The sequence below is a fragment of the Plecotus auritus genome, assembly GCF_963455305.1.
Source record: "Plecotus auritus genome assembly, chromosome: 10".
Classification (NCBI taxonomy): domain Eukaryota; kingdom Metazoa; phylum Chordata; class Mammalia; order Chiroptera; family Vespertilionidae; genus Plecotus; species Plecotus auritus.
This window is the reverse complement of record NC_137785.1, coordinates 5,821,010-5,964,588: the sequence shown is the minus strand read 5'-3', so window position 1 is coordinate 5,964,588 and position 143,579 is coordinate 5,821,010. Positions and strand designations below refer to the sequence as shown.

The 143,579-nt window shown below is 45.1% G+C and overlaps 5 protein-coding genes and 2 pseudogenes across 17 annotated transcripts; 2 read left to right on the top strand and 5 right to left on the bottom strand.

Moving 5' to 3' along the window:
• Positions 1 to 8,556: 8,556 nt before the first annotated feature.
• On the bottom strand, positions 8,557 to 21,961 carry LOC308235206 (uncharacterized protein). Of its 3 annotated transcripts, XM_080643986.1 has the most exons (7): positions 21,785 to 21,947; positions 20,167 to 20,242; positions 19,066 to 19,209; positions 18,186 to 18,838; positions 16,989 to 17,115; positions 13,300 to 13,373; positions 8,586 to 11,954 (listed from the first exon to the last, which is right to left on the bottom strand). In XM_080643986.1, the coding sequence occupies exons 5-7, from the start codon at positions 17,020 to 17,022 to the stop codon at positions 10,098 to 10,100; spliced, it is 1,965 nt and encodes a 654-aa protein (XP_080500112.1). In that variant the 5' UTR covers positions 17,023 to 17,115; positions 18,186 to 18,838; positions 19,066 to 19,209; positions 20,167 to 20,242; positions 21,785 to 21,947; the 3' UTR covers positions 8,586 to 10,097. The 3 variants fall into 3 exon arrangements, with proteins under 3 accessions (XP_080500111.1, XP_080500112.1, XP_080500110.1); XM_080643984.1 differs by lacking the exon at positions 18,186 to 18,838 and having other exon boundaries at positions 21,785 to 21,961; XM_080643985.1 differs by lacking the exons at positions 18,186 to 18,838; positions 20,167 to 20,242 and having other exon boundaries at positions 8,557 to 11,954; positions 21,785 to 21,949.
• A 16,625-nt stretch (positions 21,962 to 38,586) lies between these two features.
• On the bottom strand, positions 38,587 to 57,607 carry ZNF845 (zinc finger protein 845). 2 transcript variants are annotated; one of them, XM_080643829.1, is made up of 5 exons: positions 57,419 to 57,607; positions 53,402 to 53,548; positions 51,326 to 51,452; positions 43,377 to 43,450; positions 38,587 to 42,246 (listed from the first exon to the last, which is right to left on the bottom strand). In XM_080643829.1, exons 2-5 carry the CDS (start codon positions 53,423 to 53,425, stop codon positions 40,060 to 40,062), a joined length of 2,412 nt encoding a protein of 803 aa, XP_080499955.1. In that variant the 5' UTR covers positions 53,426 to 53,548; positions 57,419 to 57,607; the 3' UTR covers positions 38,587 to 40,059. The 2 variants fall into 2 exon arrangements, with proteins under 2 accessions (XP_080499955.1, XP_080499956.1); XM_080643830.1 differs by having other exon boundaries at positions 53,402 to 53,488; positions 57,419 to 57,583.
• Positions 57,608 to 62,841: 5,234 nt separating this feature from the next.
• On the top strand, positions 62,842 to 65,784 carry LOC308235322 (large ribosomal subunit protein P1-like; annotated as a pseudogene). Its single transcript has 2 exons — positions 62,842 to 63,036; positions 65,331 to 65,784. The product of its transcript is annotated as a large ribosomal subunit protein P1-like (transcript).
• Positions 65,785 to 70,455: 4,671 nt separating this feature from the next.
• Positions 70,456 to 86,489, bottom strand: LOC308235653 (uncharacterized protein). The gene is made up of 5 exons (XM_080644684.1): positions 86,326 to 86,489; positions 84,549 to 84,822; positions 83,395 to 83,521; positions 74,778 to 74,851; positions 70,456 to 73,693 (listed from the first exon to the last, which is right to left on the bottom strand). The coding sequence occupies exons 2-5, from the start codon at positions 84,561 to 84,563 to the stop codon at positions 71,921 to 71,923; spliced, it is 1,989 nt and encodes a 662-aa protein (XP_080500810.1). The 5' UTR covers positions 84,564 to 84,822; positions 86,326 to 86,489; the 3' UTR covers positions 70,456 to 71,920.
• An 11,354-nt stretch (positions 86,490 to 97,843) lies between these two features.
• Positions 97,844 to 98,271, bottom strand: LOC308235321 (putative hydrolase PNKD; annotated as a pseudogene). The gene has a single exon. The product of its transcript is annotated as a putative hydrolase PNKD (transcript).
• A 10,302-nt stretch (positions 98,272 to 108,573) lies between these two features.
• ZNF331 (zinc finger protein 331) lies at positions 108,574 to 123,965 on the top strand. 8 transcript variants are annotated; one of them, XM_080643762.1, is made up of 5 exons: positions 108,606 to 108,750; positions 111,306 to 111,485; positions 118,199 to 118,278; positions 119,374 to 119,524; positions 121,738 to 123,965. In XM_080643762.1, the coding sequence occupies exons 3-5, from the start codon at positions 118,270 to 118,272 to the stop codon at positions 123,069 to 123,071; spliced, it is 1,494 nt and encodes a 497-aa protein (XP_080499888.1). In that variant the 5' UTR covers positions 108,606 to 108,750; positions 111,306 to 111,485; positions 118,199 to 118,269; the 3' UTR covers positions 123,072 to 123,965. The 8 variants fall into 8 exon arrangements, with proteins under 8 accessions (XP_080499891.1, XP_080499888.1, XP_080499893.1 ...); XM_080643767.1 differs by having other exon boundaries at positions 111,306 to 111,422; positions 119,398 to 119,524; positions 121,738 to 123,963; XM_080643766.1 differs by having other exon boundaries at positions 119,398 to 119,524; positions 121,738 to 123,963.
• Positions 123,966 to 131,180: 7,215 nt separating this feature from the next.
• On the bottom strand, positions 131,181 to 141,424 carry LOC308235320 (cationic amino acid transporter 3-like; the record flags this gene model as incomplete). The annotated part of the gene is made up of 11 exons (XM_080644078.1): positions 131,181 to 131,272; positions 131,400 to 131,508; positions 131,778 to 131,944; positions 132,357 to 132,559; positions 133,097 to 133,199; positions 133,302 to 133,441; positions 134,304 to 134,526; positions 134,683 to 134,795; positions 135,208 to 135,385; positions 138,893 to 139,048; positions 141,052 to 141,424. The coding sequence occupies 11 exons, from the start codon at positions 141,422 to 141,424 to the stop codon at positions 131,181 to 131,183; spliced, it is 1,857 nt and encodes a 618-aa protein (XP_080500204.1).
• Positions 141,425 to 143,579: the final 2,155 nt, after the last annotated feature.

Below are 143,579 nucleotides of genomic sequence, written 5' to 3'. Positions count from 1 at the left end.
GCCGGGCGGGGGGAGGGGCGCAAAGGGCGGGAACCCCCTGACCCAGACTCTCAGCCCCGCGGGGAGGACCGGCGGCCCCGGGAATGGTTTTCAGCAGGAAAACCACGCGGCAGGCGGTGGCCCACAGCCAAAGGCGGACAGACCGCGGGCCGGGGCCTCAGTTTCCGCCCAAAGGAACGCGGCGCCTCCACTGCGCAGCCTCCCGGGACGCGGACTCACCGCTGTGAGGGGCTCCGGGGCGGGGACCTCAACAAGGACTTCAGCGCCTGCAGCGCCCCTCAGCCTTCCCTGCTGGGAGGAGGACGGAGAGCAGCAGCTTTAAAGCACAAACACCTCCTCAGGGGGAACCGCTACCTTCCTCTCCACAGCCGCTTCCGGGTCTGCACGGAACTGCGCATGCTCCTCCCTGCGGGATGGGCGGGGCCAGAGCCTGAGCTGATTGACTCCACGATGGGGGAGGGGCCGAGGCCTGTGCAGGGACAGAGGGAGGGAGGGCGGGGCAGGACCAAGGGGGCAGCCCTGGTTCCCTCACCTCCTCCCACAGGGACAGCCCTTCCTGGTGGAGTTCCCACGTCATTGTTGGGGTTTTGGCTGGTGACGCGGCTGTGAAAGGATTCACAAGGGAGAGAAGAGACAGGAGCAGAGAGAGGGCGTTTATTTTACTTCTTTAAAGGGAGGAAAGGGCCAGGTGCCCTTTGATGGCACAGGGCTCCCCAGGTAGAGGGGCTGTTCTTTTATTAGGGTGCTAGCGAGTAAATGGCAGCTGTGGCAAAGCATAAAGAGGGGAGGAGGAATCTGGAATTCACACAGAAGTTTCCAGATCCCAGAGGCTGTGCTTAGAGCTACTGGCTGGCCTGCCCTTCAGCTGCAGATGTCCCAGGAGGTGTCTTTCCCAGGATCTTCACGGGCCGGTAACACATTCTCACAGTGAAGTGACAGAGAATTCAAAAGGCGGGCAGATTGGGTTTGAAACCAGAAACTTTCAAATTTGCCTGGATCCTTAAACCCTCAGTGAGGCGGTTGGAGGGGCAATTTAAGAAAGCAGGTGGATGGGGGTGTCAGAGACAGACCCAGATATCCACTCATCCTTAGGCACCTGATGAGATAAGGTCCCAATCAACAGTGGGAAACAGATATTAATTTATGTATTTTTCAAGGGATAAAAATGTTCTGGTTGTAAGTTGTGGTCTTTGAAGCCTTTGTGTTCTGGGAGTGCATTTTGAAATTAATGTAATTAATTTAGGAGTCCCTGTAACTAGTTAATGGGTCATTGATAATAATGTAGAATGTCTTTTTATAGTTTTCTTTCTATTTGGGAAACAATACAATGTAAAAACCAACAGTGTTTAAAAGTTATAATAATTATCAGTTTACTCAGTACCACAAATTTTTCAATTTTATTATTTTGCAGTATTTTCATGAGTATAGTTATTACCTACAGTTTTATAAATCTTTATTTACTTTAAAAATATGACCCTAGCTGGTTTGGATCAGTGGGTAGAGTGGCTGCCTGCCAACTGGATGGTCCCGGCTTGGATTCCTGTCAAGGGAATGTACCTTGGTTGCAGGTTCCCTACCTGGTCGGAGTTCCTGCAGGAGGCAAGGAATCCATATGTCTCTCCCACATCAATATTTCTCTCCATCTGTCCCTCCCTTCTATTCTCTGTATAAAATCAATCCTCAGGTGAGGATTAACTAAACATAAAAAAAGAAAGATAAGACCTGTTTAGAAACCTGTAATTTAGAGTAAGTCAGACTAGAGGATTATGTTTAACCTATAGAAATAAGTAATTGCTTTAGGCCAATAAAATATCTCCCCTCAGTATTGCCATCTGAAAACACACCACATATAATAAGCAGACAGACACATAAAGACAATCTATTATACAAAGATGCTGAAAGACTTTCACACTGAAAATGACACAACAATGCTAAGGGAAACACATACAAATAAACTGAAAGACATTCCTTAATATGTCCGCGTGTCTACACAATAGATTCCCTATCAAAATTTCAAGGCAATTTTGGCTGTAATTTATAAAACAACACCACTACAATTCATATGGAATAAGGAAAGGAGATTCGGGAGAGCCAGAACACTTCAATACAGGAACGTTGGAAGACTCACTTTTTTAGACTGAAAAACATTTTACAGAGCAAGAGTAATCAAGTCGGTGTGATACTGCATTAACACAGACACAGTATCTTCTGAATTTCCACAGTAAACAGAATAATGAATATTAGCTTGTATATTTCAATTTAAAATTATTTTGGGCATAAATGGTGCTAGTAAACATATAAAAGCCAATTTTACAGTTTGCTTGTATTCACATAAGGAAATAACATCCTTACCACACCTGTCTGCATGAGGCAGTAACATGCAACCCAGCCACAGGCTTTGGTGAGGTGATCATGTTGAGAAGGGGTGTCTATTCACACATGGACTAGCAGCTGTGGGCAAACTATGGCCCACTGGCCAGATCCGGCCCATTCGGCTGTTCTATCCGGCCCGCGGAGCCGAAAGAGCGGAGGCTTCCCTTGCTCTCCCCTCCGCTCCTTTACTTTGAATTTATATTAGTTCACACAAACACTCCATCCATGCTTTTGTTTGGCCCTCCGGTCCAGTTTAAGAACCCATTGTGGCCCTCAAGTCAAAAAGTTTGCCCACCCCTGGACTAGAGCCTGCAAGTAGGCTCTGGACCAGGTGTCCTCAAACTACAGCCCGCGGGCCACATGCGGCCTGCCGAGGACATTGATCTGGCCCGCCAGGTGCCGCTGCCTGTCCTGCTTAGCAACCCACTCATCCTGGGCCCACAGTGCGCATAGGAATTTGTTCATAGTTGTTTTTTTTTTAAACTATAGTCCGGCCCTCCAACGGTCTGAGGGACAGTGAACTGGCCCCCTGTTTAAAAAGTTTGAGGACCCCTGCTCTGCACTATCATCCAGGTTGCTCAGTAAGGATTGCTTAGGGGCCCCATTGGGATGCCCTGGCAGCTCTACACAAACCAGGAAATCAGAGACTACAAGTGCAGTGATGTATTAATGTACACAAATGCACAGGAAGCTATGGTGGGAAACAATACACTGATAGGAGAAACACCCTTTGCCTCATTTTATAAGTGCATTTGAGATTACAGAATAGAAATAGGGTGTTTCTGACTCAAAAGTATTGCTAACTGGTAACAAAATGGCAAGTTCAGAGATAGAACTGAGGTTAAATGAGGGTTTTAAATGACATAATTAGTGTTGAAATGTACCATGAATGTGATTTTTGAACAGTAAGTATTTGTTGTTCACTGCACGCCCTTCTCACAAAAAACCTTGGTGTTGACCTGGGGACTCTCATTGGGAGGGTGAAATGAAATAAAAATGATTATAATTCAGTGAAAACAAAGAAACCACAAGTGAGCTAAATGTAAGAAAGCTTAGATAAAAATATAGGGTTAAATATTCATGACCTCAAATTTTATAGTAAAGTTTTTGATATGACAACAAGACAAAAACAGAGAAAGGTTAAATAAATTACTCATCATCAAAATGTATGCTCTGTGAATTCAAGGACTCCATCACATCAGGGAAAATACAGTCGATAAGATGGGGAAAAGATTTCAAGTCGCACATCTTGAAGTATCTAGTATCTCTATTTCCCTAAGTCCTAAAAATCACCAACCAAAATACAGAGATCTCAGGGGGGAGGATTAATCTCTGCCTTCATGTCGACCAACACTTGCTTTATATACTCAGGTCCCCCTACTTTGCATCCATAAATGTTTACAAGGGTTTTATCCTTCTCGGTAAGTTAATCCCTTTATGATTAGGAATTATCCCTCTATTATTATGGCCTCTCTTTCAAAGTCTATGTTTTGTCTGACATTAGTATTACAACCAGAGCTTTTTAAAATTTTCATTTCCATGAAATCACTTTTTATCCCCCAAGGGTAGACTTTTTTCCTTTATTGCATTTCCAAATTTCAGAAAGGGAAGGTAAAGTCATCGATTAAACCACATAAAAGAGAGGCATCTTTACCTGAGATTCCCAGCAGGCCTGCTCTGACCTGCTCCCGCTCCTTCCACAACTTTCTTTTTTTTAATATATTTTATTGATTTTTCACAGAAAGGAAGAGGGATAGAGATTTAGAAACATCGATGAGAGAGAAATATCTATCAGCTGCCTCCTGCACACCCCCTACTGGGGATGTGCCCGCAACCAAGGTACATGCCCTTGACTGGAATCGAACCTGGGACCCTTCAGTCCGCAGGCCAACACTCTATCCACTGAGCCAAACCGGTCAGGGCTCCTTCCACAACTTTCTGGGCATTGAAACACCCTGTATGTGCTGCCTTCACTCTAAGTCAGCGCTCCCACAGGGGTCAGCCAACTCTAAGCACGGTTACCCTCATACCTATTAAATGTACACCGTCCAGGATTAGAGCTCTCACTACAGCAACATTCTCTGCAGAGTAGTTTCTTTGGGGCCCAAAGGTAGACATGAAGTAACTTTTTTCCAACACTTTACTTTCATGCTGTGTCTTTTGATCTGAAGTGGGTGTCATGTAGACAGCATATGTAAAGGTCTTCTTTCCCTATCTATTCAGCTACCCTGTGTCTTCTGGTTGAAGCAGTGAAACCATTTATATTTTGAGTGCATATTGATGGGTATATAGTTATTGGCATTTTCAAGTTAATTAATACAATCATAGGAAGGAACATTAACTTCCCATTGACATCAATGGATAGATCTCCCAGAGAAATAAATCAATAAGGAAAAAGTGGTCTTAAATGAATCATTACACAAGATGCATTTATATGTTTACCACAGAGATTGTCAACGGAAGTGTCACACAGGCAAACTGGTGTGCTGCAAGAATTATTTTTTATTTCTTTCTTTTTTTTGTGTGGGTGGGGAAGCCTCAGCTGATCCCCGCTTGGATCTCTTTGGATCTCGGTCTGGCTGGGTGGTCCCCATCTAGTGGCCCAGGTCTTGCCATCTCCAGAGATTGTCGGCCAAGTGCACAGCCCCGGCCCGCTGTGTGGGTGGGTGAGCGAGGTGCCGCGTGTGTGTGTGTGTGTGTGTGTGTGTGTGTGTGTGATTTTGGTGTCTGACACTGTCAGTTTACATAATTGTGAGTGTGGTCTGTCTTAGTGAAAGCATGCATCTGTGTCTTTGGCCTCTGTGACTGAGTGCGAACGTGTATGAGTGTTTTTCAGTGTGAGTGTCTGGCTTCTGGGAAGGAGATGCGGAGGGGAGTGGCCTTCTCTCGCCCTGACAGGCGCCCCCCCCCCCCATTTTCTTTTCCTCCTCGAAATGCCTGGGCTGCTGGGACGCTGTCCCTGACAAGTTTACTGTGTGTGGGGAGGGAGAGGGGGACGCAGAGGTCGAAGAGGGTCATGGGACACCCCAAGAACCAGCTACCTGGTCCTCTGCTCCCAGGCTTCTGGCTGAGTTTTGCTCCTTGCCCGCCCCGCCTGCTCTTGGGTGACGCTGGGTCCGGGGAGGCTGGATGGCGAGCCCTGCTGGGGCGCCTCACCCGGAACCCTTGACAGCGGCGGCAAAGATGCAGAGCCATTGGGCCTCCATGCACTTTGCTCCACTGGCGTCTGCTCTGCTGGATGGGATCCCGCTGTGGTGACTCTGACCCCCACCCCCCACCCCCTCCCCCGCCCCCGCCCCTCGCGCTCCACGTGGCTGTGACGCGGAAGCTCATCTATAGGGGACGCAGGACGCTGCATGGCGAGAAGCTCGAGGGTCCATGCTCTGCCGCTGTGAGGCTGCGGGACTGTGTGCGCGGGCGTGTCTGCCTGTGACCTGTGAGTGAGGCCAAGCTCGGGTCCTGGGAGCCTCGGTTTTCTCACTTACAACCCAGGGAGACCGATGCCCACCTGCCTTGTGATGCCCAGGCAAGAGCCGCCACGCGGGTGTAAGTGCAGGGTGGATCCCATCGCGCACGAGCAATTCATTGTAATGAAAGATGAGTTAGCCGAAATCGGTTTGGCTCAGTGGATAGAGCATCGGCCTGTGGACTGAAGGGTCCCGGGTTCGATTCCGGTCAAGGGCATGTACCTTGGTTGCGGGCACATCCCTAGTGGGAGGTGTGCAGGAGGCAGCTGATCCATGTTTCTCTCTCATCGATGTTTCTAACTCTCTATCCCTCTCCCTTCCTCTCTGTAAAATATCAATACAATATATTTAAAATAAAAAAAAGAAAAGAAAGATGTTAGTGAAAGTCCGGGAAACCCACTTATTTTCCAAACAGCGACAGAAAGGAAGGCCTGCAGCCCAGAATGGCCAGTTACTGGGGTGACCCCGGTTTCTGGATCTGTGACAGGGTCCCCGCCCTTTCTGATGATTCCCTGGGAACCTGAGAGCCAAAAGCGATTTGGCCCACGACCAGTCCTCGCTCATTTCGCAAATGGCACTTTGCACCGTCTTGTTGCAAGCAGGACGCAAGCAAAGGGCTGCATGTGCCTTTCTCCCAGCCTCAGGCAGTGGTGCAGAGGCTCAGGGATCTGACCCTGCAGGTTGTGGGAGTGCAGTTGGGTTTGGGAAGGGTTTTCGAGAATTTTTTAAAAAGGCAACACCTCAGTGTTTAGTCAATAGTACAGACTAGCCTTGACCGGTTTGGCTCAGAGGATATAGCGTCAGCCTGCAGACTGAAGTGTCCCAGGTTCGATTCTGGTAAAGGGCATGTACCTTGGTTGCGGGCACATCCCCAGCAGTGGGTGTGCAGGAGGCAGCTGATGTTTTTCTCTCATCGATGTTTCTAACTCTTTCTCCCTCTCTGTAAAAAATCAATAAAATATATTTTATAAATAAATATATAAAATAAAATAATAAAAGGTTTCAAATCCAAAGCTTCCACCATCTCTGGAGTTCCTCTAGAAAGAATGATCAACATTAGGCTACATTCAAGAAAGTGAGAATAGATTCTGTCTAATCATTGATGTTTCTCTCTCTCTCCCTCTCCCTCCCTGAAATCAGTAAAAAAAAAAGTGTGTGTGTGTGTATATATATATATATATTTATAACATATGCACATATATAAAAGCAAGTGAGAATAAAACCTCTGTAACCTGGGTTAATTCCATCCCAATAAAGAAGTTAATGGGATAACACTGAGAAATTTTTCTTTCCAATGGAAATCAGGACAAGAAAAAGCATTCCAATTACAAAGAACACAGATGCCAATTTGTGGTATTCCAAAACTTCATATTCATATTAAAAACTATAGGTGTCAGCATGAGAACCCAAATGGTGGGCTACCTACTTCATGAAAATAAAGCAAAATATTCCCCAAATTCAGATGTCAGTCATTGCATTATAAATTCCAAACTACTGAGTGGAAGCTACACAGGCTTGAAATGCTGATGTGGGACAGGAATATTAACATGCTGTGGTCATAGCACTGTAAAAGGAATGGCAGCCTAGAAGACAAAGTGAAAAACCAGAGAGAAACAGAAAATAGGAAATGAAAGAAATAGAATTAATTTTTCCGGATTCAGTCAGCAGTGCTGCCTGGGAAAAGTGTCCTCTCCCACATACAGAGTTCATGCCAGTTCTGCATCTAGGGTACAACAACATCACTGGTATTGCAATATTCCTCTTAATTATGGAAACTCTATTACACAGACAGCACCGTCCTGAGTGTAGTTCCAGTCACCTAAATGTGACAATCACATACTGACATGCCCTCAAAAAGTTTTCAGCTGAACACAGTGGCACAGAAAAGGAAGTCACATTGTTGACACCATTTACAAAAGTGGAGAACTATTTTAAAAGATTTAGTATTATTCTCTAATAGAAGAAAATACTGCGCCTTAGAATGTATCCAATATTCCATGGGAAAGTGTACACAAGTGAAGTCCATATAATATACAACAGCTCACGGATCTTTAAGGCAGAAACAATCAACCCCATGATTTCACTCGCACATACACCAGAAATAAAACGTAGCAGCATCAAGTGATATGGGATTACAATCACATTAATATTTCCTTTTCAAGACTTCAAATGATTTCAATATAAATGAGATAACACTCTAAATAACTGTACATATGGGAACATCAATTCTTTGCTATATTCAAGTATATAAATATTCCCTAAATACATTTGTTTGTAGGACACGGTTTAATAAGCATCCTGACTTAAAACAATACCTGAAAGGCATTTTGGCTACCTCTTAGTGTGAATTCAGTGATATTTTGAAATTCATAATCAATTACATACTTGGATAAAGTTTTTACATCTTTAAAATCTCTTTAAGGCATAAATCCCTTGGAGTTTTGTAAACTGTACATTTTGAACAAAAATCCTTTCTCCTATATCATGAATGTAGAATTTCTACAAAATTACAATAGCTGATACTGACTTGAGTCTGTGGGTCCAAGTATATGATTTCCGACATTCTTCAGATTTAAGGTTTCCCTCTAGAACAGGGGTAGGCAAACTTTTTGACTTGAGGGCCACAATGGGTTCTTAAACTGGACCGGAGGGCCGGAACAAAAGCATGGATGGAGTGTTTGTGTGAACTAATATAAATTCAAAGTAAACATCATTACATAAAAGGGTTCGGTCTTTTTTTTATTTCAATAGTTTTATTCATTTCAAACATTTTAACAAGAAGAATGTAAACACTAATTATTATAATTTGAAACTTCAAAAAATGGAGGAATCATAGCACAATAACATACCTTATATTAAAGATGGAAAAGGCAAAATAAAATTGCCTAACAAAGGAAAGGTACAAAAGCCTTTCAAATTAAACTTAAATATAACAAAATAATTTAAAACTAAAACAAATAGAAAAGAACAAAATGTATGAACAGTAAATTAAACATTTTCTTTAGTGCAACTTCCAAATTATGCCTGGGACGTAGATGTAGATGGCAATGTAGACTGGATTGAAAGGTTTTGGGTCTTTAAAACATCAACTTCAGTGGGAACAGTGTTGTTGGTCTCCTTTTTAGCTAATGCTCTGATACTGTGCTCTCCAGGGGCGTCTCCCTACATCAACACGATAACATGTCTACACATTCCCAGGGTGATGTCGGGGGATGAGTCCACGGGCATTACAAGGAGCCTCTGGAAGATTGAGAAGTTGTTCCTTCTACTGAATGGGCGGATATAAATCTGCCCACTCAGAAGAAGGAGCTGCGGCTGTGTTTCCTGACATTGCCATGTTAACGCTGCTGCTGGTGAAGGAGCGGAGGGGATAGCAAGAGAACCCTCCGCTCTTTTGGCTCCGCGGGCCGGATAGAACAGCCGAACAAGCTGGATCCGGCCCACGGGCCGTAGTTTGCCCACAGCTGCTCTAGAATGAATTCCAATGTGAACAATAAGCTACGGATGCTGATTACTTTAGTACATTGTTTACATTTGTAGTTTCTCCCCAGTGTGAATACTGATGTTGAGTCAGGGTTGCATACTGAGTAAGTTTTCTCACATTCTTTATGACAGCAGAATGTCAATCCAGTAATAATTATCAGATGTTGTATGACATTTAAATGAGATCATACACTTTGACATAATTTGTAAGAACTCATTTTATCATTTTCAATGAAGTTTCAACCACAGAGAAATCTCCGGATGAAAACTTTACATTACTGCCATTTCTTTAGAATGATTCCTGAAATGTTGATTTGAGTTTGACCGCAGGTTAAGGCTTTCTCACATTTTGTAACAGTGTAAGGCGTCCCTCCACTATTAAAATCTCTGATGTGCAGTGAATTGTGAGCTGTGGGTAAAGGCTCCAGCTTATTCTCTACATTTGTTCAGTCTCTCTCTTATGAAGTCTTTCAAATACAATACTACCTGAGTGACTTTTAAAGGCTTTTTTACATTTTTCTTTCCAGTATGAATTCTGTGATGTTCAGTTAAGTACTCACAGATGATCAAGGACTGACGACACAAAGCACATCTGTAAGACTTCTCTCAAGTATGAACACTCTGCTGTATGGTGCAGCAGGCACACTGAAGTAAAGCTTTGTTCCACTTTGTACATGTATAAGGCTTTTCTCCAGTATGAACTCTCTCATGCTTAGTAAGGTATGAGGAGTTTACAAAGGATTTGCCACATTGTCTACATGTATAAGCCTTTTCTCAAGTATGAACTCTCTGATGCTTAATAAGGTTTGAGGGGTAGCGAAAGACTTTGCCACATTCTCTGCATTTATTAGGCTTCTCTGCAGTGTGAACTGTCTGATGTTTACTAAGTTGTGAGTTTCCATCAAAGGCTTTACCACATTCTCTACATTTATAAGGCTTTTCTCCGGTGTGAACTCTCCGATGCTTAGTAAGGTCTGAGGACGATCTATAGGTTTTGCCACACTCTCCACATTTAAAAGGCTTCTCTCCAGTATGAACTCTCTGATGATTGGTAAGGTCTGAGGACCATCTAAAAGCTTTGCCACATTCTCTACATTGATAAGGCTTTTCTCCGGTGTGAACTCTCTGATGATAAGCAAGGTATGAGGAAACTCTAAAGGCTTTTCCACATACTCTACAATGATAAGGTTTCTCTCCAGTATGAACTCTCTGATGGATAATAAGATGTGAGGAACATATAAATGCTTTGCCACATTCTCTACATTGATAAGGCTTCTCTACAGTGTGAACTCTCTGATGATAAGCAAGGTCTGAGGACGATCTACAGGCTTTACCACATTCTGCACATTTATAAGGCTTCTCTCCAGTATGAACACTCTGATGCTTAGTAAGGACTGAGGACCATCTAAACGCTTTGCCACATTCTCTACATCGATAAGGCTTTTCTCCAGTGTGAACTCTCTGATGATAAGCAAGGTGTGAGGATGATCTACAGGCTTTGCCACATTCTCCACATTTATAAGGCTTCTCTCCAGTATGAACTCTCTGATGCTTAATAAAGTCTGAGGACCATCTAAAGGTTTTGCCACATTCTGTACATTGATAAGGCTTTTCTCCGGTGTGAACTCTCTGATGATAAGCAAGGTGTGAGGAAATTCTAAAGGCTTTTCCACATTCTCTACATTGATAAGGTTTCTCTCCAGTATGAATTCTCTGATGATAAGAAAGGTGTGATGTTCTACCGAAGGATTTGCCACATTCTCCACATTTATAAGGCTTCTGGTCAGTGTGAACTTTCTGGTGGATAGTAAGGGTTGATAACGCAGTGAAGGCTTTGCCACATACTCTACATTTATGAGGCTTCTGGCCAATATGAACTCTCTGATGATAAATAAGTTGTGAGGACTGGTTAAAGGCTTTGCCACATTCATTACATTCATAAGGTTTCTCTCCAGTGTGAATTCTCCGATGAATACTAAGGGTTGAGGGCCAGGTAAAGGCTTTGTCACATTCTGAACATATATAAGACTTTTCTCCCATATCATTTCTATGATGTTGAGTATGTCTTGAGGACTGACTAAAGCCTTTTCCATTTTCCCTGAGTTTGTAAAATTTTGCAATAGTATGAATTCTTCCCTTATGTACAATAAGAGATGAATGACATTTAAAGGTTTTGCCACATGCTATACATTTGTAAGGCTTCTCTCCAGTATGAATTTTCTGATTTAGAGTAGAACCTGAAGGCCAATTAGATGTTTTACCAGAATCTTTACATTTAAAAGGTTTTCCTCCATTATGGATTTTTTTCATTTTATTTAGATTGAGTATTTGACTAGGTATTCTATCACAAGGATTCCATTTGTAAGTCTCCTCCCCAGGATGAATATTCTCTTGTTCAGTGTAATTTGAAGACTGCTGAAAAGATTGGACACTTTTACTTCCTTTGTGTGTCTTCTTCTCAATAGGAATAACCTGACATATGTTGTGATTGGAGCTTGGGTCAAAGACTTTTCCATTTTTATAATGTTTCTCTGCAAGCTCGCTTCTCCAATGATGATTAAGATATGACTCTTGCTTAAAGTTTTTCCAATGTTCATACCATTGATAACTTTTGTCTCCATTATATGTACTCTGGTAGTAATAGGAGATAGAAAGTCCTTTAGTGACAGTTATAATTTCATTAAACATGTACACATGTTCCATAACTACCATTTTGTGATACTCATTAAATGAAGATGGTTGTATAAAAAAAGCTTTCCAAATTTATTAAAATTGTGCACAAAAAATAAATACAAAGCATTGTCAGAGGAAGAAAAATGAATCCTTATTTAAAAGATTGCTAAATTTCCCAGCCACCGTGGCTCATTGGTTGAGCTTCGATGTATGAACAAGATGGCTGTGCTTCCATTCCAGGTCAGGTCACAAGCCCAGGTTTCAGGATCGGTCCCCAGTAAGAGGAAAGCAGGAGGCAGCAAAGTAATGACTGTCTCTAATCATTGATGTTTGCCTCTCTCTCCCTCTACCTTCCTATCTAAAATCAATAAAAATATTTTTTTAATAAAAAATAAAATAAAAGCCCTAGCCGCATTGGATCAGTGGACAGAGCATTTCCCTGAGTAATAAACGGTCCCGGGTTCAATTCCAATCCAGGGCACATGCTCAGGTGGCAGGTTTAATCCTCATGGTGGACATGAAGGAGGCAGCCAATCAATGATTCTCTCTTATCATTGGTGTTTCTCTCTCTCCCACTATCTCTCTGAATTTAATAAAAATATACATAAAAGTAATAATAATATTAAGATTCCCAAATTGAGTACATTTAAATTTTATAGGTACATTATAAATATCTACATTTAAGAAACCATTGCATGAAAGCATAATCCCACCCTATATTTTAAACAATTCAAAGGATTATTTACACTGCAGACTATGTGAATTACTAGTTTTTCCAGATTTCCTTTCCAAGAATGCATAACAGTAAAAAGTTGTTTTCAATATTCACGTGCAGAAACACACTGATCTGCCAATGGAACTGACTTTAAAATCGGAGGTTTCGCCCTAACCGGTTTGGCTCAGTGGATAGAGCGTAGGCCTGCGGACTGAAGGGTCCCAGGTTTGATTCCGGTCAAGGGCATGTACCTTGGTTGCGGGCACATCCCCAGTAGGGGGGGTGCAGGAGGCAACTGATTGATGTTTCTCTCTCATCGGTGTTTCTAATTCTCTATCCCTGTCCCTTCCTCTCTGTAAAAAAACAAATAAATTTTTTAAATAAATAAATAAATAAATAAATAAATAAATCGTAGGTTGCCCAAATGCATACTACACTTGAACTATATAGGTAACAACAATTTTATTATGATAGCTGTTCCACATTAGTTTTGTTTATATTAATTCCCTCTCTTCTCATCACACTCTTCTGAAATTCCAAGGCTTTCATTAAGTGTACATTATCAAAGTGACAACTTTGATATCTTACCAGTATTTTTTCAGAGAATAAATCTTGTATTCTGGACTTTGGCATAAAGACCTGGTTACCTTCAGAGGAAATAGCTGAAAGAAAATAAATTTTCAGTTTTGACATTCACGAGAGTGTGCGTTGAAATTACCAGCAACTATAGGCCAAATGATTTTTGAGTATTCCAAGAGCCAGTGAAGGATTCATCAAAAGCTCAATATAGGTACCATGAGGAAAATTCACATCAAGGAGGGACAAAGAGTAGCTCACATTTGCCAATGATACCTGCTCAAACCCCCTGGCACACAATGGCCATATTATAAAAACACTCCCAATTCCCAGTTTCTTCACTGGAGAGAAAGAGAGAGAGAGAGATGAGGGAAGTGCATGTTCAATGATCTCCCTGTTTTGAAGCATCCTGAATAACAAGCATCTGTTGTGCATGACACAGAGTGTGAACAGAATGGCAGTAAAGGGTGTGAGTGCCCTGCAGTGGCTGCTACAAAGAAACAATGAGAAATTGTTTGAGCACCACAAAGACTGAGCTACTGAAGATGAATATCAACCCTGAAAATATATCATGTGCCTGAGAAGAAAACAGAGAACATATCCAACTTGGAAATTAAGCAGACAATGGAACCAATATTAGAGACACTGAAAGCAGTGTTGACCGACAGTAGAATTTGTTCCATTGATGGTTATTATTTATTTCTTCCAATAGAAAGCCTGTACAAAAGCCTGCTATTTTACAATTCATAAATCTACACAAAAGATATCAAGTTATGATAAAGAAAGAAAGAAAAGTATACCATCGGGAAAACAACATAAATATAATCAAACTGGCAATACATTAATGGAAATATATTAATTATCTCAAAAAGAATGGCAGAGGATAAACCAAGATGGCGGCATAGGTAAGCACCTAAACTGCTGCCTCGCACAATTTCAAAACTACAACTAAAAGACAGAACGGACACCATCCAGAACCACAGGAAAGCTGGCTGAGTGGAAATTCTACAACTAGAAGGAAAGAGAAAAGCTCACAGAGAATTGGAGGTACGGCAAAGGGTCTTTGTGCATGCAGAGAGGAAAGGTGGCTGAGAGCCTGGCTGACTTTCTCTGGCAGGAGGGGGAAGGAAGCCCCCGACTGCACTGAACCCCAGTTCCGGGCGAAACCCCGTGGATCCAGGCTCATACAGGGGAGTCTGCACTGTCAGGTAGAGAGAAAGGCACTCGGAGACCCGGGGGAGCCACGGTGGGCAGGAGTCTGGAGGCACGCACGCCAGTGTGCACATAGACTGTGGAGGTTGCCACAGGCTTTCCCTAGCAGAAGGGAGTCGGAAGCTCCTGACTGCACTGAGCCCCAGTTCTGACTGCACTGAGCCCCAGTTCCAGGCGAGCCCCTGGGGACCCACGCTCCTGCGGGGGGAATCTGGACTCTCGGGCTGAGACTCGGGAGCCGGTGAAGGCAGAGGTCTGGGGGGGCGCGCGCGGAAGGGCAAGGCTGACAGGAAGCCAAGACTGTCTGCTCCGCCCTGAGACTCCACCCCATCCAAGCTGAGCACAGAGGCTTTTGCAATTTGGCAAGTCTAATCCTATAAGGCTATCTCCAGCACCAAACTTTTCCCAGTGACTGAAATAAAAAATATTATACAGAGACCCAACAACAGACTAGAGGAACACAAAAATCAAGTCAAAGAATTGAAATACAAAGAAGCAAAAAACACTCAACCAAAAAAGCAAAAAGAAAAAAAAATCCAAAAAGTTGAAGATAGTGTAAGAAGCTTATGGGACAACTTCAAGCGTACCAACATCAGAATTATGGGGGTGCCAGAAGAAGAGAGAGAGCAAGATACTGAAAACCTATTTGAAGAAATAATGACCGAAAACTTCCCCGACTTGGTTAAAGAAATAGACTTACAAGTCCAGGAAGCGCAGAACTGTAAAAAGGAATCCAAAGAGGACCACACCAAGACACATCATAATTAAAATGCCAAGGGCAAAAGACAAAGAGAGAATCTTGAAAGCAGCAAGAGAAAAACAGTTAGTTACCTACAAGGGAGCACCCATACGATTGTCACCTGATTTCTCAACAGAAACTATGCAGGCCAGAAGGGAGTGGCAAGAAATATACAAAGTGATGAATAGCAAGAACCTACAACCAAGATTACTCTACCCAGCAAAGCTATCATTCAGAATTGAAGGTCAGATAAAGAGCTTCACAGACAAGAAATAGCTAAAGGAGTTCTTCATTGCCAAACCAGTATTATATGAAATGCTGAGCCCTAACCGGTTTGGCTCAGTGGATAGAGCGTCGGCCTGCAGACTCAAGGGTCCCAGGTTCGATTCCGGTCAAGGGCATGTACCTTGGTTGCAGGCACATACCCGGTGGGGAGTGTGCAGGAGGCAGCTGATCGATGTTTCTCTCTCATCGATGTTTCTAACTCTCTATCCCTCTCCCTTCCTCTCTGTAAAAAATCAATAAAATATATTTTAAAAAAAAGAAAAGAAATGCTGAAATGTATTCTTAAAGTAGAGGAAGAAGAAAAAAAACAAAGATAAAAATTATGAACAAAAAATACATACCTATCAACAAGTGAACCTAAAAATCAAGTGAATTAAAAACCTGAGGAACAGAATAATCTGTTGAATATAATACAATCAGGGGCATAGAAAGGGAGTAGACTGATAATTCTCAGGGGGAAAAGGGTATGGGGGGGTTCAGGAAGAGACTGGACAAAAATCATACACCTATGGATGAGGACAGTGGGGGGGAGGTAAGGGCAGAAGGTGGAGACAAGAGTGGGGGGGGTTGCGAGATAATTGGGGGATAAGGACATACATGTAATACCTTAATCAATAAAGAAATTTTAGCCCTAACCTATTTAGCTCAGTGGATAGAGCGTCGGCCTTTGGACTAAAGGGTCCCAGGTTCGATTCCGGACAAGGGCATTTACCTTGGTTGTGGGCACATCCCCAGTAGGGGGTGTGCAGGAGGCAGCTGATCAATGTTTCTCTCTCATCGATGTTTCCAACTCTTTATCCCTCTCCCTTCCTCTCTGTAAAAAAAATATAGGATATATATCTTTTAAAAATCCGTTTTTAAAAATAAAGAAATTTAAAAAATAGTAATAAAAGAAAATGAAGTGTGAATTTTGATAGAGGCTTTGCCATTTCCAATCCAGGTTGTCCTCTGGTCAGAAGACATGGTAGAATAGATTATTCTAGAAAATGATTTTCTAAAGCATTATTTTTCTGGTAGTACCTTAATTAGTGTACACAACATCTAATGTGTGCAAACACTGACTTCCTAATTCACATACAACACAAAGCCTTTCTTTTCTATTCCAAGGACCCCAATTTGTTCCTATTTTAAAAAAATATATATTTTTATTGCTTTCAGAGAGGAAGTGAGAGGGAGAGAAGAGTGTAACATCAACGATGAGAATCATTGATAGGATATCTCCTGCACGCCCCCTACTTGGGAGCAAGCCAGCAACCCTGGCATTGGCCCTTGACCAGAATCAAACCTGGGATCTTTCAGTCTGCAGACCGGTGCTCTCTCCACTGAGCCAAACCAGCTAGGGCCCAATTTGTTCCTCAAGAACAAGAATCTACCATAGAAAGCAGAAGCCCCTAGAGATGTTAAAATAATAAAGGAAACAAAACCCTGTGGGTGGAGTAGGAACTGGGAAGGAAGTCATCCTCACCCACGGAGGCCAGGTTGCTGTAGTTCTCCAACATCACATCCAGGTACAAGTTCCGCTGAGCTGGGTCCAGGCATTCCCACTCCTCCTGAGAGAAATCTATGGCCACATCTGTGAAGGTCAACGGTCCCTGAAAGAAAAGACATAGTTCCTAAGAGGCCACCAGAAGTGTTCATAATGTCACCCAACATGAAAACAGTGTTAGGAGAAGAAATTTTGACTGAGGGGGTATCCTGAATTATCCAGTAAGAACACTTTGCCCCAGTAACATTCTCTGATATGTTTTCTAACACTGACACATGAGGTTGACACATGTCCACAAATCCATAGTACAGATTTTACTTTACAGGAAAATAAACTTTGAAATTAAAGCGTGGACACAGGCATATGGATTTCTGAGTGCTGTGTTTGCATCGTTCAGGGTTAGTGGTGTATATTTCTCAGCAGGAAATGTCATGCTGAGTTGGAAGCATATGAACTTCTTCTCAAGTGTAAAGCAGACCACAAGGAAATGAACTTCTGTAAAAATATAGATTCTGATCTAGGTTCTGAGATGTGGCCTGTATTTCCACAAGCGTAACAAGCTCACTTTTACTTGTAATGTCAATGTTTTCGATCCATGTGCCATACTTCTGAATACAGAGAAAGTGAAAACACATAAAATATTCATACAGAACTTTGAACTAAAGTGTTTGTTAATGGAATCAGTGCTCCTGGAATAGGACACATAGGAACCACAATCCTAGTTGGAAATTTACTAGGAGTAATCCTAGAATAGGATTATTCTGCCTGGTCCAGCTGGTGTGGTTCACTGTTCCGTGCTAACCCATGCACCAAGAGGTCACTGATTCAATTCCCAGTCTGGGATCAAACACGTTGCAGGCTCAATCGCCAGTGTGAGGTGTGCAGGAGGCAGCCGGTCAATGATTCTCTCTCGTCATTTACATTTTTATCTCTCTCTACCTCTCTCTTCCTCTCTGAAATCTATACAAATATACTTGAAAAAGAAAACAAAAAACAAAGAAAAAATACCTGAAATAATGTTAACAGTTTAGGCACAGAGACACATTTTACAATTATGAAATCAAGATGGTTTAGTGACTGGGTAAATCTCATGAATCTATTTGTGTAAGATCCCCTTTGTGTTTTATAAACACAATACGGATAGAAACTTAATGATATAAAACAAGTTAGACCTACTGTTTGAGGTTATAAATCCTCCGCGGGGGAGATATATTCCATTGATTTTTCAAGAGTGGAAGGCAGGGAGATAGAGGGAAAAAAAGGAAATGGAGAGTGAGTGAGAGAGAGAGAAAGAGACATCAATTTGAAGAGAGACAGAGACACATGGATTGGCTGCCTACCACAGGTACACAGGAGCTACTTGCCCTGGACCAGGAATCAAACCCTCCACCACTGATCCACACCAGCCTGGGGTAACTAATTTTTCTTACTAGTACATTTCTATCAAAAATTGTATGTATTATTAGTAGAGAGATATATTGTAGGGATATTAGAGATGGCTGCCTTCCAAATTTGATCTGTCCCAAAAGGGACATTTTGAGTAGTTGAAAATCACTAATTAAAGATGGGAATGCTTCCTGACCTGGGGAGGGTGACAAAATGAATACAGACAAGGCTCTGGCACAAAGGAGGGAATTATAACCCAGCCAGTGGGGCTGAAATGTAGAGGGTTGACCTATGAACCAGGAGGGCAGGCTTAGATTCCTGGTCAGGGCACATGCTAGGATTCAGACTCCATACCCCTTGCAGGGTGGGGTGCAGGAGGCAGCTGATCCATGATTCTCCAACCTAATTGATGTTTCTATCTCTGTGTTCCTCTCCTTTCCATTCTGAAATCAATAAAAACATATTTCAAAATAGAGATAAGAAAAGAGAAGAAAAACACACAGAAAAAGAGAGAAATATAGAAACTGCTGACATTGACTATAATGAATAAAGTAATTAAATAAGGAAAGAAAAACAACCTGCAAAGTCAAGGACATCAGAAATAGAGAGATAAATCACCAGATGTTAGAGGAAAACGAACTTAGCCTCTGACAGAGGACACATCTTTTACCTGAGAAGCAGCCATGTGGTTCTGGTCCTGATGGGGTCTGGGTTACTTTCTCAGATGATAATATGTTGAGAAGTCACAGAATGTGCCTTCAAATGTGACTGCACAGCCTGTCAATCAGCTCCCCTCACACTCAGTCAGAAGAACCTGGAAATGGGGAAAAGGCCACCCCTCCTGTCCTTGTTCACAGGAGAGTCAGGAACAATGAGCTCCTACATGGAGACCACACTGGGAGGGGTTTTATTTCGTTTTTATGTGTCTCTCCTCCCAAAGACATCCACAAACTCCTACAGAAATGAGAACGTGAGCTGCTGTCCTGACCCCACAAATCAAACAGAGCACCCCCTTACCTCCCCTGAACAAAGCCTACTCCCCACTCTCACAAAGACATATTCCAAGCCTCCTACTAATCCCTGTCCTCACCTTCCCATCACCTGGAGCCCCTCAGTAACCAATGATGCCCCACCCAGAGCAGCTGTCCACCTCCATGGGGGAAAGGGCACCTGAGGGCATTTCTTAAAGCTCCTCAGGGGATCTGAGAAGACCCAGAGGATTTATCTCAGGATGTTTTTAAATAATAAATTAAGTGTCACACATAGAAAAAGTAAATCCATGGAAGTAACACACACATACACACACAAACAAAACACCACAGCAACAAAGGTAAGGCTTCTAATATTCCTTGAAAAAGCACCAGGTGGTGACAGACACAGGTCACCTCCTCTTTGCCATCCCAGGAAATGACAAGGGATCGATGACCAACAGACAAGTCTCTCCCCTCTGAGTGACTACGGGTTGCAATTGGAAGCAAATTATTATAAAACTAGTGGCCCAGTGCACAAAATTTGCGCCATGTTAAAAGGAGATTAATTAGAGGAAATAATTTAATATTGCTATTTGCCCTTTCTCTATAATAGAAGTGTCAGAGATGAAAGAAAATTAGTAAAATGTATATAAAAACCTTCCTCCTGTCAGAGTCTGGGGCGCACCACGGGACCCAGAGTCAAGTCCCTGCCCCATTCATGTGGGCCTCAGACCCAGCTGCACCCCCCGCTGCGCAAAACTTGGCAACATGCAAACTGACCATCAGTCCACAGTACCCACCAGCAAATCAGGAGAGATTATGCAAATTAGAAGGACAAAGATGGCTGCGCCCAGCTGCTCAGGTGGGGAGTGGCTCCTGAAATGAGAGGGAGGGCGGGGTGAAGGAATCTACAGGAGTGGCACTCCAGCCTCATGGAAGAGTAAGACTGCAGACTAAGGAGTCTGAAGCAAAGATGAAAATGGCAGACTCTGGCCAGAGTGAAGGCCTGGGTCCCGGGTGCAGGAGGAAAACCGGTGCGGGAAGCCAAGGGAAGGAAGGCCTATTGCACAAATCTCTTCCTGCAACAGACCTCTAGTGTGTGTGTGTGTGTGTATGTTATATATAAGTGTTCAGAGATCATAATAATCTGGCCACTCAGTGTGTGTATATATGTAAGTATACACACACAGATACACGCACACACATAAAGTGAGGAGCCAATATATCACACCTTAACCATCCACACCCTATAAGCTCACCTCTCACCCAGAGCAGGGTTCCCCTCCTCCCACGACTATGTATTTCTGTCTATGGATCTGTCTGTGTCTCCCTGTTCCCTTTCTCTCCACTGCGGTCCTTTCCTGTGTCCCGCCCACCCCCCCACTCCCCCCACCCCCGCCCCCTGCTCTTTCCCCCCTTTTCTCTCTGTCTGTCCCTACACCTGGACCATGAACCTCCTGAAACCTATTTCCCTTCAGGTGCTCTTTCTCCTGGTCTCTGATTGCTCCCATCTCCACACACGTCTGCGTCTTTCCCTCCCCACGCCCGTGGCCCCTAGCTGCCTGTTACAGTCTCTCCTGCTCCCCACAGCTGGCTGACTCCGTGCTGCTTCCCCCTCTGCCCCCTCATCCCTGAGCCCCCCTTTCTGTCCCTGCACTCGCTCCCCCAACCCTTCTCCTCTGAACCAGTGTCTCTGTCTGACCTGCCTCCTCCTGTGTGGCCCCCACTTCTGCTCACCAGGACCCTCTCCCTCTCAGCTCCCCCTCCTCTCTCTGGGCTCCCCCTCCTCTCTCTGGGCTCCCCCTCCTCCTTATTTCCCCACTTCCTTCCTCCTCAGGCTCCTTTCCCGAGTTACCCCCTCACTCCTACCGTCACCGTCCAGTCCCTCCCACACCCCCTATGGGCCCCTCTCTGTGGGCCCCTCACTGCCCTTTCTGCCTCCCACGTGTCTGTCTCTCTCACTCCCTCTCCTGACCCCCCCAGCCCGGTTCCCCGCCCCCCGCAGTCACCGCTCCCACAAAGCCCCTCCCTGCGGGCAGGTCACCTCTTATGGGGGCACCGCGTTCTTCCCCCTGAGCCCCACCCCATGGGAACTGTGCTCCCCTAGCATTCAGACCCCTTATTAATGGGGGTGGGCCTAGGAAGGCGGGGAGCAGACCCCCAGGCCGGGGAGCCATCCGGGCTCTTTGGGCGGAAAGCGCCGGGCGGGGGGAGGGGCGCAAAGGGCGGGAACCCACTGACCCAGACTTTCAGCCCCGCGGGGAGGACCGGCGGCCCCGGGAATGGTTTTCACCAGGAAAACCGCGCGGCAGGCGGTGGCCCACAGCCAAAGGCGGACAGACCGCGGGCCGGGGCCTCAGTTTCCGCCCAAAGGAACGCGGCGCCTCCACTGCGCAGCCTCCCGGGACGCGGACTCACCGCCGTGAGGGGCTCCGGGGCGGGGACCTCAACAAGGACTTCAGCGCCTGCAGCGCCCCTCAGCCTTCCCTGCTGGGAGGAGGACGGAGAGCAGCAGCTTTAAAGCACAAACACCTCCTCAGGGGGAACCGCCACCTTCCTCTCCACAGCCGCTTCAGCGTCTGCAAGAAACTGCGCATGCTCCTCCCTGCGGGATGGGCGGGGCCAGAGCCTGAGCTGAGTGACTCCGCGGTGGGGGAGGGGCCAGGCCTGTGCAGGGACAGAGGGAGGGAGGGCGGGGCAGGACCAAGGGGGCAGCCCTGGTTCCCTCACCTCCTCCCACAGGGACAGCCCTTCCTGGTGGAGTTCCCACGTCATTGTTGGGGGTTTGGCTGGAGACGCGGCTGTGAAAGGATTCACAAGGGAGAGAAGAGACAGGAGCAGAGAGAGGGCGTTTATTTTACTTCTTTAAAGGGAGGAAAGGGCCAGGTGCCCTTTGATGGCACAAGGCTCCCCAGACAGAGGGGCTGTTCTTTTATGAGGGTGCTAGCGAGTAAATGGCAGCTGTGGCAAAGCATAAAGAGGGGAGGAGGAATCTGGAATTCACACAGAAGTTTCCAGATCCCAGAGGCTGTGCTTAGAGCTACTGGCTGGCCTGCCCTTCAGCTGCAGATGTCCCAGGAGGTGTCTTTCCCAGGATCTTCACAGGCCGGTAACACATTCTCACAGTGAAGTGACAGAGAATTCAAAAGGCGGGCAGATTGCGTTTGAAACCAGAAACTTTCTGCCTCCGATTTGCCTGGATCCTTAAACCCTCAGTGAGGAGGGGGAGGGGAAGGGCAGCCTGCTCTCTCAGCCCCTCCCTGTCCCCCCATCTGAATGGACAGGCAGCTTGAGTTAGGGAAGCAGGTGGATGGGGGTGTCAGAGACAGACCCAGATATCGATTCATCCTTAGGCACCTGATGAGATAAGGTCCCATCCAACACAGTGGGAAACAGATATTAATTTATGTATTTTTAAAGGGCTAAAAGTGTTCTGGTTGTAAGTTGTGGTCTTTGAAGCCTTTGTGTTCTGGGAGTGCATTTTGAAATGAATGTTATTAATTTAGGAGTCCCTGTAACTAGTAAATGGGTCATTGATGTTAATGTATGATGTCTTTTATAGTTTTTTTTTTCAAATTTTTTATTAAGGTATTATATGTGTACATATCTTATAGTTTTTTTTCTATTTGGGAAACAATACAATGTAAAAATCAGTGTTTAAAATTTATAATAATTATCAGTTCACTCAGTACCGCAACTTTTTTATTTTTATTATTTTGCAGTATTTTCATGAATATAGTTATTCCCTACAGTTTTATAAATCTTTATTTTAAAGACATGGCCTTACCTGGTTTGAATCAGTGGATAGAGTGTGTGCCTGCCAACTGGATGGTCCCGGGTTTGATTCCAGTCAGGGCATGAACCTTGGTTGTAGGTTCCCTACCTGGTCGGAGTTCCTGCAGGAGGCAAGGAATCCATGTGTCTCTCCCACATCAATGTTTCTCTCCATCTCTCCCTCCCATTCTCTCTATAAAATCAATGGAAAATTTCCTCAGGTGAGGATTAACTAAACATAAAAAATGAAAGATATGACCTGTTTAGAAACCTGTAATTTAGAGTAAGTCAGACCAGAGGATTATGTTTAACCTATATAATAAGTAATTGCTTTAGGCCAGTGGTCGGCAAACTCATTAGTCAACAGAGCCAAATATCAACAGTATAACGATTGAAATTTCTTTTGAGAGCCCAATTTTTAAAACTTAAACTGTTTCTAACACCACGTCTTCAAAATAGTCTCGCCCAGGCCGTAGTATTTTGTGGAAGAGCCACACTCAAGGGGCCAAAGAGCCGCATAAGGCTCGCGAGCCGCAGTTTGCCAACCACGCCTTTAGGCCAATAAAATATCTCCCCTCAGTATTGTCAGCCGAAAACACACCACATAAAATAAGCAGACAAACACATAAAGACAATCCATTCTACAAAGATGCTGAAAGACTTACACACTGAAAATGACATGACAATGCTAAGGAAAACACATACAAATAAACTGAAAGACATTCCTTAATATGTCCAAGTGTCTACACAATAGATTCCCTATCAAAATTTCAAGGCAATTTTGGCTGTAATTTATAAAACAACACCATTACAATTCCTATGGAGTGAGGAAAGGAGATTCGGGAGAGCCAGAACACTTCAATATAGGAACCTTGGAAGACTCACTTTTTTAGACTGAGAAACATTTTACAGAGCAAGAGTAATCAATTCAGTGTGATACTGGATTCACACTGACACAGCATCTTCAGAATTTCTACAGTAAACGGAATAATGAATATTAGCTTGTATATTTCAATTTAAAATTATGTTGGGTATAAATGGTGCTAGTAAACATATAAAAGCCAATTTTACTGTTTGCTTGTGTTCACATAAGGAAATTAACCTCCTTACCACACCTGTCTGCATGAGGCAGTAACATGCAACCCAGCCACAGGCTTTGGTGAGGTGACCACGTTGAGAAGGGGTGTCTATTCACACGTGGACTAGAGCCTGCAAGTAGGCTCTGGACTACCAGCCAGGTTGGTCAGTAAGGATTGCTCAGGGGCCCCATTGGGATGCCCTGGCAGCTCTGCACAAACCAGGAAATAAGAGACTACAAGTGCAGTGATGTATTAATGTGTACAAATGTGCAGGAAGCTATGGTGGAAAAAATACACTGATAGGAGAAACACCCTTTGCCTCATTTTATAAGTGCATTTGAGATTACAGAATAGAAATAGGGTGTTTCTGACTCAAAAGTATGACTAACTGGTAACAAAATGGGAAGTTCAGAGATAGAACTGAGGTTAAATGAGGGTTTTAAATGACATAATTAGTGTTGAAATGTACCATGAATGTGATTTTTGAACAGGAAGTATTTGTTTACTGAACGCCCTTCTCACAAAAAACCTTGGTGTTGAGCTGGGGACTCTCATTGGGAGGGTGACTGAAATAAAAATGATTATAATTTAGTGAAAACAAACCACGTGTGAGCTATAAATGTAAGAAAGCTTAGATAAAAACATAGGGTTAAATCTTCATGACCTCGGATTTTACAGTAAAGTTTGTGATATGACACCATGACAAAAACAGAGAAAGATTAAATAAATTACTCATCATCAAAATGTATGCTCTGTGAATTCAAGGACTCCATCACATCAGGGAAAATACAGTCTATAAGATGGGAAAAAGATTTCAAGTCACACATCTTGAGGCATCTAGTATCTCTATTTCCCCAAGTCCTATAAATCACCAACCAAAATACAAAGATCCCAGGAGGAAAGATCAATGTCTGCCTTCATGTTGACCAATATTTTCTTTATATACTCAGGTCCTCCTACTTTGCATCCATAAATGTTTACAAGGGTTTTATCCTCTTGGTAAGTTGATCCCTTTATGATTAAGAATTATCCCTCTACTATTATGGCCTCTCTTTCAAAGTCTATGTTTTGTCTGACATTAGTATTGTAACCACAGCATTTTAAAATTTTAATTTCCATGAAATCACTTTTTATCCCCCACGTGTAGACTTTTTTCCTTTATTGGATTTCCAAATTTCAGAAAGGGAAGGTAAAGCCATCAATTATATCACATAAAAGAAAGGCATCCTTACCTGAGGTTCCCAGCAGGCCTGCCCTGACCTGCTCCCGCTCCTTCCACAACTTTCTGGGCATTGAAACACCGTGTATGTGCTGCCTTCACTCAAAGTCAGCGCTCCCACATGGGTCAGCTAACTCTGGGCACGGTTATCCTCATACCTATTATATGTACACCGTCCAGGATTAGAGCTCTCACTACAGTAACATTCTCTGCAGAGAAGTTTCTTTGGGGCCCAGAGGTAGACATGAAGTAACTTTTCTCCAACACTTTACTTTCATGCTGTGTCTTTTGATCTGAAGTGGGTGTCATGTAGACAGCGTATGTAAAGGTCTTCTCTCCCTATCCATTCAGCTACCCTGTGTCTTCTGGTTGAAGCAGTGAAACCATTTCTATTATGAGTGAATATTGATGGGTATATAGTTATTGGCATTTTCAAGTTAACTAGTACAATCATAGCGGGGAACAGTAACTTCCCATTGACATCAATGGATAGATCTCCCAGAGAAATAAATCTATAAGGAAAAAGTGGTCTTAAATGAATCATTACACAAGATGGGTTTATATGTTTACCACAGAGATTGTCAACCGAAGTGTCACAGAGGCAAGCTGGTGTGCTGCAAGAATTTTTTTTTCTTTTCTTTTTTTTTTTTTTTTCTGTGGGTGGGGAAGCCTGCGCTGAGCCCTGGTTGGATCCCCTTGGATCTGGGTCTGGCTGGGCGGTCCCCATCTAGTGGCCCAGGCCCTGCCTTCTCCAGAGATTGTCGGCCAAGTGCACGGCCCCGGCCCGCTGTGTGGGTGGGTGAGCGAGGTGCCGTGTGTGTCTGACAGTGTCAGTTTACATAATTGCGTGTGTGGGCTGTGTCTTAGTGAAAGCAGGCATCTGTGTGTGTCTGTGGCCTCTGTGACTGAGTGTGAATGTGTATGAGAATGTTTTTCAGTGTGTCTGGCTTCTGGGGATGAATTACCGGAGGGGAGTGGCCTTCTCTTGCCCTGACAGGCCCCCCCCCCATTTTTTTTTCCTCCTCGGAATTCCTGGGGTGCTGGGACACTGGCCCTGACAAGTTTACTGTGTGTGTGTGTGTAGGGTGAGGGGCTGCAGAGGTCGAAGAGGGTCGTGTGACCCCCCACGACCCAGTCCTCTGCTCCCAGGCTTCTGGCTGAGTTTTACTCCTTGCCCGCCCCGCCTGCTCTCTGGGGACACTGGGGCAGCGCAGGGTCAGGAGGGCTGGATGGCGGGCTCTGCTGGGGAGCCTCACCCTGAACCTGACAGCTGCGGAGATAGAGAGCCATTGGGCCTCCATACAATTTCCTCCACTCGCATCTGCTCGCCCGATGGGATCCCGCTGTGGTGACTCTAACCCTCACCCTTCCCACCTCCCCTCGCGCTCCACGTGGCTGTGAAGCTCATCCATAGGGGATGCGGGACGCTGCAGGGCAAGGAGCATGTGGGTCCATGCTCTGCCGCTTCGAGGCTGTGGGACTGGGCGCGCGGGCATGTCAGCCTGTGACCTGTGAGTGAGGCCAAGCTCGGGTCCTCGGAGTCTCAGTTTTCTCACTTACAACCCAGGGAGACCGATGCCCACCTGCCCTGTGAAGAGCCCCTGCGCCTGTGTAAGAGCAGGGGGCGAGGAGAAACCAAGATGGCGGCATAGGTAAACACCTAAACTGCTGCCTCGCACAATTTCAAAACTACAACTAAAAGACAAAACATCTGTCACCCAGAACCACCGGAAAGTTGGCGGAGTGGAAGGTCTACAACTACAAGGAAAGAGAAAAGAGCACTGAGACATGCACAAGTCTTGAAAAGCCGAGGTATGGGGGCGTGCGATAAGGGCTGGTCGGAGGGCGACTGGGAGCGCTGGTTTTTTCAACCCGAAGGGAGACAAGCTCCCGATTACTCTGAACTCCAGTTTCTGGGGAGACGCGGGGGACCCAAACTCCTACGGGGAGAAGCTGGACTGTTGCCATTGGGTCGGAAAGTGAGGGTGACTTTCTTGCAGAGGTGCGCGCAGCAATCATTGTTTACTGCGCTGGGGTGCGGGATGCAGGGATAGGGAAACTCGCAGACACACAGAGATGGCTGAATGGCAGCCATCGCTGTTTGCCACACCCTAGCCTAGTGACTCCCTGAGACCCCGCCCCGCACAATCCACAAACCCACCCAAGCTCCATGCAGCGGCTTTTGCATAGAAATGGCCTGCCCTATCACAGCTTAACCTAACAAACTGCAGCTCTGGTCAGACAGCTCCAAAACCTCCAAACCCCAAGCAAAGAGGAGAAAACTGTAGTTCTCGCTGTAGCTCCTGCTGGGTGGCCTCAGTCAGTAGCTGACCTGCACCCCATATAGGACACCTAGCACACAAAGCCACCCTACCAACTCAGGGAAGCATCGAAAATGCGGAGGCAAAGAAACATCACAAATGAAAGAAATGGAGGAAAACAAATGACTGGATATAGAGTTCAAAACCACGGTTATAAGGTTTTTGAAGAATTTCCTAGAAAAGGCCAATAAATTTAATGAGACCATTGAGGAAATGAAAAAGGACCAACTAGAAATTAAACATACACTGACTGAAATAAAAAATATTATACAGAGAACCAACAGCAGACTAGAGGAATGCAAGAATCAAGTCAAAGATTTGAAATACAAAGAAGCAAAAAACACTCAACCGGAAAAGCAAAAAGAAAAAAGAATCGAAAAATCTGAAGATAGTGTAAGGAGCCTCTGGGACAACTTCAAGTGTACGAAGATCAGAATAATGGGGGTGTCAGAAGAAGAGAGCGAGCAAGATGCTGAAAACCTATTTTCAGAAATAATGACCGAAAACTTCCCCCACCTGGTGAAAGAAATAGACTTACAAGTCCAGGAAGCGCACAGAACCCCAAACAAAAGGAATCCAAAGAGGACCACACCAAGACACATCATAATTAAAATGCCAAGAGCAAAAGACAAAGAGAGAATATCAAAAGCAGCAAGAGAAAAAAAGTTAATTACCTACAAGGGTGCACCCATAGGATTGTCAGCTGACTTCTCAACAGAAACTATGCAGGCCAGATGGGAGTGGCAAGAAATATTCAAAGTGATGAATAGCAAGAACCTACAACCAAGATTACTCTACCCAGCAAAGCTATCATTCAGAATTGAAGGGCAGATAAAGAGCTTCACAGATAAGAAAAAACTAAAGGAGTTCATTACCACCAAACCAGTATTAAATGAAATGCTGAAAGGTATTCTTTAAGAAGAGGAAGAAGTAGAAAAAAGTAAAGATAAAAATTATGAACAACAAATACATATCTATCAACAACTGAATCTAAAAATAAAGTGAATTAAAAATCTGAGGAACAGAATAAACTGGTGAATATAATAGAATCAGGGGCATAGAAAGGGAGTGGACTGATAATTCTCAGGGGGAACAGGGTGTGGGGGGTGCGGGAAGAGGTTGGACATAAATCGTTCATCTATGGATGAGGACAGTGGGGGAGAGATAAGGGCAGAGGGTGGGGTGGGAACCGGGTGGAGGGGAGCTATGAGGGGGAAAAGGAGAAACTATTGTAATAATCTGAACAATAAAGATTTATTAAAGTAAAAATAAATAAATTTTTTTAAAAAAAGAAGAAGAGCAGGGGGCGATCGCATCTGCGCATGAGCAATTCATTGTAATGAAAGATGAGTTAGTGAAAGTCCGGGAAACCCACTTATTTTCTAAGAAGGCCCGGAGGCTGGGGAACAGCCCGCGCACTGGATTTGAGCCCTGAGACCGGGATGGCCAGTTACTCGGGTGACCCCGGTTCTGGATCTGTGACAGGGTCCCCGCCCTTTCTCGTAATTCCCTGGGAACCCAAGAGCGAAAAGCGATTTGGCGCATGACCTGTCCTCACTCATTTCCCAAATGGCACTTTGCACCCTCTTGTTGCAAGAGGGAGACCAGCAGAGGGCCGCCTGCACCTTTCTCCCGGGGTCAGGTGGTGGCGCTGAGGCTCAGGGATCCGACCCCGCAGGTCTTACGAGTTCAGCGGGGGTTGGGAAGGTTTTATAAAATTTTTAAAATTGGCAACACCTGGGTGTTTAGTCAATAGCACAGACTACATTACCCATAGATTGTCGAATAAATAAGTGACAACAGCCATCTCAGCAATAGCTGTGTGTTGTGCATGAATCAAAATCAAGACTTTCCTTTGGCACATTGGCAAAATATATATATATTTTGGTGGACCACTGAATTACAGTTATTTCATATGTACCATGAGGAGAAATATGTTAAAATCTCTGATTTAGAGCTTTTCCCCCCAAAGTGGAAGAATATGCATTCTGAACAAAATGAAGACAGAATGCCCTTTAACCCAAGGGACAGTGTCTGCTTCATCTATTTTCCTAACGGCCAAATGAAAAAAAAAGATCTTATGTGTATTTTGTAACAATAAACCTCCACAACTTTCCTCACTACAGGACCAGAAAATGGAACTATTGTCTCGATGGGATTGAATTCCATGAATGATCTGGATCCCATAGTACGTTGGGTAATAGAACAAATTCAAAAAGCCCCTGCTCCAGATGAGACCCAGTCACAAAATATCAGGAGATACATATACAAATGTATGCCCCAGGGGTATGTCAGAAAGTGGAAGAATATTGAACATCTTGTTTCTGCAATGATGTTCTCAGCCCTTTGGGTGGCACGTGCATAGGAACTGATGTTTACCACCTTGTACAAACTCAGCACGAGACACTGGAGAATAAATGTGCGGCTTTCATTTTAATCTCTGCTTACCTGCTGTCCCTGGGACTTACAGTGATGGCTTGGCAAACACTCCAGGGACAACTAATGCCAATGGACATACCTCTGCTCAGGCCGTGAGTATACAAAATAACTTTGCATCCAAAATAATAAAAGGTTTCAACAGCAAAGCTGCCATGGTCTCTGGAGTTCCTCTAGAAAGAATGAGCAACATGAGGCTACATTCAGGAAAGAAGAATAGATTCTCTCTCATCATTGATGTTTCTCTCTCTCTCCCTCTCCCTTCCTCTCTGAAATCAGTAAAAAATAAAAAATATATATATTATATGTATAAATCATATTATACACAGACACACACACACACACACACACACACACACACACATAAAAGCAAGTGAGAATAAAACTGGTATAACATGGGTTAATTCCATCCCAATAAAGAAGTTAACGGGCCCTAACTGGTTTGGCTCAGTGGATAGAGCATGGGCCTGCGGACTCAAGGATCCCAGGTTCAATTCCGGTCAAGGGCATTACCCTGGTTGCGGGCACATCCCCAGTAGGGGGTGTGCAAGAGGCAGCTGATCGATGTTTCTCTCTCATCGATGTTTGTAACTCTCTATCCCTCTCCCTTCCTCTCTGTGAAAAAATCAATAAAATATATTTTTTAAAAAAGTTAACGGGATAACAATGAGAAATTAAGGTTTCCAATGAAAATCAGGACAAGAAAAACCATCCCAATTACAAAGTACACAGATGCCAATTTGTGGTAGTCCAAAACTTCATATTCATATTAAAAACTATAGGTGTCAGCATGAGAACGCAAATGGTGGGCTACCTACTTCATGAGAATAAAGCAAAATATTCCCCAAATTCTGATGTCAGTCACTGCATTATAAATTCCAAACTACTGAGTGGAAGTCACAGGGGCTTCACAGGCTGACGTGGGACAGGGAGCTTCACATGCTGTGGTCATAGCACTGCAAAAGGAATGGAAACTTAGAAGACAAAGTGAAAAATGAGAGAAACAGGAAATAGGAAATGAAAGAAATAGAATTAATTTTTCTGAGTTCAGCCAGCAGTGTAGCCTGGGAAAACTGTCCTCTCCCACATGCATAGTTCATAGCAATTCTGCATATTGGGTACAACACTGTCACTGGTATTGCAATATTCCTCTTAATTATGGAAAACCTATTACACAGACAGCCCTGTCCTGAGTGTAGTTCCTGTCCCCTAAATGTTACAAACCCACATGCCCTCAAAAAGTTTTCAGCGGAACACATTGGCACAGAAAATGAAATAACTTTGGTATCATTTACAAAGCTAGTGAAGTATTTTAAAAGGTTCTCTCAATAGTGTTATCCTATTGAATAAAAGGCAAATATGCCAACTGCCCCCTCAGGAGTTAGACCTGTAGTTCCATCACTCGCTATGTGCGCTGACCACCAGCGGGTGGCATGGAATATGGCAGGGGACCAGTGGCAGTCATGCATGGGTGGCTAGAAAAGGAGGAGGGGGGAGGTGGGGGGACCTGATCAGCCCTGATAAGTGGCCAGGCCTAAAGACCCTACCTGTGCACGTGCTCTGGGCCTCTGGTTCTCTGACAGAAGAAAACAGTGTGCCTTACAATGTATCCAATATTCCATGGGAAAGTGTACACAGTGAGGTCCTCTCTGAATTCAATAAAAATATTTGAAAGTGATAATAACAATGATTGCCCCACTCTTTTCCCAGCTGCAGGTAAGGTGCTCGGTTCTTCCAAGGCAGGTAAGGCCGCCTTGGGGTGAGGCCCTCACTTCATCTGGCGTCGCTCCTGGCAGCGCTCGCCCAGCACTCACCTCACCCTGGCCTCTCTCTGAGCTTACTCGGCCCGTATCCTGCAGGACGATGACGTGACCGGGACGGAGGATAAGATTAACGCCCTCATTAAAGCAGCTGGTGTGTATGCTGAACCTTTCTGGCCAGGCTTGTTTGCAAAGGCTCTGGCCGTTGTCAACATTGGGAGTCTCATCTGCAATGTACGGGCTGGTGGACCTGCCCTGCAGCTAGTGCTGCACCAGCAGGAGGTCGCCACTGCTGCTGCCCCAGCTGAGGAGAAAAAAAGGGGAGGCAAAGAAAGAAGAGGAATCTGATGATGAACACGGGCTTTGGTCTTTTTGACTAAACTAGCTGTTTTGTAACAGTCAATAAAAGCTGACCTGCTGCAAACCCCCCCTCAAAAAAAAAACCTCACAAAAAATGATCGCCCAATTTAGCCCATTTAAATTTTATAGGTATATTGTAAATCTCTACATTTTAGAAATGATTACATGAATCTTTTTTTTAAAATATATTTTATTGATTTTTTACACAGAGAGGAAGGGAGAGGGATAGAGAGTTAGAAACATCGATGGGAGAGAAACATCGATCAGCTGCCTCCTGCACACCTCCCACTAGGGATGTGCCTGAAACCCAGGTACATGCCCTTGACCAGAATCGAACCTGGGACCCTTCAGTCCGCAGGCCGAACTATCCACTGAGCCAAACCGGTTACGGCGATTACATGAATCTTTAATGTCACCCTACTCTTTACAAAATTCAAATGATTATTTACACTACAGACTATGTGAATTTCTACTATATCCAGATTTCCTTTCCAAGAATGCATAACATTAAAAGTTGTTTTCAACCTTCACGTGCAGAAACACACTGACCTGCCAATGGAACTGACTTTAAAGTGGGAGGTTTCCCAAAGGCATAATACACTTGACCTCTTTAGGAAACAACAATTTTATTATGATAACTGCTCCAGATTAGTTCTGTTTACATTAATAACCTCTGTTCTCATCACACTCTTCCTCAAATACCGAGACTTTAACTGTACATTATCAAAGTGACACAGGTTTTATATCTTACCAGTATCATTTCAGAGAATAACTCTGGTATTCTGGTATTTGGCATAAAGGCCTGGTCATCTTCAGATGACATAGGTGAAAGAAAACACATTTTCAGTTTTCACAACCAGGTGAGTGCACGTTGAAGTTACCACCAACTATAGGCCAAATGACAGTTTTGAGTACTTCAAGAGCCAGTGAAGGATTCAACAAAGCTCAAGATAGGTACCATGAGGAAAACTCACATCAAAGAGGGACAAAGACTTTCTTATATTTGCCAATACCTGCTCAAACCCCCTGTCACACAATGGCAATATTATAAAAACACTCCCAATTCCCAGGTTCTTCGCTGTAGAGAGACAGACGAGGGAAGTGCGTATTCAATGACCTCCCTGTTTTGAAGCATCTTGAATAACAATGTCTGTTGTGCATGACTCAGAGTGAGCACAGAATGGCAGTACACGATGACTGTCCTATAGCGGCTGCTACAGAGAAACAATGAGAAATGGTTCGAGCCCCACAAAGACTGCGGTTCTGAGGATGTATATGCAGCCTGAAAAGATACAGCGGGTCTGAGAAAGAAACAGAGGACATTTCAACTGGGAAATTAAACAGACAACTGAGCCAAGAATACAGTCTGAAAACAGTGTTGACCGAAAGTAGGATTTGTTCCACAGATGGTTATTATTTGTTTCTTCATATAGAAAGCATGTTCAAAAGCCTGCTATTTTATACTTCAGGAATCTCAACAAAAGATATCAAGTCATGCAAAAACAAACAAACAAAAAAAAAACAAAGGAAAAAGTGTGCCATCAAGAAAACAAAATAATTAAACTAGCACTACATTAATGGACATATATTAATTACCTCAAAAAGAATGGAAAATCTTAAAGCCGAAAAGGAGAAAATAAAAACTATACAAAATCACCAAAATATTATGTAACACAAAAATATGAGAAAGTACTTTATAAATACCTTACCAAAAGGGGAAGTTGAAATACATACTACCTGAATTGAAACATACAATAGAATCATGAATGAAACACGTGACCAACTGAAAACATCAAAGAATTTGCCTGGCAGTGGTGGCTCAGTGGTTGACCTTCAACCTAGGAACTAGGTCACGGTTTGGTTCCACATCAGGGCTTAGGCCTGCGTTGAAAGCTCAATCCCCGATTATACAGGAAGCAGCCGATCTATGTGTCTCTCTCTCACTGATGTTTCTTTTTCTATGTCTGTCCCCTTGCTTTCACTCACTCTAAAAATCAATGGAAAAATAGCCCAGGTGAGGATTCACAACAACAAAAAGATTCATTAATTTTGTCCTGGCCGAGTAACTTTGCTGATTGGAGCATCATCCCAATGTGCCAGGATTGTGGGTTCGAGCACAGAGTGGAGCACATCCAGGGATCAGAAATAAACAACAGGAAGAAAGGAATAATTAATTCTGCATCATTTTGTATGGTGGTACATTCTCTGTAATGTAACCCCAAAAAGGAGTAAAACCATTGATCAAATATCCAATAATTTCATCTTATTCTATACCCACACTAATTTTTACCAACTATGTGTTATTGAAGATCTAATATGAAGAATATTTCATTGAAAAAGATTCCATCTATAGACAAACAGCAGGACATTCTCTGTGCAGTGAAGAGACATGAGTGGGAGTAAGCTGAGTCCTGGGAGCTTTAGCTTATTATTATTATTATTTTTTTTGTCCAATAGCAATGTATCTTTGAAACTTTCTCAGCATAAGCATTTTTTTAAAATAATAAAACCTGAAAAACCAAGATGGCGGCATAAGGTATACACCTGTACGTGCTGCCTCTCACAACCACACCAAAACTACAACTAAAAGACAAAACGTCTATCACCCAGAACCACAGGAAAGCTGGCTGAGTAGAAGTTGTACAACTAGAAGAAAAGAGAAAAGAGCACTGAGACCGGGTAGGACGTACCCAAGCGCAAAAAAGCTGAGGTACGGAGGCGCGCGAATTGAGCTGGTGACTGGGTGCGTTGTTTTATTCAACCCCAAGGGAGACACAAGCTCCTGATTACTCTGAACTCGTTTCCGGTGAGACTCTATGGACCAAGACTCCTACAGGGAGAAGGTAGACTGCCTGTCATCGGGTCGGAAAGTGAGGGTGGCTTTCTTGCAGAGGTACGCACAGAAATCATTGTTTACTGCGCTGGAGCGCGGGACGCATGGACGCGGAAATTCGGGGACTTGGAAACGCGGAGAAGCAGAGAAGGCTGACGGGCAGCCATCACTGTTTGCCACGCCCTAGTGATTCCCTGAGACCCCGCCCCGCCCAATTTACAAACCTGTCCAAACTGTGCGCAGCGGCTTTTGCATGTAAATGGCCTGCCCTATTGCAACTTAACCTAACAAACTGCAGCTCTGGACAGACAGCTCCAAAACTTCCAAACCCCAAGTATAGAGGAGAAATCTGCATATCTCACTATAGCTCCTGCTGGGTGGCCTCAGACAGTAGCTGACCTGCACCCCATTTGAGATCCAGAAGCCAGTGTATCTAGCGATCAGTGTAAGACGACACCAGATTTCAACTCCTCTCATCCATAAGTGACACACTCAAGAGGCAGACTCAGTGAGTGCCAAAGCCCCACTGAAACAAGTCCTGACCCATAAGTGTGTCTCCAGCACAGCAATTCTTCCATTATAGACACAGCGGGTCCTTACAGCCAATTGGCCTGGAGGTCAATTCCTCCCAGTGTACCAACAGCAATCAAGGCTTAACTACAACAAGACTGTGCACACAAACCACAAAGGGGTGCACCAAGAGTGTCCACCTCAAGTGGTTGGGGAGGCTGAACCACTGGGCCCCATAGGTCACCTACCACAGAAAACCAATCCATCGACACAGGGAAGCAGCCAAAATGCGGAGACAAAGAAACATATCACGAAAGAAAGAAATGGAGGAAAGCAAACTACTAGACATAGAGATCAAAACCACAGTTAAAAGGTTACTCAAGAATCTTCTAAAAACCTCAGAGTAACTTAGTGCGACCTTTAAGGAACTTAATGAGAATGCCAAAAAAAATGGAAAAGGACCAGTCAGAAATTAAGCATACACTGTCTAAAATAAAGAATATACAGAAATTCAACAGTAGACCAAAGGACCCCAAGAATCAAACCAAAGATTTGAAATATGAGGAAACATAAAACACCCAACCAGAAAAACAGAGAAAAAAGAATCCAAAAATATGAAGATAGTGTAAGGAGCCTCTGGGACTTTAAGTGTACCAACATCCAAATTATGGGGGTGCCAGAAGAAGAGAGAGAGCAAAATATTGAAAACCTATTAGAAGAAATAATGACAGAAAACTTTCCCTACCTGGTGAAAGAAATAGACTTACAAGTCCAGGAAGCATAGAGAACCCCAAACAAGAGGAATCCAAAGAGGACCACACCAAGACACATCATAATTAAAATGCCAAGGGCAAAAGACAAAGAGAGAATCTTGAAAGCAGCAAGAGAAAAACGGTTAGTTACCTACAAGGGAGTACCCATACGACTGTCAGCTGATTTATCATACAGAAACTATGCATGCAAGACGGGAGTGTTAAGAAATATTCAAAGTGATGAACAGCAAGAACTAATAATCAAGGTTATGCTACCCAGCAAAGCTATCATTTAGAATTGAAGGTCAGATAAACAGCTTCACAGACAAGAAAAAGCTGAAGGAGTTCATCACCAAAAAAGCAGGAGTATATGAAATGCTGAAGGGTATTCTTTAAGAAGAGGAAGAAGAAGGAAAAGGTAAAGATAAAAATTATGAACAACAAAATAACAAATACATACCTATCAACTAGTGAATCTAAAAAACAAGTGAATAAAAAATCTGATGAACAGAATAAACTGGTGACTATAATAGAATCCGGGGCATAGAAAGGGAGTGGACCGATATTTCTCGGGGTAGGGGGTGTGAGGGTTGCAGGAAGAGTTTGGACAAATATCTTACACCTATGGATGAAGACAGTGGCGGGGGATAAGGGCATGGTGGGGGGAAATCAGGTGGAGGGGAGCTATGAGGGAAAAAAAGAGGAACATTTCTAATATTCTGACCAATAAAGATTTATTTATTTATTTATTTATTTATTTATTTATTTATTTATTTATTTATTTATTTTAAATTCTTTATTGATTTCAGAGAGGAAGGGAGAAGGAGAGACAGACACATCAATGATGAGAATCATTGATTAGTTGCCTCCTGCACACCCCCCACTGGGGACCGAGCCTGCAACCCAGGCATGTGCCCTTGGCCAGAATCGAACCTGGGACCCTTCAGTCCGCAGGCCGATGCTCTATCCACTGAGCCAAGCCGGCTAGGGCCAATAAAGATTTTTTTTAAAAAATATTTTATTGATATTTTACAGAGAGGAAGGGAGAGGGATAGAGAGCTAGAAACATCGATGAGAGAGAAACATTGATCAGCTGCCTCCTGCACACCCCCCACTGGGGATGTGCCCGCAACCAAGGTACATGCCCCTGACCGGAACCAAACCCGGGACCCTTCAGTCCGCAGGCCGACGCTCTATCCACTGAGCCAAACCGGTTTCGGCAAGATTTATTTTAAAAAATAAAATAATAAAACCTGCCGAGATGGCGTGGCTCAGTGCTTGAGCATAGTACTATGAACCAGGAGGTCAGAGTTCCATTCCTGGTTAGGGCACATACCCCGGATGAGGGCTCCATCCCTAGTGTGAGATATGCAGGAGATAGGAGATCCATGATTCTCTCTCACCACTGATGTTTCTATCTCTCTGTCTCCCGCTCCCTTTCTGTATCAAATCAATAAAAATATATATTAAAAAGTGAGAATAAAACTGATATAACATGGGTTAATTCCATCCCAATAAAGGAGTAAACGTCATGACAATAAGAAATTATTAAGGATTGCAATGAAAATCAGGACAAGAAAAAGCATTCCAATTACAAGTACACAAATGCCAATTTGTGGTATTCCAAAACTTCATATTCATATTAAAAACTATAGATGTCAGCATGAGTAGCCCACAACTTAATGAAAATAAAGAACAATATTCGCCAAATTCTGATGTCAGTCATTGCTTTAGTCAACTCCAAACTACTGAGTGGAATCTACAAGGGCTTGAAAGGCTGATGTGGGGCAGGAAGAGCTTTACATGCTGTGGTCATAGCACTGCAAAAAGAAAGGCAGCCTAGAAGACAAAGTGAAAAACCAGAGGAACAGGAAATAGGATATGAAAGAAATAGAATTAATTATTCCGGGTTCAGCAAGCAATGTAGCTTGGGAAAAGTGTCCTCTCCCACATACAGAGTTCATGCCAGTTCTGCATCTAGGGTACAACAATATCACTGGTATTGCAATATTCCTCATAATTATGGAAAATCTATTACACAGACAGCACCATCCTGAGTGTAGTTCCAGTCACCTATATATGACAACCACATACTGACATGCCCTCAAAAAGTTTTCAGCTGAACACAGTGGCACAGAAAAGGAAGTCACATTGATGAGATCATTTACAAAAGTCGAGAACTATTTTAAAAGATTTATTCAATACTATTATTCTCTAATACAAGAAAATACTGTGCCTTAGAATGTATCCAATATTCCATGGGAAATTGTACACAAGTGAAGTCCATATAATATACAACAGCTCACAGATCTTTCAGGAAGAAACAATCAACCCCATGATTTCATTCGCATAAACACCAGAAATGAAACATAGCAGCATCAAGTGATATGGGATTACAATCACATTAATATTTCCTTTTCAAAAGACTTCAAATTATTTCAATATAAATGAGATAACACTCTAAGTAACTGTACATATGGAAACATCAATTCTTTTGATATATTCAAGTATATAAATATTCCCTAACTACTTTTCAAGTTTGGAGGACACTGTTTAATAAACATTCTGACTTAGAACAATACCTGAAAGGTATTTTGGCTACCTTTTAGTGTGAATTCAGTGATACTTTGAAATTCATAATCAATTGCATACTTGGATGTTTTTACATTGTTAAAATCTCTTTAAGGCATAAATTCCTTGGAGTTTTGTAAACTGTACATTTTGAACAAAAATCCTTCCTTCTATATCATGAATGTAGAATTTCTACAAGATTACAATAGCTGATACTGACTGAGGCTGTAGGTCCAAGTATATGATTTCTGACATTCTTCAGATTTAAGGTATCCCTTTAGAATGAATTCCAATGTGAGGAGTAAGCTATGGATGTTGATTAAAGACTTTAGGACATTGTTTACATTTGTAGTTTCTCCCCAGGGTGAATGCTGATGTCGGGTCATGGTTGCACAGAGTAAGCTTTGTCACATTCTTTATGTCAGTGGGACATCAATCCAGTAATAATTAACAGATGTTGCATGACATATAAATGAGGACATACACTTTTGGACATATGCCTCATAATTAGAAAGACCTCATTTTATCATTCTCAATGAAGTTTCAACCATGGAGAAATCATCGGATGAAAACTTCATATTACTAGCGTTTCTTTAGAATGATTCCTGAAATGTTCAGTTGAGTTTGACCACAGGTTAAGGCTTTCTCACATTTTCTACAGTGTAAGGCGTCCCTACACTATTAAAATCTCTGATATGCAATGAATTGTGAGCTGTGGGTAAAGTGTCCAGTCCATTCTCTACATTTGTTTGGTCTCTCTCTCCTATGAAGTCTCTCAAGTACAATACTACCTGAGTGACTTTTAAAGGCTTTTTTACGTTGTTCTTTCCAGTATGAATTCTGTGATGTTCAGTAAGTTCTCACTGCTGATCAAGGACTGACGACACAAAACACATCTGTAAGACTTCTCTCAAGTATGCACTCTCTGCTGTATAGTGCAGCAGGCACACTGAATTAAAGCTTTGTTACACTTTCTACATGTATAAGGCTTCTCTCCAGTATGAACTATCTCATGCTTAGTAAGGTAGGAGGAGTTGACAAAGGATTGGCCACATTCTCTACATATATAAGGCTTCTCTCAAGTATGAACTCTCTGATGCTTAATAAGTTTTGAGGGGTAGCTAAAGGCTTTGCCACATTCTCTGCATTTATGAGGCTTCTCCGCAGTGTGAACTGTCTGATGCTTACTAAGTTGTGAGTTTCCACCAAAGGCTTTCCCACATTCTCTACATTTAAAAGGCTTATCAGTGTGAACTCTCTGATGCTTAATAAGGTTTGAGGGGCAACTAAAGACTTTCCCACATTCTTGACATTTATAAGGCTTCTCTCCAGTGTGAACTCTCTGATGAGTAATAAGGGATGAAGTCCGGCTAAACGCTTTCCCACATTCTCCACATTTAAAAGGCTTCTCTCCAGTATGAACTCTTTGATGATAAACAAGGTGTGAGGATGCACGAAAGGATTTGTCACATTCTTTACATTTAAAAGGCTTCTCTCCAGTATGAACTCTGTGATGATTAGTAAGTTCTGAGGACCATCTATAGGCTTTGCCACATTCTCTGCATTTATGAGGCTTCTCTGCAGTGTGAACTGTCTGATGTTTACTAAGTTGTGAGTTTCCACCAAAGGCTTTGCCACATTCTCTAAATTTATTAGGCTTTTCTCTAGTGTGAACTCTCTGATGCTTAGTAAGGTAAGAGGAACTTCTAAAGGCTTTGCCACATTCTCCACATTTATAAGGTTTCTCTCCAGTATGAACTCTCTGATGATTAGTAAGGTATGAGGAACGTGTAAAGGCTTTGTCACATTCTCCACATTGATAAGGCTTCTCTCCAGTATGAACTCTCTGATGATTAGTAAGGTATGAGGAACTTCTGAAGGCTTTGCCACATTCTCCACATGGATAAGGCTTCTCTCCAGTATGAACTCTCTGATGATTAGTAAGGTATGAGGAACTTTTAAAGGCTTTGCCACATTCTCTACATTTATAAGGCTTCTCTCCAGTATGAACTCTCTGATGGGTAATAAGATGTGAGGAACATCTAAAGGCTTTGCCACATTCTCTACATTGATAAGGTTTCTCTCCAGTGTGAACTCTCTGGTGATAAGCAAGGTGTGAGGTTCTACCAAAGGATTTGCCACATTCTCCACATTTATAAGGCTTCTTTCCAGTGTGAACTCTCTGGTGGATAGTAAGGGTTGATAACGCAGTGAAGGCTTTGCCACATTCTCCACATTTATAAGGCTTCTCTCCAGTATGAAATAACTGATGCGTAATAAAATGTGAGGAACATCTAAAAGCTTTGCCACATTCTCTACATTTATAAGGCTTCTCTCCAGTATGAACTCTCTGATGATAAATAAGGTTTGATGACTGGTTAAAGGCTTTGTCACATTCTGTACATTTATAAGGCTTCTCTCCAGTATGAAATAACTGATGGGTAATAAAATGTGAGGAACATCTAAAGGCTTTGCCACATTCTCTACATTTGTAAGGCTTCTCTCCAGTATGAACTCTCTGATGATAAATAAATGAGGACTGGTTAAACGCTTTGCCACATTCATTACATTTATAAGGTTTCTCTCCAGTGTGAATTTTCCGATGAACACTAAGGGTTGAGGGCCAGGTAAAGGCTTTGTCACATTCTGAACATTTATAAGACTTTTCTCCCGTATCATTTCTATGATGCTGAGTTTGTCTTGAGGACTGACTAAAGCCTTTTCCATTTTCCCTGAGTTTGTAAAATTTTGCAACAGTATGAATTCTTCCCTTATGTACAATAAGAGATGAATGACATTTAAAGGCTTTGCCACATGCTTTACATTTGTAAGGCTTCTCTCCAGGATGAATTTTCTGATTTAGAGTACAACCTGAAGGCCAATTAGATGTTTTACCAGAATCTTTACATTTATAATGTTTTGCTCCATTATTGATTTTTTCCATTTTATTTAGATTGAATATTTGACTGGGTATTCTACCACAAGGATTCCATTTATAAGTCTCCTCCCCATGATGAATATTCTCTTGTTCAGTGTAATTTGAAGACTGCTGAAAAGACTGGACACTTTTACTTCCTTTGTGTGTCTTCTCCACAACAGGAATAACCTGACATATATTGTGACTGGAGCTTGGGTCACAGACTTTTCCATTTTTATAATGTTTCTCTGCAAGCTCACTTCTCCAATGATGATTAAGATATGATCCTTGCTTAAAGTTTTTCCAGCGTTCATTGCAGTGATAACTTTTGTCTCCATTATGTGTACTCTGGTAGTAATGGGAGATAGAATGTCCTTTAGTGACAGTTATAATTTCATTAAACATGTACACATCTTCCATAAGAACCATTTTGTGATACTCATTAAATGAAGATGGTTGTATAAAAAAAGCTTTCCTAATTTATTAAAATCATACACAAAACATATATACAAAACATTGTCAGAGGAAGAATAATGAATCCTTATTTAAAAGATTGCCAAATTTCAGTGGTTGACCTTCAATGTATGGACAAGTTGGTCGAGGGTCCATTCCAGGTCAGGGCACAAGCCCAGGGTTCCCCAGTATGAGGAAAGCAGGAGGCACCCAAGAAATGACTGTCTCTCATCATTGATGTTTGCCTCTCTCTTCCTCTACCTTCCTATCAACAATCAGTAAAAATATATTTTTGAATAACAAATAAGGGCTCTAGCTGGATTGGCTCAGTGGATAGAGCATTTCCCTGAAGAATAAATGGTCCCGGGTTCAATTCCAATCCAGGGCACATGCTCAGGTTACAGGTTTAATCCTCATGGGGGGCATGTAGGAGGCAGCCAATCAATGATTCTCTCTTATCACTGATGTTTCTCTATCTCTCTCACTACCTCTCTGAATTTAATAAAAATATATTTAACAGTAATAATAATAATATTAATAAGATTCCCAAATTGAGTACATTTAAATTTTTTAAGTACATTATAAATCTCTACATTTTAGAAATGATTCCATGAAAGTATAATCCCACCCTACATTTTAAACAATTCAAAGGACTATTTACACTACAGACTATGTGAATTCCTAGTTTTTCCATATTTCATTTCCAGAATGCATAACATTAAAAGTTGTTTTCAACCCTCATGTGCAGAAACACACTGATCTACCAATGGAACTGACTTTAATATAAGAGGTTTCCCAAATGCATACTACACTTGACTTCTATAGGTAACAACAATTTATTATGATAACCTTTCCAAATTAGTTGGGTTTATATATATATTTTTAAATATATTTAATTTATTGGCAATTAGCCGGTTTCGGCTAGTTGGGCTTATATTAATTCCCTCTCTTCTCAACACACTCTTCTGAAATACCAAGGCTTTCATTAATTGTACATTATCAATGTGACAACATTTATATCTTACCAGTATTTTTTCAGAGAATAAATCTTGTATTCCGGACTTTGGCATAAAGACTTGGTTACCTTCAGAGGAAATAGCTGAAAGAAAACAAATATCCAGTTTTGACATTCAAGTGAGTGTACGTTGAAGTTACCAGCAACTATAGGCCGAATGACAGTTTTGAGTACTCCAAGAGCCAGTGAAGGATTCATCGAAAGCTCAATATTGGTACCATGAGGAAAATTCACATCAAGGAGGGACAAAGAGTAGGGTACATTTGCCAATGATACCTGCTCAAACCCCCTGGCACACAATGGCCATATTATAAAAACACTCCCAATTCCCAGTTTCTTCACTGGAGAGAGAGAGAGAGAGAGAGAGAGAGAGAGAGAGAGAGAGAGAAATATGAGAGAAGTGCATGTTCAATGATCTCCCTGTTTTGAAGCATCTTGAATAACAAGAGTCTGTTGTGCATGACACAGTGCGAACAGAATGGCATTAAACAGTGAGTGCCTTGGGTGAGTGCCCTGCAGCCTCTGCTCAAAGAAACAATGAGATATTGTTCAAGAACCACAAAGACTATGGTACTTAAGACATATATCAACCCTGAAAAGATATCGTGTGCCTGAGAAGAAAACAGAGAATATTTCCAACTGGGAAATTAAACATACAATAGAACCTGAGATACTGTATGGTATTAGAGATACTGAAAACAGTGTTGACCGAAAGTAGAATTTGTTCCACAGATGGTTATTATATGTTCTTCCTATAATAAGTGTGTTCAAAAGCCTGCTACTTTACAATTCGTGAATCTCAATAAAAGATATCAAGTCATAAAAAAATGAAAGAAAAGTGTACCATTGGGAAAACAAAATAAATATAATCAAACTGGCAATACATTAATGGGAATATATTAATTATCTCAAAAAGAATGGCAAATAAATATGTTAATTCCAGAAAGAAGGAAAAGTCAACCATATAATAACACCAAAATGAAAATACAATGAGAAAGTATTTTATAAACATCATACCAAAAGGAGAAATTGAAATACATAATACCCAAATTTAAAAAAACAGTAGAATCATGAATGAAATACGTGATCTACTCAAAACATCAAACAATTTGCCTGGCAGCAGTGGTTCAGTGTTAGAGCTTCAACCTATGAACTAGGAGGTCAAGGTTTGGTTCCAAGTCAGGGAATAGGCCTGGGTTGAAGGCTCGATCCCCGAACGTACAGAAGGCAGCCAATTGATGATTCTCTGTCGTCACTGATGTTTCTATTTCTCTCTCCTTCTCCTTTCCTCTCAGAAATCAATAAGGGGACACTTAAAATATAGTAATTAAATAATCAAAAAAATTTGTATATAAATCATTAAAATTTTAATTCATCAACATTTTGATTCAGAGAAGCCAACAAACGTGGAAATGTGAAGAGAATTTAAGGAACTCCTAAGACACTAACAAATTGACCAGCAAGGCAAACCCATAGAGACAGAATAGTGAAAAGGAGTAGGTAGCTTATATAAAAAATTAATAGTTTAAGATCCTGACAATTGGAGAAAGAGACATACAAATGCAAGCAGCTCATTGAATTGTAAGTAGACTAAATATAAATATGAGAACAGATAAAAAATGAAAATATGATGAGTCCCAGAATACTACCTAAAAACATCTAAAAAATTAATTCCTCATGGAAAAGACAGTGCCTCTAAGATCATTAGGGGGTTTCTAAGTAGAAAAAAATTATGGGGGAAAAGGGCACGAAATAAAAGACTGAACTGATAAATGCAAAAAACCATCCAATAAGAATAGTGACAGAACAGATGATAAACAATGGAGAGGAAACAACTTTTCCAGCTCCAAAACTTTCTCTTTATTAGACCTGTCCTATAAAAAATCCTTAAGAAATACACTTTTTTAAAAGAAATATATTTTATTGATATTTTACAGAGAGGAAGGGAGAGGGACAGAGAGCTAGAAACATCGATGAGAGAGAAACATCAATCAGCTGCCTCCTGCACACCTTCCACTGGGGGTGTGCCCGCAACCAAGGTACATGCCCTTGACCAGAATCGAACCTGGGACCCTTCAGTCCGCAGGCCGACGCTCTATCCGCTGAGCCAAACCGGTTTTGGCAAGAAATACACTTCTGGAGGTAATTTAAAAATTCTACATAACACTACCATAGGAACATATAAAGATGCCTTGTATGTGGAAAATATACAGAAATATGAAAATGTGTGGTGTTCTATTAAAGAAACACGTATCACTTTGATTTCTCTTGTGGAACTTTACAAAATAAAAGGAATTGTCTGAGCTGAGTTGCTCAGTAGTTACGTGTCTATCTATGAACCAGGAGGTCACAGTTTGATTCCCAGTTAGGGCACAGGGCACATGCCTGTGGTTTGGGCTCATTCCCCATTGTGAGGGGTGCAGGAGGCGGCCAACAATGATTCTCTCTCAGCTTGGATGTTTCTGTCTCACTCCCTATCTCCTTGTTCTCTAAAATAACATAAAAAATGTATATTTAAAAAATAAAATCCTAAATCTTTGCTATAAGACAACATTAAAGATAATGTGATATCAACTCATGTGGGTACATGGGTAGAAATGGCAATCAGCAGAGATATGTATGCAATTGACACTATGAGTTTAACGTACACTGTTATAACCTTAAGATATTTTAAGTAGTTGCCATGGTCACAAGAAAAAGTAGAAAATAAATAAAATGATCTCTGCTAAGAGGTGACAGAATTCTGTATTGCAAATCACAGGCTCCACATTTCTAAAAAAAATATATACATATGCATATAGAGATATACAGAGATATATGATTAATTTCTCAAAACATGGTATATAAAACCAACCAATGAAGCTGTCTGTGTCCCTGTACAGGAACAGAAATTAATACAGAATAATAAATTAAGTATGTATTTACATGATTACCAGCATAATGGAAAAATGAAATATTAACAGTTAACATCCTAAGAAGGTGCATGACTTGTATGCTGTAAAGTATAAAATACTGCTGGCTGCCCTCTGCAGTGAGCTCAGTGGTTACAACATGGGGCCGCCCAGCATATGGCTGCAGGTTCGATCTCAACCCCATTTGGGACCTGTGAGGAAGCCAAACAAACAATGTGTCTCTCTCACATCGATATTTTATTCTCTCTGTTTCTACCCCTTTCGCCCTCTCACTCGGCCTAAAACTCAATGGGAAAAAAAAACCATTAGGTGAGGATTAACAAAAGAAAACATATACACACACACTGCTGGCTGTAATGAAAGAACAAAACAGTAAGCTGGAAAACACATTCCATGACCCTACTTTGCAATGCTAACAGTATCAGCTGTCATTAGTACCCAAAGTGACCTAAACATTCAAAGCCATTTCTATCAAAGTCCCAGAGACATTTTTGGTGAAAATAGAAAAGCTGTTTCTAAAATTAATGGGAATATCCCAGGAGTCCATGTAACCAAGTCAATCGTGAAAAGAATATATGAAATTAAAGGCTTCAGTCTTCCTGATTTTAAAACATACTTCAAAGCTTCTGTTACCAAAAAACTATAATGCAGCCCTAGTTGCTTTGGCTCAAGGGACACAGCGTCTATCTGCGGACTGAGGGGTCCCTGGTTCGATCCAAAGTATATAAGGAACTTAAACAATTCAACAACAAAAAGACAATATGATTGAAAAATGGGCAGAGGACCTGAATAGACATTTCCCAAACAGGATATATAAATGTCCAATAGACATATTAAATGATGTTCAACTCATTCATCATCAGAGAAATGCAAATGGACACCACCAAGAAATACCACCAAACACCTAATAGGATGCCAATCATCCATAAATCAAAAAACGACAAGTATTAACAATGAAGTGGAGAATTGAGAACGTTGATGCACTGTCAGCAAGGTTATAAACACACTGGTGCAGCCACTAACAAAACATGATGGAGGATTTTCCAATATTGACAAAAGGTACCAGGTAACACAGTGAACCCATATCCGGCTATTTATACAGAGAACACATATGGTCAGGGCACATATAAAAAAATCAATTGCCTCTAACTCTCCCTTCCTCCCTGAATTCAACAAAATCTTAAAGATATCAGGGAGATTCTAAAAATCTCAATAGGCCAATAACTATGGAAGAAATTTAAGCAGTCATCAAAAAGCTTCTAGCAAAGAAAAGGCCAGTGCCAGACGGCTTCACAGGGGAGTTTTACCAAACATTCAAGGAAGAACTGAAACCTATCCTCTTCAGACTATTCCAAATGTTTCAAGAGGAAGGAACACTTCCAAACTCATTCTATGAAGCCAGCATCACCCTAATACCAAAACCAGATAAAGACAACACAATGAAAGAGAATTACAGGCCAATATCCCTCATGAAATCAGATGCCAAAATCCTCAACAAAATTCTAGCAAATCGGATCCAGCAGTACATCAGAAAGATCATACACAATGACCAAGTATGATTTATCCTGGGGATGCAAGAATGGTACAATATCTGCAAATCAATAAACGTGACACATCACATAAACAAATTGAGAGATAAAAATCATAGTCACATGAATTGATGCAGAAAAAGCATTTGACAAAATCCAACAACCTTTCTTGATAAAAACTCTCAGCAAGGTGGGAATAGAAGGATCATACCTCAACATAATAAAAGTCATATATGACAAACCCACAGCCAACATCATACTCAATGGGCAAAAACTAAAACCATTCCCCCTAAGAACTGGAACAAGACAGGAATGCCAACACTCACCACTCCGATATGACATAGTACTGGAAGTACTAGCCACTGCGATCAGACAAGAAGAAGAAATAAAAGGCATCCAAATTGGAAAAGAAGAATTAAAAGTGTCCTTATTCACAGATGACATGATACTGTACATAGAAAACCCTAAAGACTCCATCTAAAATTATTAGACTTAATAAAGGAATTCGGTAATGTGCAGGATACAAAATTAACGCCAAGAAATCTATGGCATTTCTATACACCAATATTGAACTTACAGAAAGAGAGACTAAAAAAGCAATCCCATTTACCATCGCATGGAAATAATTAAGATACCCAGGAATAGCCCTAACCGGTTTGGCTCAGTGAATAGAGTGTCGACCTGTGGACTGAAGGGTCCCAGGTTTGATTCCGGTCAAGGGTATGTACCTTGGTTGCAAGCACATCCCCAGTAGGGGGCGTGCAGGAGGCAGCTGATCAATGTTTCTCTCTTAACGATGTTTCTAACTCTCTATCCCTTTCCCTTCCTGTCTGTAAAAAATCAATAAAATATATTAAAAAATAAAAAATATCTCCTTTCTAAAAAAAAAAAAAAAAAAGATACCCAGGAATAAACTGAACTAAACTAAGGAGATAGAAGACCTATATGAGGAAAACTACAAGACACTGAAAAAAGAGATAAAGGAAGACATAAACATATGGAAGAACATGCCGTGTTCATGGATTGGTAGAATCATCATTAAAATGTCCATACTACCCAGAGCAATCTATATATTCAATGCACTCTCCATTAAAATGCCAATGGCATATTTCACAGACCTAGAAAGAACTCTCCAAAAATTCATCTGGAATAAAAAAAGACCCCAAAAAGGTGCAGCAATTCTGACAAAGAAGAACAAAGCGGGTGGGATCTCAATACCAGATTTCAAGCTGTATTACAAAGCCACTGTTCTCAAAAGAGCCTGGTACTGGCACAAGAACAGACGTTTAGATCAATGGAATAGAATAGAGAACCCAGAAATCGACCCAAGCCACTATGCTCAATTAATATTTGACAAAGGAGGCACGAACAATGGAGTCAAGACAGTCTCTTCAATAAATGGTGCTGGGAAAATTGGACAGATATATGCAAAAAAAATGAAACTAGACCACCAACTTACACCATACACAAAAATAAACTCAAAATGGATAAAGGACTTAAACATAAGACGGGAAACCATAAAAATACTAGAGGCATCCACAGGCAGCAAAATCTCAGACATATGCCGAAGCAATTTCTTCATTGATACCGTTCCTAGGGCAATGGAAACTAAAGAAAAAATAAACTAATGGGACTACATCAAAATAAAAAGCTTCTGCACAGCAAAAGAAACCATCAAGAAAACAACAAGAAAGCCCACTGCATGGGAGAACATATTTGCCAATGTTATCACGGATAAGGGCTCAATCTCCAACATTTACAGGGAACACATACAACTTAAAAAAAGGAAGATAAACAACCCAATCAAAAAATGGGCAATAGACCTAAATAGATACTTTTCGAAAGAAGACAGAGGAAGAAGAAAAAAAAAAAAGACAGAGGAAGGCCAAGAGACATATGAAAACATGCTCAAAGTCACTAACTATCTGAGAGATGCAAATCAAAACCGCAATGTGGTACCATCTCACACCTGTCAGAATGGCAATCATCAACAAATCAACAAACGACAAGTGCTGATGAGGATGCGGAGAAAAAGGAACCCTCGAGCAAGGCTGGTGGGAATGCAGACTGGTGCAGCCATTGTGGAGAACAGCATGGAGTTTCCTCAAAACACTAAAAATAGAACCCCCATTTGATCCAGTGATCCAACTGCTAGGAATATATCCCAAGAAACTAGAACCATCAATATGAAAGGATATATGCACCCCTATGTTCATAGCAGCACAATTCACCATAGCAAAGATTTGGAAACAGCCTAAGTGCCCATCAGCAGATAAGTGGATTGAAAACCTGTGGTACATCTACACCCGTGGTCGACAAACTGCAGCTCGCGAGCCACATGCAGCTCTTTGGCCCCTTGAGTGTGGCTCTTCCACAAAATACCACAGCCTGGACGAGTCTGTTTTGAAGAAGGGGCGTTAGAAGAAGTTTAAGTTTAAAAAATTTGGCTCTCAAAAGAAATTTCAATCGTTGTACTGTTGATATTTGGCTCTGTTGACTAATGAGTTTGCCGGCCACTGATCTACACAATGGAATACTATGCAGCAGTAAAAAGGAAAGAATTCTTACTATTGGCAACAGCATGGATGGAACTGGAAAGCATTATGCTAAGTGAAATAAACCAGTAAGAGAAAGATAAATATCACATGATCTCAGTCATTTATAGAATAAAATGAACAACATAAAATGATGAACAAAAACAGATACAAAGACAGAAAAGCATCAATCAAACCATCAAACCTCAGAAGTAGGGGAGGGTGGGGGTAAGGGGGAGATATCAAACAAAGGACTTTTATGCATGCATATAAGCCTAACCAATGGACACAGACAACAGGTGGGTGAGGCCATCAGTGTGGGGGGGGAGGGGTTGGTGGGTAATTAGGGGATAAGGACACATAGTAATACCTTAATCAATAAAAAAAATTCAAAAAAATAATAATAAAAGAAAATGGAGTGTGAATTTTGATAGAGGCTTTCCCACTTCCAATCCAGGTTGTCCTCTGGTCAGAAGACAAGGTAGAATATTAGAATATTCTAGAAAATGATTTTCTAAAATATTATTTTCTGATAGTACCTTAATTAGTGTAGACAACATGTAATGTGTGCAAACACTGACTTCCTAATTCACATACATCACAAAGCCTTTCTTTTCTATTCCAAGGACCCCAATTTGTTCCTATTTTTAAAAATATATATTTTTATTGCTTTCAGAGAGGAAATGAGAGGGAGAGAAAGAGAGAAACATCCATGATGAGAATCACTGATAGGATATCTCCTGCACGCCCCCTACTGGGGAGCAAGCCAGCAACCCTGGCATTGGCCCTTGACCAGAATCAAACCTGGGACCTTTCAGTCTGCAGACTGGTGCTCTCTCCACTGAGCCAAACCAGCTAGGGCCCAATTTGTTCCTCGAGAACAAGAATCTAACACAGAAAGTAGAAGCCCCTAGAGATGTTAAAATAATAAAGGAAACAAAACCCTGTGGGTGGAGTAGGAACTGGGAAGGAAGTCATCCTCACCCACGGAGGCCAGGTTGCTGTAGTTCTCCACCATCACATCCAGGTACAAGTTCCGCTGAGCTGAGTCCAGGCACTCCCACTCCTCCTGAGAGAAATCTATGGCCACATCCGTGAAGGTCAATGGTCCCTGAAAGAAAAGACACAGTTCCTAAGAGGCCACCAGAAGAGTTCATAACATCACCAAACATGAAAACAGTGTTAGCAGAAGAGGTTTTGACGGAGGGAGTATCCTGAATTATCCAGTAAGAACACTTTGCCCCAGTAACATTCTCTGATATGTTTTCTAACACTGACACATGAGGATGGCACATGTCCACAAATCCATAGTACAGATTTTACTTTACAGGAAAATAAACTTTGAAATTAAAGCGTGGACACAGGCATACCGATTTCTGAGTGCTGTGTTTGCATCGTCCAGGGTTAGTGGTGTATATTTCTCAGCAGGAAATGTCATGCTGAGTAGGAAGCATATGCACTTCTTCTCAAGTGTAAAGCAGACCACAAGGAAATGAACTTCTATAAATATACTGATTCTGATCTAGGTTCTGAGATGTGGCCTGTATTTCCACATGCGTAACAAGCTCACTTTTACTTGTAATGTCAATGTTTCCGATCCATGTGCCATACTTCTGATTACAGAGAAAGTGAAAACACATAAAATATTCATACAGAACTTTGAACTAAAGGGTTTGTTAATGGAATCAGTGCTCCTGGAATAGGACGCATAGGAACCATAATCCTAGTTGGAAATTTACTATGAGAAATCTTAGAACAGGATTATTGTGCCTGGTCCAGCTGGTGTGGTTCAGTGTTCCAAGGTAACCCATGCACCAAGAGGTCACTGATTCGATTCCTAGTCCGGACACACAACCAGGCTGCAGGCTCAATAGCCAGTGTGAGGTGTGCAGGAGGCAGTCGGTCACTGATTCTCTCTCGTCATTTATGTTTTTCTCTCTCTCCACCTCTCTGAAATCTATACAAATATACTTGAAAAAAACACAAAGAAAAAATAGCTGAAATAATGTTAACAGTTTAGGCACAGAGACACATTTTACAACTATGAAATCAAGATGGTTTAGTGATTGCATAAATCTCATGAATCTATTTGTGTAAGATCCCCTTTGTGTTTTATAAACACAATACAGAGAGAAACTTAATGATATAAAACAAGTTAGATCTACTATTTCCTTTTTGTGGTTGTAAATCCTCCCCTGGGGAGATATATTCCATTGACTTTTCAAGAGTGGAAGGCAGGGAGATAGAGGGACAGAAAGGAAAAAGAGAGAGAGTGAGTGAGTGAGAGAGAGAAAGAGACATCAATGTGAAAGAGAGACAGAGACACATGGATTGGCTGCCTACCACAGGTACCCAGGAGCTACTTGCCCTGGACCAGGAATCAAACCCTCCACTACTGATGCACACCTGCCTGGGGTAACTAATTTTTCTTACTAGTACATTTCTTTCAAAAATTTTATGTATCATTAGTAGAGAGCTATTTTGTAGAGATGTTAGAGATGGCTGCCTTCCAAGTTTGATCTGTCACAAAAGGGACATTTTGAGTAGTTGAAAGTTACTAATTAAAGATGGGAATGCTTCCTGACCTGGGGAGGGTGACAAAATGAATGCAGACAAGGCTCTGGCACAAAGGAGGGAAGTATAACCCAGCCAGTGGGGCTGAGAGGTAGAGGGTTGACCTATGAACTAGGAGAGCAGGCTTAGATTCCTAGTCAGGGCACACGCCAGGTATCAGACTCCATACCCCGTGCCAGATGGGGTACAGGAGGCAGCTGATCCATGATTCTCCAATCTTATTGATGTTTCTACCTCTCTGTTCCTCTCCTTTCTATTCTGAAATCAATAAAAATATATTTTAAAAAAGACACAGAAAAAAAGAAGAAAAACACACAGAAAAAGAGAGAAATAAAGAAACTGCTGACATTGACTATGATAAATAAAGTAATGAAATAAGGAAAGAAAAACAACCTCCAAAGGCAAGGACATCAAAAATAGAGAAATAAATCACCCGATGTTAGAGGAAAAGCAAACATAATCTCTGACACAGGACACATCTTTTACCTGAGAAGCAGCCATTTGGTCCATCTCCTGATTGGGGTCTGGGATGTTTCCTCAGGTGACACTATGTTGAGGAGTCACAGAATGTGCCTTCAAAGAAGTTAGCACAGACTTTTAATCAGCTCATCTCACACTCACAGTCAGGAGGACCTGGAAATGGGAAAAAGGCCATGCCCATCCTGTCTTTTGTCACAGGAGAGAGTCAGGAACAATGAGCTCCTACATGGAGACCACACTGGGAGGGGTTTTATTTCGTTTTTATGAGTCTCTCCTCCCAAAGACATCCACAAACTCCTACAGAAACGAGAACGTGAGCTGCTGTCCTGACCCCCCAAACCAAACAGAGCACCCCTTACCTCTCCTGAACAAAGCCTGCTCCCCACTCTCACAAAGACATATTCCAAGCCTCCTGCTAATCCCTGTCCTCACCTTCCCATCACCTGGAGCCCCTCAGTAACCAATGATGCCCCACCCAGAGCAACTGTCCACCTCCATGGGGGAAAGTGCCCCTGAGGGCATTTCTTAAAGCTCCTCAGGGGATCTGAGAAGACCCAGAGGATTTATCTCAGAATGTTTTTAAATAATAAATTAAGTGTCACACATAGAAAAAGTAAATCCATGGAAGTAACACACACACACACACACACACACACACACACACAAACAAAACACCACAGCAACAAAGGTAAAGCTTCTAATATTTCTTGAAAAAGCATCAGGTGGTGACAGACACAGGTCACCTCCTCTTTGCCATCCCAGGAAATGACAAGGGACACAAACAGACAAGTCTCTCCCCTCTGAGTGACCAAGGGTTGCAATTGGAAGCAAATTATTATAAAACTAGTGGCCTGGTGCACAAAATTCATGCACATTAATAGGGGATTAATTAGAGGAAATAATTTAATATTGCTAGTTGCCCTTTCCTGTAATACAAGTGTCAGTGATGAAAGAAAATTAATAAAATGTATATGAAAACCTTCCTCCTGTCAGAGTCTGGGGCGCACCACGGGACCCAGAGTCAAGTCCCTGCCCACTCACATGGGCCTCAGACCCGGCCGCCCCCCTCATTGGGCTAGATCCAGACTTGGCCAGTCCCACCCTTGTCAAGTCCCACTGTGCAGGGGACATAGCCTCAAGTCCCTTGGCCAGGTGCCAGGATGGGGGGCGTGGCCTGAGGTCCCCGAGCCCAGACCAGGGTGGGGGCGTGCCTTGAGGTCCCCTGTCAAGCCCCGCCAGGTGGGGGAAATGGCCTAAGATCCCCTGTCAAGCCCCACTTGGTGGGGGACATGGCCTGAGGTCCCCCAGCCTGGCACCAGGATGGGAAGCTCACCTTGAAGTCTCCCGTCAAGGCCCGCGAGGTGGGGGGCGTGGCCTGAGGTCCCCTGTCAAGCACCAGGGGGGCAGGGGAGGGCATAGCCTCGGGTCCCTGCTGATTGATCGTTAAGGCTCCTTATGGAAACTTGGCCTCAGAAGTGGGTGCAGCCATCTTTGTGACAGAGTAATGGTCAATTAGCATATTCCCTCTTTATTAGATAGGATTCCCAAGCCTTATAAACTCTAGATTTATAATTGTCACTCAATCTGTATAACTAAGACAATTCAGCTGTTAAATATATAAAGGCACACCTAGGAAACATGACTCAGTGGTTGAGATTGGACCTAAGAATCAGGAGGTCATGGTTAGATTCCTAGTCAGGGCATATGTCCAGGTTGCAGGTTTGATCCCCAGTGAGGGACAGGCAGGAAGCAGCTGATCAATAATTGTCTCTCCTCAATGATGTTTCTAACTCTCTCTCTCTCTCCTTGCCTCCCAGAAATCAATAGTAATATCTTTAAATAAATACACTGAGTGGCCAGATTATTATGATCTCTGAACCCATAATAATCTGGCACTCAGTGTATATCCTATATAATAAAAGGCTAATATGCAAATTGTCCCCTTGACTAGGAGTTTGACCACCAGGCAGGCCGGCCAATTTGCCCATGTCCCCTCCCTCTGGACAGGCTGGTTGGACCCCACCCATGCACAAATTCATGCACCGGGCCTCTAATATATATATATCTACACCAGTGGTTCTCAACCTTCCTAATGCCGTGACCCTTTAATACAGTTCCTCATGTTGTGGTGACCCCAACCATAAAATTATTTTCGTTGCTACTTCATAAATGTAATTTTGATACTGTTATGAATCGTTATGTAAATATCTGTTTTCCGATGGTCTTAGGCGACCCCTGTGAAAGGGTCGGTCGACCCCCAAAGGGGTGTCGACCCACAGGTTGAGAATCGCTGATCTACACTAATAAAAGAAAAACATGCAAATTGACCATCACTCCACTGCACCCACCAGCCAATTAGGAGGAAATATGCAAATTAGAAGGACAAAGATGGGTGCCACCCAGCTGCTCCAGGTGGGCAGTGGCTGGGCGGGGCAGGATGCCTGCAATGAGAGGGAGGGCGGGGGCAAAGAAATATACAGGAGTGGCACTCCAGCCAGAGCAAAGAGGAAGACTGCAGACTAAGGATTCTGCAGCAAAGATGAAGATAAAAGATTCCGGCTTGAGTCTGCAGAGAAGACGAAGATGGAAGACTCTGGCCAGAGCCTGCAGCAAAGACTAAGAAGGCAGACCCTGGCCAGAGTCTGCAGCAAAGGCAGCACACTCCAGCTGGAGAGAAGTCCTGAGTCCCAAGTGCAGGGAAAACTGGTGCTGGAAGCCAAGGGAAGGAAGGGCTATTGCAGGAATCTCTTCGTGCAAGGGGACTCTAGTGTGTGTGTATCTATGTGTGTATACAAACACACACACACACACACACACACACACACACACACACACACACACACACACACACACACAAAGCCAGGAGCCGATATATCACACCTTAACCATCCACACCCCATCAGCTCACCTCTCACCCAGATCAGGGTTCCCCTCCTCCCACTGCTATGTATTTCTGTCTATGGATCTGTCTCTGTCTCCCTGATCCCTTTCTCTCCACTGCGGTCCTTTCCTGTGTCCCCCTCTCCCCTCCCTGCTCTTTCCCCCCTTTTCTGTCTGTCTGTCCCTACACCTGGACCATGAACCTCCTGAAACCCATTTCCCTTCAGGTGCTCTTTCTCCTGGTCTCTGATTGCTCCCATCTCCACACACGTCTGCGTCTTTCCCTCCCCACGCCCGTGGCCCCTCTGCTGCCTGTTACAGTCTGTCCTGCTCCCCACAGCTGGCTGACTCCGTGCTGCTTCCCCCTCTGCCCCCTCATCCCTGAGCCCCCCTTTCTGTCCCTGCACTCGCTCCCCCAACTCTTCTCCTCTGAACCAGTGTCTCTGTCTGACCTGCCTCCTCCTGTGTGGCCCCACTTCCGCTCACCAGGACCCTCTCCCTCTCAGCCCCCCTTCCTCTCTGGGCTCCCCTTCCTCCCTATTTCCCCACTTCCTTCCTCCTCAGGCTCCTTTCCCGAGTTACCCCCTCACTCCTACCGTCACCGTCCAGTCCCTCCCACGTCCCCTATGGGCCCCTCTCTGTGGACCCCTCACCGCCCTTTCTCCCTCCCACGTGTCTCTCTCTCTCACTCCCTCTCCTGACCCCCCAGCCCGGTTCCCCGCCCCCCGCAGTCACCGCTCCCACAAAGCCCCTCCCTGCGGGCAGGTCACCTCTTCTGGGGACACCGCGTTCTTCCCCCTGAGCCCCACCCCATGGGAACTGTGCTCCCCTGGCATTCAGACCCCTTATTAATGGGGGTGGGCCTAGGAAGGCGGGGAGCAGACCCCCAGGCCGGGAGCCATCCGGGCTCTTTGGGCGGAAAGCGCCGGGCGGGGGGAGGGGCGCAAAGGGCGGGAACCCCCTGACCCAGACTTTAAGCCCCGCGGGGAGGACCGGCGGCCCCGGGAATGGTTTTCAGCAGGAAAACCGCGCGGCAGGCGGTGGCCCACAGCCAAAGGCAGACAGACCGCGGGCCGGGGCCTCAGTTTCCGCCCAAAGGAACGCGGCGCCTCCACTGCGCAGCCTCCCGGGACGCGGACTCACCGCTGTGAGGGGCTCCGGGGCGGGGACCTCAACAAGGACTTCAGCGCCTGCAGCGCCCCTCAGCCTTCCCTGCTGGGAGGAGGACGGAGAGCAGCAGCTTTAAAGCACAAACACCCTCCTCGGGGGAACCGCTACCTCCACCCCCACAGCCGCTTCCGCGTCCGCAAGAAACTGCGCATGCTCCTCCCTGCGGGATGGGCGGGGCCAGAGCCTGAGCTGAGCGACTCCCGTTGGAGGAGGGGCCGAGCTGCAGGGACAGAGGGAGGGAGGGAGGGCGGGGCAGGAGCAAGGGGGCAGCCCTGGTTCCCTCACCTCCTCCCACAGGGACAGCCCTTCCTGGTGGAGTTTCCACGTCATTGTTGGGGGTGTGGCTGGTGACGCGGCTGTGAAAGGATTCACAAGGGAGAGAAGAGACAGGAGCAGAGAGAGGGCGTTTATTTTACTTCTTTAAAGGAGGAAAGGGCCAGGTGCCCTTTGATGGCACAAGGCTCCCCAGGTAGAGGGGCTGCTCTTTTATTAGGGTGCTAGCGAGTAAATGGCAGCTGTGGCAAAGCATAAAGAGGGGAGGAGGAATGTGGAATTCACACAGAAGTTTCCAGATCCCAGAGGCTGTGCTTAGAGCTACTGGCTGGCCTGCCCTTCAGCTGCAGATGTCCCAGGGAGGTGTCTTTCCCAGGATCTTCACAGGCCGGTAACACATTCTTACAGTGAAGTGACAGAGAATTCAAAAGGCGGGCAGATTGGGTTTGAATACAGAAACTCCTGCCTCGATTTGCCTGGATCCTTAAACCCTCAGTGAGGAGGGGGGAGGGGAAGGGCAGCCTGCTCTCTCAGCCCCTCCCTGTCCCCCCATCTGAATGGAGAGGCAGCTTGAGTTAGGGAAGCAGGTGGATGGGGGTGTCAGAGACAGACCCAGTTATCCATTCATCCTTAGGCACCTGATGAGATAAGGTCCCAAACAACAGTGGGAAACAGATATTAATTTATGTATTTTTCAAGGGATAAAAGTGTTCTGGTTGTAAGTTGTGGTCTTTGAAGCCTTTGTGTTCTGGGAGTGCATTTTGAAATGAATGTTATTCATTTAGGAGTCCCTGTAACTAGTTAATATGCCATTGATAATAATGTAGAATGTCTTTTTATAGTTTTCTTTATATTTGGGAAACAATACAATGTAAAAATCAACAGTGTTTAAAATTTATAATAATTATCAGTTTACTCAGTACCACAAATTTTTTATTTTTATTATTTTGCAGTATTTTCATGACTATAGTTATTCCCTACAGTTTTAAGAATCTTTATTTACTTTAAAGATATGGCCCTCCCTGGTTTGGTTCAGTGGATAGAGTGTCTGCCTGCAAACTGGATGGTCCCGGGTTCGATTCCAATCAATGGCATGTACCTTGGTTGCAGGTTCCCTACCCTGGTCGGAGTTCCTGCAGGAGGCAAGGAATCCATGTGTCTCTCCCACGTCAATGTTTCTCTCCACCTCTCCCTCCCTTACATTCTCTCTATAAAATCAATGGAAAATTTCCTTAGGTGAGGATTAACTACACATAAAAAAAGAAAGTTATTACCTGTTTAGAAACCTGTAATTTAGAGTAAATCAGACCAGAGGATTATGTTTAACCTATATAATAAGTAATTGCTTTAGGCCAATAAAATATCTCCGCACAATATTGGCATCCGAAAACACACCACATATAATAAACAGATAAACACATAAAGACAATCCACAGACACAGCATCTTCAGAATTTCCACAGTAAACAGAATAATGAATATTAGCTTGTATAGTCCAATTTTAAAATTATGTTGGGTATAAATGGTGCTAGTAAACATATTAAAGCCAATTTTACTGTTTGCTTGTGTTCACATAAGGAAATTAACATCCTTACCACACCTGTGTGCATGAGGCAGTAACATGGAACTCAGCCACAGGCTTTGGTGAGGTGACCACGTTGAGAAGGGCTGTCTATTCACACGTGGACTAGAGCCTGCAAGTAGGCTCTGGACCAGCCGTGGGCAAACTACGGCTCGCGGGCCAGATCCGGCTGTTCTATCTGGTTCTCTTGCTCTCCCCTCCACTCCTTTACTTTGAATTTATATTAGTTCACATGGACACTCCATCCATGCTTTTGTTCCGGCCCTCCGGTCCAGTTTAAGAACCCATTGTGGCCCTCGAGTCAAAAAGTTTGCCCACCCCTGCTCTGAACTACCAGCCAGGTTGGTCAGTAAGGATTGCTTAGGGGCCCCATTGGGATGCCCTGGCAGCTCTACACAAACCAGGAAATCAGAGACTACAAGTGCAGTGATGTATTAATGTGCACAAATGTGCAGGAAGCTATGGTGGGAAACAATACACTGATAGGAGAAACACCCTTTGCCTCATTTTATAAGTGCATTTGAGATTACAGAATAGAATTAGGGTGTTTCTTGACTCAAAAGTATTACTAACTGGTAACAAAATGGCAAGTTCAGAGATAGAACTGAGGTTAAATGAGGGTTTTAAATGACATAATTAGTGTTGAAATGTACCATGAATGTGATTTTTTTAAAAATATATTTTATTGATATTTCACAGAGAGGAAGGGAGAGGGATAGAGAGTTAGAAACATCGATGAGAGAGACATCGATCAGCTGCCTCCTGCACACCTCCCACTGGGGATGTGCCCGCAACCAAGGTACGTGCCCCCGACCGGAATCGAACCCGGGACCCTTCAGTCCACAGGCCGACGCTCTATCCACTGAGCCAAACCGGTTTCGGCTGAATGTGATTTTTGATTAGGAACTATTTGTTCACTGAACGCCGTTCTCACAAAAAACCTTGGTGTTGAGCTGGGGACTCTCATTAAGAGGGTGACTGAAATAAAAATGATTATAATTTAGTGAAAACAAAGAAGCCACGTGTGAGCTAAATGTAAGAAAGCTTAGATAAAAACGTTGGGTTAAATCTGTTTAAAAAAATATATTTTATTTATTTTTTACAGAGAGGAAGGGAGAGGGTAGAGGGCTAGAAACATCGATGAGAGAGAAACATCGACCAGCTGCCTCCTGCACACGCCCCAACGGGGATGTGCCCTCAACCAAGGTACATGCCCCTGACCAGAATGGAACCTGGGACCCCTCAGTCCGCAGGCCGACGCTCTATCCACTGAGCCAAACCGGTCAGGGCAGGGTTAAATCTTCATGACCTCTGATTTTACAGTAAAGTTTGAGATATGACACCAACACAAAAACAGAGAAAGGTTAAATAAATTACTCATCATCAAAATGTATGCTCTGTGAATTCAAGGTCTCCATCACATCTGGGAAAATACAGTCTATAAGATGGGAAAAAGATTTCAAGTCACACATCTTGAAGCATCTAGTTTCTCTATTTCCCCAAGTCCTATAAATCACCAACCAAAATACAAAGAAACCAGGGGGAAAGATCAATGTCTGCCTTTATGTCCACCAATATTTGCTTTATATACTCAGGTCCCCGTACTTTGCATGCATAAATGTTTACAAGGGTTTTATCCTCTTGGTAAATTGATCCCTTTATGATTAGGAATTATCCCTCTACTATTATGGCCTCTCTTTCTTTCATTTTTTTAATATATTTTATTGATATTTTACAGAGAGGAAGGGAGAGGGATAGAGAGCCAGAAACATCGATGAGAGAGAAACATCGATCAGCTGCCTCCTGCACACCTCCCACTGGGGATGTGCCCGCAACCAAGGTACATGCCCTTGACCGGAATCGAACCCGGGACGCTGCAGTCCGCAGGCCGACGCTCTATCCACTGAGCCAAACCGGTTTCGGCATGGCCTCTCTTTCAAAGTCTATGTTTTGTCTGACATTAGAATTGCAACCACAGCATTTTAAAATTTTCATTCCCATGAAATCACATTTTATCCCCCAAGTGCAGACTTTTTTCCTTTATTGGATTTCCAAATTTCAGAAAGAGAATGTAAAGCCATCAATCAAGTGGTGCACATAAAAGAGATGCATCTTTACCTGAGGTTCCCAGCAGGCCTGCTCTGACCTGCTCCAGCTCCTTCCACAACTTTCTGGGCATTGAAACACTGTGTATGTGCTGCCTTCACTCAAAGTCAGCGCTCCCACAGGGGTCAGCCAACTCTGAGCACCGTTATCCTCATACCTATTAAACGTACACCGTCCAGGATTAGAGCTCTCACTAGAGCAACATTCTCCGCAGAGTAGTTTCTTTGGGGCCCAGAGGTAGACATGAAATTTCTTTTCTCCAACCCTTTACTTTCATGCTGTGTCTTTTGATCTGAAGTGTGTGTCATGTAGACAGCGTATGTAAAGGTCTTCTCTCCCTATCCATTCAGCTACCCTGTGTCTTCTGGTTGAAGCAGTGAAACCATTTCTATTGTGAGTAAATATTGATGGGTATATAATTATTGGCATTTTCAAGTTAACTAGTACAATCATAAGAAGGAACATTAACTTCCCATTGACATCAATGGATAGATCTCCCAGAGAAATAAATCAATAAGGAAAAAGTGGTCTTAAATGAATCATTATACAAGATGGATTTATATGTTTACCGCAGAGATTGTCAACCGAAGTGTCAGAGAGGCAAACTGGTGTGCTGCAAGATTTTCTTTTCTTCTTTCTTTTCTTTTCTTTTCCTTTCTTTTCTTTTCTCTCTCTCTCTCTCTCTCTCTCTCTCTCTCTCTCTCTCTCTCTCTCTCTCTCTGTCTCTTTCTCCTTCCCTCCCTTTTTTTTTTTTTTGTGGGTGGGGAAGCCTGCGCTGAGCCCTGGTTGGAGCCCCTTGGATCTCGGTCTGGCTGGGTGGTCCCCATCTAGTGGCCCAGGCCCTGCCTTCTCTAGAGATTGTGGGCCAAGTGCACAGCCCCGCCCCGCTGTGTGGGCGGGTGAGCGAGGTGCCGCGTGTGGATGCCCACCCGTGTGTGTGTGATCTTGGAGTCTGACACTGTGTCAGTTTACATAATTGTGTGTGTGGTCTTAGTGAAAGCAGGCATCTGTGTGTGTCTTTGGCCTCTGTGACCGAGTGTGAAGGTGTATGAGTGTTTTCCAGTGCGAGTGTCTGGCTTCTGGGGACGAGATACGGAGGGGAGTGGCCTTCTCTCGCCCTGACAGCTGAACCCATGTTTTTTTCCTCCTCGAAATGCCTGGGCTGCTGGGACGCTGTCCCTGACATGTTTACTGTGTGTGGGGAGGAGAGGGGGACGCAGAGGTCGAAGAGGGTTGCGGGTTCCCCAGGACCCAGCCACCTGGTCCTCTGCTCCCAGGCTGCTGGCTGAGTGTTGCTCTTTGTGATGCCTGTGCTCAGGAGCAATTCATTGTAAGGAAGGAAGCGTTAGTGAAAGCCCGGGGAACCCACTTATTTTCTAAGAAGGCCCGGAGGCTGGGGAGGAGCCCGGGCACTGGGTTTGAGCCCTGAGACCGGGATGGCCAGTTACTCGGGTGACCCCAGTTTCTGGATCTGTGACAGAGTCCCCGCCCTTTCTGGTGATTCCCTGGGGACCCGCGAGCGAAAAGCGATTTGGCGCATGACCTGTCCTCGCCCATTTCCCAAATGGCATGTTGCACCCTCTTGTTGCAAGCGGGAGACGGGAGAAGGCCGCCTGCACCTTTCTCCCGGGGTCAGGCGGTGGCGCGGAGGCTCAGGGATCGGACCCCGTAGGTCGTGCGAGTTCAGCGGGGGTTGAGAAGGGTTTTCAAGAATTTTTAAACAGACACCTGGGTGTTTAGTCAATAGCACAGACTACATTACCCATAGATTGTCGAATAAATACGTGACAACAGCCAACTCAGTAATAGCTGTGCGTTGTGCATGAATCAATATCAAGACTTTCCTTTGGCATATTGGCGAAATATGTATTTTGGTGGGCCACTGAATTTCAGTAATTAGTTCATGTGTGCCTTGAGGAGAAATATGTTAAAATCTCGGATTTAGAGCTTTTCACCTCAAAGTGGAAGAATATGCATTCTGGACCAAATGAAGACAGAATGCCCTTTAACCCAAGGGACAGTGTCTGCTTCATCTATTTTCCTAATGGCCATGTGAAAAAAAAAAAAAAGTCTTAGGTGTGTTTTCTATCAATACACCTTCTCAACATTCCTCACTACAGGACCAGAACATGGAACTATTGTCTCGATGGGATTGAATTCCATGAATGATCTGGATCCCATAGTATGTTGTGTAATAGAACAAATTCAAAAAGCCCCTGATCCAGATGAGACCCAGTCACAAAATATCAGGAGATACATATATAAATGAATGCCCCAGGGGTATGTCAGAAAGTGGAAGAATATTGAACATCTTGTTTCTGCAATGATGTTGTCAGCCCTTTGGGTGGCACGTGCATAGGAACTGATGTTTACCACCTTGTACAAACTCAGCACAGGACACTGGAGAATAAATGTGCGGCTTTCATTTCAATCTCTGCTTACCTGCTGTCCCTGGGACTTACAGTGATGGCTTGGCAAACACTCCAGGGACAACTAATGCCAATGGACATACCTCTGCTCAGGCCGTGAGTATACTAAATAACTCTGCATCCAAAATAATAAAAGGTTTCAACTGCCAAGCTGCCATGGTCTCTGGAGTTCCTCTAGAAAGAATGAGCAACATGAGGCTACATTCAAGAAAGGAGAATAGATTCTCTCTCATCATTGATGTTTCTCTTTTTCCCTCTCCCTTCCTCTCAGAAATCAAAAAAATATATATATATTATATGTATAAATTATATATATACACACACACACACACACACACACACACACACACACATATATATATATAAAAGCAAATGAGAATAAAACCTGTTTAACCTGGGTTAATTTCACCCCAATAAAGAAGTTAACGGGATAACACTGAGAAATTAAGGTTTCCGATGAAAATCAGGACAAGAAAAATCCTTCCAATTACAAAGTACACAGATGCCAATTTGTGGTAGTCCAAAACTTCATATTCATATTAAAAACGATAGGTGTTAGCATGAGAATGCAAATGGTGGGCTACCTACTTCATGAGAATAAAGCAAAATATTCATCAAATTCTGATGTCAGTCACTGCATTATAAATTCCAAACTACTGAGTGGAAGTCACAGGGGCTTGACAGGCTGACGTGGGACAGGAAGCCTCACATGCTGTGGTCACAGCACTGCAAAAGGAATGGCAGCCTAGAAGACAGAGTGAAAAATGAGAGAAACAGGAAATAGGAAATGAAAGAAACAGAATTAATTTTTCTGAGAATTAATTTTTCTGAGTTCAGCCAGCAGTGCAGCCTGGGAAAATATCCTCTCCCACATGCAGAGTTCATGGCAATTCTGTGTCTTGGGTACAACAATGTCACTGGCATTGCAATATTCCTCTTAATTGTGGAAAATCTATTACACAGACAGCCCTGTCCTGAGTGTAGTTCCTGTCCCCTAAATGTTACAAACTCACATGCCCTCAAAAAGTTTTCAGCTGAACACATTGGCACAGAAAATGAAGTAACTTTGATGATATCATTTACAAAGCTAGTTAAGTATTTTAAAAGGTTCTCTCAATAGTGTTATCCTATGTAATAAAAGGCTAATAAGCAAACTGCCCCCTCGGGAGTTCGATCACTCGGTATGTGCGCTGACCACCAGCGGGTGGCATGGAACATGGCAGGGGACCAGTGGCGGTGGTGCGTGGGTGTCCAGGGAAGGAGGAGGTGGGGAGGTGGGGAGGCGGGTGGGACCTGATCGGCCCTGATCAGCAGCCAGGAATAAAGACCCTACCTGTGCACGTGCACTGGGCCTCTGGTTCTCTGACAGAAGAAAACAGTGTGCCTTACAATGTATCCAATATTCCATGGGAAAGTGTACACAGTGAGGTCCTCTCTGAATTCAATAAAAATATTTGAAAGTGATAATAACAATGATTGCCCCACTCTTTTCCCAGCTGCAGGTAAGGTGCTCGGTTCTTCCAAGGCAGGTAAGGCCGCCTTGGGGTGAGGCCCTCACTTCATCTGGTGTCGCTCCTGGCAGCGCTCGCCCAGCACTCACCTCACCCTGGCCTCTCTCTGAGCTCGCCTGCATCTACTCGGCCCGTATCCTGCAGGACGATGACGTGACCGGGACGGAGGAAAAGATCAACGCCCTCATTAAAGCAGCTGGTGTGTATGCTGAAGCTTTCTGGCCAGGCTTGTTTGCAAAGGCTCTGGCTAATGTCAACATTGGGAGTCTCATCTGCAATGTATGGGCTGGTGGACCTGCCCTGCAGCTAGTGCTGCACCAGCAGGAGGTCCCGCCCCCGCCACCGCTGCTGCCCCAGCTGAGGAGAAACAAAGTGGAGGCAAAGAAAGAAGAATCTGAGGAGTCTGATGATGAACACGGGCTTTGGTCTTTTTGACTAAACTAGCTGTTTTGTAGCAGTCAATAAAAGCTGACCCGCTGCAAACCCCCCTCAAAAAAAAAAAACCTCACAAAAAATGATCACCCAATTTAGCCCATTTAAATTTTATAGGTATATTGTAAATCTCTACATTTTAGAAATGATTGCATGAAACTTTAATGCCACCCTACATTTTACAAAATTCAAATCATTATTTACACTACAGACTATGTGAATTCCTACTATATCCAGATTTCCTTTCCAAGAATGCATACCATTAACAGTTTTTTTCAACCTTCACGTGCAGAAACACACTGACCTGCCAATGGAACTGACTTTAAAGTGGAAGGTTTCCCAAAGGCATAATACACTTGACCTCTTTAGATAATAACAATTTTATTATGAAAACTGCTCCAGATTACTTCTGATTACATTAATAACCTCTGTTCTCATCACACTCTTCCTCAAATACCGAGACTTTCATTAACTGTACATTATCAAAGCGACACGTTTTATATCTTACCAGTATCATTTCAGAGAATAACTCTGGTATTCTGATATTTGGCATAAAGGCCTGGTCATCTTCAGATGACATAGGTGAAAGAAAACACATTTTCAGTTTTCACAACCAGGTGAGTGCACGTTGAAGATACCACCAACTATAGGCCAAATGACAGTTTTGAGTACTTCAAGAGCCAGTGAAGGATTCAACAAGGCTCAAGATAGGTACCATGAGGGAAATTCACATCAAAGAGGGACAAAGAGTTGCTTACATGTGCCAATGATACCTGCTCAAACCCCCTGTCACACAATGGCAATATTATAAAAACACTCCCAATTCCCAGGTTCTTCGCTGGAAAGAGAGACAGAGGTGAGGGAAGTACACGCTCAATGATCTCCCTGTTTTGAAGCATCTTGAATAACAAGTGTCTGTTGTGCATGACACAGAGTGTGAACACAATGGCAGTACACGATGACTGCCCTGTAGTGGATGATAGAAAGACAAAATGATCAATTATTCAAGCATCACAAAGACTGCAGTACTGAGGATGTATATGGAGCCTGAAAAGACACAAAGAGAGAACATTTCAACTGGGAAATTAAACAGACAACTGAATACAGATCCTGAAAAGAGTGTTGACAAAAAGTAGAATTTGTTCCACAGATGGTTATTCTTTACTAGAGGCCCGGTGCACGAAATTTGTGCACTGGGGGGGGGGGGGCGGGGGTGTCCCTCAGCCCAGCCTGCACCCTCACCAATCTGGGACCCCTCGAGGGATGTCTGATTGCCCATTTAAGCCCGATTCCGGTGGGATTGGGCTTATACGGGCAGTTGGACATCTGTCTCACAATCCAGGACTGCTGGCTCCCAACTGCTCGCCTGCCTGCCTTCCTGATTGCCCCTAATCACTTCTGCCTGCCAGCCTGATCACCCCCTAACCACTCCCCTGCCAGCCTGATTGATGTCTAACTGCTCCCCTGCCAGCCTGTTTGCCCCTAACTGCCCTCCCCTGCAGGTCTGGTCACCCCTAACTGCTCTCCCCTGCAGGCCTGGGTCCCTCCCAACTGCCCTCCCCTCCTGGCCTGATCGCCCACAACTGCCCTCCCTTGCAGGCCTGGTCCCTCCCAACTGCCCTCCCCTGCTGGCCATCTTGTGTCCACATGGGGGCAGCCATTTTGTGTGTTGGAGTGATGGTCAATCTGCATATTACTCTTTTATTAGATAGTATAGAGGCCTGGTGCACGGGTCGGGGCCAGCTGGTTTGCCCTGAAGCGTGTCCCAGATCAGGGTGGAGGTTCCCTTGGGGTGTGGGGCAGTCTAGGCGAGGGGCCTGTGGTGGTTTGCAGGCCGGCCACACCCCCTAGAGACCCAATCGGAGACCCTGGGATCTGAGGTTTATTTATCTTCTACAATTGAAACTTTGTAGCCTGGAGCGGAGCCAAGCCTTCTGCTTGCTCCATGGCGGCAGCCATTTCTATTGGGATTTATGTATCTTCTATAATTGAAACTTTGTAGCCTTGAGTGGACGCCTAGGCCAGCAAGGGCAGGCGGAAAGCTTGGCTTCCTCCATTGCCGGGGAAACCCAAGCCTCCTTCCTGCTCTCTGTGGCCGTAGCCATCTTGGTTGGGTTTATTTGCATATTAGCTCCTGATTGGCTGGTGGGCATAGTGGAGTGATGGTTAATTTGCATATTACTCTTTTATTAGATAGGATTTCTTCCTATAGAAAGCATGTTCAAAAGCCTGCTACTTTATACTTCAGAAATCTCAACAAAAGATATCGTCATGAAATAAAAAACAACAGAAAAAGTGTACCATCAAGAAAACAAAATAAATATAATCAAACTAGCACTACATTAATGGAAATATATTAATTACCTCAAAAAGAATGGAAAATCTTAAAGCCGAAAAGGAGAAAATAAAAACTGTACAAAATCACCAAAATATTATGAAACCAAAATAAAAATATAATGAGAAAGTACTTTATAAATACCTCACCAAAAGGGGAAATTGAAATACATACCACCTGAATTGAAACATACAATAGAATCATGAATGAAAGACGTGACCAACTGAAAATATCAAAGAATTTGCCTGGCAGTGGTGGCTCAGTGGTTGACCTTCAACCTAGGAACTAGGTCACGTTTGGTTCCACATCAGGGCATAGGCCTGCGTTGAAAGCTCAATCCCTGAGGATGGTACAGGAAGCAGCCAATCTATGTATCTCTCTCTCACTGATGTTTCTTTTTCTGTGTCTGTCCCCCTTGCTTTCACTCTCTCTAAAAATCAATGGAAAAATAGCCTCAGGTGAGGATTCACAACAACAAAAAGATTCATTATTTTGTCCTGGCCAACGAGTAACTCTGCTGGTTGGAGCATCGTCCCAATGTGCCAGGATTGCGGGTTCGAGTGCAGACTGGGGCACATCCAGGGATCAAAAATAAACAACAGGAAGAAAGGAATAATTAATTCTGCATCATTTTGTATGTTGGTACATTCTCTGTAATGTAACCCCCAAAAAGAGTAAAACCATTGATAAAATATCCAATAATTACATCTCCCTCTATACCCACAATAATTTTTACCACAAAATGTGTTAGTGAGCATCTAACGTGAAGTATGTTTCATTGAAAAAGATTCCATCTATAGACAAACAGCAGGACATTCTCTGTGTAGTGAATAGACATGAGTGGGAGTAAGCTGAGTCCTAGGAGCTTCTGCTTATTTTTTTTCTTTTTTTGTCTAATAGCAATGTATCTTCGAAATTTTCTATCTATCTCAGCATAAGCATTCATTTAAAATAATAAAACCTGCCCAGATGGCGTGGCTCAGTGGTTGAGCATAGCTCTATGAACCAGGAGGTCAGAGTTCCAATCCTGGTCAGGGCACATGCCCCAGTTGAGGGCTCCATCCCCAGTGTGAGGTATGTAGGAGGCAGGGGATCCATGATTCTCTCTCACCATTGATGTTTGTATCTCTCTCTCTCCCTCCCTCTCCCTTCCTCTATCAAACCAATAAAAATATATATTTAAAAAAGTGAGAATAGCCCTAACTGGTTTGGCTCAGTGGATAGAGCGTCGGCCTGCAGAGTGAAGGGTCCCAAGTTCGATTCTGGTCAAGGGCATATACCTTGATTGCGGGCACATTCACAGCAGGAGGAAGCTGATCAATGTTTCTCTCTCATTGATGTTTCTAAGTCTATATCCCTCCCTTACTCTCTGAAAAAAATTTATAAAATATATATATATATTTTTTTAAATATATTTTATTGATTTTTTACAGAGAGGAAGAGAGAGGGAGAGTTAGAAACATCGATGAGAGAAAATCAATCAGCTGCCTCCTGCACGGCCCCTACTGGGGATATGCCCGCAACCAAGGTACATGCCCTTGACGGGAATCAAACCCGGGACCCTTGAGTCCACAGGCCGATGCTCCATCCACTGAGCCAAACCCGTCAGGGCTTATAAAATATATTTTAAAAAAGTGAGAATAAAACTGATATAACATGGGTTAATTCCATCCCAATAAAGAAGTAAACGGCATGACAATGAGAAATTATTAAGGTTTGCAATGAAAATCAGAACAAGAAAAATCATTCCAATTACAAGTACACAAATGCCAATTTGTGGTATTCCAAAACTTCATATTAACATGAAAAACTACAGATGTCAGCATGAGTAGCCCACCAACTTCATGAAAATAAAGAACAATATTCGCCAAATTCTGATGTTAGTCATTGCATTAGTCAACTCCAAACTACTGAGTGGAAGCTACGAAGGCTTGAAAGCCTGATGTGGGGCAGGAAGAGCTTTACTGCTGTGGTCATAGCACTACAAAAAGAAAGGCAGCCTAGAAGACAAAGTGAAAAACCAGAGGAACAGGAAATAGGATATGAAAGAAATAGAATTAATTTTTCCGAGTTCAGTCAGCAATGTAGCTTGGGAAAAGTGTCCTCTCCCACATACAGAGATCATGTCAGTTCTGCATCCTGGGTACAACAATATCACTGGTATTGCAATATTCCTCTTAATTATGGAAAATCTATTATACAGACAGCACCGTCCTGAGTGTAGTTCCAGTCACCTAAATGTGACAACCACATACTGACATGCCCTCAAAAAGTTTTCAGCTGAACACAGTGGCACAGAAAAGGAAGTCACTTTGATGAGATCATTTACAAAAGTCGAGAACTATTTTAAAAGATTTATTCAATAGTATTATTCTTAAAAGAAGAAAATAATGCACCTTACAAAGTAGCCAATATTCCATGGGAAAGTGTACACAAGTGAAGTCCATATAATATACAACAGATCACAGATCTTTAAGGCAGAAACAATCAACCCCATGATTTCACTCGCACATACACCAGAAATAAAACATAGCAGCATCAAGTGATATGGGATTATAATCACATTAATATTTCCTTTTCAAAAGACTTCAAATGATTTCAATATGAGATAACACTCTAAATAACGTAAGGAAACATCAATTCTTTTGATATATTCAAGTATATAAATATTCCCTAACTACATTTCAAGTTTGGAGGACACTGTTTAATAAACATTCTGACTTAGAACAATACCTGAAAGGCATTTTGGCTACCTATTAGTGTGAATTCAGTGATACTTTGAAATTCATAATCAATTGCATACTTGGATAAAGTTTTTTACATTTTTAAAATCTCTTTAAGGCATAAATTCCTTGGAGTTTTGTAAACTGTCCATTTTGAACAAACATCCTTCCTCCTATATCATGAATGTAGAATTTCTACAAAATTACAATACTGATACTGACTGAGGCTGTATGTAGGTCCAAGTATATGATTTCCCACTTTCTTCCGATTTAAGGTATCCCTCTAGAATGAATTCCAATGTGAGGAATAAGCTATGGATGCTGATTAAAGACTTTAGGACATTGTTTACAATTGTAGTTTCTCTCCAGTGTGAATGCTGATGTCGGCTCAGGGATGCACACTGAGTAAGCTTTGTCACATTCTTTATATCGGCGGGACGTCGATCCAGTAATAATTAACAGATGTTGTATGACATATAAATGAGGACATACACTTTGACATATGCCTCATAATTTGTAAGACCTCATTTTATCATTCTCAATGAAGTTTCAACCATGGAGAAATCTTCGGATGAAAACTTTATATCACTGCCGTTTCTTTGGAATGATTCCTGAAATGTTGACTTTGACCACAGGTTAAGGCTTTCTCACATTTTCTACAGTGTAAGGCGTCCCTACACTATTAAAATCCCTGATGTGCAGTGAATTGTGAGCTGTGGGTAAAGGCTCCAACCCATTCTCTACATTTGTTTGGTATCTCTCTCTTATGAAGTCTTTCAAGTACAATAATACCTGAGTGCCTTTTTTACATTTTTCACATTCATAAGGCTTTTTTCCAGTATGAATTCTATGATGTTCAGTAAGTTCTCACTGCTGATCAAGGGCTGACGACACAAAGCACATCTGTAAGACTTCTCTCAAGTATTAACTGCCTGCTGTATAGTGCAGCAGGGACACTGAATAAAAGCTTTGTTATACTTTGTACATGTATAAGGCTTTTCTCCAGTATGAACTCTCTCATCCTTAGTAAGGTAGGAGGAGTTGACAAAGGATTGGCCACATTCTCTACATGAATAAGGCTTCTTTCAAGTATGAACTCTCTGATGCTTAATAAGGTTTGAGGGGTAGCTAAAGACTTTGCCACATTCTCTGCATTTAAGAGGCTTCTCTTCATTGTGAACACTCTGATGCTTAATTAGAGATGAGGACTGGCTAAATGCTTTCCCACATTCTCGACATTTATAAGGCTTCTCTCCAGTGTGAACTCTCTGATGCTTAATAAGGGATGAAGACTGGCTAAACGCTTTCCCACATTCTTGACATTTATAAGGCTTCTCTCCGGTGTGAACTCTCTGGTGATTAATAAGGAATGAGGACTGGCTAAATGCTTTCCCACATTGTCGACATTTATAAGGCTTCTCTCCGGTGTGAACTCTCTGGTGATGAGCAAGGTTTGAGGATGTACCAAAGGATTTGTCACATTCTTTACATTTAAAAGGCTTCTCTCCGGTATGAACTATCTGATGCTTAGTAAGTTCTGAGGACCATCTATAGGCTTTACCACATTCTCTACATTTGTAAGGCTTCTCTCCAGTGTGAACTCTCTGATGCTTAGTAAGGTCTGAGGACCATCTAAAGACTTTGCCACATTCTCTGCATTCATAAGGCTTCTCTGCAGTGTGAACTCTCTGATGATTAATAAGGGATGAGGAATAGCTAAACGCTTTGCCACATTCTCTACATTTAAAAGGCTTTTCTCCTGTATGAACTCTCTGATGTTTAGTAAGGTGTGAGAACCATCCAAAGGCTTTGCCACATTCTCTACATTGATAAGGCTTCTCTCCACTATGAAGTCTCTGATGATTAGTAAGGTCTGAAGACCATCTATAGGCTTTGCCACATTCTCTACATTGATAAGGCTTCTCTCCAGTGTGAACTCTCTGGTGATAAACAAGGTGTGAGGTTCTACCGAAGGATTTGCCACATTCTCCACATTTATAAGGCTTCTGGCCAGTGTGAACTCTCTGATGGATAGTAAGGGTTGATAACGCAGTGAAGGCTTTGCCACATTCTCTACATTTGTAAGGCTTCTCTCCAATATGAACTCTCTGATGATAAATAAGGTGTGAGGACTGTTTAAAGGCTTTGCCACATTCATTACATTCATAAGGTTTCTCTCCAGTGTGAATTCTCCGATGAATACTAAGGGTTGAGGGCCAGGTAAAGGCTTTGTCACATTCTGAACATTTATAAGACTTTTCTCCCATATCCTTTCTATGATGTTGAGTATGTCTTGAGGACTGACTAAAGCCTTTTCCATTTTCCCTGAGTTTGTAAAATTTTGCAGTCGTATGAATTCTTCCTTTATGTACAATAAGAGATGAATGACATTTAAAGGCTTTGCCACATGCTTTACATTTGTAAGGCTTCTCTCCAGTATGAATTTTCTGATTTAGAGTACAACTTGAAGGCCAATTAGATGTTTTACCAGAATCTTTACATTTATAAGGTTTTTCTCCATTATGGATTTTTTTCATTTTATTTAGATTGAGTATTTGACTGGGTATTCTACCACAAGGATTCCATTTATAAGTCTCCTCCCCATGATGAATATTCTCTTGTTCAGTGTAATTTGAAGACTGCTGAAAAGACTGGACACATTTACTTCCTTTGTGTGTCTTTTCCACAGTAGGAATAACCTGACATATATTGTGATTGGAGCTTGGGTCACAGAATTTTCCATTTTTATAATGTTTCTCTGCAAGCTCGCTTCTCCAATGATGATTAAGATATGAACCTTGCTTAAAGTTTTTCCAATGTTCATTGCATTGATAACTTTTGTCTCCATTATGTGTACACTGGTAGTAATGGGAGATAGAAGTCCTTTAGTGACAGTTATAATTTCATTAAACATGTACACATGTTCCATAAGAACCATTTTGTGATACTCATTAAATGAAGATTGTTGTATAAAAAAAGTTTTCCTAATTTTTTAAAATTATACACAAAACATAAATACAAAATATTGTCAGAGGAAGAACAATGAATCCTTATTTAAAAGATTGCCAAATTTCCCAGCCACCGTGGCTCAGTGGTTGAGCTTCAATGTATGGACAAGTTGGTCGAGGTTCCATTCCAGGTCAGGGCACAAGCCCAGGGTTCCCCAGTATGAGGAAAGCAGGAGGCACCCAAGGAATGACTGTCTCTCATCACTGATGTTTGCCTCTCTCTTCCTCTACCTTCCTATCTAAAATCAATAAAAATATATTTTTTAATAAAAAATAAAAGCGCTATCTGGATTTGCTCAGTGGATAGAGCATTTCCCTGAGGACTGAAGGGTCCAGGGGTTCAATTCCAATCCAGGGCACATGCTCAGGTTGCAGGTTTAAACCTCATGGGGGGCATGCGGGAGGCAGCCAATCAATGATTCTCTCTTATCATTGATGTTTCTCTCTCTCTCTCACTACCTCTCTGAATTTAATAGAAATATATTTAACAGTTATAATAATAATAAGATTCCCAAATTGAGTACATTTAAATTTTATAGGTACAGTATAAATAAATCTCTACATTTTAGAAATGATTTTATGAAAGTATAATGCCACCCTACATTTTAAACAATTCAAAGGACTATTTACACTACAGACTATGGGAATTCCTAGTTTTTCCAGATTTCCTTTCCAAGAATGCATAACAGTAAAAAGTAGTTTTCAACCTTCACATGCAGAAACACACTGATGTGCCAATTGAATTGACTTTAATATCGGAGGTTTCCAAAATGCATACTACACTTGACCTCTATAGGTAACAACAATTTTATTATGATAACCTTTCCAGATTAGTTTTGCTTATATTAATTCCCTCTCTTCTCATCACACTCTTCTGAAATTCCAAGGCTTTCATTAAGTGTACATTATCAAAATAACACCTTTTATATCTTACCAGTATTTTTTCAGAGAATAAATCTTGTATTCCGGACTTTGGCATAAAGACCTGGTTACGTTCAGACAAAATAGCTGAAAGAAAACAAATTTTCAGTTTTGACATTCACGTGAGTGTACGTTGAAGTTACCAGCAACTATAGGCCGAATGACAGTTTTGAGTACTCCAAGAGCCAGTGAAGGATTCATCGAAAGCTCAATATTGGTTCAATGAGGAAAATTCACATCAAGGAGGGACAAAGAGTAGCTCACATTTGCCATTGATACCTGCTCAAACCCCCTGGCACAATATGGCCATATTATAAAAACACTCCCAATTACCAGTTTCTTCACTGGAGAGAGAGAGAGAGAGAGAGAGAGAGAGAGAGAGAGAGAGAGAGAGAGAGAGAGATATGAGATGAGGGAAGTGCTTGTTCAATGATTTCCCTGTTCTGAAGCATCTTGAATAACAAGAGTCTGTTGTGTATGACACAGAGCGGGAAGAGAATGGCATTACACAGTGAGTGCCCTGAGTGAATGCCCTGTAGAGGCTGCTACAAAGAAACAATGAGATATTGTTGGAGCACCACAGAGACTGCGGTACTTAAGACGTATATCAACCCTGAAAAGATATCGTGTGCCTGAGAGGAAAACAGAGAACATTTCCAACTGGAAATTAAACAGACAACGGAACCAATATTAGAGATAGTGAAAACAGTGTTGACCAAAAATAGAATGTGTTCCACAGATGGTTATTATTTGTTTCTTCCAATAAAAAGCATGTTCAAAAGCCTGCTACTTTACAATTTAGCAATCTCAACAAAAGATATCAAGTCATGAAAAAATGAAAGAAGAGTGTACCATCGGGAAAACAAAATAAATATAATCAAACTGGCACTACATTAATGGAAATATATTAATTATCTCAAAAAGAATGGCAAATAAATGTTATTGCCAGAAAGAAGGAAAAGTCAACTATATAATATCAACAATATAAAAATACAATGAGAAAGTATTTTACAACCATCATACCAAAAGGAGAAATTGAAATACATAATACCCGAATTAAAAAAAACAGTAGAATCATGAATGAAATACGTGATCTACTCAAAACATCAAACAATTTGCCTGGCAGCAGTGGTTCAGTGGTAGAGCTTCAACCTATGAACAAGGAGGTCACGGTTTGGTTCCAAGTCAGGGAATAGGCCTGGGTTGAAGGCTCGATCCCCGAACGTACAGAAGGCAGCCAATCGATGATTCTCTCTCTTCACTGATGTTTCTATTTCTCTCTCCTTCTCCTTTCCTCTCGGAAATCAATAAAGGGACACTTAAAATATAGTTATTAAATAATCAAAGAATTTGTATATAAATCATTAAAATTTTAATTCACCAACATTTTGATTCAGAGAAGCCAACAAACATGTGCAAATGTGAAGAGAATTTAAGGAACTCCTAAGACACTAACAAATTGACCACCAAGGCAAACCCATAGAGACAGAATAGTGAAAAGGAGTAGGTATCTTATATAAAAAATTAATAGTTTAAGATCCTGACAATTGGAGAAAGAGACATACAAATGCAAGCAGCTCATTGAATTGTAAGTAGACTAAATATAAATATGAGAACAGATAAAAAAAAAACGATGAAAATATCATGAGTCCCAGAATACTATCTAAAAACATATAAAAATTAATTCCTCATGGAAAAGACAGCTCCTCTAAGATCATTAGGGGGTTTCTAAGTAGAAAAAAATTATGGGGGAAAAGGGCAGGAAATAAAAGACAGAACTGATAAATGAAAAAAACCATCCAACAAGAATAGTGACAGAACAGATGATAAACAATGGAGAGGAAACAACTTTTCCAGCTCCAAAACTTTCTCATTATTAGACCTGTCCTATAAAAAATCCTTAAGAAATACACTTCTGGAGGCAATTTAAAAATTCTACACAACACTAACATAGGAACATATAAAGATGCCTTGTATGTGGAAAATATACAGAAATATGAAAATGTGTGGTGTTCTATTAAAGAAACACATATCACTTTGATTTCTCTTGTGGAACTTTACAAAATAAAAGGAATCGTCTGACCTGAGTGGCTCAGTAGTTACGCATCTATGAACCAGGAGGTCACAGTTTGATTCCGGGTCAGGGCATATGCCTGTGTTTTGGGCTCGTTCCCTAGTGTGGGGGGTGCAGGAGGAAGCCAACAATGATTCTCTCTCAGCTTGGATGTTTCTATCTGACTCCCTATCTCCTTGGTCTCTAAAATAACATAAAAAGTGTATATTTAAAAAATAAATAAAAGAATAAATTCCTAAATCTTTGCTATAAGACAAACAACATTAAAGATAATGTGATATCAACTCATGTGGGTACATGGGTAGAAATGGCAATCAGCGGAGATTTGAATGCAATTGACACTATGCGTTTAAGATACACTGTTGTAACCTTACGATATTTTAAGTAGTTGCCATGGTCACAACAAAAAATAGAAAATAAAATGATCTCTGCTAACAGGTGACAGAATTCTGTATTGCAAATCACAGGCTCCACATTTCTAAAAATATATATACATACTAGAGGCCCGGTGCACGAAAATCGTGCGTGTGTGTGTGTGTGTGTGTGTCCCTCAGCCAAACCTGCACCCTCTCCAATCTGGGACCCCTCGAGGGATGTCTGACTGCCCGTGTAGGCCCGATCTCGGTGGAATTGGGCCTACATGGGCAGTTGGGCATCCCTCTCACAATCCAGGATTGCTGGCTCCCAACTGTTCACCTGCCTGCCTGCCTGATTGCCACTAACTGCTTCTGCCTGCCAGCCTGATCACCCCCTACTCACTCCCCTGCCAGCCCAATCAATGCATAACTGCTCCCCTGCTGGCCCGATTGCCCCTAACTGCCCTCTCCTACTGGCCTGGTCACCCCTAACTGCCCTCCCCTGCAGGCCTGGTCGTCCCCAACTGCCCTCCCCTGCCGGCTCAGTCACCCCTAACTGCCCTCCCTTGCCAGCCTGGTCATCCCCAACTGCCTTCCCCTGCAGGCTTGTCCCCCCACAACTGCCTTCCCCTGCAGGCTTGTCCCCCCACAACTGCCTTCCCCTGCAGGCTTGTCCCCCCACAACTGCCCTCCCCTGCAGGCTTGTCTCTCCCAACAGCTCTCCCATGTAGGCCTGGTCCCCCCCGCCACTGCTCTCCCTTGAATGCCTGGTCACTCCCAACTGATCTTTTCTGCAGGCCTTGGTTGCCCCTAATTGCCCTACCCTGTTGGCCCAGTCACCCCTAACTGCTCTCCCTTGGAGGCCTGATTGCCCCCAACTGCCCTTCCCAAAAAGCCTGGTCCCCCACAACTGCCCTACCCTGCAGGCCTGGTCCCCCCTAACTTCCTGCCCCTGCAGGCCTGGTCCCCCCTAAATGTTCTCCCCTGTAGTCCTGATTGCCCCCAAGTGACCTCCCTTGCAGGTCTGGTCCCTCCCAACTGCCCTCCCCTGCTGGCCATCTTGTGGCGGCCATCTTGTGTCAACATGGTGATGGCCATCTTGTGTGTTGTAGTGATGGTCAATTTGCATATTACCTTTTTATTAGAGGATGTATAGACATATAATTAATTTCTCAAAACATGGTATATAACAGAAATTAATACAGAATAATAAATTATGTATTTACATGATTACCAGCATAATGGCAAAATGAAATATTAACAGTTAACGTCCTAAGAAAGTGTATGACTTTTATGCTGTAAAGTATAAAATACTGCTGGCTGCCCTCTGCAGTGCGCTCAGTGGTTAGAGCATGGGGCCGCTCAGCAAATGGCTGCAGGTTCAATCTCAACCCCATTTGGGACCTGTGAGGAAGCCAAACAAACAATGTGTCTCTCTCACATCAATATTTTATTCTCTCTGTTTCTACCCCTTTCTCCCTCTCTCTCTGCCTAAAACTCAATGGAAAAAAAAACAACCACTGAGTGAGGATTAACAAAAGAAAACATATACACACACACTGCTGGCTGTAATGAAAGAACAAAACAGTAAGTTGGAAAACACATTCCATGACCTTACTTTGCAATGCTAACAGTATCAGCTGTCATTAGTACCCAAAGTGACCTAAACATTCAAAGCAATCCCTATCAAAGTCCCAGTGACATTTTTGGTGAAAATAGAAAAGCTGTTTCTAAAATTAAGGTGAATACCCCAGGATCCATGTAACCAAGTCAATCATGAAAAGAATATATGAAATGAAAGGCTTCAGGCTTCCTGATTTTAAAACAGACTTCAAAGCTTCTGTTACCAAAAAACTATAAAGCAGCCCTAGTTGCTTTGGCTCAACAGACAGAGCGTCTGTCTGCGGACTGAGGGGTCCCTGGTTCGATTCTGGTCAGGGGCACATGCCCTGGTTGTGGGCTCGATCCACAGTGGGAGGCGTGCAGGAGGCAGTCGATCAATGACTCTCTTTCATCATTGATGTTTCTATGTCTTTCACCCTCTCCTTCTACTCTGAAATCAATAAAAATATATTTTAAATAAATAAATAAATAAATAAAATTAATGTGAATGTCCCAGGACTCATTGTATACCAAGTCCATCATGAAAAGAATGTGTGAAATTAAAGGCTTCTGGCTTCCTGATTTTAAAACATACTTCAAAGCTTCTGTTTTCAAAAGACTCTTAATACAGCCCTAGCCAGTTTGGCTTAGTGGATGGAGCGCCAGTCTGTGAACTGAAAGGTCCCAGGTTCGATTATGGTCAAGGGCACATGCCCAGGTTTTGGGCTTGATTCACAGTAGGGGACGTGTAGGAGGCAGCCTATTAATGATTCTCTTTCCTCATTGATATTTCTATCTCTTCCTCTCCCTTCCTGTCTGAAATCAATTTATATATAAAAAACTCTATTACAGGTTTTTTATATATATATATAAAACCTGTAATAGAGACATTACGAGAAATAATAAAGGAAGGTAGAATAAAAGGCCTACAAAGAAATTCTCCTGGATAGGGACTAAAGATCTTCAACAAGGGTGCCTATACACAGATAAGAAAAGGACATGCTCGCCTTGCCCCAGTAGTTCAGTGTTTAGAGTGTGGTCTTGATACCAAATCACTGCAGCTCTGATCTGTGCTCAGGGCACACTAAAAAGTCACCAAAGAATGCATCACTAAGTGGGGAAATAAATGTACCTCTCTCTCTCCCTATCCCTCCCCCCACCTCTATCCGATGCTCTCTTTTTCTAAAATCAATAAAAATAAAGTATAAAGTAGTGCTGGCTGTAATTAAAGAAGAACTCAATAAGCGAGCTAGGCATGCAATGACCTTAAGCTGGAATGCTAACAGTATAAGCTGTCACAAGTACCCATGGTTGACATAAACATTCAAAGCAGTCACTATCCACGTCCCAATGACACTTTCACAAAATTAGCAAACCTCATCCTAAAACTGATATGAAACGACACAGGACACCAGGCTTAAAGGCATCATGCTTCGTCATTTAAAAAAAATATTTCAAAACTGGTGTTATCCAAAAGTATCATCTGCACGTTAAGACACAGGCAAATAAAGGAGCACAGGAGGCCCTGGCCAGTGTGGCTCAGGGTTACAGCATCATCCTGTGCACTTAAGGGTGGCGGGTTCAATTCCCCTTAAAAGGCACAGACCTCGGATGCAAATTCCCACCAGGCCTGGGTTGAGGCGAGAGCAGCAGGGGACCAGTACATGTGTCTCTCTCACATCAATGTTTCCCTCTCTCTTCCCCCTCCTTGCTCCCACCCTTCCACTCTCTCTGAAAAGCAATGGAAAAAATGTCCTCATGTGAGGATCAACAACACCTACAAAAAAGAAGCACTGTAGAATAAAGAGGCTGCTTACAACTTCTCCCGCATGAGGAAAAATAATCTTATACTAGGGCACCTATACCAGCAAAGAAGTAAAGCATACTCTCACATATACGGATAGTGTTGAGATACTCCGATGTCTACGTGGAAAAGAATGAGTGAAGTTGGAGTGTTATTAAACACCGTATACAAATATTAAACCAAAATAAGTAAGATTGAAACATAAAGCTAATAATAACTCAATCTATTAAAAGAGGAGTTATAGAACAGTTTTTGTTTTTAAATACATTTTTACTGATTTCAGAGAGGAAGGGAGAGGGAAAGAGAGAGAGAAACATTAAGATATTCACTGAATGGCTACGTAATCAACTTGAAAAATCAAATAATCTACCTGGCAGCAGTGGCTCAGTGACTGAGCTTTGACCTATGAACCAAGAGGTCACGGTTTGGTTCCAGGTCGGGGCCCAGGCCCGATTGAAGAAACAATCCCCAATCTCACAGGAGGCAGCCGATCAAGGATTCTCTCTATTCATTAATGTTTCTATCTCTCCCTGTCCTTTCCTCTCTGAAGTCAATAAAGACTATTTAAAAAAGAAAAAGCCAAAGAATTTGTACATAATTCATTAAAAACTTTGATTCAGGAAAGCTAACATGTGGAAATATGAAGAGAACCCAAGGGACTCCTAAGACACTAACAAATCAACCTACGAGGGGACTCCATAAAGACAGAACAGTGAAAAGGATTAGCCGAAACCGGTTTGGCTCAGTGGATAGAGCGTCGGCCTGCGGACTGAAAGGTCCCAGGTTCGATTCTAGTCAAGGGCACGTACCTTGATTGCGGGCACATCCCCAGTAGGAGGTGTGCAGGAGGCAGCTGATTGATGTTTCTCTCTCATCGATGTTTCTAACTCTATCCCTCTCCCTTCCTCTCTGTAAAAAATCAAAAAAACACATTTAAAAAAAAAAAAAGGATTAGGCAGCTTATATCAAAAATTAATAGTTTAAGATCATAACAATTGGAGAAAGAGACATTCAAATACAAGCAGGTCACTGAATTATAAGTAGAATACAATACAAATATGAGAAGGGGGGGAAAAAAAATCACAATTCCCAGAATACAATCCTAAAAGCATATGAAAAAGTAACTTTTAGAAAAATATTTTAAAAATAAATAAATAAATAGAAAGAATGAAATCTTAAATCTCTGCTAGAAGACACACAAAGTAAAAGATAATGTGATATCAATAACTTTAGTGGGTACAGGGGAAGAGATGGCAAGTAGCTCAGTTTTGTATGCAATTGACATACTGAGTTTAAAGATTATTGTTACAGCCTTAAAATATATATATATATTTTTTTGATATAGCATAGGAGGAGATTTATTAAAGAACAAGTATAGACTCCCACGTGGGGAGAGGAAAAGAATCCCACAGAATGGACTCCGACATAGGGAGGGGGAAAAGGGTCCCCTTAAAATATTTTAAGTAGCTCCCATGTTCACAACAAAAATAGAAAATACAATGAACGCTGTTAAAGGTGACAGAATTGTGTACTGCAAATTAGATACACATTTCTAAAAATATACATAATCCAATGAATTTCTCAAAACATGGTATATAAAACCAACCCTCAAAGTTAGCTGTGTTCCTGTACCGTACCAGATATTAGTACAAAATAACAAATTAAATGTGTAATTACATGAATAATAGCATAAAGAGAAATGAAATAATTAATAGTTTACTTCATGTTGAAAGTGCATGATTTGTATGCTATAAAGTATTAAATGCTGCTGGCTGCCATTCTAGGTATATATATCGAAAAATATTCACGGAGGATCTGCAAGAGACATTTACACATTTGTGTGCATTACAATGTTATTCAGAAGAGCCTGCATTAGATGGAAGCAACTCACATGTCCATGGATAGTTGAATGAATGAATAAAAGTTACTGTATATATGTAATGCAATTTTATCCTGCTAAAAAAATAAAAAGGGGTATTATCACCTGATACCACAAAGAGAAACATTGATGACACTTTTTCACTGAAGCACACAAGTCACAATGAGCCAGATACTACAGGATTTCCCTCAGGCGTGTAATCTAATGTAGTCCACGTTATTAAAAAAAAAAAATAAGGTAGTTACAAGAAAGCCTTCCTTTTAAAGGAAATGAGGAAGTAGTGGTTTAATACATAATGAGAGATTCCTGCAAGATGGAAGTTTTGAGAGATCCGATACACAACACAGAGAGTAAGAATCTACCCTAGAAAGCAGAAGCCCCCTAAAGATATCCTATACAATAAAGGCCTAATATGCTAAGTGTCTGGTCGACCAATTGGCCATTCAACCAATCAAAGCGTACTATGCTAATGATATGCTAAGACAGTTCAACTGCTCACTATGACATGCACTGACCACCAGGGGCAGACAGTTGACCAGTTGCTATGGTGTGCACTGACCACCAGGAGGCAGACGCTCTGAGCAGTAGGTTACCTTGCTGATAGGGTCCAGCCGATCGGGACTGAGCAAGAGGGGCAGACACACCCTGGAGCACTCCCGCAGTCCCTCCTGGCTAGTCAACCTCCCACGTCTTTCCCTGGCCCCATTCGTTGCACCAGTGGGGTCCCTTGGCGGGCCTGTGCCCTCTTGCAATCCAGAACCTCTTGGGGGCTGTCAGAGAGCCAGTTTCGGCCTGATCAGGCGGGTCAGGCCATAGGACCCCAGTGGTGCACAAATTCGTGCACTGGACCTCTGGTTAAAATAATAAAAGGAAGAAAACCCCTGCATAGGAATTCAGGAAAGAAGTCATCCTCACCCAGGGAGACCAGGTTGCTGTAGTTCTCCAACATCACATCCAGGTACAAGTTCCGCTGAGCTGGGTCCAGGCATTCCCACTCCTCCTGAGAGAAATCTATGGCCACATCCCTGAAGGTCAACAGCTCCTGAAAGAAAAGACTCACTTACCAAGAGGTCACCAGAACAGTTCATGTCACCCAACAAGAAAACAGTTTTAGGAGAAGAGGTTTGGACCTATGGGTGTCTCTTGAATCAGCCAATAAGATCACTTTGCCCCAGTAACATTCTCTGATATGTTTTCGAACACTGACAGATGAGGGTGACACATGTCCAACAATCCATGGTACACATTTCGTTTTTCAGGAAAATAAACTTTAAAATTAAGGCGTGGACACAGGCATGTGGACATCTGAGTGATGTGTTTGCATCATTAAGGGTCAGTGGTGTATATTTCTCAGCGGGAAATGTCAAGATGAGTCCGAAATATAAGCACTTCAAGTGTAACACAGAAAACAATTGCACTTTTCTGAAAATACAGATGCTGATCCATGTTCTGAGATGGGGCCTCTGTTTCCACTTCTGTTAAAAGCTCACATTTTACTTGTGATACCAATGTTACTGGATCACGTGCCATATGTTTGAATACATAGAAAATGAAAACACAGGAAAAATTAATATATATAACTTTGATCTCAAGGGGTCTGTTAATGGAATTTACAGTTCTCATGGAATAGGACATATAGGAGCCACAATCCTATTTGAAAACTTACTATGGGTAATCTAAGAACAAGATCATCTGCCTGGTCCAGCGGGTGTGCCTCAGTGTTTGAGCACTGACCCATTAACCAAGAGGTCACTGTCAGGACACACGCCCAGATTGCCAGATGGATGCCAGTGTGGGGAGTGCAGAATGCAGCCAATCAATGATTCTCTCTCATCATTCATGTGACTCTCTCCCTCTCTCTCTCCTCCTTTTTGCAATCAGTAAAAATATACTTCAAGAACAAGAGAGAGAAATATAGCAACTGCTGACATTGACTATCACAAGAAAATAGGAAAGAAATAAGGAAAGGAAAACAAACTATCAAGGCAAAACATCAACAGTAGAGAAATAAATCCGAAGATATTAGTGTAAAAGCAAATACAGCCTCTGACCCAGGACACATCCTTTACCTGAGAAGCAGCCATCTGGTCCCAGCTACTGATCCTGGCCCTGGGCTGTTTTCTCAGGTGGCAATATGTTGAGGAGTCACAGAATGTACCTTCAGAGACGTCTGCACAGCCTGTTAATCAGCTCACCTCACACCCAGTCAGAAGAACCTGGAAATGAGGAAAAGGCCACCCCCTCCTGTCGTTTATCACAGGAGCCAGGAACAATGAGGTCCTACATGTGAGGTGTTTTATTCCGTCTTCATGTGTCTGTGCTTCCAAAGGCTTCCACAAACTCCTACGGAAACGAGAGCATGTGCTCATTTCCTAAAACACCAAACGCAACGTGAGCACTCCTCACGTCCCCCCAAAAAAGCCAGAGGCCCATGGTATGCCATCTTTAACCAGGTCACGCCTGAGGCCTGCGAGGCTCCCCCAGAGCTGATTTCAGTAGCGCTGGGTAACAGACATCAGTCCCAGCACACCTGGGACCTCTGGGTAGTGTGAGGGTGTCACAGCACAGCTGCTCTGAGATCATATATTCTTCTGAATTCTGCTCCACTACGCCATGTGTCAGAGTAGGATCCACTTCTCTGGGAGTGCTTACTCCTACATCCTCCTCATACTGCTAATTGTGAGAGCGAGTTCCACCTTGAACCCTGCTCACTGCACCAACTGTTGGGAACTTAGTCTAAGTTCCTCCTTTACTCTCAGCTCAACTACACCAACTGTGGGGTTCCAGCTTCTCTCCCAGGGGCTGGACCTTCTTGAATACGAAATAGTAGAAGGAGAAGCCATGAGAAGTTGTGGGTATAGAAGAGAGTCTTTATTATAGAAGCTAATCTGGGAATGTGCCCCCAACCAAGGTACATGCCCTTGACCAGAATCGAACCTGGGACGCTGAAGTCCGCAGGCCGACGCTCTATCCACTGAGCCAAACTGGTCAGGGCCCTTCAGGTGCTCTTTCTCCTGGTCTCTGGTTGCTCCCATCTCCACAGTCTGCGTCTTCCCCTCCCCACGCCCGTGGCCCCTCTGCTGCCTGTTACAGTCTGTCCTGCTCCCCACAGCTGGCTGACTCCGTGCTGCTTCCCCCTCTGCCCCCTCATCCCTGAGCCCCCCTTTCTGTCCCTGCACTCGCTCCCCCAACTCTTCTCCTCTGAACCAGTGTCTCTGTCTGACCTGCCTCCTCCTGTGTGGCCCCCACTTCTGCTCACCAGGACCCTCTCCCTCTCAGCTCCCCTTCCTCTCTCTGGGCTCCCCCTCCTCCCTATTTCCCCACTTCCTTCCTCCTCAGGCTCCTTTCCCGAGTTACCCCCTCACTCCTACCGTCACCGTCCAGTCCCTCCCACACCCCCTATGGGCCCCCCTCTGTGGACCCCTCACTGCCCTTTCTCCCTCCCACGTGTCTGTCTGTCTCACTCCCTCTCCTGACCCCCCCAGCCCGGTTCCCCGCCCCCCGCAGTCACCGCTCCCACAAAGCCCCTCCCTGCGGGCAGGTCACCTCTTCTGGGGACACCGCGTTCTTCCCCCTGAGCCCCACCCCATGGAAACTGTGCTCCCCTGGCATTCAGACCCCTTATTAAATGGGGGTGGGCCTAGGAAGGCGGGGTGCAGACCCCCAGGCCGGGGAGCCATCAGGGCTCTTTGGGAGGAAAGCGCCGGCGGGGGGGGGGCCGCAAAGGGCGGGAACCCACTGACGAGACTTTCAGCCCCGCGGGGAGGACCGGTGGCCCCGGGCCTCAGTTTCCGCCCAAAGGAACGCGGCGCCTCCACTGCGCAGCCTCCCGGGACGCGGACTCACCGCTGTGGGGGGCTCCGGGGCGGGGACCTCAACAAGGACTTCAGCGCCTGCAGCGCCCCTCAGCCTTCCCTGCTGGGAGGAGGACGGGGAGCAGCAGCTTTAAAGCACAAACACCCTCCTCAGGGGGAACCGCCACCTTCCCCTCCACAGCCGCTTCCGGGTCCGCAAGAAACTGCGCATGCTCCTCCCTGCGGGATGGGCGGGGCCAGAGCCTGAGCTGAGCGATTCCGCGATGGGGGAGGGGCCAGGCCTGTGCGGGGACAGAGGGAGGGAGGGAGGGAGGCAGGGCCGGGCAGGAGCAAGGGGGCAGCCCCGGTTCCCTCACCTCCTCCCACAGGGACAGCCCTTCCTGGTGGAGTTCCCACGTCATTGTTGGGGGTTTGGCTGGTGACGCGGCTGTGAAAGGATTCACAAGGGAGAGAAGAGACGGGAGCAGAGAGAGGGCGTTTATTTTACTTCTTTAAAGGGAGGAAAGGGCCAGGTGCCCTCTGATGGCACAAGGCTCCCCAGGTAGAGGGGCTGCTCTTTTATTAGGGTGCTAGCGAGTAAATGGCAGCTGTGGCAAAGCATAAAGGCGGGAGGAGGAATCTGGAACTACTGAGCAGAAGCTACACAGGCTTGAGGGGCTGATGTGGGACAGGAAGCTTTATGTGCTGTGGTCATACCACTGCAAAAGGAATGGCAGGTTAGAAAACAAAGTGGAAAACCAGAGAGAAACAGGAACAGGAAATGAAAGAAATAGAATTAATTTTTCTGAGTTCATCCAGCAGTGCAGCTTGGGAAAGGTGTCCTCTCTCCACCTGCAGAGTTCATGCCGATTCTGTATCCTGGATACAACAATGTCATTGGTATTGGAATATTCCTCTTAATTATGGAAAACCTATTACACAGACTGAGTGTAGCTCTGGTCACCTAAATGTCACCACTACAAACTACGGGATCCAGATCATACAATGCAGTTGAAAAGTTTTCAGCTGAACATATTGGAACAGAAAAGGAAGCAACGTTCATTATATCACGTACAAAAAGTGAGAACTATTTTAAAAGATTAGTGCAATAGTATATTCTCTAATAGAAGAAAAAATGTGCATCTTACAATGTGTGCAGTGTTCCATGTCAAAGTGTAAACAAGTGGCCCTAGTCAGTTTCGCTCAGTGGATAGAGCCTAGGCCTGGGGACTGAAGGGTCCCATGTTCGATTCTGGTCAAGAGTACATGCCTGGGTTGCGGGCTCGATCCCCAGTAGGGGGCATGCAGGAGGCAGCCAATCAATGATTCTCTCTCATTGATGTTTCTATCTCTCTCTCCCTCTTCCTTCCTCTCTGAAATCAATAAAGAAATATATTTTTTTTAAAAAAGAAAGTGTAAACAAGTGAAATCCATATAATATACAACAGCTCACAGATTTTTAAGGCAGTAAAAATCACCCCATAATTTCATACATACAACAGGAATAAAACATAGCAGCATCGAGTGACATGGGAATAGAATTACATTAACATTTCCTATTCAAATAACCTCAAATGATTTCAATATAAATGAGATAACACTCTAAGTAATTGTAGATATGGAAACATTAATTCTTTTGATATATTCAAGCATTCAAAATATTACCTAATAACATTTAAAGTTTGGAGTACACTGTGTAATAAACATTCTGATTTAGAGCAATACCTGAAAGGCATTTTGGCTACCTATCTGGTGTCAATTCAGTGATACTTTAAAATTCTTAATCAATTACATACTAGGGTCAAGTTTTTACGTCTTTAAAGTCACTTTAAGACATAAATTCCTTGGAGATTTGTAAACTGTACATTTTGAAAAAAAGTCCTTTCTCCTATATCATGAATGTAGAATTCCTCCCAATTACAATCTCTAAATATTGACTGAGGCTGTAGGTCCAACTATAGGATTTCCCACATTCTTCAGTTTTAAGGTTTCCCTCTAGAATAAATTCCAATGTGAGGAATAAGCTACAGATGCTGATTAAAGACTTTAGGACAATGTTTACATTTTATTGTTTCTCCCCAGTATGAATTCTGATTTCAACTAAGGTTTGCATACTGAATAAGCTTTCATAAATTCTTTATATCTGCTGGGCTTCTATCCAGTAATAATTATCAGATGTTGTATGAGATATAAATGAGGATATATACTTTAACACATGCTTCATAATTTATAAGGCCTAATTTTTTCATTCTCAATGAAGATTAAACCATATTAAATCTTTGGACAAATACTTTTATTATTGCTGTTTCTCTTTAGAATGATTCCTAAAATGTTGACTAAGTTTAACCACATAAGAACATTGTAAATTACCTTGTTTACCTCTGACTATAAAATAAACCATCAGCTTGCAGTCTGGATCTGTTCTGTGGCCTCAGCCAGGCACAGAAGATCCACCTAGACCCAGCTTATTCTCTTTGTCTGTCTTTTCTTCATCCTTCACCGGCCCTCCCTCAGGCTCGCAGAACCCTTGGCTGTGCTGGCATGGCACAGGTCACGACCCCTTTGGGGGTTGAATGACCCTTTCACAGGGGTCGCCTAAGACATCCTGCATATCAGATATTTACATTACGATTCATAACAGTAGCAAAATTACAGTTATGAAGTAGCAACAAAAATAATTTTATGGTTGGGGGTCACCACAACATGAGGAACTGCATTAAAGGGTCGCGACATTAGGAAGGTTGAGAACCACTGCACTAGACCAAATGGATATAATCGACATTTACAGAACATTTCATCCCAGAACATCAGACTATACATTCTTCCCCAGTGCACATGGAACATTCTCAAGGATAGACCCATATGTTGGGTCACAGAACAAGCATCAACAAATTCAAAAAGATAGAAATTATTCCAACTATATTTTCTGACCATGATGCCATGAAATTAGAAAACAACTGCATAAAGGAGGTTAAAAAGCCTAAAAATATGTGGAGATTAAACAATATACTACTAAAAATTGACTGAGTCAAAAAAGAAATAAAAGATGAGATCAAAAGATATATAGAGACAAATTAGAATGACATAACATATCAAACACAACATACCAAAACCTCTGGGATGCAGCAAAAGCTGTAATAAGAGGGAAGTTTATATCACTAGAGGCCTATATCAAGAAACAAGAAAAATTCCAAGTAAAAACCCCAATATTACACATAAAAAGACTAGAGAAAGAGGAACAAAAGCAACCTAAAGTTAGAAGAAAGGAAATAATAAAAATCAGAGCAGAATTAAATGAAATAGAGAACAAAAAGACTGTAGAACAAATTAATAAAACAAAGCGCTGGTTCTTTGAAAAGATTAATAAAACTGACAAACCCCTGGCTAGACTCACTAAGAAAAAAAAGGAAAGAGACCCATATAAACCAAATCAGAAATGAGAGAGGAGAAATCACCACAGACATCATAGATATACAAAGGATCATATTAGAATATTATGAAAGACTTTGTGCCACCAAATTCAATAATCTAGAAGAAATGGATAAGTTCCTAGAAGTATATAACCTTCCTAGACTAAATCATGAAGAACTGGAAAATCTAAATAGACCGATCAGCAGCAAGGAAATTGAAACAACCATCAAAAACTTCCCAAGAAACAAAAGTCCAGGATCAAATGGCTTCACCAGTGAATTCTACCAAACATTCAAGGAAGAATTAAAGCCTATTCTTTGCAAACTCTTCCAAAAAATTGAAGAAGAGGCAATACTTCCTAACACATTCTACGAGGCCAATATAACCTTAATACCAAAACCTGGCAAAGATAACACAAAAAAAGAAAACTACAGACCAATATCCCTGATGAATACAGATGCAAAAATCCTAACCTGTAGAGAGGGCCTGAGAAAGGCCCCTGAGCTGGTTGTCATCTGAATCCAGCATTGCCCGGCAGAGCCATGTCCTAGAAACATACCATGCCAGAGGCAGGTGTGTTGTCAGCCTGACCTTCAGCTCAGGTGCCAGGGGGTGGATTTCATTATCTAAATCCAGCCAAGCACCAGGAACAAACATGATTATCCAGGCCCACCCAGAAGTGATGATTACAAGGAAGCCACAAGAATGCACATAATCTCCTTTGTCTCGGGCTTTAGTAAAAGGTCCTGGTATTTTGCTGTATAAAATAAATGCACTGTATCGGCTCTGGGTCTCTGTCTCTCCATCAGAGGACAGCTGTCCCACCCTGCCCCAGCTTTTTCCTTCTATCTCTGTGTCTGTCTCTTTCTTTCATTTTCTCAATCCCCAGCCGCCCCTACTCAGGAACCGGACATCACAGACATCACAGATATACAAAGGATCATATTAGAATATTAGCCATGCTGTATGCGGTAAAAGAGAGAAATATTTATAGTAACCAAAATACTAGCTAATTGAATACAACAGTACATCCGAAAAATAATACATCACGATCAAGTGGGATTCATTCCAGGGGCACAAGGATTGTTCAACACTTGCAAATCAATCAACACAATATACCACATTAACAAAAGGAAGGATAAAAATCATATGGTCTTGTCAATAGATGCAGAAAAAGCATTTGATAAGATACAACATCCATCTATGATTAAAATGCTCAATAAAATATGAATAGAAGGAAAGTACCTCAACTTAATAAAGGCCATATATGATAAACCCTCAGCCAATCTCATACTCAATGGTGAAAAACTGAAAGCTTTTCCCCTAAGATCAGGAGCAAGACAACAATGTCATCTCTCACCACTCTTATTCAACACTAGAGGCCCGATGCACGAAATTTGTGCACTGGAGCGGGGATGTCCATCAGCCTGGCTTGTGCCCTCTCACAGTCCGGGAGCCCTCCAGGGATGTCCGACTGCTGTGGAGACGGGAGAGGATCCCGCCACCGCTGCTGCACTCGCCAGCTGTGAGCCCGGCTTCTGGCTGAGCGGCTTACAGCATTGAGCATCTGCCCCTGGTGGTCAGTGCATATCATAGCAATCGGTCATTCCGCTGTTCAGTTGATTTGCATATTCACCTTTTATTATATAGGATAGTACTGGAAGTACTAGCCAGAGCAATAAGGCAAGAGAAATAAAAGGCATCCAAATAGGAAAGGAAGAAGTCAAACTGTCACTTTTTGTGAATGACATGATGCTGTATATAGAAAACTCTAAAGACTCTACCAAAAAACTGCTGGAAACAATAAACAAATACAGTCAAGTTGCAGGATACAAAATCAATGAACAAAAATCCATTGCCTTCCTGTATACCAACAACAAAACTTCAGAAAAAGAAATGGAGAAAACAATTTCTTTTGCAATCGCAACCAAAAAAATAAAATACCTAGGAATAAACTTAACAAAGAATGTGAAAGACCTATATACTGAAAATGACAAAACATTATTAATAGAGATTGAAAAAGACACAACAAAATGGAAAAGTATCCCATGTTCATGGATTAGAAAAATCAACATAGTTAAAATGGCCATTTTACCCAGAGCAATATACAGATTTAATGCAATCCCCATCAAAATCCCAGTGTCATTTTTTTAAAGAAATAGAACAAGAAATCATCAGATTTGTATGGGATCACAAAAGACCCAGAATAGCCAAAGAAATCCTGGAAAAAAAAAAGAACAAGGCTGGAGGTATCACGCTACCTGACTTCAAAATATACTACAGCCCTAGCTGGTTTGGCTCAGCGGATAGAATATCAGCCTGCGGACTGATGGGTCCCGGGTTCGATTCTGATCACAGGCACATGCCAGGGTTGTGGGCATGATCCCCAGTAGGCAGCCAATCAATGATTCTCTCTCATCATCGATGTTTCCATATCTCTCTCCCTCTCCCTTCCTCTGTGAAATCAATAAAAATATATAATTTTAAATACTACAGAGCTACAAAACAGCATGGTACTGGCAGAGAAACAGATACACACATCAGTGGAACAGAATAGAGAGCCCAGCTATAAAAACACAAATATATGGACAGATAATTTTCGACAAAGGAGCCAGAAATGCACATTGGAGTAAAGACTGTCTCTTCAATAAATGGTGCTGGGAAAACTGGAAAGCCACATGCAAATGAATGAAACTGGATTGCAGTTTGTCCCCATGTACAAAAATTAATTCCAAATGAACCAAAGACTTAGACATAAGACCAGAAACTGTAAGTCACATAGAAAAAAAATATAGGTGCCAAACTTATGGACCTGAGTAATAGAGAACATTTTATGGTCTTGACCCCAAAGGCAAGGGAAGTAAAGGCAAAAATAAATGAATGGAACGATATCAAACTGAAGAGCTTCTGCACAGCAAAAGAAATGAACAATAAAACAAACAGGCAGCCAACCAGATAGAAGATGATATTTGCAAACAGTAGCTCCGACAGAGGTTTAATTTCCAAAATATATAAAGAACTCATAAAACTCAACACCAAACAAATAAACAATCCAATCAAAAACTGGGCAGAGGACCTGAAAATACACCTCTCCCAAGAAGACATACAAACAGTCAATAGATGTATGAAAAGATGTTCCACCTCACTGGCAATCAGGGAAATGAAAATTAAAACTACAATGAGATATTACCTGCACCAGGTAGAGTGGCCATTATCAACAAGACAAGCAACAACAAGTGTTGGAGAGGTTGTGGTAAAAAGGGAACCCTCATTCACAGCTTGTGGGAATGTAGACTGGTACAACCACTATGGAAAGCGGTCTGGCGATTCCTCAAAAAAATTAAAAATAGAGCTACCATACAACCTAACAATCCTACTCCCGGGTATATGCCCGAAAAACTTAAAATCATTTATGTGCAAAGATATGTGCACCCCTATGTTCACTGCAGCATTATTCATGGTGGCCAAGAGTTGGAAACAGCCAAAGGGCCCTACGATAGAGGACTGGATAAAGAAGATGTGCTATATAGATACACAATGGAGCACTACACAGCCATAAGCAGGATGAAATAGTGTCATTTACAACAACATGGATGGACCTTGAGAACATTGTGTCAAGTGAAATAAGTCAAACAGAGGAGCTAAGAACTATATGATTTAACTCACATGTGGAATATAAAACTGAAATGTATGTACACAAACAGCAGTGTGGTGGTGGCCAGAGGGAGGGGGAGGGGGGAACAAAGGGGTCCTAATATGAGGTGATGGGAGAAGATTTGACTTTGGGTGGTGGGCACATGGTCCTATATACAGATGATGTAAATTAGTAATCCACACATGTAACCTATATGTTCATGTAGACAAATGTCACCCCAATTAAAATACCAATAGCATATTTCACAGATCTAGAACAAATACTCCAAAAATTTATATGGAACCAAAAAATACCCCAAATTGCCACAGCTATGTTGAGAAAGAAAAAAAAAGTTGGAGGGATCATAATACAAAGCCACTGTAATCAAAACAGCCTGGCACAAGAACTGGCATATAGATCAATGGAACAACAGAGACCCCAGGAGTCGACCCAAGCCATTGCGCTCCATTAATATTTGACAAAGGAGGCAAAACTATACAATGGAGTCAAGACAGTCTTTTCAATAAAGGGTGTTGGAAAAATTGGACAGACACACGCAAAAAAAATGAAACTAGACCATCAACTTACACCATACACGGGAACAAACTCAAAATGGATAAAAGACTTAAATGTAAGTCGTGAAACCATAAAAACCTTCAAAGAAACCATAGGCAACAAAATCTCAGACATCTCTCATAGCAATATGTTTATGGATACATCTCCTAAGGCAAAGGAAACTAAGGAGAAAATAAAAAAATGGGACTACATCAAAATAAAAGGCTTCTGCACAGCAAAAGAAATCATCAATAAAATGAAAAGAAGCGCACTGCATGGGAGAACACATTTGGCAGTGATACATCTGATAAAGGGTTAATATCCAAAATGTATAAGGAACTCATACACCTTAACCAAAGGAAGACAAACAATCCACTTAAAAAATGGGCAAAGGGGCCTAGACACTTCGCCAAAGCAGACGTACAGACGGCCACGAGACATGAAAAAACGCTCAAAGTCACTGATCATCCGAGAGATGCAAATTAAAACGACAATGAGGTATTACCTCACTGCTGTCAGAGTGGCTACCATCAACAAATAACAAATGTTGCCCTGACCAGTTTGGCTCAGTGGATAGCGCATCGGCCTGCGGACTCAAGGGTCCCAGGTTCGATTCCGGTCAAGGGCATGTACCTTGGTTGCGGGCACATCCCCAGTAGGGGGTGTGCAGGAGGCAGCTGATGGATGTTTCGCTATCATCGATGTTTCTAACTCTCTATCCCTCTCCCTTCCTCTCTGTAAAAAATCAATAAAAAATATATTTTAAAACAAACAAACAAACAAAAAAAAAACACACCAAATAACAAATGTTGGCAAGGTTGTGAAGAAAAGGGAATCCTAGTACGTTGCTGGTGGTAATGCAGACTGGTGCAGCCACTATGGAAAACATTATGGATTTCCCCCCAAAATTAAAAATGTAACTCCCGTTTGACCCAGTGATCCCAATTCTAGGAATATATACTAAGAAACCCAAAACATTCATCAGAAAGAATAGATACACCCCTATGTTCACAGCAGCACAATTTACAACAGCTAAGATTTGGAAAAAGCCTAAGTGCCCATCAGCAGATGAGTGGATAAAACAACTGTGGTGCATTTATACCATGGAATACCATGGAGCAATAAAAAAGAACTCTCGCCCTAACCGATTTGGCTCAGTGGGTAGAGCATCGGCCTGTGGACTGAAGGGTCCCAGGCTCCATTCCCATCAAGGGCATGTATCTTGGTTGTGGACACATACCCAGTAGGGGGTGTTCAGGAGGCAGCTGATTGATGTTTCTCTCTCATCGATGTTTCTCTCTATCCTTCTCCCTTCTTCTCTGTAAAAAATCCATAAAATGTATTTAAAAAAATAAATAAATAAAAAAGAACTCGTACCATTTACAACAACATGGATGGACCTGGAGAGTATTATGCTGGAGTGAAATAAGCCAGTCAGAGAAAGATAAATATCACAGGATCTCACTCATATGTGGAATCTAATGAGCCAAATAAAACGATGAACAAAAATACAGCCAGAGACACTGAAGCATAAACAGACTGTTGAACCTCAGAGGGAAGGCAGGGGAGGGTGGGGGGAAGAGATCAACCAAAGAACATGTATGCACATATGCATAACCCATGGACACAGACAATGGGGTGGTGAGGGCGGGCCGAGGGGTGGACAGGAGTGGGCTGGAGGAGGTTAATGGGGGAGGTGGGGAGGGGGGAAAGGAGGACTTATGTAATACTTTCAACAATAAAGATTAAAATAGGCCGAAACCGGTTTGGCTCAGTGGATAAGAGCGTCGGCCTGTGGACTGAAGGGTCCCAGGTTCGATTCCGGTCAGGGGCATGTACCTTGGTTGCGGGCACATCCCCAGTGGGGGGTGTGCAGGAGGCAGCTGATTGATGTTTCTCTCTCATCGATGTTTCTAGCTCTCTATCCCTCTTCCTTCCTCTCTGTAAAATATCAATAAAATATATTTAAAAAAAAAAAGATTAAAATAGAAAATCAATGAGAGAAAAATCCATTGCTGTCTCCTGCACACCCCCTACTGGGGATGCAGCCTGCAACCCTGCCGTGTGCCCTGACAGAAGGGTGACCTCCTCGTTCATGGGTCAGTGCTCAACCACTGAACAACACAGGCTGGGCGACAAAGAGTCTTTTAACTGGTACCTTGAGGAAGGGGTGAACTAGATTAGGATCAGCTGGATGAAGGTATCAGTCTGTTCCCAGCAGTGAACATCTGAGCCTCAACCCACCTACTGTCCGGGGTCTGCAAAGCTCCAGTCCCATGCGTCTCCACAGGCATCCACTGGCCTTCCCCCAAACAAACAAAAAACAAAGAACCTGACTTCAAGTAAAAATCAGAAATCTGCCCTAACCGGTTTGGCTCAGTGGATAGGGCGTCGGCCTACGGACTCAAGGGTCCCAGGTTCGATTCTGGTCAAGGGCATGTACCTTGGTTGTGGGCACATCCCCAGTAGGGAGTGTGCAGGAGGCAGCTGATCAATGTTTCTCTCTCATCAGTGTTTCTAGCTCTCTATCCCTCTCCCTTCCTCTCTGTAAAATATCAATAAAATATATTTTTAAAAAAATCAGAAATCTGAACCTGAAACTCCCGTCCATTAACACCCCCACGGCCCAGGCCTCTGATATCTGAGCCCCACTAAATCGCGATTCCCGAGGAGAAAATAGCGACCGCAGCTTAGATATGACTCAGCACCAGACTCGCTTCCACCTCTCCTGGACCGTCCACTGCCTACTCTCCCCAGATTCCACAACCCCACCCCTTCTTCTGCACCTTAGCCACAGCATTGGTAAAGGTTTTCAAGGTGTCATGAAACGATGGGGATTTAAAGGCCAGCCTGCTACTCATGGTCAAACGAAAACTCACAGGAGACCTGGAGCTATTTCAACTGGTGATGTCGCCAGAGTCTGGCCTGGAACTAAAATGCCTGGGAAAATGGGAAACAGAGATAGGACAGAATTTGGACTGAAAGTGTGGAGAATAAATACAAAGCACAATATAATCTGTGTAAATGGCTCTGTACCTGGACATAAAAATTGCTTAGTAAAGATCAAAGATTCTATACTACCTGCCTATAAGGATTTCTGCAAAAATCTACCATTCCCTACATAGTTTCCTGATGGAGATGGCGAGGAACTACCAGAAAATTGATAGGATGAAAATATGTGTCTACCCAGTGCACCTTCTATTACATTTGCCTAACCCCATTGGGCATGGCAGAACCTCACCCTCACATATTTTATTAGTTTTGATGAGCCAGAACAATAACATAGCCAGGAATTATATTTTACTTTCTTAGTCAAAACAATATCACACTTGTCAAGGGCATAATATGTCATTCATCCCCCAATGGAATTTTTTAAAATTACCACGTTAAATAAATTAAGTAGATTAGATATGCCAAATTAAAAAAAAAATCGCGCCCTAACCGGTTTGGCTCAGTGGATAGAGCGTCGGCCTGTGGACTGAAGGGTCCCAGGTTCGATTCCGGTCAAGGGCATGTACCTGGGTTGCGGGCACATCCCCAGTAGGGGGCGTGCAGGAGGCAGCTGATCGATGTCTCTCTCTCATCAATGTTTCTAACTTTCTATCCCTCTCTCTTCCTCTCTGTAAAAAATCAATAAAATATATTTTTAAAAAAATCGCGATTCTGTCAAAGACACCGCGTTCCCTGACACTCACCTACCCACTCCAATTCTTTCTTTTTTTTTTTCCAAAAACGCTCAATAACTTTATTTGCATTTGGCTGGTTTCCTCAGGTAGGGGAGGGAGAGCCAGGGGAGGGAGGGAAAGCAGGGGAAGGAGGAGGGCTGGCAGCAGCCTGGGCTTCATGCGCCCTCTGGTGGGCCTCCGAGGCCATGGCCAGAATTGGCCAGAATTGCAGCCAAACCCAAATGGCTTTGCAGTCTGGAGGCCACCGTCAATCCAACCAATCCAGAGGAGGGCTGCGGTGTTCCTCAGGTCGGCACCCCCGGCCCAGCTTCAGGAGACCCCGCATGTTGGGAGGAGGCCCTGAAACTCTGGCTCTCATACTGGGCCGTGTTGGATGCCCGCATGTTCTGCTGAGCCTTCATCTGCTTCAAAGGGTTCCTGTCCACTTCCGCTTGGTGGGGATGAGGAGGATACCACCGGGGAAGCCCCATGGCACGGGCTGTTCCCACGGCTTTCATGGGGTTCTTGCCCCTCTTTCTGGGCACGTATTCCAGCTCAGGAGATGGGGTTCAGGCTCTTCCTCGAACTCTGGGGAACTGTGCCTTGCAATGCCCAGGTCCTGTTCTGGAAAGCTTTGTGTTAGCTGTGGCTCCTGAGAGAATCCCCGGAGAACTCGGGCATTTCTCGCCCCCTAGTCCTTCAGCGCCATAGCAGCTACCGTCGCCGCCGCCATGTTCAGATCCCACCCCCAACCACTCCAATTCTTTTTTTGTTTTGTTTTTTTAATCTGAGGCTATTTTTCCCATTGATCTTTTAGAGAGAGTGGAAGAGACAGGGAAAGACAGAGGGAAATATTGATGTGAGAGAAACACATGGATGGGTTGCCTCCTGCACGCGCCCTGACCAGGGAGGGCCCGGGCGAGGAAGAGCCTGTAACCGAGACACGTGACCTTGACCGGAATCGAACCCGGGACCTTTCAGTCCCCAGGCCAACACTCTATCCACTGAGCCAATCCGGTTAGAGCTCACTCCAGTTCTCAATCACTGAGCACCACAGCATCACCCAGGCCGACGACAAGCCCTGCCGTTCGCATTGTCCATCATTTACGTCTTCATCCACTTGATAACCTTGACCGCCAAGAGGAGGATCCCTAAAGCCAAGATTCCCCAGTGGCCGAACCCAAAGTCCCCAGAGAGCCCTTCTCTCGCCTCACAGGCGCCCCCCACCCCGGGTCCGCAGCCCCGCGCAGACCCACCTGATGCTGAGCTTCTCGAGACTCCACGGCGGCGGCGGCCAAAGGCTCCGCTCACTTCCACAACGATTTCTGTCCGGTGCTCTGGCACCCAAGTCTTCTCTCGGACTGTCGCTAGGGACGCTGCCGGACGTTCCAGTTCCAGCCGTGGGCGTGGCTCTGTGACGTAGCGTGGCCACGCCCATCTCCCCTGGGATCCAGTCCCAAGCGGCCAACATGGATGGCGTTCGCCTTTCAGGGCGAAGCCAAGAGAATTTTGAAATCACCTTTTGGACACGTGATAGCCTCCCCCTTGGTCAGCAACTCTGAGCTGAGTAAGTTTTCAGAGGCCGGAGCCTATGGAAAGCCAACGTGGAGCCGGTTGTATTTTATTTAGCACCGCCCCCGCGGAATGGAAAGATGGCGGCGCCCGTGGGCATTGCTGCGGAGCGCCATGGGGGCGGCCATCTTACAGGAAGTGCAGTTCCCACAGGCGAGAGCTCCCAGGAGCTGAGGTCTTGAGGATCCTGTGGACGAGCCACGAAGCCGGTGGGACCCGAGATGTCAGAGACGTGGTCAAACTAGGAACAAAACTAGGAGGTATTTGAGCGCTGGTGACATTTGGGATTTGAGTGGAGCAGGCCGGGCGACCTTGGTCAGAAACCTGTTGTCCGTGAAGGAACCAATGGTGAGGGCAGGGCTCGGAGGAGCCAGGCCCACTGGTGGCTCTGGACACGTGGTCACTGAAGACTGTGGAGATGACTCAGAAGGCGGGAAGGAAGTGGGATCCCTCCCGCACTAGTGAAACCCAAGTGCTGTGTTGGGATCCGAGTTCGCTGTCTCGCAAAATCGAAAAAAGGAGTTAACCAACAGGTAAGCGAAAGCGAAAGCAAAGTTTGAGATACACTAGTACAGTGGTCGGCAAACTGCGGCTCGCGAGCCACATGCGGCTCTTTGGCCCCTTGAATGTGGCTCTTCCACAAAATACCACGGCCTGGGCGAGTCTATTTTGAAGAAGTGGTGTTGGAAGAAGTTTAAGTTTAAAAAATTTGGCTCTCCAAAGAAATTTCAATCGTCGTACTGTTGATATTTGGCTCTGTTGGCTAATGAGTTTGCCGACCACTACCCTAGTATATGGTTCCAGACAGAGGGGTGTCCTGTGACTCCCTACAGACCAACAATTCTGCTAAAGTGATCTCCAGAAGAAACAAACTTAGTCCTTGACCAAATCTTCTTTAAGTGCTATTTCTTGAATGTGGCAGCATTTTATTTATTTTTTTAATTTATTAGAGAGAGAGAGAAACATTGATTTGTTATTCCACTTATTTATGCATTCATTGGTTGATTCTTGTATGTGCCCTGGCTAGGGATCGAACCTTGGCATATCCAGATGACCCTCCAACCAACTGAACTACCTGACCAGAGCAGCAGCACTTTAAGTTTCATAAAAGTTGCAAACAGCCATTCTTTGAAGCAATTTTCTCAGTCTGTTGAGGTCTCGCTTCCAAATATATACTGTTTGGCTCAATCACATTTTTATAAAAATTTGTTGTATCCCAAATCAGCGAGCTGGACAAGATGCCTTAATGAGCCAATTAGTTAGGGGTCATCTTTTTAAAAAAATGTATTTTTATTGATTTTTTTTTTCACAGAGAGGGAGAGAGAGCCAGAAACATCCATGAGAGAAACATCCATCAGCTGCCTCCTGCACACCCCCCACAGGGGATGTGCCCGCAACCAAGACTGGAATCGAACTTGGGACCCTTGAATCCGAAGGCCAACGCTCTATCCGCTGAGCCAAACCAGTTAGGGCAGTTAGGAGTCATCTTTATTTCGGGCAGGTTCAGAGCAGATTACCTCTGTCAAATTCTGAACACCCAAAGGAGGAAGCATTCTCTTTTTATATCTTTTTTAGGTCCTTGTGTAAGTTATTTTTACAGACAATTTTTAACCTTGAGTACATATCATATCTAACAAACACCTGTAACCTATTGGGGTGACCTGAGTATATATCATATTTATACAGACACCTGTAACCATATCTATACAGGCACCTGGCATCGATATCAGCGTATCAGTTAGATTGCTAGCTTGCAAGGTCAGACAATTAAGTTTATCTTTTCTATTCAAGCAAAAAACAAAGTTATTTTACAGTCCAAAAATAACAGAGTTGACCTACAGAATAAGAGACTGTCTAAGAATAACAGAGTAGTTCAAACAGCAGTTTTCCAAAGGAGGAATTACAATGCTTCAAAATCTTTATAAGTTTGGACATTCTTACTTCAACAACTGCTCCATATGGCTTGCCGCCAAGATTCCAGCGGATCCGCTAGGCTGACAGTGTCTCGAACCATCAGCAAAAACAGTTTTTTACTTAAACCGTTTTCAGCTTATTAAAAGGAAAACAGCCCTAACCGGTTTGGCTCAGTGGATAGAGCCTCCGCCTGCAGACTGAATGGTCGCCAGTTCGATTCCGGTCAAGGGCATGTACCTTGGTTGCGGGTACATCCCCAGTGGGAGGTGTGCAGGAGGCAGCTGATCATGTTTCTCTCATTGATATTTTTAACTATCCCTCTCCCTTCTTCTCTGTAAAAAAATCAATAAAATATATTTTTTTAAAAAGGAAAACATCTCAGCTTCCAAATATAAGTGGGTCCACACCACCCTAAGCTTTTCTTAACACTATCTAAAACGTTCCGTTAAAATAGGCAGGAAGCAACCCTGCCCCGCATTACATGAAGGAAATTCAAATGCACGGGAACCCAGAGCATCCAGTTCAGCTGGGCAGATCCGCAAACGCTCTGGGGGCGGGGCGGAGGTGGACACGCCCCTTTCAGACCAAGTTCCTACATCCGCTTAACCCGGATGCCAATGTGCTCCCCACTTTCGCTCTGCAGTCCGGGCCCCGCCCCTTGCACCTCCCAGCGCCGCGTCTGCGCAGTTTCCCGCAGACCCGGAAGCCGATTCAGAGCCTTGGAGGTCACGTTCCGTCGAGGCTTAGTCCGGTTGAAACCTGGGCTTGGCGGCTTCCCGGTCCGCAGACCAGCACAGCTCGGCTCGGGGGTGGATACGGAAGTTTAAATTCTCGCGCCCGCCCGTCCTTCCCGTGCTGAGTCCCCGTGTCGCCGTGAGACGCTCCGAGTCCTGCGATCCGCGTGCGTCATTGGTTACAATTACCCTGGGGTCCATCTCCGCGCCCTTCCTGCCTTCCGGCGGTGTGCACACCACCTGCCTCGTCGTTTTCCTGCTTAAAGCCTCTCAGTGACCCTCCTCACCCACCCTGCGCCTTGTAGAGCCCTCGCTCCGTATGCGGATTCTCTCCTCCCTCCCGGTTTTCCGCCCCTTGCGGGCAGCGCTGGGCGCCGCGTCCTCCCCCGGTCCTGGGATTCCGCAGACCTCACCGCGTCCTGAGGCGCGCACACACCGCCCCCCACCTCCTACCCCCCGCCATCACGTCCTCCTCGGCGGGGACCTGGCCTCCCCTTCGCTCTGGGCCTGGGCGAGGTGGCGGCTCCTTGTCCGAGGAAACTGCTGTTCTTTTCATTCCAAGGTTCATCCCATGACAGTGTTAGTCGTGTTCTTACAGCCCCAATGCCCCCCACTGGAATGTGTTCTTCCCTCGCAGGTGGGCATCTGTATTCGGTTCCTGTATTCTCAGATTGGTTTAAATTTCATCTCACATTTATTAAACTCTTCTTTCTACTTTCCAAATCACTTCTTCCATTTTGATGGAGCGTATCAGATTCAGATGCGGTCTCGATGCCTTTTTTAATTTACTGAATTTATTGGGGTGACGTTGGTTAATACAATTATATAGGTATTAGGTGTATATTTCTATAAATACATCATCTGTGTATTGTATGTGTGTTCACCACCCCAAGTCAAGTCAGTGCCTTTCTAACCAACATATCGAAACTACTCTTCAGCGTCTGATAAGTAATTTTACACTATTTCATTGTGCGTGTGGTATGTGTGTTAGTTTCTTAGGGGTGCCATCCAAGAGTACCATAAATTGGGTGGCTGAAAGTAACAGAAACTTACTGACTCAGTTCTGGAGGCTAGAAGTTCAATGGCAGGGCCATATTCCCTCTGAAGCTAACAGAATTCTCCCTAGCCTCTTCTAGCTTCTGGTGTAAGCTGGCAATCTTTGGGGTTCCTTAGCTTGTAGGTGTGTCACCTCAACCCTTCACAAGGTGTTCTTCCCTGCCTGTCTCTTTATATGGTGTTCTTTTTACAAGGACACCAGTCTTTGAATTAGAGACGCACCCTATTCCAGTATAGTCCCATTTTGACTAATTATATCAGCAAGGAGTCTCGCTCTGAGGTACTGGGGTTAGGACCTCAACATATCTTCTTTGGAAGGGGCACTATATAACTCATAGTAGTAAGACTAGCGATTGTATTTTTTATTAACTGCCAAAAGCTAGTTTAACCAGATCACCTAATATTGAACAGCTTTATTTGTTCTCTTACGTTGTCTACTAAATATTTAAATATCAACAACGATGTGGTTTTCAGTCTTTAATCACATCTTTTTTATGTTCTTCAATTTTATGGCTTCACACAAATCTGGAAATGCCTTGTAAGAAGAGGTCACAGGCTGGAACCGGTTTGGCTCAGTGGATAGAGCGTCGGCCTGCGGACTGAAGGGTCCCGGGTTCGATTCCGGTCAAGGGCATGTACCTTGGTTGCGGGCACATCCCCAGTGGGAGGTGTGCAGGAGGCAGCTGATCGATGTTTCTCTCTCATTGATGTTTCTAGCTCTCTATCCCTCTCCCTTCCTCTCTGTAAAATATCAATAAAATATATTAAAAAAAACAAAAAAGAAGAGGTCACAGTCTATTCCTACTGGGAAGGCAAACTGTTTCTCTTTTTGTTTGTGTTGTGTGTTTTTTTTATATATTTTTATTGATTTTAGAGAGAGAGGGAGGGAGAGGGAGAGAGAAACGTCAATTGATTGCCTCTGCATGCACCCAGACCAAGGACTGAACCTGCAACCTGGGCATGCGCCCTTGGCTGGGAATGGAACTGGAGAGCTTTTGGAGCAAAGGCTGATGCTCAACCACACCGGCTGTCTTGGTTTTTATTTTTAGTATGTTTCTATTGATTTCAGAGAGGAAGGGAAACAGAGAGAGGGAAACTTCAATGATGAGAGAGAATCATTGATCGGCTGCCTCCTGCAGGCCCACCCTGGGGATCGAGCCCGTAACCTGGGTATTTGTCCCGACCTGGAATCGAACCGTGACCTCCTGGTTCATAGGTCGACACCACCCCTGAGCCATGTCGGCTGGGCTGTTTGTGTTGTTTTAAATCACTGCTACTAAAGAAGAAAGACTCATGTCGGTGTGTTAAGGATTTGCCCTATGTTCTTAATTCTCGTATTAGCCCTAACAGTTAAAATAAGTCCCCCACTGTTCCAGGTTTGTAATCGTGTCATCTGAGGATAACAACAGTTCCAGCTCTTTGATTCTCTGTCCTTTTCTCTGGGTCCTGGCTCAGGTATGCCTGCAGCAGTGAACGCTGGAGCCCTGAAGACCCCCATCTCAGCCTCGCTTTCATGGAAATGCTCCCAGTATTTTTGCTGATCACAATGTGTGGTGAAACTTTCTTGATTAAAAAGAATTTATAGCCCTGACGGGTTTGGCTCAGTGGATAGAGCGTCGGCCTGTGGACTCAAGGGTTCCGGGTTCGATTCCGGTCAAGGGCATGTAACTTGGTTGCGGGCACATCCCCAATAGGAGGTGTGCAGGAGGCAGCTGATTGATGTTTCTCTCTCATTGATGTTTCTAACTCTCTATCCCTCTCTCTTCCTCTCTGTAAAAAATAATTAAAATATATATTTTTTTGAAAAAAAGAAGTTGAGGGGTGAAGTTGGTCTCCTTTTCACTATTCACACGAAGCAGGAAGTGCATGAGTGGTTCACGAAACAGACTCTGTGGGTGCTGGAAACAAAGTAACTTTCACCATGAACCTGGACCTGGAGCTCCTGGAGCAGTTCCCCCATCCTTGGAGCCACAGCTGAGGCAGCCGGGCCTGCGCACTGTCCTCAAGAGAGGTGTAGTGACCCTGCTGCCCTGCTGTGAGGTGTACGAGGAGAGTGATGGGAGGTGCTCACCCCAGAGCAGGCCCACGTCTTAAAACTTTTCAGATGTGAGATGGCTGAATTGAAGGTGATCAAATACATGTGTGGGATGCGCTGTCTGGAAAGTTCCAACAAATGGGTGATGACTTGTCAGAGAGCAAGGAAGAATTAATAAGAAGACAATGGCTGATGGGCATGCTGGATTGAAGGCCCTGTTCCAGGTATCATCTTTTTTTTTTTTAACACTACCCTTGTTTCAATATATATATTTTATTGATTTCAGAGAGGGAGAGAGAGAAACATCAGTGATGAGAGAGAATCATTGATTGGGTGCCTCCTGCACGCCCCCTGTGCCCTTGACTGGAATCGAACCTTGGACCCTTCAGTCTGCAGGCCAACGCTCTATCCACTGAGCCAAACCATCTAGGGTTGGACAGACTATTTTCTTGCTTACAGAGAATAAAACTGTAGATGGCGAAAGGAAAAAATAAAATAAAATTGGTTGTTCAGGCTTTTCAGTTATTTTTCAATCAGTATTTGTAACATAATCTCCTAGAAAATAATACATTTCCCTTAAATATATAGATTGTTTTAATGGAAAGGGCTATACTGTTTCACATTCTGAGCAAAAATAGAGAAGGCTTTCAGTGTCCCCATAGCCCACCTAAAAATATTTTCACTCTTTGTATTGTAGTGGGTATAACATTTCATTATTGTTTTGATTTGTATTTTCCAAACGCCTAATAATGCTGATCATATTCTCATTCCTGTCTCTTTGGTGAAAGGTCTATTGCAGTTCTTTTTCCCATGCCTTTTTTAAACTGGGTTGGTTTCTTAATGAGTCGTAAAAGTCTGCACATTATTCGTCTGGAAATGTCTTCATTTTGCCCTCTTTTTTTGTTGTTAATCTTCACCTGAGGATATTTTCCCCATTGCTTTTCAGAGAGAGTAGAAGGGAGGAAGGAAGGGAGAGAGGGAGGAAAAGAAGGAAGGGGAGAGAGAGAGAGAGAAACATTGATGTGAGAAAGGCATACCGAATTGTTGCCTCCCACAGGTGCTCTGATGGGGGGTGGAGGTATGTACTCTGGACCGGAAATCGAACCCTCCACCCTTCTGTGTGCAGGCTGGCTCTCTAACCACTGAGATCACCAGCCAGGGTGAGGATAAAACTTTTAAAAGAAAGCAGAAGGTGCTGTAAAGAGGATTATCATTGCTATTATTGTGAGCATTTGGGCCCGTATAAGGAATATTGATTTCTGTAACTTGATTCAATTAAAATACAATTGGCTCCATAATAATAATGTAAAAAGAAAATGGCCCAGCTGGTGTGGCTCAGTGGTTGAGCATTGACTTATCAACCAGGAGGTCATGGTTCCATTCCCAGTCAGGGTACAGGCCCAGGTTGCAGGCTCGATCCCCTGTGTGGGGTGTGCAGGAGGCAGGTTATCAATGATTCTCTCCCATCATTGGGGTTTCTATCTCTCCCTCTCTCTTCCTCTCTGAAGTCAATAAATATATTTTTAAAAAATAATAATTAAAAAAATTAAAAAAGGCCAAAAAAACCCCCACAAATTTATCAACATTCAAGGTGGTTTTTAAAACAACTAATTACTGAAACATTTGAGATCTTGCTCTCCAGCAGTTGTCTTCAGTTTGGGTTCAAATAAATTCTTATAAAAATTCAAATAAATAAAACAACTGATTATTAAAGAGGCAAACACAAACATCTTGCCTTTACAATGAGATCAATATTAGATGTAACCACATAGTCCCACTTTATAAAGGGAAGCCTTATTTTATAAAAACATACCAGTTAATGGATGTAAAAGAATGTCAGAAATCCAAAATTAAAAAAAAAAAATACATAATGATCTAAGAGGAAAATCTCAATCTTAAAAAATCAACCACTTAATAGTAGATGGGGACTAGGAATTCTTTTTTAAAAATATATTTTTATTGATTTCAGAGAGGAAGGGAGTAGAAACATTAATGATGAGCGAGAATCATTGATTGGCTGACTCCTGCACACCCCCTACTGGGGATTGAGCCCACAATCCGAGCATGTGCCTTTGACCGGAATAGAACCTGGGACCCTTCAGTCTGCAGGCTGACACTCTATCCATTGAGCCAAACCAGCTAGCGTGACTAGGAATTCTTTTACAGTTAACCCTAAAAAAAAAAAACAAAAAAAAAAAACAAACAAACAAAAAAAACCATGAGGGCCCTGGCCCTGTAGCTCAGTTGATTAAAGGGTCATCTGGATACACCAGGCTTTCGGGTTCAATCCACGGTCAGGGCACATACAAGAAGCAGCCCTAAAGGCATAAATAAGTGGAACAACAAATCAATATTTCTCTCTCTCTTCCTCTGTCTCTAAAATCAATCAAATTTAAAAACAAACAAAACCATGAGGGCTAGGGGTGTGGACCTCGGTGCAATTGCAAACCTGTATAACTTTTTGTTAATTCTCACCTGAGGATAATTTTTCCATTGGATTTTTAGAATGGAAGGGAGGGGGAGAAACATAGATGTGAAAGAGACATTAGCCAGGGCATGGCCCAGTGGTTGAGCATTGACCTATGTGAATCAGGAGAGCACATGCCCAGGTTGCAGGCTTGATCCCCAGTGGAGGCGGGAGGGGGGGGGGGCGCGGGTGGCGGGCGGGGATGCAGGAGGCAGTCGATCAATGATTCTCATCATTGATGTTTCTATATACATCGATTGGTTGCCTCCTGCACACACTTTGATGGGGACTGGGGATTGAGCCTGCAACTGAGGTATGTGCCCTTGACCGAAATCACACCTGGAACCTTTCAGTGCTCTGGTCCACGTTCCAACCACGGTGCCAAATCAAACCTGCATAATTTTGACACCCCTCCTTCCAAAAAAAAAAAAAAAAAAAAAAAAAAACACCCCCAAAAAACCAAAAACAAAAATCCCACAAACTTTAAAACTATGTCCAGCCCTGGATACCATGGGGAATTAGTTGCAGGACCCCTGCGGATACCAAAATCCGTGGGTGCTCAAGTTCCCAAGGCCCTTATATAAAAGTGGGTAGAATAATGCATGCAGTCAGCCCTCTGCATCAGGGATTCCCAACCGGATCAAAATACTGTTTGTAATTGGTTGGTTGACTCCCTGGATGCAAAACCCATGGACAGGAAGGGCTGACTGTTGTTGTTTTTTCGGGGGTGGGGGAGAGAATCCCAGTATAAGCCGTCCCTGGCAGTTCAAACCATGTCGTTCAAGAATCAACTATAATTCCAAAGTAACATCACACACATTGCTATCTAGCTACCCCAATGAAAGGGTCCGAAATGCAGGTGAGGAGCAATCAACACCTCGGGACTCCCATCTTTTCTTTTGGCGATTCCTTCCTTGGCACGCTACCTTTCCCAGGAGTTGGTGGCACCTTGTCCTTAGCAGGGGCCTAAATTCTTGCTAGGAGAAATCTGAAGGGTGGGTAGGGCTCCCAGCATTTGTAGATTCTGCAACTCTGTAATCCATTCTCTCCCTACGCCCTCCCAAATATTCTGGAGGCACGGGTCCTTTAGGGGACAGGGCCAGGTGCCTTCTGAAGGCCCCGCTTCCAGCTCCAGGGGCTCGCCCTGTGAACTGCATTTCCCAGAAGTCTCTGCGACAGTGTTCTTTAGGGCCTTGGAGAGTGGCACGCTGGGAAGGTGAGCCGCTTCCATCTTCGCGGATCCCCGGATTCTGGACTACATTTCCCAGAGGTCCCTAAGGCGCGGCTTCATTTAGCGCTCCGCGTTGCATTCTGGGAGACGCGTCCCCTGCGCACAAGGTTTTTAGGCTCCGGCTTCGCTGGATGCCATCCAGAGTTAACCTCAGCCCTTTTGCGCCTCCTCCCGACGCCCTGTGGGTCATTGGGTCCCAAGCGGTAAGCTGATAGCATCCCAGGAGGAAGCCGGCGCGGAATGCGGGGGGTAGGGGTGAGGGTGGGGGGCCGGGTGTCGGGGCGCGAGACGCCCCGGGCGAGGAGGCCCGAAGCGCAGCCTCGGCCTATGGCTGCGGGAGCGGCTGCGGAGAGAAGTGCGCGCGCGTGTGAGTGTGTGAGTGTGAGTGTGTGTATGTGTGTCAGTGTCAGTGTCAGGGACCGGGCCACGCCCCCGGGGCTAATGAGCGTCGGCGCGGGCGGCAGGCCCGGTCCCCACGCTGTGACGCACCTGCGCGCGATTGTGTTGAGGGTGCCTCTGCTCCGTGTCAGTTACCTGCGCGTGGGCTCCGCGGGGGTGGCAGGGCCCGGCTGCGTCGCCATGGCTGCGAGATATGCCTTTGCCTCTCCACCGGGTGGTCGGGGCCGGGCACGGTGACTCTGACGTGGGTGTCGGTGGGTGTGAGCTTGTTCGGAGGATTGGGTGCAGGATTGGGTGCGTGGCCACCATGGAGTGAGGACCGGGCTGTGTGTGGCAGTGTGAGCCGTAGCTGTGATGTCCCTGCCGCTCCTCTGCTGTCACCTTCCCGCCAGGAGGTACCCGCCTAGACGCAGGGGCCCCAGTGGGAAGTCAGAGCCTGACCCTGTAATGAAAGTGACAGCAAGAGGCGGGAAATCCCTTCCTAGCCAGGGAAGAGCATTTTCTTGTTTATCGGCAAAGCTGTCACCATTCAGCTGGTATCAGATTCTGACTTGCACGAGTAGCATTCTTTTTAAATATATTTTTATTGATTTCAGAGAGGGAGGGAGAGAGAGATACATCAATGATGAGTGAGAATCATGGATTGGCCACCTCCTGTACCCCTCTCCTGGGGGTGGAGCCCAGAACCGGGCACCAGAATCCAACCTGGGATCCTTCAGTCCCGCAGGCCGATGCTCTTGAGCCAAACCAGCGAGGGCGCAAGTAGCATTCTTTAAAAAAGTAAAAATAAAGAAGGGCGCATCGCCCCTGAGATGGCAGTTTCAGCGCTCAAGTGCTCTTCCCACGGGCTGCCTGAATGACAGGACAGAAGGGCCTCAGGAATAAGATCCTGTTTTGCCGGGAAGAGGTCCCAGACTTGACAGGTGGGGGGAGGGGGCAGCTGCGCAGTGACAAGACCCTGGTCACTGGAGCCTAGTCCCCAGGAATCTCTGAAATACTCAGATCCGAGTTCCCCCTCGTTTCTGGTTTTAGATATGCATGCCATGGGGACAGGTGTGGCCTTGGTGGAGGGTATGTTCTGATGTAGTCTGTGCTCCAGAAAGGACCTGGTGTCTCATTCTCTCCTACTCTTTCCACCAGGCCAGCCCTCCTGCACATAAAGCATCCCTGGGAGGGAGAAGAATCGTCACACGGGTTAAAATCAAGGTTTTGGTGAATTTTGTTGTTGTTCAGTAAATGATTTGTTTCTAGGGCGGAGGAATATTTTCTTTCCTTGGCCAAAAGCGTCCCCCTAACAGTGACCTATCCCAGTGCTTCCTCCCCAGGAGGTGAGACAGGGCGGTGCAGGTGTATTCCCCAGTGTCCTCCCCACTGAGCCACCCTCCCTGGTGAGCATTCGCGTGGCCAATTGTTCACATCCCTGCGGCTGATGGAATGGAATGCCAGTGGGAGGTTAGTGTTTGCGCTTTAGTTCAGTGTGAGTTGGTGAGGAGGATACTCGTCTTTGGGTGGAACCGGACACTAGACATCTTCGGCCCTTCCACAGGCCTGCCTTTCAGATCACAATAGGAGAGGAGAAGGTGTGATCGTTGTAGTAAATGACAAAGCAGCCAGCCTTGGGAGGCTTTTGAGAGTGAGGTTTGAGCGAAGGTCTTTGCCAGAAAGCCAGGGTTTGTTTTTTGTTTTTTCCAGTAATCAGTAAATAGAAATGTGTTGCATGAGCCGGGTCTTGTTTGAGGTCTGACAGTTGTAGCTTAGTTGCATCTTGTATGAACTGTGAGAAGCAGTTGATACTGGGTATGCCTTCTGGACGTAGAGCCTGGGTTGGTCAGCATTTTCCGTAGAGGATCCTGTGTTAAGTATTTTATGTTTTGTGGGTTACATGTGGCTGCAGGCTGTTCTTTTTCAATGGATTTATTTGTTTAGAATGGTTTTAGATTCACAGAAGAATTCCAAAGAATTTTTTGTACAATTCCCAGGTACCCTGCCCCCAATTTCCCCATTATTACCAAGTTCCATTAGCATGGCACATTCATTATACTGAATGGGCCGATTTTTAAAAATATATATATTTTATTGATTTTTTTACAGAGAGGAAGGGAGAGGGATAGAGAGTTAGAAACATCGATGAGAAACATCCATCAGCTGCCTCCTGCACGCCTTCCACTGGGGGTGTGCCCGCAACCAAGGTACATGCCCTTGACCGGAATCGAACCTGGGCCCTTGAGTCCACAGGCTGACGCTCTATCCACTGAGCCAAACCAGTCAGGGCTGAATGGGCCAATTGTGATACGTTATTGTTAACTGAAGTCCGTGCTTTATTCCTTTCCCTTAGTTTTTACATAATCTTCTTCATCAGTTTCAGGATCCCATCCAGGAGACCACGGTACAGTTGGTTGTCATGTCTCCTTAGGCTCCTCTTGGCTGTGACGGTTCCTCAGACTCCCCTTGTTCCTGACGACCTTGAAGATGTACGGTACTGATCAGGCATTTGGCAGGACGTTCACGCCCTGGAAGCTGATGGTTGTCTGGTGATTAGGTTAGCTGCATGGGTTTGAGGGTGAAAGGTCACAGAGGGTACAACTGTCAACACGATTCACGGTTGTTGAGGTTGCCCTTGATAGTGCTGGCCAGGGTAGTGTTGGTCAGTTTCCTCTGCTGGGAAGTTACCCCTGTTCCCCCCTTTCCATGCTTATACTCTTTGGAAGGAAGTCACATGTGCAGCTCATGGTTCAAGTGTACAGAATTATGCCCCCTCCTCCTCCTCCTTTGTTTTTTGATCATTTCTTTTTGTTTTCACAACCCTTTAAAAATGTAAAACCCTAGCCGGTTTGGCTCAGTGGATAGAGTGTCGGCCTGCAGACTGAAGGGTCTCAGTTTCGATTCCGGTGAAGGGCACATGCCAGGGTTGTAGGCTCCATCAGTACATTCTGTTTTCTCTATGTGGTAAGTCTGGATGCTCTATAGTTCAGAGGCAACATACATACGAAGGTCATTGTGATGGATACTTACAAGTTCTCAAAATGAACCAGAGCACCTGGCTGGTGTTGCTCAGTGATTGGTTGAGCATTGACCTATGAACCAGAAGGTCATGGTTCGATTCCCGGTCAGTGTACTAGTACATGCCCAGGTTTTGGGCTCGATCACCAGTGTGGGGCATGCAAGAGACAGCCAAACAATGATTCTCTCTCATCACTGATATTTCTGTCTCTCTCTCCCTCTCCCTTCCTCTTAAAATCAATTTAAAAAAATTTTTTTAAATGAACCAGAGCCTAGAACAGGAATCCTTAGCCTGAGGTCCTTCCTTTAATTGCATTTTCCATTTTCCAAGGGAAATTGTATATAGACTTATTGCATATGGCTTTCTTCCTCAGAAAAAATCTATAACTTAAGGCATTCACAAGTGTGAACATGCCCCCCAAAATTAGAACCTTGGTCTGGAACCAAAGGCTGTGTTCAGACCACAGCCAGTATTCAGAATGATGGAAATGGTTCAAGTAAATCACACCCAAAAAAGGAGACATATGTACTACTATTTATAATACTTTAAACAATAAAATAAAATTAAAAAAGAAATAAAGTAAATCACACCCAATTCATGTTATGAAGTATTATGCAGCTATGAAGAGTGATGTTTAGAAATAGTCATAAGAAGGAAAAATGCATGTGATGTAATATTAAACAGTACTCATAGTTATAAACAATATTAGGCATGAACATTTTTACTTAGTTGAAATTTTATTTAATAAAACAATTTTTAAGTATCCTATTCGATATGACACTTGAATTGCTTATACAATGAAGGAGGAAGGGAGAGGGGCCACATGTATTGAGCACCTTCCCTGTACCAAACACTCTTCTATCTGCTTTGCACACTTTCCCTAATCGGGCCACGGAGCAGCTTAGCTGTTGTTGCTCTGAGTCTGATGGCATTAGAGACACCGGGGAAGGATGTGCAAGGTCAGGGAGGTCGTATTGGTTTGTCACCCGTTTTTTCAATACTGGGCCTTGTGTCAGTTTTCTGTTGCTGCTGTAACACATTGCCACAGACTTAGCGGCTTAACACAGCACAGATTTGTTATGGTGCAGTCCTACAGGTTAGAAGTCCAAAATGCCCGGGACTAAAACAAGCATGTCAAACTCAAAGGCTAACACGGGCCGAATAAACAAGGTTTAGGTGTATGTGGGCCGCAAAAAAACAAAAGCCTCAATTTTCATAGAAATGTGGGTTTATTTCACTAGAGACATGTTGAATACAAAGGGCTAAAATAAATGAGTCATGGTTAACATAAAATAATAGAACATTTTAATAAAAATTAATATTTTTTCTTGAACATGAACTTACCAGACACTGAATAACTGCACAAATTAATAAGCGTAATGCAAATAAACCTATTTTTCTTGTTCTCTGAAAGTGAAATATTTCCTGTTGCGCACACCAAACATATCAGTCCAAGAATAATGATGTGGCAATAGGTTGCTAGAATATTCCCTGCTAATATTAGTGGAGAGAAATGGTGTGCCTGCGCGTAAGGCAGATAAGGGAGATGAATGCCACAGGATTATAGTCATAGTCATCAGTCATTAGCGAACGTTGTAGTTCGTTATTAATAATTATGTATAACAGGATATTGTAAAAATTAAGTTGCGAAATCTTTATTAAAATGTTTCTTACAGCCCTAGCCGGTTTGGCTCAGTGGATAGAGCGTCAACCTTCGGACTGAAGGGTCCCAGGTTCAATTCCGGCCAAGGGCACATGCCTGGGTTGCGGGCTTGATCCCCAGTGGGGGGTGTGCAGGAGGCAGCTGATCCATGATTCTCTCTCATCATTGATGTTTCTCTCTCTTCTCCCTTCCTCTCTGAAATCAATAAAAAAAATATTAAAAAAAAAACAAACACAAAACGTTTCTTACATACTGTTATATTGGCTGGGCTGCAAAAATATTGGTTGTGGGCCTGCGGCCGCGGGTTTGACTTGCTTGGGCTAAACCCAAGGTGTTGGTAAGGCTGCGTTCCCTTTCAGAGGCTCTAGGGGGCACTCTTTCCCTGCCTTTCCCAGCTCCAGAGGCTGCCTGCGTTCCTGGAATTACAGTCCATTCCTCCATCTTCAAAGGCGGCAGAGACAAGTCCCCTCATGTCACATCACGCTGTCCCTGCTTTTCTTCTCACATCTTTCTCTCTCCTTCTGACACCCCTCATCTACTTTTTCGATTACATTGGACCCACCTGGATAATTTGGATGATCTCCCTGTTTTAAGGTCAGCTGATTAGTGACTTTCAGTCCAACTGCAACCTGACTCCCCTTTGCCATTTCATATAACATATTCCCAGTTTCCAGCATTAGGACGTGTGCGTCTTGGGAGACAGCCGTTCAGTCTACCACAGGCCCATTCATTCAGCTTTCTCTCACTGACTGCAATATACCACGCTCCAACTGTGGGGTTTTTTCTTTATTATTTTTTCTTTAACTTTGGAACTGTCTTAAGTGATATTTCTTATAATGGGATTAATGCAGGCCTGCTGCCAAACATGTCAATTTCCTAAGGAGCTCATAAAGGAGAAACTTGAGAGTGTGCGCTCCCTCCCAGGCACGCCAACACTCTCCATTCTCCTCCCCTCTCCTCCCCTCTCCTCCCCTCCCCTCCCCCCCTCCCCTCCTCTCCCTCCTCCCTCTCCCCCCTCCCCCTCCTCCCAGGCCTGTTACCATTACCTTCCTCACTTCCAAGCTTCTAGGGCCCTTGCTTTAAAAAAAAAAAAAGAAGAAACTTGAGCCCAGCCAGTATGGCCCAGTGGTTGACCCATGAAACCTATGAACCAGGAGGTCATGGTACATATACTGGGTGTCCCCCCCAAATGTATACACTTAACAGCTGATAGCTAAGTTGATCTTTCTTTCTTTTTCGATTTAACCTATTGGAATTAATAATTATTTAAAGTGTGTATACATTTTTGGGGAATATATATACAGATATATATACTAGAGGCCTGGTGCACAAAATTCTTGCACGGGTAGAGTCCCTAGGCCTGGCCAGTGATCAGGGCCGATCTGGGCCTTCTGGCTCCCGACTGGGGCCTTCCTTTATTCCGTGCTGCCCCCTGGTGGTCAGTGTGTGTCATAGTGATTGGTCAAACTCCTGAGGGGACACTTTGCATATTAGTCTTTTTAAATATATATATATTCTTAAAAAATATATATATATATATATATATATATATATATATATATATATATATATATATATATATTCTTGCTTAGGATACATGCCAAAAAGTAGAATTTTGAGCCAAAATCATACTTCAGTTAAGTGCCTGCGATGAGCCTGACCCTGAGGTATTAGTGCTTGGAATGACTGAAAGGACATGGTTGCCGGTAATTGCTTACCACCCAGCAAGGAAGGGGGACTCTGACTGGAAGGAGCACATGGCAGCCTGCGGTCGAGGCCCCTGGCGAACTGCAAGTAACGTGTCCTGACAGGTGCTAGGAGCAGGGCACCCCTCTCACTGTGGGCACTGACGTCAGGTCTCCTAAGTTAATTAAGTGTCTGACCAAACATAGCAGGCCATTGTTTAGTTGATAATTTGGTGTGGCCCAGGAATGATGTTATAGATATCCAAATGGCTCCTGGCAGCAAAAGGTTCCCCACCCCTGCTCTGGGCGGACTCAGGATCCAACCCATTGTCCTACACGTGGCCAAGAGGTATTACAGCGAAAGGGTCCAGGCAGTCAGCCAGGGAAAGGCGCACAGGCCTTAGTCCTCCCTCCATCACATTCCAACCACATGCAGTGTTGTCTGTGGGGAAGCTCGCAGCCTGGGAGCCCGGGTTTTTATCAGGTGTCAGTCACGTAGGCACCCTCTGCGTAGCACATACAAACATTCCAGGAGCGTGAGCCACTGTCCTCATTGAGGGAGTGGCGGGAACCCTGCGAGTCCAGCCAAGGACCAGCCTTGCAGCAGGCTGAAGGATGGCAGCTTCAGGCCCGCTATGCAAGGCGTCTGGACTTCCAGGATGCTCTCTTCCCTTCCTCTCTTTCTACTTTGATCTCCCGCTCTGTTGATGTCTGTTTGTCAGCATCTGTGTGTTTGTCTCCATATATGTGTGTATATTTATTCATCTATCACATATATGAATATATACACACACTGTATGATGTATGTATATTCATATATGGAATTTTAAAAATATATCTATTTTATTGATTTCAGAGAGGAAGGGAGAGGGAGAAAGAGATGGAAACATCAATGATGAGAGAGAATCATTAAATTGGCTGCCTCCTGCACACGCCACACTGGGGATTGAGCTCGCAACCCAGGCATGTGCCCTGACCGGGACTTGAACTGTGACCTCCTAGGGCAGTGGTCGGCAAACTCATTAGTCAACAGAGCCAAATATCAACAGTACAACGATTGAAATTTCTTTTGAGAGCCAAATTTTTTAAACTTAAACTTCTTCTAACGCCATTTCTTCAAAATAGAATCACCCAGGCCTTGGTATTTTGTGGAAGAGCCACACTCAAGGGGCCAAAGAGCCGCATGTGGCTCGCGAGCCTCAGTTTGCCGACCACTGTCTTAGGGCATAGGTCGAAGCTCAACCACTGAGCCACCATGGCCGGGCTTATATATAGAAGTTGATAAAGTTTTGATAACCTTATTTTCCTACTGACGATATATCTGAAATATTTTTCAGATTCTAAGTATTTCTTCCAGCTTAGCAGTAAATAACCACTGACCTCGATGTTCTGCATCCATAGTCTGCATGCGTTTATTCGGTCAGCTTTTCCTGTCCACCTGCCAGGTCCTGACTCATGTCACCCTCTCTGGAGGCCAGAAGAGTTTCAAGTTTGGATGATGCAGCCTCTCCTGACCCTGGACAGTGTGACGGGAGGGAGCAGGATGGACTCCGAGTGAGGCTAGGCACCCTCAGCACACCCACTCAGGTCCTGATCACAGTGCCCCTCCCCAGAGTTAGCCACATTGGGGGGTTTGAGGACCACCCTCAGTTTTGACACCAACTGCAGGTTTGGGAGTTTCCAGAAACCAGCCTCAGGTTCAATAATTCAGGACGAGAAGGACTCCCAGAACTCACTGGAAGCTCTTCTCTCAGGTACGGTTTATTACAGGGAAAGAGCACAGATTAGCATCAGCCGAGGAAGCAGGTGTGTAAGTCCAGGTGCAGGGGTGTTCACAACCTGAGCTCCGGTGTCCTCGCCCCGAGGGCACTGCCCACCAGGGACTCACCTGGTTCACCAGGGCTTCATCACATCAGCACCACTAATTGACTTGATTATAGAGAAATATAGACCTGATTGATTAGGTCAACTGATACCCCATGACCCAAATCCCCCATCCAAATCTCTTGGTCCTTCTAGGATGAGGAGCGCCTACCCTAAGACTGTTGGGTATGGCCAGCCCCACCCTAAGAATGTTGGATAAGGCCAGCCCCACCCTAATACTGTTAGGTATGACCAGCCCCACCCTAATACTGTTGGGTATGGCCAGCCCCACCCTAATACTGTTGGGTATGGCCAGCCCTACCCTAATACTGTTGGGTATGGCCAGCCCCACCCTAAGAATGTTGGGTATGGTGAGGCCCACCCTAAGAATGTTGGGCATAGCCAGCCCCACCCTAAGAATGTTAGGTTTGGTGAAGCCCACCCTAATACTGTTGGGTATGGCCAGCCCCACCCTAAGACTGTTGGGCATGGCCAGCCCCACCCTAAGACTGTTAGGCATGGCCAGCCCCACCCTAAGACTGTTGAGTATGGTGAGGCCCACCCTAAGACTGTTGGGTATGGCCAGCCCCACCCTAATACTGTTGGGTATGGTGAGGCCCACCCTAAGATGCAGCATGGCCAGCTACTACCCAAAACAAAGACCTTCCTATCAAGTATGACGCAGACTGCCTCTCAGAAACTGAGGACAAAGGCCAGGCCTCTCTTTGGTCAAGACCAAATCCTTAATACTTACCCCTAACGGAGCTGGCTGAAGATCCTCCTGCTAAAATGTCTGGGTTTAACTTCAAAGCAAAAAAATAACTAAAAATCCCTCTTTTCCGTCCTGTGCTGCTGGGTTTCCTGGAGTTTGAGGGAGAGCCTGTTTTCTCTCTGATCTTTTCCCGACCTGTGGTGTCTGTGTGCGGGTGTTGGGGAAGAAGCTGGGGTCCTTGCAAAGCAAAGATGGGGGAGCAGGAAGGTTGTGTGAAGTCACTCTGGGGACCCAGATGCACTGACTCCATGCCTCTCTCCTGGCCCAGCTCTGCCCTCTCCAGAGTCGGTCTGCGGTGAAGGAAGCTCTTAGACAATTCATCAGTTCCTGATTCTAAACATGGCCCACGTAAGTGTGTATTTCTCTTCCCTCCTTGCAGGGTGCTATTTGGGTCCCGTGGTGGTTTTATGAATTACCCCCAAGCCTCCTGCCCAGGGAACCCTGTCCAGTGACCTGCTTCCCGTCCTCCCCATTCCCGTGAAAGGTGATGCTGCTCAGCCCCTTGCCCACCTGGGGGCCCACGTTCACAGAGCATGGCGCTGGTGATTCAGTGCCTCCCTTGTGTTTTGTCAGCGGGAATGCTGGGGGAATGGAGGAAGAAAGTCCCTGGAGAGAGAGATTTGCGTCAGGTCCACGGTTTGATTTGTTGGAGATGTTGGACCCATTTGTGCACAGGAGAACACAGAAATCCTCTGTTCCCAGGCAGAAAAGAGGGTGTGCATATTGGTTGGCCCCGGGGTTAGTGTGTGGGGACAGCCCAAGCTCTGAGGCCGGGAGCATCAGACAGGGCGGGGCTGAGCCAGGGGACCCGAGAGGCCACTTTCCTTGTGGAACAGACCTCTGTGTGCGTCTGCGTCGTTGGCCACCAGCATCCTTTCAATCAGGAACAAGGGTTGGGGGCGGGGGGGAGGGGGTCACAGGTCAGAGCATCCAGTACAGAGGAATAGTGATCACATGCTCTCAGAAATGCGGGAAACCGGAGTCGCTTTGTGCAATCACTGTCATTCAGCCTAATCTGTCTGTGTGGTGGAATTTTAAAAATGTTTCCTGTCATTACAAAGGAAGACTGCTTAAAAGATAGCCTGGGCAAATGATTAACTTGAGGCTTGAAAACATTCAAGCAGGCCAACCCTGTTTTCAAAGATAAGAGATCTCCCGTTATATTTCCGAAACAAAGCCGGAGGAATCCTGTGAGGCAGGCATGTGGCAGGCCGTGTGCCTGGGAATGGGAGGAAGCCAGGATCGCTCTGTCCCTGCTCCGGCAGGCTGCAGTGCAGAAGAATTGCACAGGTGCAGCTGGCTTTTCTCTGCAGTCACACGGAGGGATTTTGCCTGTCACGGCCACACGCTCACTGTCCCCTCCCATTTCTGTATCCACTCTACCCAGAGCGTAGGCCTGCCTCTCCTCTCCTTCATCTTGAAACTGCCCTTCCGTTTCCTCAGGGACACGTGGGTTTGTGTTCTCAGGGTCCCGTGACGTTCTCAGACGTGGCCATCGACTTCTCCCAGGAGGAGTGGGCCTGCCTGGACTCCACGCAGAGGGACCTGTACTGGGACGTGATGTTGGAGAACTACAGCAACTTGGTCTCACTGGGTCAGTTGCCTGAGTCATATAACTCACACTCTGCTCCCTGGAATGTCAGCCCCTTCCCTTGTGAATTTTAGGACTGCCTTTCAAGAGACGGAGTTTAGCCCAGCGGGTGTGACTCAGTGGTTGAGTGTCGACCCGTGAACCAGGAGGTCACAGTTCGATTCCCAGTCAGGGCACATGCCTGGGTTGCGGGCTCGATCCCCAATATGCAGAGACAACAAGGCGATGATTCTCTCTCATCATTGATCTTTCTTTCTTTCTCTTCCTCTCCCTTCCTCTCTGAAATCAGTAAAAAAAAAAATTTTTAAAGAAATGAGTTGAACCTTCTTCCTGTTCCCTATTCCCAGGGAGTGCTTTGAGCTTCGCTGGGTTGGCAGTGACCATTACACACCTTCCTCTTGTCATCCATCAGTGATCTTCCCACCTTCGTCTGGCCCTTCCTGTAGCTCCCACTCTCTTCATGAGCAAAGGATGAACTAGAATTCTGGAATATTTATTTCACAACCATCTTCAAGAAAACCAAGCTTCATACTGTGTTATTATGTTTATGCCCAAATGGGCCGTGATTCTTTAGGGTGACTTGGTTTCTCTATAGAGGTGGATTGACGAGCAGAATTCACATAAAAGCAAACAGTATATTCCATTTCCGACACGCTGTGCTCGAAATGAGCTTGAAAGTTACAAATCTGTGACCTTTGAGTTAAACATTAGGTGATAATATCTTGTCATTATCTCAAAAAATTTCTTATTTTTCTGTTAGAAAAATAACAACCATAATATTTATGGCTAATTTTTTTAAAATATTTTTTTATTGATTTCAGAGGGGAAGGGAGAGAGAGAGAGAGATAGAAACATCAATGATGAGAGAGAATCATTGATCGGCTGCCTCCTGCATACCCCCCACTGGGGATCAAGCCCTTGACTGGAATTGAACCCAGGACCCTTCAGTCCTCAGACCGACACTCTATCATCCACTGAGCCACACCGGTTAGGACAAGAAGTTTTTTTTAAATACATACATATATGTATATATATATATACACATACACACTAGAGGCCCAGCATGTGAAATCGTGCGCAGTAGCCCGCCACACTTGCAGCCCAGCCCACCTGCCCGCTGCTGCTTGCCACGCTCACTGCTCCGCCCGCCTGCCACCTGCCTTGCTGCAATCAGAGCCTCTGGGCCGCAGGGGAGGGACCGAGAGGTGCTCAATGCACCTCATGGTGACCAGTCGTTTGGTCGTCCTGGTTGTCACAGACACTGGCTTTTTATATATATACTAGTGGCCCGGTGCACGAAATTCGTGCATGGGAGGGAGTATCCCTCAGCCTGGCCTGCACCCTCTCCAATCTGGAACCCCTTGGGGGATGTCCGACTGCCAGTTTAGGCCCGATCCCTCTCGCAATCTGGGGACCACTGGCTCCTAACTGCTCTCCTGCCTGCTGGCCTGCTCGCCCCCAACTGCCCCCCGCACCCCCGCGGGCCTGCTCGCCCCCAACTGCCCTCCGCCGGCCTGATCACCCCCAACTACCCTTCCCTCCTTGCCTGATCGCCCTTAACCGCCTCTGCCTCAGCCCCGCCACCATGGCTTTGTCCAGAAGGATGTCTGGAAGGTCTCCCGGTCTAATTAGCATATTACCCTTTTATTAGTATAGATATGTTTGGTTTTTTTTAATTATTATTTCAGAGAGGAAGGGAGAGGAGAGAAGGAGAGAAACATCCATGATGAGAAAGAATCACTGATTGGCTGCCTCCTGCATGCCCCACACTGGGGATCCAGCCCACAATCCGGGCATGTGCCCTGACCAGGAATTGAACTATGACCTCCTGGTTCCTAGGTCGACGCTCAACCACTGAGCCACACTGGCCGGGCAGAAGTTTTATTTCTACTAGAGAAGCTTTTGGTTTGTAGTTTGCTTTGTTTGTTTGTTTGTTTTTTCTTTTTTTTTTTTAAATATATTTTATTGATTTTTTACAGAGAGGAAGGGAGAGTGATAGAGAGTTAGAAACATCGATGAGAGAGAAACATCAATCAGCTGCCTCCTGCACACCCCCTACAGAGGATGTGCCCGCAACTAAGGTACATGCCCTTGACCGGAATCGAACCTGGGGCCCTTCAGTTTCGCAGGCCGACACTCTATCCACTGAGCCAAACCGGTTAGGGCTGTTTTGTTTTTCTTAAAAGGAAACAAAATGTGATTTTTTTTTTCTCTAGATTTGGAGTCACCACATGAGACCAAGAATTTTTCTACAGAAAAAGGCATCTGTGAGATGCGTTTCTCCAAGTGGAACTCAGTCGGGAAAAGCAAGTCCCTTGGCCTTGACTGGGTGTGTGAAGGTGAGTTAGCAGGGGCGCGGGGCCCTCCAGGGGGGTATCTCAACCGAAGGAAAACCAGCCGTGCGGAAGCCCCCACCAGGGAAGAGGCCTCTGTCAGGCCACCCCAGAGACCTCCTCGCAGGGAGAATGCCTATGAGTGCAAGGAATGCGGGAAGGCCTTCAGCCGTGGCTACCAGCTGACTCAGCATCAGAAAATCCACACGGGCGAGAAGCCCTACCAGTGTAAAGAGTGTAAGAAGGCCTTTCGCTGGGGTAACCAGCTTACTCAGCATCGGAAAATTCACACCGGTGAGAAACCTTATGAGTGTAAGGACTGCGGGAAGGCCTTTCGCTGGGGTTCGAGCCTCGTCATTCACAAGAGGATTCACACAGGTGAGAAGCCCTATGAGTGTAAAGACTGCGGGAAGGCCTTTCGCCGTGGGGATGAGCTCACGCAGCACCAGAGGTTCCACACTGGTGAGAAAGACTATGAATGCGAGGACTGTGGCAAGACCTTCAGTCGGGTGTACAAGCTCATTCAGCACAAGCGAATTCACAGCGGCGAGAAGCCCTACGAATGTAAAGACTGTGGGAAGGCCTTCATCTGTGGCTCGAGCCTGGCTCAGCACAAAAGGATTCACACGGGCGAGAAGCCCTACGAATGTCAAGAATGCGGGAAGGCCTTTACCCGTGTCAATTACCTTACTCAGCATCAGAAAATTCACACTGGTGAGAAACCTCATGAATGCAAGGAATGTGGGAAGGCCTTCCGTTGGGGTTCAAGCCTCGTGAAACACCAGAGAATCCATACGGGGGAGAAGCCATACAAGTGCACGGAATGTGGGAAGGCCTTCAACTGTGGCTATCACCTGACCCAGCACGAGAGAATCCACACTGGTGAGACGCCTTACAAATGTAAGGAGTGTGGGAAGGCCTTTATTTATGGGTCCAGCCTGGTGAAACACGAGCGGATTCATACCGGAGAGAAGCCCTATGAGTGTAAAGAGTGTGGGAAAGCCTTTAGCCATGGCCATCAACTCACACAGCATCAGAAAGTGCACAGCAGTGGGAAGCCGCACGAGTGTCAGGACTGTGGAAAGGCGTGTGGCCATGCACACCATTATAGAGGACATCAGGGGCTCCACGCCGCTGGCAAACCTTTCGAAGACAAAGAATGTTCAGAGGCCTCTAAACAGCACGCGTTTCTCCCACAACATGAGGCAAATTTGTGATGAGATTTCACATAAGGAAGTCTTCACCGGCCACTCTTCTCCTTCCAGAATCTCGGGATAGTCATGCCAGAGGCAGGTTTGGAGACGAGAAGTCACTTTTCCTCTGTGATTACAACATACTCAGTGTAGACAGTTTGTTTACTGGATGGGTTAGTTTAATGGATACATAGAGGGTTCCCAGTACCTTTTGATTTTATTTTAGATTCATTCTGGGAATAACTGCTAATGTAACATACGTGCAACAGCCTTTCCTCAAGGTACACACCCTGCCGGCTGTCATCCTCAGCCACCCCTTGACTCCCTGTGCCTCGGGGGAAATGACCTTTAACCCCTGTGCATATTTGTGAAATTGGGACAGCCACCTGATACTGCCAGTGGGCCATTAGACGAGTCTGGTACGTGGAACTCCCTGCAAGTGTATCTGGAATATTGTGCAAACTCAATAAACATTAGCTGCGTTTCTGTCATTGCTGTTAGTGAATTAGTGCAAGAAGACCCCCTGTGGGGGTAACGAGTTTAGAAAAGACTATCAAACTTCTACAGGAAAATAGTTTTCACAGTCCTGGGCCCATGCTGTTTCTTAGGACATAAAAGGTGCTAAACATAAAATAAGGTTCATAAGTTACACTTCCTCACCTGACCTACATGGCTCAGTGGTTGAGCATCAACCTATGAACCAAGAGGTCACAGTTCGATTCCCGGTCAGGGCACGTGCCCAGGTTGTGGGCTCGATCCCCAGTGTGGGGCGTGCAGGAGGCAGCTAATGAATGAGTCTCCCATCATTGATGTTTTTCTCCCTCCCTTTCTGAAATCAATAAAAATATATTTTAAATAAATAAGTTGAACTTCCTCAAAAGGAACAAAGTTCTATTCATCAGTGGCACTGTGAGGAAGTGAAAGGCAAGAAGCAGAGTGGGAGAAGATTGTACCTGGACCTGAAAATGTAAAGAATGCCCCAAGTCAATAATGAATTGGCCCCGGCCAGTCACTCAGGTGGTTAGAGCCTCATTCTGACTCGCCAAGGTTGTGGGTTTGATCCCTGGTCAGGGCGCATACAGAAAGCAGCCAACGAACGCACCGAGAGTGGAACTGTTGTGGGTAGCGGGAACAGCCCCAGGTGTCTGACCAGTAGGGTCAGACCACATGTGAGGTCAACAGCCTCGGTTCTTGGGTTCTTGGGTAGGAAGGAATTCAGAGCCAAGATCCAAACTGTAAGGGAGCACTTATTTGGTCAATCACAGAGGCAGGAAAGAAATGGGCTGAGGAAACGCGTTATGGGGGTAAAGGAAGGGCCCTTGGAGCTTGGGAGGCTGGAGGGGCGGGGAAAGGGAAGGGGGAGGCACAGGCTCCCGGGAGGGAGAGCACACCGAGTCCTCTAGCTGCAGGGTGTTACGTGGAGATGTTGGGGGCGGTCCCAGAAGATCACAATAAACTATTCAGTTTTCCAGGTGTGGCCGTTCAGGGTTGTGGCTCCCACTGATGGACTGGTCGGCAGCGGGCAGCGGGTCATTATTCCATGCAGCTGGTCCTGACCTCAGCCGGGGCTGCCTTTGTTGCTTATCTGGGCCTGGAGCTGAAATGCAACTGATGCCTAGATGTCATCTCTAGGGAGGAAAGGTCCAGGGTCCAAACAGCTCGACCAGCAGTGACACTGGGGGCAAGGTCCCACCCCACAATGCCCTTTGCTAGGCCCCTGGGGCTTCCCACCTTGGTGACCTGTTCCTGGCCCATCTTCCTTGCTGTACTCATGTCTGTGTAACTGCCTGTTACAGACCAACAGATCAATGTTTCTCTCATCAAATATTTTTATTTTTAATAAAAAATTAATAAATTAAGAGGCGGGGAGGACTTAAATAACTATGGAACAAGAGAAGATCACCAGGTCACCAGTAAGTACATGACATTGTGTTCAACTTCCTTTCCCATCCAGGAAATGCAAAGCAAACCTCCACGTCCCTAGACGCTCAATAGAATGGCTAAAATTGAAATCTCATGAGCCGCGGTCTTTGTTGGATATTCAAACATGGCCTATTCAGGAAGGAACTGAGCCGGCACACTACCCCTGTCACATCCTGGAGGTCCCGCCACAGGGACCGGAGGCAATGCTGTGGGCAGGGAGTGGGCTTGTGCTGAGGAAGGGGCCAGGGCCTGGGGTAGAGACCCAGGAGAGTGCTGGGAGCAGTCAGACTTGGGGGGAACTGAGCCGTCTGAGGCGGTCAGCCCTAGAGCAAAGGGTTATGTTGAGGAAAGAACTAGAGCCCCTGGTGGGAACCTGAGAACAAGGGGGTGGGGTGCTGGGGCTCATGGGAGTGTTGGAGAAGCTGGGGAGGAGCTGATGGGAGAAGCCTGCAGAAGGAGAGGGTAACTCTCAGGGACAGGGAGACAAAGGAGAGACCAGGAGGGGCGCCTTGAGGGCTGACACTGGAGCTGTGAGCACAGCCTGGGGCTGGGGTAGGTGCTAAGCAGTGGGAGGAGCACCTGGCCCTGGGGATGGTGCTCTGCAAATGCTGACCTGCACCGGGAACTAAGTGAGTTTTGGCGGGAACTGAAAAAGTTAAAAATTCAAGCCCAGCCAGCTTGGCTCAGTGGTTGAGCGTCAACCTATGAACCAGGAGGTCACAGTTCAATTCCAGGTCAGGGCACATACCCGGGTTGTGGGGCATGCAGGAGGCAGCTGATCAATGATTCTGTCTCATCATTGATGTTTCTCTCTCTCTCTCTCTCCCTTCCTGTCTGAAATAAATATCTACACTAGTAAAAGAGATGCAAATTGACTTTACCTCTGCGATGCCCACCAGCCAATCAGGAATGAGTATGCAAATTAACCTCATCGCCTCCGTGGATGCTGACAGCAAGGAGGAGGCAGCTCCCAGCATGGCCTGCTTGGCCGTTGCCGTGGTGTGGAGCAGGCAGGCCCCGCAGAGAGCAGAGAACCACGGGGAGCGGGCCTAAGCCATCAGGACATCCCCTGAGGGCTCCTGGATTGGAGATAGTGCAGGTCAGGCTGAGGGACACCCCCCCGGCCCTGTGCTCGAATTTCATGCATCGGGCCTCTAGTATATATACACTGAGTGGCCAGATTATTATGATCTCTGAATGCATAATAATCTGGCCACTCAGTGTAGACTGACCACAGAGTTGGGATTTTAAAATAAGGTTTTTCCATGTATAGGAACTGCATTGTGGGTAGTTAGAAAGAAGCAGAGGGCTTACTAGCCAGAGGCTGGGGGCCACTATCTCCTGGTCCCTTGACATATCAAGATTTGCAAGCTTTCCCTTACATATAAGGACACTGAGTGGCCAGATTATTATTCATTCAGAGGTCATCATAATCTGGCCACTCAGTGTATATGTATGTACACACACACACATACACGCTAAGGGCTGAGAAAGGATTCAGAATCAGGTTGAAGTAGGCCTCACCATTTGTGTTTGTTTTCACCCATGTGAGACACACACGGATTGGTTGCCTCCCGTACACATGGGGTTCTGGGGGGAATGGAGCCTCCACGTGCCCCCAGGTGACTTTACTTCCTGTAGCATGTCGCTGGTCATGCCCCTGAGGCCAAGGGCTGGCGTTCTATCCACCAAGTCAGACCAGGTAGGGCCAGGGCTCCCGTCTGGTATACATCAGGGTCAGGGTCACATTTCAGTTAAAGCCAGTTCCTGGGTCACTGCACCGGGTGCTGGGGTTGGGTTGGGGATGTGTCCTCTGGAAGGAGGGAACAGGAGAGGAGACGCACTCCGGGGAGGGCTGCCAGGCCTGCATGTCTGGACTCCGCACCAGTCCCCGAATCGCCTCGTGGGAGTTCCCATCCTCCCCAGTCCCTGCTCCTGTGGACACCGGGCCAGTGGCAGCAGAAGGCCCCTCCCGCTTCAGGCTGTGGCGCTCCATACACAGGTGGGAGGGGGTTCCTGTCGGGAGAGGGAGGAGGGCCACAGAGGACAGAGTGTGCGGAGGGAGGCAGGATGTGGGAGTCAGAGATAAGATGAAGCTGTGCAGACACAGGCAGGCCTCAGGACACAGGCGAGCCGCCGGGCCACTGCCTGAGTGGACAGGTGACACAAGGAAATGGGGAAATGGACATCACTCAGGACTCGGGCTAAGGAGCACACACCCAAGTCAAAGGAGCCTGAGACGGTCGGGGGGTCAAAGGAGCTGAGACGGTACGGGGGGGGGGGGGGGGGGGGCGGAGAATGAGGGGACGGGCAGGCAGAGGTGCCACAGGCATGGCCTGGGGGGTGGGGGCTGCCCAGGTCTCACACAAAACTTCCTGTTTGACTCTGGTTTCTTTTTTCTTGTTCTTGCTGATCCTGAGAATATGTTTCCATTGATTTTTAGAAAGAGTGGAAGGGACAGGGAGAGACAGAAACATCGATGTGAGAGACACATCCATTGGTTGCCTCCCACGTGCACCTGGACCAGGGCCAGGCATGGAGCCTGCAAGGAAGGTACATGCCCTTGACCAGTATCGAACCCAGGACCCTTCAGTCTGCAAGCCGACGCTCTACCCATTGAGCCAAACTAGCTAGGGCCATACTCCCTTTTAAATATATATATATATATATATATATATATATATATATTTTTTTTTTTTTTTTTTTTTTTTTTTTTTTAATTTCAGAGAGGGCGAGGGATAGAAACATCGAGAATCCTGGACCAGCTGCCTCCTGCACGCCCTCTGAGGACTGAGGCCGCAACCAAGGCATGTGCCCTGACAGGGAATTGAACCACAACCTCCCGGTTCATAGGCTGATGCTCAACCAGAGTCACAGAGCCCGCCAGCCTGGCTCTGCTTTCTTAACTAGTTTTTATGTAGAGGCTGCACATAGTAGGTCTTATCCCTTGTTTTTAGTAAATATTTAGGCTGCAACTATTCACACTGGTTTGGGCCTTATCATTTATTACAGGAAGCACGCCATTCTTTTTCCTGAATCGCCCACATTGTAGGTTTGACAGATTGTGTTTTGTGGGCAAGTGACTCTGTCCCTTGTGTCTTCTATGAGGCGATAGTTGCTCTAGAGACTTGATTACATCCTGATTCAACATTTGAAGAGTGTTTTATGGGCATGTGCTGTGTGGCCTGTTACAGCTCTGTGGAGCTATTCCCACGGCGGCTGCTAAGAATATGAATCGGGGGACTCTTCCCCCTCCCTACATGGGAGTCAGTTCTGTGGGACTCTTACCCTCTCCCCATGTGGGAGTCTGTACTTGTTCTTCAATAAATGTCTAGCCCTAACCTGTTTGGCCCAGTGGATAGCGTGTCGGCCTGCGGACTGAAGGGTACCAGGTCCAATTCCAGTCAAGGGCATGTACCTTGGTTGCGGGCACATCCCCAGTAGGGGGCGTGCAGGAGGCAGCTGATCGGTGTTTCTCTCTCATCGATGTTTCAAACTCTCTATCCCTCTCCCTTCCTCTCTGTAAAAAAATCAATAAAATATATTTTAAAAAAAATTTCCACCTTTGCTATAAAAAAAAAAAAAAATAGGAATCGGGTGATGGCCACCTTTCCCATCAAACGGCCACCTGAAGTTTCATTCCCCTTTAATTACTGTTTTCTAACCCTGTCATTTCATCAGGGCTCCTAGGTCTGTTAGTCCTACTCCTTTAAATCGACCTGACAACTCTGCTGCTCCCTTTCTTGACCCTCATCCCTCCAGGGGGTCTATCCTTCACTCTACCGCAGTGTTTTGTTCCCACAGATAATCCTCTGCTTTCTCACCACCTTCAGCACCCATAAACCTTAATGTCAAGTTTCTGTTCTGCAGTGACATCACCCTTTCTTGTCTTTCCAGTCTAACTTCTAGTTCCACCCAACTGTCACCAGTAACAAGCACCCCATTTCTCACACCCCACCCCCTGCCTCTAGCAACACTATTTTCCAGTGAAGAACTCTCGTCCACTGGGTTGTAACTCTGAATGAGTCTGCGGCAGCCCTGGCCAGTGTGCATACAAGAAGCAAATGATTGAAGTTTCCCTCTCACATCAGTGTTTCTCTCTCACTCTCCCTCTCTAATCAACTAAAAACTTAAAAGTAGCTGATGTGGTCAGTGGCCAGAGCATCTAGCTGCCCATGGGTCTGTTCCCAGTCAAGGGCATGCACCTGGGTTTCAGGTTGGATCCCTGGTCCTGGTCCAGGTCGGGGCAAGTGCAGGAGGCAATTATTTCTCACATCTATGGTATCTCTCTCCCCCTGCCCCCCACTCTAGAAACCAATGGGAAAAATATCCTCAGTGAGGATTTACAAAATAAAATAATATGAACTAAAAAAAAAAAAGGTCTGGGAAGAAACATAAAGGAAAATGGTCATTGACACGATGTTATGTGTCAACTATATCTCAATAAAGTTGGGGGGAAGTAAACATGATCATTTATCTCTATCATTATGAAATTAAAGCCTACCTCGTCTGATATTAATACAGCTAACACCAGATCTATTTACATATTTTTTAAATATATTTTATTGATTTTTTACAGAGAAGAAGGGAGAGGGATAGAGAGTTAGAAACATCGATGAGAGAGAAACATCGATCAGCTGCCTCCTGCACGCCCCATACTGGGGATGTGCCCGCAACCAAGGTACATGCCCTTGACTGGAATCGAACCTGGGACCCTTCAGTCCGCAGGCCGACGCTCTATCCACTGAGCCAAACCGGTTAGGGCTCTATTTATATTTTTAACTGATTTTAGAGACGACGAACAGGGACAGAAAAGCATCAATTGCCTCCCACACCTGCCCAGACTGGGAATCAAAACCGCCACCTTTTGGCCTACTAGACCTGTGGTCGGCAAACTGCGGCTCGCGAGCCACATGTGGCTCTTTGGCCCCTTGAGTGTGGCTCTTCCACAAAATACCACGGCCTGGGTGAGTCTATTTTGGAGAAGTGGCGTTAGAAGAAGTTTAAGTATAAAAAATTTGGCTCTCAAAAGAAATTTCAATCGTTGCACTGTTGATATTTGGCTCTGTTGGCTAATGAGTTTGCCGACCGCACTAACCCACTGAGCCACCCGGCCAGGGCGTTATGTCACTGTTTGTATGATCCATTTTTTTTTCTTCCTTTTACTTCCAACCTATTTGTGTCCTAATATTTCCAGTGCAACTCTTGACACAAAGAATGTTCCGACTACATGGATGGACCTACAGGGTGTTAGGCTGAGTAAAATCAGTCAGACAGAAAGAGACCACATGATCTCGCTCATATATGCGGCACCTGAAGAACCAAAATAACCAAATGAGCTAAACAGACACTGAGATACAGAGAACAAACTTAATTGCCAGATGGAGGGTGACAGGAGTGCTGGGTGGAAAGGGGGAGGGGTAAGAAGTACAAACTGGGCCCTGACCGGTATAGCTCAGTGGATAGAGCGTCGGCCTACGGTCTGAAAGGTCCCAGGTTCGATTCCCGTCAGGGGCATGTACCTTGGTCTGGGGATGTGCAGGAGGCAGCTGATCGATGTTTCTCTCTCATCGATGTCTCTAACTCTCTATCCCTCTCCCTTCCTCTCCCTTCCTCTCCGTAAAAAATCAGTAAAATATATTTTAAAAAAAAGAAGTACAAACTGGTAGCTACGAAGGAGTCACAGGATTTAAGTACAACAAAAACACGTAGTCAATAATATTATAATGAATATTACAGTGTCAGGGGGATCACTTCATAAATTACATAAATATCTCGCCACGATGCTGTATATCTGAAACGAATATAATACAAAATGTCAACTGTAATTGAGAAAAAAACTTTTTTTAAAAAATTACCCGAAAAAAGTGCACTGTTGACACATAGAGTTGAAACAGGCCTTTCTTCCCACGGGGCGATCTGCTCTCTCTGGAAGGGGCACAAGGGGGTCCTCTCTGTGGGGGACATTTCATTTCCTCTTCCGGTGGCCGGGGCTCACTGTCCGACTTGCGTTGTGAGAGCGCATCTCCGCGCCCTAGCACAGTGTGCACTTTGCGCGTGTGTATCTGCCTTTACAGGTGGACACGGAGCCAGGGCTCCGGGGGCGTCCCACCTCCACACTCCAGAGAGGCTCCGAGGCTCCGCTGAACCAGAAGATGCTCCAGCGCGAGATGCCACGCAGCACCCATCTCCCGTGGTCACACGGTCCCTCTAGAGGCGTGTTTGAGAGCTGGGGGCGCCTGGCTGTGGCTCCCTGGTCTCCACGCTGTGCCGGATCCCGTAGCCAAAGTATATGGCAAAGCCTAGGACGGACACGAGACGAAGAGAAGGGACGGTGCTCCGGGGGCCTCCTGTTAGGGCCCCTGAGACAGGTGGGTGGGAAAGGTGGTAGGAAGGGGGTGGGGTTCGGTCCCCCAAGAGGACACTTACCAATCGCCATCCAGATGCCAAATTGGGCCCAGGTCACAGAGGTCATCTGCATCATCAGGTACATGTTCACAAAGATGCTGACCAGGGGCAGGACAGGCAGGGCGGGGACCTGTGGGCAAAGTCAGGTCATCCCTGAACACACCAGCGGCTCCAGAGGGAGACCCCGCCCCACGGTGGGAAGGAAGAGCGCCAGTCCCGCTCAGGCCACGCCCTCCACGCCTACCAGATGGGGTCTCCCACCGCATGCTCCTTGGCAGTGAGTGTGGGTCCGGGAGTGGTCCATCCCTTGTAGCCCCTCCCCCCGCCTTCCCTGGTCCAGCGAGGTAGGCAGAGTTCACTCCCTCAAGGGAGGTAGACTGGGGTCACAAGGTCACCCACCTTGAAGCGAAGAGGAGTTGGGCTCTGGGGCTGTCTCCAGAGGATGCCAGTGAGCCCCACAATGAGCAGCAGCAGCAGCCCAGTCACCGCTGTGGGCACTGGGTCCCCGGAGACCAGACGGCCGGGCCACTGGGCCAGGACCAGGCTCAGGATGGTCAGCAGGAGAGCTGCCAGGGGCGGGTGGGAGGAGAACAGGTCAAGTTCAGAAGCCAAAGGTGTCAAGGGCTTGGGTCACGTCCCACCCTCAAACTGCCCACATCAACATGGGCCATCATGGCTTGGCCGGGGTCACTCAGTGGTTAGAGCGCCAGCCCATGCACCTCAGGGTCACAGGTTTGATTCATGGACATGTACCTGGGTTGCAGGTTCGATCCCTAGTGCGGGAGGCACCCGATCTGTGTCCCTCTCACGTCGATGTTTCTCCCCCCAACCCCACCCCCAGTTCCACTCTCTCTGAAAATCAATGGATGACACCAGGAACAAAAAGATGGGCCATCCTCTGTCCAAGACCCCTCCACAGGCACCCACTCCCACCTCCTCCCCGTCACCTCAGGCTCCAAAGAGCAGCCCACTGCTCACCCAGCAGCAAGGCACATCCATACACGATGTGGCCAGATCGCGGGGTGGGGACGGCGCTCTCGGGCCCCCACAGCCTTCTTAGGGCGCCCGCCATTCCTGCTTCCGGTACAGGTTCCTGGGAGCCGGCGTCAGGCCCAAGCTTTCTCTCCGTCATGTCCACCCCCGTCTTCTCGTTCTTGCTTAAATGCTGGTCTGGCTGGTACCTGGATGAGAGACGTGCCTGCAACCTTCACACCACCCCTCCCCGCCCAACATCACACGGCCCCTTCCCCACCCGCGTGGAGCAGCACCCCGAGGAGGCCGCACTAAGGCAAGAGAGGAGCAACTCCCCCATCAGGACCCTGGGGTTCAAGCCCTGACGTGGGGGGCTCAGTTGGGTGAGCATCCTCCAGTGCCCTAAGATCCCAGGTTCCATGGGTGGTCAGGGCACATGCCCAGCTGTGGGTTCATCCCCAGTCGGGGTGTATATGGGAGGAACCACGATGTCTCTGTCTCTGTCTCTTCCTCAGGAGCCCAAGCCATGGTAGCTCACGGTTGAGTGTTGATGACCTAAGAACCAGGAGCTCCTGGTTCCATTCCCGGTCAAGGGCACATGCCCGGATTGTGGGCTTGGTGCCCAGTGGGGGGCGTGCAGGAGGCAGCCGATCAGAGATTCTCTCTCACCATTGATGTTTCTGTCTCTCCCTCCCCTCCCTTCCTCTCTGAAATCAATTTTAAAAATAAACTTGGTGGGGACGCACCTGAGAACAAGCACGGAAAAGGCCACCAGGGAGTAGGCCAGCAGGGTCCCGATCGACATGAGATCCACCAGGTTGTTGAGCTCGAAGAGGAAGGCCATGAGCGCTGCAAGGAGGGGGCAGACGCGGTGGGGAGCGGGCGAGGACCCACTGGGGACATCCCAGCGGAGGGAATTGGATGGGAATGGGGTGGGTTTGGCTTATTCACCTGCAAGAGTTCCAGATGCTATGGTGGCTGTGATGGGGGTGTGTGTTCGGGGGTGGATCCGGGCAAGTGCCCGGAACAGGAGTCCGTCCTCGGCCATGGCCAAGATCACGCGCGGCATGGGGAACATGGCGCCCAGGAGGCTGGCGGAGGGAACGGAAACGTGTGTTTGTGTTTGTGTGTGGCCATCGCCTGGCCCACACGTTCTTGTCCTTCATCCTCACCTGAGGCTATTTCTCCATTGAGTTTTAGAGAGAGTGGAAGGGAGGGGCAAAGACACAGAGAGAAACATCAGTGTGAGAGAGACACATCGACTGATTGCCTCCCGCCCCTGCCCTGAACAAGACTGGGGATCGAACCTGCAACCAAGGTACATGCCCTTGACCAGAATTGAACCCGGGAGCCTTCAGTCCACAGGCTGACACCTTAGCCACTGAGCCAAGCCGACTAGGGCAGTGGTCGGCAAACTGCGGCTCATGAGCCACATGCGGCTCTTTGGCCCCTTGAATTTTTAGCAAAGGCCAGCTTAGGAGTGCCCTAATTAAGTTATTAACAATGTACCTACCTATATAGTTTAAGTTTAAAAAATTTGGCTCTCGCCCTAGTTGGTTTGGCTCAGTGGATAGAGTGTTGGCCTGGGACTGAAGGGTCGCAGGTTTGATTCCAGTCAAGGGCACATGCTCGGGTTGTGGGCTCGATCCCCAGTGTGGGGCGTGCAGGAGGCAGCCGATCAATGATTCTCTTTCATCATTGATGTTTCTCTCTCTCTCTCTCCCATTCCCTTCCTCTCTGAAATCAATAAAAATATATTAAAAAAATATTTGGCTCTCAAAAGAAATTTCAATCGTTGTACTCTTGCAATTTGGCTCTGTTGACTATTGAGTTTGCCGACCACTAGGCTAGGGCATCTACACGGTTCAAGGTGTGTCTCCCTCTCGTCTCTCCACCCAAGGCTGGGGCAGCTGAGGATGGGGAGCTGGCGGGGAGGCAGCTGCTGGGACTGACCTGGACGAAAGAGCACAGAGGGTCCCCACGGCCACGACGTATCGGGCCGAGGGCCAGCCCACGTGGAGGAAGGCCTCTGGCAGGGGGCTGTCGGAGTTGATCTGGTAGTAGGGCACCATCAGGGTGAGCGCCGCCGAGACCCCAAAGTACGCCAGGAAGCAGATGAAGAGCGAGGTCACGGTGCCCAGGGGGATGGCCCGCTGGGGGTTGCGGGCTTCTTCCCCTGCGCGATGGGAGGGGGTGTGGGGTCAGGGACACACACCGAGGGGAAGGCACCAAACCCTCTTCCTTCTGAAACTCCCCGGGAGCTGGGCCCACCTCTCACCAGCCCTGTGCCCCGGGGCAGCCCACACCCCCATGGGGCAGCCTGACCAGGTACCTGCGGTGGCGATGCAGTCAAAACCAACGAACGCATAGAAGCACGTGGCTGCTCCGCGGAGAACCCCCTCAAAGCCAAAAGGCACAAACCCCCCGGAGCCCAGAGGGCCCAGGCTGTGGTGAGAGAAGGTACGAGGAGGAAGAGGGGTGAGCAGCTCAGCCACCTCTACTGGACCACAGCCCTGGTCCATTCCCCCACCCCCCGGCCCCATCGGCCCAGATCTGCCTCCCACCGCCTTCCCAGCTCTGCACTCCACACACATGTCTGTGGCCAAGAGTGCCCTCCCGCCCGGCCGGCGTGGCTCAGTGGTTGAGCATCGACCTACGAACCAGGAGGTCACGGTTCGTTCAATTCCCGGTCAGTGCACATGCCCCAGTTGTGGGCTCGATCCCCAGTTGTGGGACGTGCCGGAGGCAGCCGATTACTGATTCTCTCTCATCATTGATGTTTCTCTCTCTCCCTCTGCCTTCCTTTCTGCAATCATCAATAAAAAATATATTTAAGGAAAAAAATTGCCCTCCTGACCTCAAGGTGCCATTGGACTCAGATTGGATCGACTCGTAGTCCTGCCCCGTGAGCTGCCAGTGGTGCAGACGCCCCGTCATGAAGCCAGAGAGGACGATGAAGCCGAGAACCAAGAGGTTCACGCCCGTGAATATCTTGGTAACCAGGGCTGACTCACGGGCTCCCAGGACCAGTACACCTGTGGGAAGATGGGACAGAAAGCTAGACAGCAAGCCGGAGAGGGGTTCCCCGGGGCGGGGCGGGGCCTGCTGAGTGGGTGCAGGGTTTCCCCTGGAGACGAAGATGTGCTGGAACTAGGAGAAGGCGGTTGCACAACATTTGGAATGTACTTAGGGGCCACGGGGTCACACACTTTAAAACGGTGGATTTCGCCCAAGCTGGTTGGGCTCGGTGGATAGAGTGTTGGCCCTCAGACCGAGGGGTCCCAGTTCCCATTGGGGTCAAGGGCACGTACCTCGGTTGCAGGCTCGATCCCTGGGCCAGGTCAGGGCAGGAGTGTGAGGCAAGCAATCAATGTGTCTCTCTCACATCTCACAATGATGTTTCTTTTACTCAGTCTCTCTCCCTCCCCCTCTCTCTAAAATCAATGGAAAAATGTCCTTGGATGAGGATTACCAAAAAATAACAATGAAAAAATTAATGGTTGATTTCTTTTTTTTTTTTTCTTTTTTTTAAATATATTTTATTGATTTTTTACAGAGAGGAAGGAAGAGGGATAGATAGTCAGAAACATCGATGAGAGAGAAACATCAATCAGCTGCCTCTTGCACACCTCCCACTGGGGATGTGCCCGCAACCAAGTTATATGCCCTTGACCGGAATCGAACCCGGGACCTCTCAGTCCGCAGGCTGACGCTCTATCCACTGAGCCAAACCGGTTTTGGCGATGGTTGATTTCTTTTAAGAAGAATTGTATTGGTTTGAGAGAGAGAACACTGAGAGGTGCCTGCTGTTGCGCCCCAACCCGAATTGAATGTGGGGATCAAACCAGCAACCTAGGTGTGTGCCCTGAACTAGAATCCAACCGCCACCTTGTGGTGCACGGAAGGACACTCCTAGGGAGTCACACACCAGGGCTGAAATGGCTGATTTTATTTTATTTTTTTCAATTCTCACCCAAGGATATTTTCCCATTGATTTTAGGGAGTGTGGGAGAGAGAGGGAAAGACAGAGAGAAACATCCATGTGATAGAAACACATCGATTGGTTGCCTCTGACCAGGGCCAGGATCCAAGAACCTGTAACCAAGCTACGTGCCCTTGACCAGAATCGAACCCGGAGGCCCATTTGGCCCACAGGCCAATGCTCTATCCACTGAGCCAAACCGTCTAAGGCAGTGATCGGCAAACTCATTAGTCAACAGAGCCAAATATCAACAGTACAACGATTGAAATTTCTTTTCAAAGCCAAATTTTTTAAACTTAAACTATATAGGTAGGTACATTGTTATTAACTTAATTCGGGTACTCCTAAGCTGGCCTTTGCTAAAAACTCAAGGGGCCAAAGAGCCGCATGTGGCTCACGAGCCGCAGTTTGCCGACCCCTGGGCTAGGGCATAGGGCTAATTTTTTTTTTTTAATATATTTTATTGATATTTTACAGAGAGGAAGGGAGAGGGATAGAGAGCTAGAAACATCGATGAGAAACATCGATCAGCTGCCTCCTGCACACCTCCCACTGGGATGTGCCCGCAACCAAGGTACATGCCCTTGACCGGAATCGAACCTGGGACCCTTCAGTCCGCAGGCCGACGCTCTATCCACTGAGCCAAACCGGTTTCGGCAGGCCTAATTTTTTATTATGGTAACCAACTCATAGTATAAACAGGTATGAAATCACCAACTTGAACTTACACAATGTTCTAGTTCAATTCTTTTTTTAAAAAAATATATTTTATTTATTTTTTATTTTTTTTAAAATATATTTTATTGATATTTTACAGAGAGGAAGGGAGAGGGATAGAGAGTTAGAAACATCGATGAGAGAGAAACATCGATCAGCTGCCTCCTGCACACCTCCTACGGGGGATGTGCCCGCAACCAAGGTACGTGCCCTTGACCGGAATTGAACCTGGGACCTTTTAGTCCGCAGGCCGACGCTCTATCCACTGAGCCAAACCGGTTTCAGCTAAATATATTTTATTGATTTTTTACAGAGAGGAAGGGAGAGGGATAGAGAGTTAGAAACATCAATGAGAGAGAAACATCGATCAGCTGCCTCCTGCACACCTCCTACGGGGGATGTGCCCGCAACCAAGGTACGTGCCCTTGACCGGAATTGAACCTGGGACCCTTCAGTCCGGAGGCTGACGCTCTATCCACTGATCCAAACCGGTTAGGCTCTAGTTCAATTCTATCTCAATAAAGCTGTGGGGAAATCTACATATATAAAAGCCTAATATGCAAATTGTCTTCACGGGAGTTCGACCAGCGGACTGACTGCTCACTATGACATGAGCTGACCACCAGGGGGCAGCGTGGAAAGAAGAAAGGTCCCAGCCAGCAGCAGGGGAAGGGAGGCCCCCGCCAGCAGGTGGAAGGCCCCAACCAGCCCTGATTGCTGGCCAGGCCTAGGGACCCTACCCGTGTACTGGGCCTCCAGTAATAAAATGAAATGGTTAATTTTACATTATGGGAATGTCACCTCCATTTCTGTTTTAATTATACAAAATAATTTTTTTTAAAAACTTTGGTCTTGCCCTAACTGGTTTGGCTCAGTGGATAGAGCCGTTGGCCTGCGGACTGAAGGGTCCCAGGTTCGATTCCGGTCAAGGGCATGTACCTTGGTTGTGGGCACATCCCCAGTGGGGGGTGTCCAGGAGGCAGCTGATGGATGTTTCTCTCTCATCAATGTTTCTAACTCTCTATCCCTCTCCCTCCCTCTCTGTAAAAAATCAATAAAATACATTTAAAAAAAAAACTAAAAAAACACTTTGGTCTTAGTACAGAGGAAGTTACTGGTTCTCAGCTGGGGGTGACTTTGTCCCACAAGGGACATTTGGTGATGTCCCAGACATTCCGATTGCCCCATTTGAGGGAGTGGGGGCCCCTGGTATCCAGTGAGTAGATCATTGGAGGGTCGCTCAATATCTTAGGATGATTTTTTTCATATTTATGGTTGAAAGTATTACCTATGTCCCTTCCCTCCCCCCCATTAACACCTTATACCCCCCCCAGACCTTCACCACCCTATTGTCTGTGTCCATGGGTTATGCATCTATGCACTGAAGTTCTTTGGTTGATCTCTTCCCATCCACCCATCCACACCCACTTTCCCTCTGAGATTCTAGTCTGTTAATTTAAAAAAAAAAAATGAAATCCTACAGCCCTGGCCAGTTTGGCTCAGTGGATAGAGCATCAGCCTGCGGACTGAGGGATCCCTGGTTCCATTCCACTCAGGAGCACATGCTTGGGTTGCCGGCTCCATCCCCAGTAGGGGGCGTGTGGGAAGCAGCTCATCTGTGATTCTCATCATTGATGTTTCTCTCTCTCTCTCTCTCCCACTTCCTCTCCGAAATCAATAAAAATATTTTTAAAAAATAAAAGGTCCAGCTCAAAATGAATTTGGAAAATCCCCTTTTCTGGCCTCATATCCCCCACCCCTTCACCACAGCCAAGCCTTCCCCACCCCAGCCGCTCCCCCAGCATGCCCCGCTCATCCCATCCCGTCTCCGGCCCCGCCTCACCCGTGAGCAGCAGCACCAGGCCCAGCGAGAAGAAGTCCAGGTAGTTGGTCAGGAAGGGCACACGCAGAGGCATGCTCTCCTGCAGCGCCCGAGACATGTGGTACCCGGTGAGGCTGTCGATGGCGGCGCTCCAGGCCCTGGCCACACTGGCGCTCCCTGCAGGCAGAAGGAGGCACATTCATTCACACAATGATCTGCACCCCTGCTGGGCGCCAGGGGACAGGTTTTGGGGAGAAACAAACATGCAAAAGAGTCATCTCAAAGAGTTTCACGTCTGCTTCCCCCCTTTTTTACAATATTTTTTAATTTGTTATTTTAGAGTGAGGAAGGGGAGAGGGAGAGAAAGAGAGAGAGAGAGAGAGAGAGAGACCTCAAATTGAAGTATGATAGCAACCATACTTGGGTAAAAACTGCTGTTTGAATTTTAACCCTGCTATTCTGGCTTCCGCACACACTTACTTGCTTAAACAATAGGGTAGTTACCTCAGCACATAAACCCATCCCACATCACAGAGGTTATTCTCCTGGGCCTGTGGACCAGAACCACAGGAGATGGATTCCCACTGACTCAGTGGCTCCAGGAGTTGAAACGGCAGACAACTTTTAGAGATTATTAACTTTGCTCAATTCTGCTTCTGTACAATCCGCTTTCGCAAGATAGGTCCACATTCCAATCCGATGTCCAGCAGGATGTGGCTGGGGCTCGTTTAGAACAAAGGAGAATTTTTGTGGTTTAGACCTTTATTTTTTTTTTAAATATATTTTATTGATTTTTTACAGAGAGGAAGGGAGAGGGATAGAGAGTTAGAAACATCGATGAGAGAGAAACATCGATCAGCTGCCTCCTGCACACCTCCCACTGGGGATGTGCCCGCAACCAAGGTACATGCCCTTGACCGGAATCGAACCCGGGACCCTTCAGTCCGCAGGCCGACGCTCTATCCACTGAGCCAAACCGGTTTCAGCCGGTTTAGACCTTTAAAAGGACTGCCTACACCTGAAACGGCGCGGTCCTGAGGGTGGACTCCACCTGCGTGGGGTGCTCTCGCGGCCGTCCTGGCCAGCTCAATCAATCCTTGCCTGCTTTTTTTTAATCCATCAGCAGCCTCCGGTGGTCTTATTCTGACTCCAGGGTTCGACCCCACAACAAAACCAGCAACCGTGGCGGATGAGAACAACTCTAATCAACTGAGCTCCCAGGCCAAGGACTCCTCCTTCTCATGGGCTGGGGGGAGGAGACACGGTTCACAGAACAGGTGAACTATTTGATTTGCTAGAAGGCGTGCGCATTATGCAAAAAAAAAAAAAAAAGAAAAGAAAAGAAAAAGAAAACAGGAGAGAAGGCCCTGGAGGGCTGGGAGGTGAGGGGTGAAATTTTAAATTAGGCCCAGCCGGTGTGGCTCAGTGGTTGAGTGTTGACCTATGAACCAGGAGGTCATAGTTCAATTCCCTTAGGGCACATGCCCGGGTTGCGGGCTTGATCCCCGTTGTGGAGAGTGGGGGAGGCAGCCGATCAATGACTCTCTCTCATCATTAATGTTTCTGCCTCTCCCTCTCCCTTCCACTCTGAAATCAATAAAAATATATATTTTTAAAAAAGATGTTAAATCGGTGGTCAGGGGGTCTCCTGAAGCCAGCAGCAGCCGAGCAGAGACCTCACCTCGGTGAGGCATGAGCCTTGAGCCACGTCTCTCACCCCCGGGGACCCTTCCCGGGTTCCTGCCCTTCCCATTGCTTCCTGGTCTTGGTTTGGTGATTTAAGGAAAGCAGCATAGAGTCAGGTAGAATCAAGTTTGGGGTTTTCGTTGTTGTTGTCGTTCTATAATATATTTTGTTGATTTTACAGAGAGGAAGGGAGAGGGGTAGAGAGTGAGAAACATTGATGAGAGAGAAGCATCCATCAGCTGCCTCCTGCCCGCCCCCTACTGGGGATGGAGCCTGCAACCAAGGTGACCTCGGCCAGAATCAAACCCGGGACCCTTCAGTCCGCAGGCCGAAGCTCTAGCCACTGAGCCAAACCAGATAGGGCAACAGTGTGGGGGTTTTCCTCACAGTTACCCACTTCCCCTCCCAAGCTGGACCCCAAAGTGTTCACGAATGAGGATGAAGACCCCAGCTCCCCTCCGTTTGTGGTGCCCCCAGAGGCCCTGCCCTCTCACCAATGACGTAGGAGAGGATGAGGTTCCACCCGGTGACGAAGGCGCACAGCTGTCCCACGGTGACGTAGCTGTAGAGATAGGCGGACCCGGAGCAGGGCACCCGCGCCCCGAACTCCGCGTAGCACAGCCCGGACAGCACGGACGTCACGGCGGCCACCAAGAAGCAGAGGACGATGGCCGGTCCCGCCTTGTCCTTGGCCACCTCCCCGGCCAGGATGTACACTCCCGCCCCCAGGGTGCTGCCCACCCCGAGGGCCACCAGGTCCAGGGTGCTCAGGCAGCGGGCCAGGCCGCCGCCAGACCCCTCCCTCCACTCCAGGGGCCGCCTGCGCACCAGCTTCCGGCAGAACCGGCCAAGGTGTTCACACAGCATCGTGGGTGGAGCTGAGTCGGAGGCGGAGATCTGCAGGGAAAGCAAGACAGGATGCCATCAGGACTGTCCGCCCAGCCCGGCCGGCTGCATGGCTCCGTGGTCAGAGCGTCAGCCTGGGGACCGACGGGTCGTGGGTTCGGGGTTCGATTCCTGGTCAAGGGCACCTACCTTGCTTGCAGGGTCAATCCCTGGCCCGGTAGGCGACCAATCAATGTATCTCTCTCTCTCTCCCTCCCTGCTTCCCCTCCCTTCCACTTTTCCCCTACAAATCAATGGAAGAAAATACCCTTCGGTGAGAATTTAAAAAAAATAAAATAAAATGAGAATGTCTCCCAGCCGGGCCGGTGTGGCTCCGTTGGTTAGGGCGCCTCGGCCGCCCGATGCTGCACAGACCTCGCTCTGCCCTCCCTTCCTGTACCAAACAGGGAAATCTTACCGTTATCACGGTGTCCTCCCTGTCCTCGCCTGGGCGATAAGAGAGCTCACAGGCCGAGGGTTTCTCTGCCAAGGACCCTGAAAGCCTGAATGCTTTCGGGGGGGGGGGGGGTATTTTTATTTTTTCAGATCTGACCTTCATTTTTTAAAAATTATTTTTAGCCCTGGCCGGTTTGGCTCAGTGGATGGAGCATCGGCCTGTGGACTGAAAGGTCCCAGGTTCGATTCCGGTCAAGGGCATGTACCTTGGTTGTGGGCATATCCCCAGTGGGGAGTGTGCAGGAGGCAGCCGATTGATGTTTCTCTTTCATCGATGTTTCTAACTCTCTATTCCTCTCCCTTCCTCTCTGTAAACATCAATAAAATATATTTTAAAAAATTATTTTTATTGATTTTAGAGGGGAAGGGAGAAGGGAGAGATAGAAACAACAATGATGAGAGAGAATCATTGATCAGCTGCCTCCTGCACGCCCCCTACTGGGGACCGAGCCCGCAACCCAAGGATGTGCCCTTGGCCGGAATCGAACCCGGGACCCCTCAGTCCACAAGCCAACGCTCTGTCCACTGAGCCAAACTGGCTAAGGCTGATCTTTATTTTTATTTATCTATTTACTTTGTTAATCCTCACCCGAGGATATTTTTCCCCGTTGATTTTTAGAGAGAGTGGAAGGGAGGGGGAGAGACAGAAAAACATGGATGTGAACCCTGGCTGGTTTGGCTCAGTGGATAGAGCATCGGCCTGCAGACTGGAGGGTCCCAGGTCTGATTCCTGTCAAGGGCACATGCCCAGGTCCGGGCTCGATCTCCAGTAGGGGGCATGCAGGCAGCAGCTGATCAATGATTCTCTCTCATCATTGAAGTTTCTCTCTCCCTCTTCCTCTTTCTTCCTCTCTGAAATCAATAAAAGTATATTAAAAATTAAAAAACAAACAGACATCGATGTGAGAGAAACACATCGATTGGTTGCCTCCTGCACGCACCCTGACGGGGGCCAGGGATGGAGCCTGCAGCTGAGGTAGTACATGCCCTTGACTGGGGATCGAACCCGGGACCCTTCTTCAGTCCACAGGCTGATGCTCCAACCGCGGAGGCAAACCAGCTAGGGCGTTTTTGTTTTTGTTTTCAAAGTGAAATGGACTTGGAATTCGGAGCTGGGGCCGGGGCGGAAACAGATGGGATTTGCAGGGAGAGAGTCCAGTCCTGCCCACAGGAAGCATCAACCAGAATAGCCTCCCAGTGGCATGAAGGGAGGGAGGGAGGAAAGGAGGGAGGGAGGGAGAGCTCTTCTTCATTCCAGACCAGAAAAGACTGGGCTGTTTCCCAGGCCCCTGGGGTGGGGGATGTCTCCTGGCTACACCTCCCTGAAGGAACAACCACAACAAAAGCCTTCAAAGGAAGGCATTTCCTGCCCGGGCTGGTGTGGCTCAGTGGATAGAGCATCAGTCTGGGGATGGAAGGGTCCCAGGTTCGATTCCACTTAAGGGCACATGCCCGGGTTGTGGGCTCAATCCCCAGTGGGGGGCGTGCGGGAGGCAGCCGATCAAGCATTCTCTCTCATCATTGATGCTTCTCTCTCTCTCTCCCTCTCCCTTCCTTTCTGAAATCAATAATATATTTTTTTTAAAAGGGAGGGGCCGGGGAGGAATTTCTGACCCTGAGGACCTTACGCTGAGTGAAATAAGCCAGGCCCTGTCTGACTCCATTCTAAGCAGTACCCAGA

Bases quoted from the DNA above. Each gene is read 5' to 3' on its own strand.
- ZNF331 (XM_080643762.1), top strand. The intron at 119,525-121,737 runs GTCAGTTGCCTG...TTTTTTCTCTAG, and splicing joins CAGCAACTTGGTCTCACTGG to ATTTGGAGTCACCACATGAG.
- LOC308235206 (XM_080643984.1), bottom strand. The intron at 13,374-16,988 runs GTGAGGATGACT...ATTTTCTTTCAG, and splicing joins CAGCAACCTGGCCTCCGTGG to CTATTTCCTCTGAAGGTAAC. The intron at 11,955-13,299 runs GTAAGATATCAA...TATTACTACCAG, and splicing joins TATTCTCTGAAAAAATACTG to AGTACATATAATGGAGACAA.
- ZNF845 (XM_080643829.1), bottom strand. From the start codon at position 53,425: ATGGACCAAATGGCTGCTTCTCAG. The intron at 43,451-51,325 runs GTGAGGATGACT...GTTTTCTTTCAG, and splicing joins CAGCAACCTGGCCTCCGTGG to CTATTTCCTCTGAAGGTAAC. The intron at 42,247-43,376 runs GTAAGATATAAA...CATTACTACCAG, and splicing joins TATTCTCTGAAAAAATACTG to AGTACACATAATGGAGACAA.
- LOC308235653 (XM_080644684.1), bottom strand. The intron at 74,852-83,394 runs GTGAGGATGACT...GTTTTCTTTCAG, and splicing joins CAGCAACCTGGTCTCCCTGG to CTATTTTGTCTGAACGTAAC. The intron at 73,694-74,777 runs GTAAGATATAAA...CATTACTACCAG, and splicing joins TATTCTCTGAAAAAATACTG to TGTACACATAATGGAGACAA.